Source organism: Cyprinus carpio, chromosome B8 (genome assembly GCF_018340385.1).
Source record: "Cyprinus carpio isolate SPL01 chromosome B8, ASM1834038v1, whole genome shotgun sequence".
Taxonomy (NCBI): domain Eukaryota; kingdom Metazoa; phylum Chordata; class Actinopteri; order Cypriniformes; family Cyprinidae; genus Cyprinus; species Cyprinus carpio.
In genome coordinates, this window is record NC_056604.1 from 18,674,621 (window position 1) to 18,818,799 (window position 144,179).

At 35.1% G+C, this 144,179-nt stretch overlaps 1 pseudogene; it reads left to right on the top strand.

Annotated features, from left to right (window-relative positions):
• Nucleotides 1-14,225: 14,225 nt before the first annotated feature.
• On the top strand, nt 14,226-87,625 carry LOC109110710 (annotated as a pseudogene).
• Nucleotides 87,626-144,179: the final 56,554 nt, after the last annotated feature.

Consider the following 144,179-nt stretch of genomic DNA (forward strand, 5'->3'; position numbering starts at 1 on the left):
TCACACTTCTCTCCATGTGACATACGGAGCATTGAAAGTCAATAGGACCCTGGAGGCAAATGCTCCCCCTCAGCTTCTATCATACTGTCATGTTTGTGTAAGCTGCATACATGTGGAGTTGTGTGGAGTGACACTCTCCGCTCCTATCACCACCATAATCACAGTCCTTTTGTTGATGTTTTGTTAACTGCTATCATGTCTTCATGTCCTGACATGATGGGTCTTGCTGCTCGGATTTGGCTGAGACCAGAGGTGTGGGAATGAGCTGAAAAGTATTTTTATTGAAAAATAATTGCCATGACGATTGATTATCTCTGGAAAAAAAATATGTGGGTGTGTGTGAGGGAAGGAGATTGTGTATTTGGGTTTGTATGAGGTTACTACTCCCATTCAGTATGAGTTATTGGCTATTTAGCAGCAAGTTTTCATCTTGTGTGACTCCAGAGTATAATGTAAATTGCATACAGTATAATGCAACAATATGCAATGATTGTAAGGCAAGATTGTATTTGATTCTGTCTCAGAGTAAAAAAAAAAAAAAAAAGAACTGAAAAGATATTTTTGATGTTTCACAGTGTCAGACTTTTGACTTGCAACTGTGTTTCTAGTGTGAGACTTTGTATGTGACAATGTGATTTTATATCTCGCAATGGGACTAAATCTCGTATTTGGCTACTTTTTTCTTGTAATTACGACTTTATATCTGACACTGCGACTGTGTATATCTCATGGTCTGATTTTATAATAACGTGACATAATATATCATGCACTTCTAATACACTTTTTGTCATACATCTAAACAGTTATTGTGCACATTTTGAAAGAAAAACTGTTATGCTTGCTAATGCTGCATTTATTTGACTAAAACTACAATAAAACAGAACAATAAGCAGTAGTAGAGAGCTATTATAACAATGTAAAATAACCATTATGTACTTTAATATATTTTAAAATGTAGGTTATTTCTATGATGACAAAACTGAATTTTCAGCATCATTACTCCAGTCTTCAGTGTCACATAGTCCTTCAGAAAGATCACTCTAATATGTTGATTTGCTGCTCAAGAACCATTTCTTATTATTATAAATGATGAAAACAGTAGTGCTGCTTAATATTTTTGTGGAAACCATGATATATATATATATATATACATACATACATATATATATATATATATTTTTTTTTCAGGATTTACTGATGAAGAGAAAATTTTAAATATCAGCATTTACAGTATTTGAAATAGAAATCTGTAAGATTATAAACTACTTTACTTTAAGTATGGGTCAAATAAATGCGTAAATGCTGAATAAAAGTGTGAATTTCTTTCAAACTAAATATCCTTTGTGATCTCAAACAGTAGTCTATAGCAGTAAATAATAATAATAATAATAATAATAAAAACATATATCTATGGCATGACTTTAAATCTTGTAATTGCTACTTTGTTTATATTAGTGACTTTGTTTCTCTTTTATATCTTACAATTATTACTTAATATCTCAAAACGAGGCTTTCTCATGTTAAACTTAATAAATTTATCTTTATGTATTATTTACCCTTTTCATGTTTTTACACTGAATAATTTGTATCACAATTATTTAAAAGCTATAGAACTGGCTATGTTACAAAGGCTATTTAAAGGCTGTGTTTATATTTGAGCTCGAAAAGTGTCGAGTGAATCTCATGCACACTGTAAGCACAATGATATGTTATCCTTAGCACGCATGTGTGCTCTAAACCATACACAATTTGACAGACCGCCTTCCTTTATCATCTTAAAACATATGCTTGATGTGCAAAGAAAGGATCTTTATGAGATGAAAAGCCCCCTCCTGTGATCTAAAATATGATTTACTCAGATTTGGTGGTCCAACGATATTGCACAGTCTACATTCTTTGCCCTTAAAGGAACAGTATATTCACAGTGTCATATTTACTCTTCTTCATATTGTTCCAAACCTTTGTGCTATTACTTTTTTCATGGAACACGAAACTTAAAAAAGAAATTAAATGTAGATCTGATGGAGTTAAACATTTTGGGCTGAACTATCCTTTAAAAAAAGGGAAATGTTCTGCCTACTGTATGTCACAGAGGTCAAACAGCTGCCTCGCACAGTGGGTATAGGAGGAGTTTGGATGAACATTCGCTATCAGAAGTACCGCAGTACCAAGCTTTAGATCATTAATCAAAGGGCTGTTTGATTCTGATAGTGTTTTATTAATGGCTTATCTGAGTAAGATAGATCCATGGGAGGTGGACGGGTGCTGGTTGCTTCTGCAGAGAGAGGGGCTTTGATCAGCTGCCTGATACGAGACAACTCAAAATGCAACCTGGGACCCGGGTCATTGTGTGGCATGACAGGCACAGAAGAGAGAGAAAGAGAGACCACCTGCTGCTAACCTCACCGTCACACTGGATCTGTACAACACCGGTGATATTAAAGAAATCATTATTACACTGACATGCAAAGAAACACCCAGTCTGTCCAATGGGAGGAGAGTGTTGAAATGAATATGCTGCTGAATTATGCATTTGACATGATACAGAAATGTTGGGTAACACGTGCTAGAAACGTTCATCTGCAATAAATATTTGAGTGAGAGTTTGTCGAAAAATGAAAATGATTTCATCATCTAATCAACCTCATGTTGTGGTGGACACAAAAGGAGATATTTTAGCAGAATAGATATATGATTTTTTGTTCTTGGTCACCAGTTAGTAAATAAAAAGTAGCCTGGACATACTGCTAAATATGGAAGCCCATTTCCACCACTGAAAAAAAAAAAAAAAATAAAATAAAATAAAAATATTTAATTAACATTTTCTCTCACAATTTTGACTTTTTTTTAAATGCAATAGTTTTTTTCACAATCTTTTTTTTTTCTCAGAATTGTGAGATATAAACTACTAATTCTTACTTTTTTTTCCTATAATGGTGAGACATAAACACTAGGCAAATAAAGACATAATTTCTCACAATTGTGAGTTTATATAACACATTTCTGAGAAAAAAGTCAGAATTGGGAGTTTGTGTCATGTAATTATGAGAAAAAAAAGGAATTTATTTACCTTTCTCAATTATATATATATATATATATATATATATATATATATATATATCTTTTTTTTTTCTTACCAGAGGCGGAAATGGGCTTCCATAGCTAAAATATATTTCCTTGTACAATGGAAGAAAAAAGGATGATTTCAAAGAAATGAGGCTGAGTAGATTTTGTTATGTATTCCTGTGCCTGGCTGCAGTTGTCCCTCGAAAATGTTCCCGTTTTTACTTTGAATTCCAAAACAACCTGCAAACAGAAATAATATTTGTGGCAAGGAAGGTTGAGCAGCAGTTTGTTTTGATGAACAGTGGTGGTCGTTGCTCACTACTCCAGTCATCTTATTGCTGGTCTTATAATTAATGCTAGTTTTGCCTTTGAGAACATACTTGCTTGTTGTGTTGTTTTTTTTTAATATTGTTATTTATTAGGTCTATAGTTACATTAAAATTTTAAGTGCACAAGGACTGCACAGACATTCAAGGTAACAAAGTTCTTAAGTTTTTAAGTGTCTGCTAATGACTGTAAATTACAGTAGTATGGATATTATGGTATGCCATAGATTGTTACAGGAATACATTTATAATGGTCAAAGTGGTCTGGTCATCAAGAATGAGAAGGTTTTTTTTTTTATTCATGCACTGTAAAAGGTTGATTTTTACATAATTGGACTGTAAAATTGCTGTTAAAACCTGTTAATTGCTTAAAGGTGAAGTATGCTGTTTCTGTACTATTAGTCTTACCTAGCAGAATATATAGTACATATATATGTTTCCCTAATGGTGTTCCATACTATGTAGTAGGACAAAAATTAGAATATTTTTTTAACTGCAAAAATTTCTGGCATATATCAGCTGCCATTTTTTTTTTTTTTTACCGTAATTGAGCAGGACATTTTTACAGTAGACCTACATGAGAAATTCTAATGATTTATTGACCATTTAACTAGAAATGTCTCAAGTTCTAATTTCAGAAATCCGGTCATATTACTCTATGTGACTGTGTTTTCTCATTAGGAGATAGATAGATAGACAGATAGACAGATAGATAGACAGACAGACAGACAGACAGACAGACAGACAGACAGACAGACGGATAGATAGATAGATAGATAGATAGATAGATAGATAGATAGATAGATAGATAGATAGATAGATAGATAGATAGATAGATAGACAGACAAAAAAAAGGCTGATAGTGGCCCTTCAGACCAACAAATGAAGGCAAATCGCATTTTTAGAGACAAAAGGAATAAAACATATGAATAAATAACTAAAGCTTGTTTGGCGGTCTTGCACAGAGGGAAGCAGGTTACCCATTGCATTGTTCATGCATCTCATGATCTATAATATCACTCTATTCCCATTGTGCACATGCAAACACACACATACCCACACAGTGAATGTCAGTTTATCTGGGGTATAGCATCAGCTCAGACCTTCTGCTTGTGCCAGTAATATATGACATTATACACAGTCCCAACCATCTGCTGGCGCTGCCTATTTCCCCCTAAACTTTCTCTTTCTCTCTCTCTCTCTATCACCTGAGGCAAACATCTCATCATCTCAACCAAACAACCTATTTAAAGTGACATGTAATTCAGAGCAAGGATGCCTTGGGAAAAATGAAAAGTGTTCTCTCCCACATGAGGGAATCATAGCTGTGGAGATGCACCCCCTGGCCTCATTTGGGAAGATAGATGACTTTTGTTTACTGTTAAGACTTTTCAGGTGAAAGTCCTCATGCCCGCAGAGCTGAATTTGCTGAAGTGCATTTTTTGGTCATAGATAATGTCTGTGGGTAATGTGATAGCAAACATAACCCCTTTTAACACTCTCTTATACAGTTAGAAAGTGATCAATGTACTGCAATGGAGAACATGAAAGGCAAATTGCCAGCCTGAATTGTACACTGCATTTCATGTCCCTCACTCTCAAGCATGTATGTGAATCATAGTAATGCTCTTGTAACAATATATACTGGATTTCTAACAGAGGGCAAATCAACTGGTATGGCACGGGAAAGGTAGGCTGCTTTTAGCACAACATGCTGAAAACATTTAAAAACAGTCACCCTATGAATAAGCAATAACACAGTGGGTCATTCGAGGTTCATCTGAACCAAACACCTAAATCTAAAGATAAAACACTATGCAGCTGTCTGAGGGACACCCAAAATGGATTTGACATAAACCATGCATGCATTTTTTATAAATGGATTCGTCCAGATAAAACTAGGAATGACCTGCATCACCAAACCTTTTTTGTTTTTTGAGATTAATAAAGTACTGCTTGCGGTAGGACTAATCCACAGTTCTATTTATTTGGTGACATAGAAAATATTTAATAAAGTATCTGTTGTAGCCATTACGGGAAGTACTCATATACAGTAAGGTCAAATGTAACTGACCCTGGTTCTGTGAGGTTTGATATATGATATATGGTGTGGACAATCCTAGAAGAGACTGTTCTGAGTTGCAGGTCCACAACTTTTGACAAAATTAAAAGGTTAAACTTTATTTTGATGGTCCATTCTGTTGACTATAACTAATTTTGCAACTACATGTCAACTAACTCTCATTATAGTATTAGTAGACTGTTGGGTTAGGGTTAGAGTTAGCAGAATAAGTTGACATGTACTTGCAAAGTTATGCTTTATATTACTTATAGTCAGTAGAATGTGTGTCCGGGATATCTTCCAGGTTTTAAAGCTGTTTTTCTAAGTCTTTCAAAATTACCTTGAAAAAATCTATGCACTTAGTTAAAACTTCCATTTGCAGTAGATTACTTTCTTTGAGTTTTAATGATTTTAATTCTATTTCCGGTCAGAAATTAACTGAAAAAAGGCATTTTCGCACATTTCTGAATGGCGCACGTACAACCCTGACATTCAAAAATATTACTAAAGGGGTTCAGAGACGCTTGACAAAAGACTTGACTTACAGTACTCTTGGCCTTTAAAGATCTAAGATGTGTAATGTACATGTCTGCTTTCTGCAGCGCAATAGGCGGTATGGTATTTGCTATTGGTTGTAAGTTCATAGACGTTCACGTTTCTACCATAACCTTCAAGTGCATTGTTGAAATGTGAAGCTGTGAATGTAAAAAAAAAACTGTATAGCCTGAATGCACTGTAAGTCGCTTTGGATAAAAGTGTCTGCTAAATGTTAATGTAATTCCACGTATTTTATTCGTACATTGGAGCTTTTACTCACCACTGTGGCTAATTATTTTGTGCGTGTGTGTGTATATGTGTTTGTAATGTAACCTGAGGTTGTGGACAGAATTAGACACTGGCTGCTTTTTTAACTCTTGATTTGGGGGCATTGGCTTGGCTGCAGCTGGACCTAGAACAAAGGCCCTGAGCTTAAGCGTCTGTCATACAAGCAAGGGAATTGTGTGCTTTTCCTCATGACATTGTTTGTTCTCACTGGATTTTTTTTAATGCTTTGCCCAATTTAACACATTATTATTAGAAATCACCATGTCCATTTGAACCACGAGGATGGGTGCATGCTCAGATTTTTGATCCAAGTGGAATTTCAATGCAACTTTAATATTTTCATTTTTTTATTTTTTTATTTTTTTTTAAATGTCAGACTCACATTCATCTGTTAAATCAAACAGACCATGCTTTTAACACCACTAACTTGACAAATCACTTTGAAAGTGCTGCGAAATGTGCAATAAGCAATGCAATATTTTGCTGAAATGTCTCCACAGGGACATTTTTTTTCCCAGTGGCCCTCCCTTTAGTTTGCTTTATATTAATATTATATTACACTTTATTCACAATAATTCAATTCACTTCTACTGCATTTAGGAAAATGAGTAACTTTTAAATTTGATAGATACAGTAATTTAAATGATTATTATAATTAAACGATGTTTGTTGTTAGATGTTTGTCTAAAATGCTTATTCAAATGTGTAAATTTGGTCAGCCCAATCAAGTTGCACTTTCCACAGATCATTTGACTGCACAGTTGCTCTTTTCCATGTAACAAAAATGCATGGTGATCCCTAATATTTGCAAACTGTACCAGTATTCAAACATATTTTACATGTATACGATGAAAACTACTATGTGTTTTAATTCTTTATGTCTTATCTTGCCAAATGCACCAAATCAGTCTTACTGCTTCAGATGGCCCCTCAAATAGGAAGAAGGGGACACACACACACACTTTTGAGTATATATAAAGCCAACTCATGCATGCCAGTCTGATTCAGTAAACTGTCATACATGTTCTCTGCTTGAGTGCCAAACATCAAACCAATAAAAGCACAGGTGCTACTGACCAAATGAGAGCACCGACCACACTGGAATAGGCATATGCGACGCATATAATCAGCCAAGAACAGTTTGGTTTTCCTAAGGTGTTACTTAAGGCACTGTGGGCTTCTGCACAGATAAGCAAACTGACAGGGTCTGGATCGGGTGGTATGTGATGGGTCTTTGTGCAGGGGGACTCATGCTTGTCACAAACTATTTGGAGCACTTGAACTGTGCTGATGTGGACTGAACTAAAGGCACAGTAGAAGATATCATTATCTGTGTAGGGAGCCGCTCTGAGTGCCTCAGATGGTCTATTCGGTTTATGCCATGATGTGGATTCAGCCAGGGAAGAGGCTGTGAGTCACAGACAGACTGTGTAAACTGCGGCAGACAGAATATAGACAGCGAACACCTGTGAAGGTGCGATATGTGTAAAATGTGTACTTCAAAAAAATAAATAAATAAAAAAGAGGCAAGACAGCAATTCTGTTCTACTACATTCTGTCATGGTTTGACTACAGCTTGCATAGTTTTGACATTATATTAACAAACATCTGAATGTGTTTATCCCTGTAGCTTCTGATCAGAAGGCTGTGTTTAGCTGATCACACTGTGCTTCAATTTAGAGACATTATTATACATGAAGTTGTTGTTGTTGTTGTTGTTGTTGTTTCTTGCTTATATTTAGCTTCTCTTTTTGTTGCCAGTTCAACATTTCACATATTTTGTCTGTTAATCTCTGAATATAAACATTTTACTCTTCTTGATGCGTGGATGAAGGATTGTTTAGATTCAAGGTCTGGGCGGTTCAGCTGATCAAAGTAACACAAGCTGCAAAGCATCTCATACCCTGTATATGTGATGACTGAAATTTTGTTGTATTACTTTAGAGATCAAACCTTCTTGCAGGTAAAACAAATAACAACACCTGCATTCCAGCCCAGTTTCGAGTGTGATTTGTCAACCTGGAGATGCAATCATGATGTGAGAATCTTTCACTTCAAAGTAAACACAATCAACAGATCCTGTAGAATTACACAGTTAAACCGATAATAGGGAACTATTTCTAGCACACCTGACCCATAAACATCATTTTTTTTTTTTTTTTTTTTTTTGGTAATTTAATGAAGTCAGGGTAATTCAGTGATATCAAATCAGAGTTATATTTGTCTTGAATAAATTATTTTATATTGACAGTTGTTTTTACTGTACACTTTAAATTACATTCCCATAGAATCATATTCTTCCTAACATGTAATTTAATTTCATTTGTATTACCTTGATAAATCCTATATAACAATTTTTATTTGCATAATATGAATTGAATGATTCAAAATATTAATTTAAAAGCCAATTTATTAAACATTAAAACAATTAAGTTTCAATTAATGAAAATTACAAATGTTTTCAATAGATAGAGAACAATTAATAAATCACAAAGATATATTTCATTTTAGGGTCTGACTGACTCTTTTAACATTTAGTAACACAATCAGTAAATTAAAAGTTTTTTTTTTTTTAACTAATACAAAATACAATGTGTGTTACTTGCTGTGTCATGTCTTTGTTTGATACATTTACTAGCTGTTTGTGAATTGTTTCAATGCTAAATTTGTTTTTCAGTGTGGCCAGCATATTTTAATATCAAGTACTTTATTTTTGCTGTCTGAATACGCAATTCAGATCAATATACGGTCAGTTACTACCTAGCACTGATCTGCCTTCACCGTGTGCTTTTATTAACAACTGAAACTATTTGACTCGAGAAAATCTAAGATCAAACAACAATGTTTGTGACTCTCCATTTTCCCTCTGGCTGTCAGATGAACTGTGCATACATTTTACTCCCAGAGATAACAAGAAGGTCAGAGACTGTAAATTGGAATTCATCAGAGTCCTTCCACATACACAAAGAGAGATAGGCAGCATCACAGGAGGTCCTGCATGTAGGAGCACATGCAGCAGCAACTGTGTACCTGACATGACCTTGTCTGTATCGGCTCTGCTGTGTGCAGTCCTGCAGAGGAGGACAGTTCAAGAGAGGATCACAGTTCTTTATCTGTTGAGGAGAGAGGGTGGGTGTTACAGCAGGTTGCATGATTATGACTTTTACAAGGAGTCTTAAAGTTTAAACCTCTGGAAAAAAGTGAGAGCAGCACTTCTAAATTAGGGAGAAGAGTGCAAGGTTATTACAATTCAGGAAGAGTTACAGAATGAGAGTTTTCTCAGTTTCTCATTTGGATATTTGACTAATTCTATCCTTGCTCCAGTACAGTTATGAGCATTAAACCCGGATCTCTCTCTGAACACGCTTAGCACAGCTTGAGGACATATGCTCTCTCTCCTCTAGTTACAAAGCTGGCCTGATGTTCACGTTAGATCATTTACCAGTATTGCAGAATCTGGTTTAAAACCACCATCATGGTCTCCTGCCAAATCGAATTCCTCTTATTTAAGAGAACCTGATTGCATTTTGCCTTTATGAAATTGCAAAATGATTATATTGGTCTGGTGCAGGACTGGTCAAGATGGCTTCATTCTGGAGTCAGAAAATACTATGCAGTGAAACATAAGATTAGCTTATGTCTGAAGTCATTTTTTTTTGTTCTATCTATTAATTTATTCAAGAAAAGTTTGGCATACTCTTTTATTATTGTTGTTGTTATTGTAAATGAAATAACTGAATGGACCCCTGCAGATGCTCATCTCTTAAAATATCAGGCTACTATACAGTACTTTGACAAGGAAATGTTGGCTCAGATTGTAAATATCATGTGGCATGACTCATCAAAAATTCTATTTATGAATTAATAATTAAGGACATTTTTTCTACATACTCTACCAATCAATAATTTGGGCTTTAAAATTTTTTTTTCTTCCTACTTATTTTTTTCATTTTCTTCATTTTCAGAATTAGCTCTCTGAGGCTCTGATAAAAACTACATTTTGAAACTACACTTTAAAATTAGAATACACTATAATTCAAAATTTGTTATTGTGATCTATTTTAAAATGCACTTTGTTTCTGTGACCACAAAGCTGAATTTTTAGCATCATTACTCCAGTCTTAAGTGTCACATTATCCTTCAGAAATCACTATAATATTCTGATTTGTTGCTCAGGAAACATTATTTATTATTATCAATATTGTAAACAGTTGTGCTGCTTCATATTATTGTGGAAACCATTCAAATAAATATTATTTTCAAGGTTCTCTGATGAATAGAAAGTTCAAGAGAACAAAATGTATAGAAATAGGTGTATTTGTAATTGTTATTTTTTAATAAATAAATAAATCTTGAGAAGTACTGTACGTTTTCAAGGTGAACAGGAAACTTTTTTTTTTTTTTACATCACATGCTAATTTGAAAAAGTGTTTGAAAACCACATGAATCCAACACGACAATAAATTGTACACTTCTAACAACTTGGAACTTGTATTAAACTAGATGGTTTTAAATTATTTTTTGTCTTGTTCTTGGATGTCATTGACCCATAAATGGATAGTTGACAAGGCCTCTATAAATGACTTTGGGGTGATGACAGGTCTACAGCTTAGACATGATTATATTTCTAAGAAATATGATACACATAGGAATACGGGTGTCTGTTTACACGCTCTCTATTTTATCTGCTTTCAAAAGCTTGTGTAACACAGATTTGATATCAAACCAAAGGCATTTTGAAAACATTCCTACTTATCTGCAGATTAAACTAACCCACTGATTCGGGAGGCCGCTAGCATCACTAACATTTCTGGCCTGCTAGCAGCTGTTCCAACATTAATATACAACAGATTATTCCCAGTGCACCGACTGCATTTTGGGAATTTCTCAATGAGCGTGCCTGCCTGTAAACAAGCTTTGCCATTAAGCTGAAAGTCCATTCGCACCCAAAAACACACCATAGACATAATAAAACTGATTCCCTACAAACACTGCAATACAGCCAGAAGGTGTTTTCTGCAACATCAAAGAACATCTACTTTCCCTCTTGGCGGTGTGTAATCTCCTTGTGAGTCTGCTGCCGTGGTCTAAATTTGGCTCGGTGGCTCACTAGACCCAACAGAGGCTTAATGGCACCAAATCGGTGGGATTCTTACCATGCTGAAATGAAGGACATTGGCCTAACCAAGGACGCTGCTAGCCTGACAGATTAGACACCAGAGGGAATGAAAAGAGACAGTAATTAACATCAAAAACCAGACGAACGATGACGCATCACGTCAAGACCAAGAACCAGCCATGCCAGCTTTAGCTTCTCATTGCTAGAATCTGTGAAAAGAGCAAAATCCCAGAGTGACAGCTGGCCCATCAGTCAGGCTGAATACATGGCACTTTTGCGACTGAACTCAGAAGACAACTCGAGTATTAGAAAAAGGGGCTTGACAGCAACATGTACATGTCTTCATCATCAACTTATAGTTGGGTCATTTTTCACCAGTCCATTGTCTTGTCTTTCAATAGAGCTGCTCTGTGATTAATGAGTGGTCTGGAATGTGTTCAGTCAGTGACATACAGTGAGACTATTATGCCAAGTGATCTATACGGTCTTTGATGAGCAGCTTTTCCTCCCACAACACTGGGAAATTCCATCTTATCTTATGAAATTTTAGGACATTAAGAGGGTATTTTAACATTATTATCTAATCCTTCAGCCAATGTTTGTTCTTGTGAACTTCTCTTCACTGTGATAGGAGTAATTGAACGATAACTTTAACAGTACACTGCATATGCTGCTTGCTGCTGGAGATGTTAATCTGAGCACACTCTCTCTAAAGAAACAGCACACTAGTGGCTTTTACTCGGCACCACTAAAACATTGCTCTAGTTCCCATTTCAAACTTGTCTAATCGATTTATCCAAGGATAAACTTTAAAATGTTCAACTGAAATTAATGACAGTTTATCATTGCTCATTAATTAATCACGTTTTGGTTGTATGTGGCCCCTGAAAGGAGTTGAATGTCCAAATTAAGGCTCTAAAATTGACAAAAACACATACTAAAACTGCTATATGTGCACTGTATTTGATAGTAAAAAAAAAAAATAAAAAAATAAAAAATGCTTTGATTGTATTAGTATAAGATAAAATATGATGCAGCTAAACACACTTTAGTGTTTTGTCTCATTCAAACTTCTAATAGTGTCTGAAGATTTGTGAGAGTTTAAGAGGAATCCTCTGAAGGGGAAAATGTCACAACATCGACATTTTGGTAGCACAAGATAAAAGTTGGCAGAGTGACACTTGCCTTAGGAGATTGCCCTGATCTGAGAGACAAAAATGGGATTTTCACTAAAAATACTTAGAAGTCTGTATTTGTTTTATCTAAACGCATATAAAATGGATGATTATACTACTTTAAAAGTCTTTTCTTAAGCTTGTGTTTCCATTGTACATACAGTATGGATTATAAATGGCATCAGTGAACAGACAGTGGTTTGCTGTCAAGATCCTTTGACCTTTGAGGTTAAGGAGATCACTGAAGGTGCCATACATGACAGACACACATATTACTATTTAGAGAGATACCCGTATGTGGGGGGTGGTAGCGGGGTATTTTATGGTATTTTTTATGGGGAGTAGTTTATGGTATTTTATTTTATTTATTTATTTTATTTTTTTTATTCAAGACAATGAAGGTATAATGTTTTGCACTGTATTGTTGGCCGATTGGTCCAATAAAATTGGGTAATGATGTCCCTTATTTGGACTCTTAGACTACAAGTGACTTTTATCCTCTACTCTCACCTCTTTCTTCTTTGTTTACCAGCCTAAAATGTCATTGAAAGAATCGATAGAAATTTTAAAAGCTATTATAACCCTAAAAGTGACTTAGAACTCAAGGAGGTCAGTAAGACCTGTTGAAAGCCATCCATTAACACTCAAATTTATCTCAATGGCAGCAGCTCAGCTGGTCCATGGCCCTCCAGACATACAGTATGCAGTTTGAAATATGACATCTTTTCTCCTAGGCACTCATTTCTGCCAGGTTTTTTTTTTTTTTTTAGCCAAAAAAATCTGGCCCATTATCTGAACCATACAGTAAATGCTACCTGACAAATGCATCTAGAGATACAGGATAGTGCCGGCATGACTATTGTGATTTGATGGCACCAAGAATGTTCTAAATAAATTCTTTCTAAAAATAAATTCAATAAATGTCCATTTCACATTATAAAAGATTATTAATTATCTACCTACAGGGCCTAACGGGGCCATGTTAAGCATTGAAACCTTGACTCCTTAGTATAATCAAACACTGCAGAGTCATCCAAGGAATAACAAACTATACTCTAGTATTTGGCCAGGGTTCACTGACTTGTGAAATCCCATTTTAGCGTAACCAGACCCTATAAACACCTGTTTCTAGAAATGCAGATATATTGTACATGACATCAGGTTCTCGTCTCCCTGCAATATTTAACATCAGATTTGCAGATAGCCTAATTATGATGTTTTCCCACACTGTGTGACTAATTATATGATACCAGATGATTACATGCATTAACTTGTGGTGGTGATGATGATGATGATGATGATGATGATGATGATGATGATGATGATGATGATATGACATCTCTCTAGAGACCTGTGGATCTTAAAACTCATGACATAAGTATCTGTTCCTAAATAACTTATCTTAACCCAGACTGAGGACCTTTAAAATCAGCCACAGATCAGCCTATCCAGGTGGAGAGACAATAAGTCCTTCTTAAATGCTCACAGATGGGTATCTTTCCATTTGTATAGTAGTTACACAATCACAAAAGCAGTTACTGACCTCTTGTCAAAAGTTGCATTTATCCTCTGCCCTAAAACTTATTAATTAGCCATAGTGTGTTGAGTCAGCTCGACTCCTTGTTTGTGAGCTCTTTGATTAACTCATCCGTCGCCGGGTCATTTAACATGTGGGCTGGAGCGCGTAACGGGGGCACGTGCGCTCGCTTATGCCTCGCTTCTCAGGAGCGCACTGCCTCCGCCAGAGACAGAAGTCCGTCCGCAGAGCAGCGCCGTCTGAAGTTTCTCACTGCCGTTGCTTGGGAATTCAATTTCGGAGATAAACGGGAGCGGAAATATCATATAGAGGAGCGTTGATTTAGTGAGCCAGACGTTTCAATTTTGCGTCCTTTGCGATAGTAGAACATCAGCATTGGGAAATATGCGTATGTCCACGCGAAACCACCACGAATAAACGGTTCCTACGGAAACCTGGGGTTTAGTTCCCTTCCTGAGCGGAATAGAGAACTTTTCCCTCTTTAAATGAGGCTTTGGATTATTTAGACGGGAAAAAGAATCATGGTCCGACAAACGCTGGATACAATTTGGGATTTTTAAGGTCATAGAGCGTTTAGAGCAGCATCGGTATTTTAAGAGGACTAAGCAGAATACAATCATTTGGAGGGAACATATGACAGCAGGAACGGCACCTTTTAACGCACGCGGACTCTCTATCAGAAACAGAAACATGTATATCTATATCTACGGCTTTCTGCTCTTTTTAGGTAAGTTTTTGTTTATATTAACAGCTTTTTGCGAGATTTAGTCTTTTTATTTAGACGAACTAAAAGCAAAATCTCCTCATGCTATTTAATTTAATTTGATCTTTAGGTTAATTTTATTTAAATTTACTTTCCTCCAGCGAATACGATAACGAAATTAAGGAATTACATTATATATCTGATACCATGATAGTTAATTCAGAAGTTATGTGAAATTATGGTGAGGTCAAGTTCGATAACGAGCAGAAAAACGACGATATTCATTCTACATCTCACGTTTTCATTTATGGAGATGGGAATTGAAGACATATGAACTCATCACTTCATGAAACTCGCATATTTAAATATGTGATAATTATGTAATGCAAGTAACATGAGCTGCGTTTCATTCCTTCTGAATGAAGGTAACTGATCACGTTATGTTATAGTTTTACTTGACGGCTAATTGTTATCTAATTAGTATCCTATAGGCCTAGTTCAAATCCCATTCATTAAGAGTCAGTGCATAGAAAATGACTCGCAGTATAGAAAAGGTGAGATTTATCAAGGTCACTTTGTAGATTTGTCACTGGCCATTGCACGCTGTCAAGACTTGATCCTTTCTGCGCACCATATGATGAAACTTAAGCTGAATATTTAAAGAATCTGCAGAACATATTAACCACCAATAAAACAAACAACCACCCAAATAATCAAAAAAAACATAATAATTCACAGCAACAATAATATTAATGATGATAAAAAACCTCACTACAACAGTAAATAATAATAATATATAATAATAAAATATAATGTAAAGTGTTATATAACTACTTTACAGATTTTCTTCTTTTCACATTTACATTCTTAGAGCATCTTACAGTATTTCTCAAGTGTTTTTATTTCCGAAAAATATGCAAAACATTCGTCAGTGATTCGTTGTCCAAGGGTGTGTCTGAATCTTGCATTCTGGTTCTGGTGTGCTCTGAACAGTTTTAAGAAAAAAAAAAGAAAAGAGATGGGTAAGTATACTGATGTATTTACACCTGTAGGTGTCACTGGTGGGTTGCACCTCCGTTATAATGATCCCATGACCAAAAAAAAAAACATTTTGCATACATGCACAAAAAATTCTCTGTTGCTCTCAAAGCACATAGAAAGAAATGTAAAAGGTTAATATTGTGAAAACAGCATTAATAAAGCATTAATATGAAGAAAGTATAAAGTGCATTTGCCAGATGCTATAATTAAATAAATTTTTAACATACTTACAAAAGACTGTTATTTACTGGTGACTCATGTCATGCTAATTAGAAGTCTTTTGTATGATGTATATGATATTTTACTCTTCAAGGCATGTTTTTTTCATACTTTTACACCATTCTGAGCTGTCAAGTGATCCTTGTGAGTCATTCAAATGCTTTCACAATCATCTGGTCATTGCCACTGGCTTGATGGTCTTTAAATTGCACTCTTTGGCTGTATTAGTCATCGACTAAAATAATATTTTATAATGAGAAAATGAAATTATACTGACTCATATCTCTATATATATTCATTTCACAGATAAAAATTATTTAAAAAACTATCATCCTATTACTCTTTAAAACAATAGTTCACAGTATAACAGTCAAAAAATAATTACAAATAAATAAATACCTGAACCTCCATTTCTCTCCACCCTTCTTCATAGATGAGCTTGTGTTCTCCATGTCGGGCTCTTCCGCTCTATCTGAGTCTGGGCACCAAGAGTCAATGGACTGTTTAAGAGCCACTGAGAAGTGTAACCAGGACCAAAAGTGCAGCCATCGCTTCAGGATCATGAGGCAGTGCCTGGCAGGCAAGGACAGGAACACCATGTTGGCCAGTAGGGATTGCCAGGTAGCCCTGGAAGTGTTGCAGGAGATGGCTCTGTTCGACTGCCGCTGCAAGAGGGGAATGAAGAAGGAAATGCAGTGTCTGCAGAGTTACTGGAGCATCAACATAGGCCTGACTGAAGGTAAGACCTCTCCATGGATAAACAGTCTGGTACATACACATGATTGATCCCAGAAAGGCAGTAGGGGAGATTGAGGCTAGTAGTCACACGTTAATATTTCTCAGAAGAGGTTTATTTCATGGTCATTTTCTGTATAGTCAATAACATCTTGCCTACATCAAAGCTATTGAACTGAACGGAACATTTCCAACTTTATTATTTATCCAACTTTAACAGACAAGGCATGTTGTCAGTTAGTAGCCTGTTATAGGGTTTTAAATAAATTGTTAAATACATAATTAAATGCATAAATAAATTCTCACTTGTTCATCTATTCCCTTATTATTTTATTTGTTTATTTATTCATCCAATCAATCATTTATTCATTAATTTATTTTTTTTGCACGTCCCGACAACTGCAACCCTGAAAATATTATGTGGAGGAAATGAATGAATGAATGAATACATTTATGAATGAATGAATTAACAAACAAATTAATGAATGGACATTGATAATAATAAGTAATACTTCTTAATATGTTCATGCTATCATGAAAATAAAATACATTTTGAAATACAATGACATTTATTTTGAATTGTATTATTGTATTTATATATATATATATATATATATATATATATATATATATATATATTATATATATATTATATATATATATTATATATATAGGAATTGTAAAATTATTCTAATTTCTCAATATTTTAAGATAGCTTCCAAATCCACTGCTAGAGAAAGCACATTTGTGAAGTTACTAATGTCCCCATATGACAACCAACCCCAGTCTCCCCTCTGTCACAGAGTGCGTAAAGCACATCACTATTCATATATACAGTGCAATTTGAGAAAAGTAGAATCCAGTGGCAGTGGATGGGATGTGCATTAGCTGGTAGTGCTGTCAGGCCCATGAATGAGAAAAAAACTGTCCTTGTGTACTGACATTACTCCTCGCTGGGGTAGCAGCCAGAAGTAATGCAGCGCAAGCGGGCACGGAAGGAGGGTGAGGATGCAGCATTGTGTTGTCATGTTGGCATGAGCTGAATATATATGACTTGATCAGCTTTGGCTAAACACCTCAATGTGATGCTGCCGCGATGCTCATTATTCAGTTCTAAAGCAAACACAATCCAGTTTGCATCTTTTTTAGTTTTGATATTCACTCAACATTACATTTTATGCTGGAATGTTATTTCTGATTTATAGTCAAGCTAGATTTTGATGCATGAGAGTGTTTCCAATATTCTCACTGATGCGTTTTCTCATGAATAAATTATGATTTCACTTTTATTTTTTCCTATGTCAAACTAACCATAGATTAGACAGCACTGCAGTAAGACTGCTTGGAAATCATTTTGGGCCTAAACAGAGGATTCATTCAATGCCAAGATGTAGCAGTCTGACTCAACTCACAGTTAGCTGAGCACACATTCACTGTGATGAACGCACAATGTGCTGTTCCCTCTGGTTATGTGAAATGCAACGCCACCAATTGATCTATTGCATTTGATCTAAAGCTGCATTACAAGAAACACTGCACTCTGAGTAGATATGCAGTTACCGGCACTTTTACAGAAAAAGAGTCATTCTGTTTTGGTAATATAGCTCATGTGCCCTGTGGCTATGGAATATTCTTTATGTCTGCACTCTGCACTGATCAAGCAGATGCAAACTGAACCGTGCCGAGTCAAACCGATTGATTGACCTCCTTTTGAGCAGTCGTGCATACAGTACCAACCCCCATGTGAGCAGAGCGCTCCAAGCTTATTGGGTTTACTCCCTCAATACTGTTAACAAGATGTTGTTATAGATTGTTTATGAGATGAAGATGCACCCCTTATTGCTTTGTTGTGCCCTGTTCTTGTCATATTCTATTACATCAGAGATCATATCCCAATGCAAGTTTAAAATACAAATCTAAGCTAAATCTTTTTGATGGGGATACGAAAATATTACATTATTACAATGAAAAATGTTTGTAAAATAACTTACACGTGTTTCATCTGGCAACACTGCACAATTAAATGCTTTAATTGTATTTATTTTTATTTCTACAATAAATAAAAATATAAAAAATAAAATAAATTATAAAATATTATAAAAATATATTTTATTTTTGAATGAAGTCTCTTATGCTCACCAAGACTGCATTTATTTGATTAATTTGACTGTGATTTATTATTACAATTTCAAACAAGTGTGTTAAACTTTTCTGTATTTTTTATAGAAAATTTTCAGCAGCCATCACACCAGTCTTCAATTTCACATGCTATTCAGAAATCATTCTAATTTTCTTATTATTTCTTATTATTCTCATTATTTCTTATTATCAGTGTTGAAACCTTGTTTTTTTTTTTTTTTAGGATAGTTTTATGAAAAGCAAGAGCTAAAGAACAGCATTTATTCGAAATTTAAAATTGAAATTTATTTGAAATAGAATGTTTTTTGTAACAGTGAAACTGTGATTTTGATCAATTGAATGCATCTTTGCTGAATTAAAGAATTAATTTCTTTAAAATAATTAGTGAACAATATAACAATGTTTAATTTTAGTTAAATTTTCTAAATTTGTTTAAATTGAGTTACCATTTTTTCAGAACCGATGCGATACTGACAATTCTGAGTATCAGCCGACACCGATCCAATCCGATACCAGCACAGTTTTTTAAAATCAATGTAGAATTTCTATACTTCTATGTGTTGACCTGATCGTCACTCTTTTGTGTGTTAATCACAATCTACTATATATAGACAACTTCATTTTAATGAAAAATAACAAATGAAAAAATATATAATAATAATCTATGACAAAAATACTATTATAAACTAGGTTAGTGGATATTCAGCAGCAAAAGATACTCTAGAAAACCATGGGTGCACAATAATTATATAAAATCTAATGAAATATTTATTTACAAATAAAAGTGAATAAGTCTAAAATATGGTAAAATGTTACACACTGCTCTTTGTATTGTTGTAAAATACATTCATGAAAAATCAATTATACACATTTATATAGAAATCTAAAAGACATTTCTTCTAAATGTACAGCACAGTAATAAAGGCAGCAACATATGATAGATAGGACAGAATAAGAAAGGCTATTAATAATCTTTGATTGTGCAGAAAAGTATTATAATACTAAAGGTGCCAATAGCGGCACAGAGCGCTTATGCGAATCCCATGTGCAGAATGATGCGTTTGAAACAACACGGAGTCACAATGCGGCTGTGCAGCCCTCTGAGTCCGCATAGAAAAGTTAGTACAACACACATGCTGCTCTCCTCATGTTCATCTTCAGTTCTCTCTTCACAGCAGTTCAGTCAGTGTACTGTTTGAGTAAATGAATTACTCCGGGATATTGCTTTATTTCCACTCAGAGGGAGTGTCAGCCACGTAAAAAAAGTTAATAATTTAAGTAAATTCAATAATTTACAGATTTTCAAAGAAGAACCGGTTAAATCGAATGCTTTGTTCGCGAACCATACATCACTAGTACAAAGGGAAGAGATACGTAGTGTATTAAATCTGTGCGTTAGTTTATTGAGCCTTTTCTTTGAACAGTTTGTAACCTCAGTTACTGAGCGCTCTTAAAGAGTGTTTAATCGTTTTGACTGTAGTAACCGAACGCGACACACAGTTTGATTGCTGAATGGAGGATGACAGACAGCCGCAGCAGAAAGAAGAGTTTAGGTGAACTTGAATTTAATGACTTCAATATTAATCTGTACCTCACATTGAACTATGGAACAGCTGCAGAATTGTTGAAATATAGTGCACGAAAACATTTTGGTGCTTTATAATGTTTTTGTGCCTTTTGTGGGGCTCAAAAATAACACAGAATAGTATACACAAAATATCGGATTTGGATCGTCTCGTCTGACCGATACTCGATACGCAGAAAATGCCATTATCGGAGCCGATACTGATCCTGAGTATCGGATCAATGCATCCCTAGCTACATTAGGTTACACCACTGAAGGGTCATTTTAGGTACAACAACTACATGTTTTCATAGTACTGTAGTTCACAAGAATCCAATCTTATAGGTTTGGTGATTTTATCTGTAGTTTGGAATTATTTAGATAAACAGTTTTGTTGTCCCACTTAAGAATGTACTCGCTGAGTGTTATCATTACAGCAGCTGATTTTCTGCTGAATATTTTTTTTTTTTTTGCCATGACTATATATAATATATATATATATATATATATATATATATATATATATATATTTTATTTATTTATTTTTTTTTGCCATGACTTCACAAGCACATTTCCCAGCAGGGCAAAGCAAGTAAAACATGCTGAAAATGCAGTCAGGTGCAGCATTATTCACAGGGGTGAATAAATGTAGTCTAAACCAGAGACATTATAAAAGGAAGGAAATTGACCACTTGTAGAAAAACTTATGGGAGAAATTTTGACACTTTCAATAATTTAACAAAATTTAATTCCTAAATCAAAATTTTTAACCTCAAAAAAAAAAGCTGCCTGGAGGAGGCTTTACCATAATCATCTATCTTTGAACAAACATATCAAAAAAAAAAATACACACACATCATTCATCACTCACTCATTTATTTATTTATTTATTATCACTCTCCATTTATCACTCTCCATTCATTACATCAAACCAACCCATCCATCCATCCATCCATCATTGTATCGGCTAAGCCTAAATAGGCATGACAACACTCTGTGCTGGCATAAAAAGGAAGTGTACTGTTTACCTTTGGGTCTGGAGAGCCGAATTAATTAGATTCTCCACCAACATCATAACAATAGATTAGATAGTTGACAAAGAGTAATTGCTTTCTGCTGTATGTGTGCAACAGTGAGGTGGAAAAGCAGTACAGAGGCATGACCTGATATGGAAATAGTATTAGATTTCATTTAAAGGCTCCAGTGTTTCAAGGCTGCGTATCCACTGTAGGATGAATATGTGTGAGCAGTTCAATGGTACTGGCAAAAACCTCCCTGTTGCTATGTAAGGTTATGCAAGCTCTGTTCTCTGCTTGTCTAGGGCTTATCATGAATACCTTGAATTCAAACACAAGGGAGTATGATGTTTGCATACAGAACAAGCTGTTCTAACTATCTCCAAATGGCATCACATAACTACTCAGTCAAGTGAAAGTTGTCTGTCAACATTCCCATTCATCTCAGCCATGGAAGTACTCATGAATTTGAAATTTTTGCTCATAGGCATGAAACTTTATGAGGCTAATTACTCTGAAGCAGGAAAATGGCATAATGACAGTGTTGATTAATTGATGGTGCCACAATTGAAATACAGTATATATATATACACTCACTGGCCACTTTATTAGGTACACCTTGCTAGTACCGGGTTGGACCCCCTTTTGCCTTCAGAACTGCCTTAATTCTTCGTGGCATAGATTCAACAAGGTGTTGGAAACAATCCTCAGAGATTTTGGTCCATATTGACATGATAGCATCACACAGTTGCTGCAGATTTGTCAGTTGCACATCCATGATGCGAATCTCCCGTTCAACCACATCCCAAAATTGCTCTATTGGATTAAGAAACCATTACTAAATAATTTGAGCTTTGTGACATGGTGCATTATCCTGCTGGAAGTAGCCAGTCCAGAATTTTGTCCAGAATTTTGTGACCTTAGCTAGCATGATGGATTGTAGCGCAGAAGATGGACTAGTAGCGTGGTAGAGGGCTCCAGAATTTTGTGACCTTAGCTAGCATGATGGATTGTAGCGTGGTAGAGGGCCTTATAGGTAAGTAAAAATATTATGTAAAATGATACGGAACTTAATAGATAGCCTGTAGAGACTGTAAAATTGGGGTAATATGATCATATTTTCTTGACCTGGTAAGGATTTTAGCCACTGCATTTTGGACTACCTGTAGCTTGTTTATTGAAGATACAGGACAACCACCTAGCCTAGCCTACAGTGCATTACAATACTATCGGTCCAGGTCTAGAGGTCATGAATGCATGAACTAGCTTTTTCTGCATCAGAAACATTAAATCATGTTTCGTAGCTTGGCAATGTTTCTAAGATGGAAGAATACTGTTTTTGTAACATGGGAAATATGATTTTCAAAAGACAAGTTGCAGTCTAATATAAAGATTTCTGACTGTAGAGGAAGTAACAGTACATCTGTCTAGTTGCAAATTGTAATCTACGAGATTCTGTGTACTGTTTTTTGGTCCAATAAGTAATATCTCTGTCTTATCCTAATTTAATATTATTTAAAAATGATTGTCCATTCAATCTTTTACATTTTTAACACATTCTGTTAGCTTAGATAATTTAGAAGTTTCATCTAGTCTTATTGAGATATTTAGTTGAGTATCATCAGCATAACAGTGGAAACTAATCCCATATTTTCTAATAATATTACCAAGGACCTTGGACAGATCCTTGTGGCACTCCATACTTTACTGGTGATAATTGAGATGACTCCCCGTTTAAATAAACAATGTGGTAGCGATCGGACAGGTAGGATCTAAACCATCTTAAAGCCTCCCCTTGAATACCCATATAGTTTTGTAATCGGTCAATGAAAATCTATGGTGTCGAACCCAACACTAAGATCAAGTAAAACCAGCAATGAGATACAGCCTTGGTCTGACACAAGAAGCAAGTCATTTGTATTTTAACAAGTGCAGTTTCTGTGCTATGGTGGGGTCTGAAACCTGACTGAAATTCTTCATAGAGATCTTTTTTTTTTTTTTTTTTTTTTGCAGGAAGGAGCACAATTGAGGAGACAATTTTTTCTAACATTTTAGACATAAACAGAAGATTGGAAATGGGTCTGCAATTTGCCAGTTCACTAGGATCTAGTTGTGGTTTCTTAATAAGAGGCTTAAAAACCGCCAGCTTGAATGCTAATTGATTTTGACACAAGCTCCCTTTTTACCAAAAACAAACACAAACAAATTAAAATTAACATAGACAAAAATAAAAAAAAAAAAAAACCACTAAAAAATAGAAAAGGCTTGTGATCTGAGTTTATACCTGAAGGAGATTGAGTCTTAAGATACAGATGAATAGGGTTGAGGGAGTTAGTAAGATAGTAGTACTGCTCTTCAAAGTTGAGAACTTAAGAGAGACTCTGCTAAATGGTACATTAAATTATTATATATTGTGACAAACTTACAGATGCTAGGAAGCTATAGAGAACTGAAGAAACAGTGAAGATTTAAAGTCAAATTAAAAAAAAAAAAAAATTTAAAAAAATTCTGCAGATTTACAGAAAATGCCAACCCGATCTCATGGTATTTTGAACATTTTTGACAAGGTGGCTAATTTGTACAAATTTGTAAGTCCTTAGTCATATGAATTAATTCGATTTGTGAAAAAATCATACAAATTTTATGAGGTGGCAAATTCCTAACCCCGCTCCTAAACTTAACCGCTACAGAAATCGTAAATTGTACAAATTTGTACGAATTAGCCATATCGTAAAATATGTGTGAATTACCTGTGAGATAGTGTTGAAAATGCTTGTTTCAATGTCACAATCAGAAAATATTCTGTCATTACCTGCAGATGAGTGTCAAAGTAATATTCCAATAATATACTGTAAGTTAATATGTGTTAAGGTAATGTCATGTAGTCAATTAAGCAAACACAACAATAGTGTTATAACAATTGTGCTCATAATGATTTCAATATAAGGATAATATTTGATCATTTTGAGTGTCATTCATGTTTACATGGAATTGCAGTCTAACAGTTTGTCAGGAAACTGTTTATCTGTCTTCCATTGTTTGGGCAAATAGATTAAAAAAAAAAAAAAAAAGATAACATTTATTGCAAAAAAAAAAAATGCATTTCAGTTTTAGGGAACTAGATTGATAAAAAAAGCTAAAAAGACATTGTGCATTATGCAATTCCAGAGGGCCTCAAAGGCTAAACTTTATGACATGAACATAATATGCATAATTTTTAAATGACATATACTGTACAGTTCTGGAAGAATTACATGACCATGTTCCAATTTCTTAATCATATTCCTTAGATCTTTTGTTTTTATGTTATGGAAGTTGACTTCTGTTAAATAAAAAATATAATAATAATAATAATAATATTAAATAAATAAATAAATAAATAAATAAATAACAGAATTTTCACTTAAAAAAAAAAAACAACCTTATTTAAATGTCAGCCTTAGACTTTATTTTATCCTGGTTCCCATGGATACTCTGGATTCTCTCCATATGTAATAAATACTCAAGGAGGTGGCATCACATCTTGTAAATGCAATGTCTTTAATTTCCTATAACCTGCTGTTCCAGAGTAATGGATCCATCACCACAGGGGACATCCAGGACTAGATGGAATGACATCTTATGTCTTCCTAAATATTGTTTATAAGATTAGCTACATTCTAATTCATTTTAAATTTCAATTTGAAAGTGAAAGATGAATGACTTTTGCTTCAAGGTCACTGTATTGAGAGTTTGACAGGTACCTGAGCAGGTGAATAAGATGTGAGTTTAGTAGCAAGGTTCAGCCACAAGTACTGAGCACACATTCAAGGTCAAGGATACCAGATTGCAATGGAAATGTAATGGCATAAGGTTCCCACAGTAACACTGCATTATTATTATTTTTTTTTTTATCAGCAGTCTTTATCTTGTTTTGAGTATCAGTATTGAAAAAATAATTTAAACAAAATCAATATGTATTAAGATATTGAGACCTGTGTTTAAACTCGCAATTCTGAGAATCTTGAGATATAAATTCACAATTGCAAGAAGAAAAAAAGTCATAGGTAAAAAGTCATGACCTTTTTTAATTTGTGGTGGAAATGGGCTTCCATAGAAAATAGATCTTAAATTAACAATACTTTAAACAACTGGTTAATTGTTTTTTCGTTCTTGTTCTAAGCATAAATCTCTTAAACTTTAATAAGCTTGATGCTTTAAATAAGAATAATAACAATTATATAAAAATAAAAATTGAAGAAATCTCAAAAATCTAAAATGAACACATATTTTTCTAGTTTTGCTGAGCTCTAAAATATTTAAAAGGCTAGAAATTGCTCTGTGTGAGTGCAGTATCTATAAAATGGTTCTTAAATATCCTTATCCATCATGATCCACTAAAAAAATCATGGAAATTCATTGATTAAAATGTATGGGAACCCTGACAGTTGGAGACTTGTGAGTTCAAACCCTAGAGGGTCTGTTGTTTTCCCAAATGTACCATAGCAAAAAAAAAAAAAATGCTGGCTCTCTGGAGCTATGATACTAACGCCAAGTGCAAAGTATCTTTCCTCAGAATCTAGCTATTAACTCTATGACTGATAGCAGCAGTCAAAGTCTATTACCTCCGTCATCCACTTTCATAAGGACAGGCTGGCCACAGGGAGGCGATAGGACGCCTCACCCCCACTTGCTCTATTTGTCCTCTGCTCCGTCCCTTCTGCCCCGACCCCCTCTCCCTCATCCACAGCCACTAAATCATCAGCGCTGGCCCTAGGGCAGCTCAATAGCTCTACACTGGATCACAGACGGTTTCTAAAATTGCCAACCAGCCAGGTGGACCCACATCCACACACACACAAACACCCTTCTTTTCCCTACAAACATTTCACTGTGTGTGTTTGTGTGGGTACAGCAGAGAAGAAATACGATGACAGGCACAGCACTTGTATCTTCTTGCGAATCCCTTTTTAATGATTTCCATTACTGTAAGTAGAGATGCAGCAATAAAGAACCTCAAGATTTAATGTTAAAACAGTCTGGGCGCTGGGCTGGGACTCAGAGCAGCTGGAGTGAAAATGCCAGGCTTTAGACTGGGGAAATACCTTGTGACTGTACAGCACTGTGCATCCAAAACCTTGGAATTATATATATATTAACCTTTTTTTTTAACACATATTTTATCACATAAGAGTATTTGATGTTATTATATTGATCTTGACCAATTGTTGCATTTGTGATCATAGTATCGAGTACTTTTGTGGGGCTTTAAATAAACACAGGAGCATGTCTATCTCAGACTCAACCTAAAATGTGTGTTACTCAATCGAGATACTATAATCAAAACCTAACAAAACATAAATAAATAAACACAAATAAACAATCAGCAATACAATCACCAGCATATCAAACTTCATATTATAACTAAAAAAAAACATAAAAAAAGCAGCATACAAAGAACAGGCCCCTGGTCTTTTCAGCAGGGTGGACAGAGACAAATCTCACACACCATTCATGAACATTTATGCCGTTTGGTGTAAAGCAGTTTTAAGGAACTACCTTAAAGGCAGCTGCAAAACAAATGCTCAGTAATGTACACTAGAGGTGTATTTAATGACTGAGACAACTGGAAGAACTTTATCCATCAAATCACCAAGAGTTGGACACGACTGAATGAATAAAACAAAGATAACGACAATAATATATACCCACCCGTGACCTCAACATAAAGATGAAATGGGAACTCTTCTTGTTTGCCAGTTAAGATTTCCTATTTCAGTTATGCCTTTTGGCACTTTCCATTTCAGAGAGGCTCCCTCCTGCTGTTCAATAGTCCCACTCATCTGGAATGATGTAGTTTGAGGAACAAATGCCACCACAACACGAGTGAACATAGTTGCCAGGCAAAAAGGACAAGCAATCTTGCTGGGAGGAATATAGGTTCACAGGTAGAGGATTCTTTTAGCTCCATTAAACTGGAAATGGATGTGCTCTTAGAAAATGTAATGAAAGAAAAAGGCAATTATTCTGCAATATACTGAGGGTTATTCTTCACCTCACTATGCAACTCCCATTTGATCAACTTTTTTTTTTCTTTTTCCCAAAAAGAATGTGGAATAAAACCCCCGAAAATGTTTAGTAAACAAATGAGAAATCAGTGCACGAACATGCTGCTCTGAAAGGAACATTGAAAACCAACTGAATTATACCTGCTAGCCAAATGTAGATGCTAGTAGGTGGCCTAATTATGATTTTGAATAGCTGAAATGTTTGTTGTTCTCTCTTTTTTTTATTTTATTTTTTATATGGCCCCATTATAAAAGGCTCAACCATGAGGTTATGCAGTTGTGGTGTTTGTATTTTGGCAGGTAACAATGTTAAACACTGGCTGTCAAGCATATCAAAGTTCAGAAAATTCTTGGTCTCACGGTGCAACAACTGTTTTGAGTTTTTAAAAACAACAGTAAATGCATCCAAATTTTTTACATTATTTACTCTTTCCAAAAGAACCATGTAAAATCAATTGTACATTGCGTGTCATGTTTTAGATTTTAGTTTTGAAGTAACCTTCTAAGGAAATACCTGCAATGCACATTTTTTAGATGAATACAAGAGCAACTCATGTAAACACTATCTACAGCACTGTTTTTTTTTTTTGTGATCAACTTTTTTTTATATATATATTAACAAAACAACATCCATCCAAACCAACAAACAAACAGGGAAGGGAGAGCAACAAACACATTATCAATAATTTACAATTTGAAAGAGAGAGAAATAAAAAAAACATGACATTGCCATTCCCCAAAATATCACAAAAAAAAAAAAGAAAAACATCAACATTCACAAATATACCCACATTAAGCTCCACCAATTTACTCCAACATTAACATACAACCACACCAAACAAACCCGAATCAAAAAGAATCCAAAATGTTTTTGCACACATGTTCGGAGTAAACCAGTTTTGTTTTATTGTCTCACTATCTACAGCACTGTTGAAGTAAAACATTATTTACTGAGAATACTTGTTTTGAAATTTGTAAGCGTTGGGTTTTTTTTTTTATTATTATTTTTTTTTTATTGTTTAAGTACTTTCACAATATTATTAATTTTTAATACACTATTGCATATAGAGCATGATTAAATATGCCCCAGAGTTGCATACTATAATGAAATGAAAATAAATAAAGCATGTTAATCAAGATGGTCATGATGTTCCTAACCCTCAATGTGGTCAAGTACTAATAAACAATATGCTAGTAATTTACATGTTAATAATAAACAACTAGAGAGAAAAACCAAAGAGAGAAAAAAAGAGTAAAATGAAAATGGAACCCAAATTAAGAGAAAGCATATGTGCCTACTGCAGCGTGTCATTTTGAAAGAATTTTACAGCATGAAATGGGAAGAGAAAGACAGGAAGAGAAAGGCACATAAACAGTGAGCATCTCAATTAGAAACTTGGACATTTTGGAAATTTGGACTATTTTGGTCTTGTTCCCGTGATCAAATAGCTTCTTTGTTTTCTTGTATTCCTGGTGTCTACAGTGAGCTAAGACATATCTTCTATAAATCCTGACTTGAGCCTGATTAATACCCCAGCTGTGAATGAATCGGGGTGGAGAAAAAAATGATCTCTGGGTCGAACAGGAGGAGCGGCCTGGTGAAATTAAATTAACTCAAACATGTCAGCCGCACAGAGACTGATTATTTTCTTTACCCTGCTCACAAATCTCTCAATTGCCTCTGTTTGCTGCAAACAGAAAAAGGGACACTGGGGTAAGATTCCAATTTAATCCTTATCTCTCTGGAATAATGTAAAGGCACTGGTATTGTTGAGGTAATTCATATAATAATCTATAATTTATTACTGAAAATAATGCAGTTTAACTAATCAAAGGTAAAGCAATACACATCGAAACAATGGCATAATTTTGGAAGTAGTTTGATGAATACACTTATGAAGTATTTCTACAATAATTAGTGTGATATTTTTAATGTGTATATATATATATATATATATATATATATATATATATATATATATATATATATATATATATCGGTCAATTTGTGATCGCGTTACGGGATGGTCGGGAGTTTCCCCCCAGGTTCGTTCGCCACCGGGTCCCCTCAAGCACGGGGCCCGGTGCGACCGCACCAGTTGCACCCTCCTAAGGACGGCCCTGATTGGGAAACACTATGCAATCCTTTGAAAAGACACTGCAATGCCTTACTCATGGTGAAGTATAACTCTGATTCATGAATACTTGTCTCAAAAGGCAGTGCACAATATGGTTAAGAACTATTGAGTATGAATTAATCACACAGATAATTTGAAGGTACTTTCAGCTGTGTTTATTGATGCAGGTCTTTAGTGTCGCTCTGTACTATGTGTTGCAGTGGAAATGTTGCGGATGCACTATTCCTCAAGAACTCTCTGATCTTTACCTCCTATTTACCATCTTGATTTCCCTAGAGGAGTCTTGGCTGAAGTGCCTAAATGCTCTTGATAAACAGAGGTTTGCTTCTTTAAATAATCTTCAGATTTTTAAAACACACAATAGGCATTAATGCAGCTGTAATAGTGGTCCTTTCAATCATCTCACTGGACTTTTCTGGTGTCTGTATTAATATAAGCTTACAAGTATCTTACAAGTGCAATTTAGAGAAAATTCTGCCTTGTCTTGTATGTTTAGTCAGCTCAGTTTAGTTGCTTCAGATCTTACCTTTTATCTATACTGTGCAGTCTGGGATTAAAAAAATAAAAAATAATTCAGATTTTTGTTCATGATTTAATGAGAGGATGTCATGCAATCTGTACATCTTTAAAGTTGGATAATTTTTTATGAATTTAGATGAATTTGCACCATAATATTGTCAAATTTGAGTAAAAAATCCTTCCTTAAAATTTGCTTTTAAATATTGAGGACATAATATAGACTTCAATTGCTATATAAAGCAAAATTTTTGTAACTATAATTATTGTAAGTGTAATTACTACTTTGTGCTTTCCAATAATACAAATATTATTATTAATAATAATAAAATATTTATTGTATTTAATAATAATATATCATATTTATAGCATATTGCAATTGATGCCAGTCCCTGCACAACATGTTCTCACATATTGACTCTTGGTCAGGACCCCTTGGCATCACTTTTTGATGCTTAGGATACTCCTTTAGCATCACTTTTTAATGCACAAGGGTACACTTTTAGCATCACTTTTAGACTTGCAGGGTACTCCATTGCTTTCAGTTGTTTGCCTCATGCGTCAGACCGAGACACATTTAATGGTTTGCATGCATTTGTAAAAATAGAAATCATTTTACACTTTCATAGATATTTTGGAGCACCTAACCCCACCAATTACCCACTTCTGAACAACATAAAGCAAGTAACAGGCAAATAAAAGTACAATCACATGTATTTATTGCAAAAACTGACCACAAAAAAGTAGTATAAAAGCATTACAAACAAGTCCTATTGCATTCCAAGTCCTCTGAAGCCAAACAATATATTTATGGAATATTTATTCTTCTTGAATGAATTGTCAATGTAGTTGTATCTGCCTGTTATATCCTGTGTTTTAAATTGACAAATGGTTAGGTTTAGGGGTAGGAGTTGGGTTATGTGCTCATAAATCTGTAAATAGTGTAATATAAATAAAACTGTTGTGACTGTTTACATTGAAAAATCACACCCCAACATATGCAATAATGGTAATATTAATACCCAAAATATAATTTAATCATGACGATAAATTTCCCAATGCCTTTCGTGTCTGCATAGTGATGCCAAAGATTTCTTATTTAAAGCAATGGAGGACCCTGAACATCAAAAATGATGCTAAAGGGTCCTGACCAAGCATCAATATGTGACGAGTTGGGAGTGAGAATGTGTTGCCCTGAAGGGCTGTTTTGCCAGTTTCAGCTCACTTTAGGGGACATTTTTATACTCTAGAGGAAACACACACACACACACAGGTTATGTAAATTCAGGAAATTTGTAAGTATCCTAACAGGATGTCTCTAAAATAAACCATTGGACATTGTGGATTGAATCTCAGTCTGTTTCTGTATCCTGTGTCTGTTTTGGAACTGGATCAAAGGCCTTGTTCAGTCAGGTTGATATTGAATGTCTTGGCTGATGCTTTAGAGACATTAGTGCTTGCTTTGCTTGAATTACTTGTTTCCTGCTGACCTAATGGAGTATTAACAGGATAGCCAGGGCTTATTAGACACAGTTTGTGCTCCAAACATCAGTGTTGTGAACAAAGCTGGTGGTGACAGCACTGAAGAGAAATGTGTTGCTCAAGGGTGGCGGTTGGAGTGTTAACTACGTTCTTATGCCAATGAAGTAGAAAAAAAGAAATGGATTACAGCTAAACATCCAAGGAACCAAGCAAATCTGTTGTTTTAGTATAAACTCATTACAGTATTTGTATGAAAAGGGTCGGCAGATTCTAATGGTGTGACATTATTTGAAAATGTTGTCAGGAGATATCGTAGAGGTCACACATGTTTTGAATGTCTAAGGATAATGGTGCGGTGTCCTCATTCTCTGGTCCTTCACAAACAGTTATACAAAAGCAATTATCCAGCATGCATCAGTGAAGCGTACCACACTGTGATTTAGCTGCAGATTGGGAGCTCTGCTGCTATCATCATTTTGTTCCGTTCTAAAAATTTCGCTCTCTGTATTTTTTACGACTAACTACACAGGTGAATCACCCTGTAGTTGAAGCCTGACTTCAAATATTAATTTTTGTGATAAGTCCTCTTTCAACAGAGCACCCGATTCTTGAGCTTACTTCCTCCATTATACTGTGCTCATCGATTATGTATTTATTTTTCACAGCAAAAAGACTGTGGTAGAATGTAGACTGTGGAGGAATGATTCTTTATGGTTATGGTCTTCCAACAAACATCCATCAAAGTGGTTGCTCCCTGTGCAGGAGAGATTTTATATATTCATCTTCATCACCTCAGGACTTGAGCCATTTTTTAATGGTTTAAAATACATGCAAAAAAATAAAGTCAAACAAAATCAAACTATCATCATCACAAGTAAAATAATACAAAATTAGAAATAAAGTCACCCAGGTTTGAACTATCATGAGGGTAAGTAGATGATGACAAGATTATCTGAAGTGAAGATTTATGCTACTGAATAGTTTCTTATAGAAATATAGAGATAAGAAACATCATTTTCAATTTTTGAAAATCATTTTTTTTTAAATAAATTGTTTTGCAGTAAAGTGATTACATGAAATGTATGCATTTATGTGTGTGTGTATATATATATATATATATATATATATATATATATATATATATATATATAATATATATATATATATATTATATATATTATATTATATATATATATATATTATTAACTCATACTTATCTAAAAAGGATGTATACATGTTTTTTACTTACATTCTGTAAATGTACACTCAATAGGAAATTTTGTTTTCCCCAAAGAAAGTAACCGAATAAATTTTTACTTTATATTAAATTATTCACCTACTACATGACATATTGGCATATTGGCATATATATATATATATATATATATATCTATATTATATATATATATATATCTATATATCTACAAATAACATTTGTGCATGTTTGTGCTTGATGTTTTGACATTTAAACAAACAGACAAGCAGGGCATATGCTTGTTGTGTGCTGCACTTGTCTGATCATCCATGCCTTTAAAATTAAGCACAGTAAACAGCTGTTCAATATGTTGAAGACTACACATCCTCCCTAGAAAAAAAAAACGAGACTGCTCACGAGACACTTTTTTATCCAAACATCAAAAATCTGAGAGTATTGGGTTTCCATCTCAAGTTTTCCGTCCTTTCTGGCCCTGTGAAAAAGAGATGTGCTAAATTTTATCGAATGTGCATTTGTAGTATACTTCAAATCTTAAAAGTATATATATATATATATATATATATATATATATATATATATATATATATATTATATATATATATAATATATAAGTATATATATTATATGTATATTGCTATATAAAAGTACTTGTCACTGCACTATTTTAAATGTACTTGCTTGCAGAAAATACATTTAATGTATATTAAATGTATTAAATTGCAACTTCATCATTACAAATGTGTAAATACAAATACATTAAAATACACAGCATCCAAGTGTTAATAAAAAAAACTTTAAAGTATATTTTAGTTTCGCTAACAGACAATTATGAAATTACACATTAATAAGTACTTAAGTCCTACTTAAGTGGGTAAATTACTAGGGCTGTCAAATGATTAATCACGAATAATCACATCCAAAATAAAAGTTTTGTTTACATAATATATGTGTGTATACTGTGTATATTTATTATGTATATATAAATACACACACATGCATGTATATATTTTAAGAAGAATATGTTATGTTTACTATATATTAAATATATTTATATATAATATAAAATATAAGAATATAAATATATAAATGTATATATATGTAAATATTTTCTAAATATATAATTTATTAGTGTGTATTTATATATACATAATAAATATACCCTGTACACATACATATATTATGTAAACAAAACTTTTATTTTGGATGTGATTAAACGTGATTAATCATTTGACAGCCCTAGAAATTACACATTAATAAGTACTTAAGTCCTACTTAAGTGGGTCAAAACAGCACTCAAAAGGTGAACTAATTGCATTTAATATAAATTTAAAGCTGCAGTATGCATTTTTATTATTTATTTATTTATTTATTTTGGTTGAAAATTGATAAACAGTTGGCTTTTTATGCTAAGCTAAAATTCTATCTGCAACTGAATGCCACCAAGCGCATTTATACTTTATGATAAATTATTTCAAAAACCAATGTCTTCTTAACAGAGAAAAAAAAAAAAAAAAAACCTTTGATACCAGGGGAAAGATGGATAAGTTTAGAATGATGTGAGAATTATTAGCTAATGTTGAGCAAGCAACAACTACTACATTTGCCCCATTCGCTCTTTTATGCCCACTAGCAGTGTTGAAGAAGAAATCCAAATCTGTAGTGGAATGCGTGTTAAAACCCCTGCCAAGATTGGCTGCGTGCAGCTGTGGAAGCCGAGAGCAGTTTGGCATCTCTCACCTGACGCTACAGTGAGACGCAGAGTGTTCTCTAGTACAAAACCATCAGACAACATTTGGCGGTTCAGCTGTCACCTCGGCAGTCCTGAGCTGGGCTTACTGACAAAAAGAGACAGACACATAACAGAGACAAAGAGACAGAACACAAGAAAGAGCGAGAGGGAGAAAGACACAAGGGGAAAAACAGAGACAGACTCCCTGTGGACTCAGGTAATAGGCTGTCTCTCCAAATGACCATCAGAGTTCACTTCACATTGCGATGATTGCAGGTGAAGGATCGGCAAAGAGAGAGCGAGGGAAAGATGGAGCTCTTATTCAGATTGAAATGTCACTCGGGAAAGGACATATGCTAATTCAGATGTTTTGTGCATTTAGTAAGTGCTATTTAAAACAGCTTCACACTGTGCTTTGTGTTGTCAAGTTCAAACATAACTATGCAGTCACAACAAAGAAGAAAAAATAAGAGTCCCAGAGGAAAAGCTGATCGCTTAGAGTTTGCTTTTTCACAGCTCAGGATATATAATGGAGTTCTCATGTAACACTAGATTATCAGCTTCTCCGATGCTTCTTGTAAAATTATGGGGAGAAATAAAAATAGACACAAATGAGACCAGTTGACATGCAGTAAGAGTAATCAGATATAAAATGAATGTGGAAAGTATAACTAATATCATTCATAGTTCACATAGTTTAGTTCATGATAAGTCCTCCGTTTGGTTAAAAACTTGGAAGTTTTCTTCAGAAATTCTAGACATGTGAAATTTCATTTTTTTTTTTTTTTAGGAGAAACATCAGATGAAAGCAGATATTAAGGAGATGATATCTGTGATTTTTCTTCCCTGTGGGATGTCGCTTACTCTTGTGGTTTCTGGAGTTTTAAAATCATTATTGGCATCCCTGACACAAATTATAAAAGGTCATCAGTCATTCATGCTCTGCTGATTTCTATGACTTTTTATGACCTTTCATGTCTATTATAATTTGGCTAAAAGTAACTGATTTTCCAACTTCAGACACCATTTTTAAATAATGCCAAGGCAAAGACCCTGCAGATCATGTTTAATTACAGTTATCTAAACAATTTTATACTAAAACAAAATTGTTGGTACGCCATTGTATTTTAAGTTTTAGGGTCAATGACATGACACCTTTTTGTCTGGATATATTAAATAATTTATACATTTTCTGATATACTAATGTTTTTCATTTCTGAATTAAAATTCATATATATATATATATATATATATATATATATATATATTATATATAGATATATAATATATATATATATATATATATATAATGTATTATTTGTCATTTTTTTTAATAATGACTAATATGTGTTTTCACAAAATAATGATTAATATGTGGCTACATAACGTGACATTTTTAGAGTCATTAAATTGAAAATTTTGAAATGTATTATTTGTCATTGACCCTTTAATATTTCACATTTTCAGTTTGACTGCAGTACTTTCTTGTGACTTTAAATGAGTAACTGGAATGACAAATCTGAATAGGTTTCCAATCCTTTTCAAACGTCTTTAAATGTATAACTTCTTTTGCTTTTTGACTTAATTGTACCAGACATTTTTTTTTTTTTTTTTTTTTTTTTTGTGGTCTGTTAACTTGGTCTGTTCATTTAGTTAGGATAATTCACGCCATGCTTTCTGTCTGGTCTAACTGCAGAGAGAGTCCTTGACACTTGGTCAGCAGGTGGAGTGATTTTTAATATGCACTGTTCCATGTTAGTGATCTAATGTGATTTAGGGACTGTCTGAAGACATATGCCATCTTGCATCACATCTCTACATGTGCACATGTCAACACATAGCCCATCCAGCTCAGAAACCACTGTGTGACAGTGGAGCTCACGGTATGATAAAATCAGACTGACACAGCTTAAATACTCCAATGATCCGCATTCCCCAACAGAAAAGAGGACCGGGTGCCCCCTGCTAGTATGCAGGTGTGTGAATCACATGGAATGATTGTGAATTTTAAATTCTGGATTAAAGCTCCCGAGAGAGACAGTCAGAAGGGAGAACCACAGGCAGAGGCTGGCTAATTTTTAATTTTGACAAGAGCAAGCTTCACACACTCATTGTTAAGGGTTTTCTCTGTCTCTCGAACTCAGTTCAAGAGTTACAGTGATTGCTTTGACAGATAGTATTCAAAAAATGTCCAGTAAAACAGAAAAGTTTGACTGAACTGGGTTCAGTTTAATATGCAGTTTACAAAGTTTTTGAGATATGGTTCTTTTGAAATTAATGGGCACATTTGATAGCAAACAGTAGCCATGAAATTACTTTAACATAATTGCATAATAAATACTTTTAAAGTAAAACCTGTTGCATACTCCGTCTTCATAGAACAAAAGAAAAAGAGAAATCACTCTCTGCTCTTTGCTGATTAATTTTGTAGCTTGAATAAAAATGAATTTATATTCAATTTACAGCTTATGTGAAGATTGTTTTAAGTTCACTTAAATTAAAAGTTGTTATATTTTTTAAAGCCCATTAAATGTTAAAAATAATGCCTTTCAATTATTCTGTAATTTTGAATGGCTATTAATGTCTAAAATTGAGGGGAAAATGCATTTATTAATACAGGCACGCAGGCACAGCGTATTGGCTACTTAGTAAAAAAGATGCCATTAAACATGTATTTAAAATATACCATCTCCATGTTGTTTCTACATTAATTTGGAGATTCAATATGAAATTATTACAATATAAATACATTATGTAATAGAGCAATTAATCATGATTAATTACAGACAAATGTTTTTAACTTAAAATTTGTAATTTAAATACATGACATAACTTTGAATAAAAACGAAATTAAAGTATATTTTAGTTTACCAAATTTTTTGTCCACACATTCAGCAGTACACCCGGGCAATTTTCAAAAGCTAGAGAAGTCATTATGAAATTGAATAAAAAGATGCATTTAAGTCTTAAATAACTGGGTCAGAAAGTTCAATTAATTGCATTTAACACATTTAATAAATTTAAACTGCTACATTTTTATTTAATTGTATTTAAAATTTAAGTAACATTTAACAATTAAGTATCTGAAAACATTACATCTGTTTCACACTTAATGTAACTTTTTTAAAAGACACGCATATAACGACACTACTTGTACTTGTTTCTAAAGTTTGCAGAAACGTATTGGTGCACAGTATGCTTATTGTCTGCATTAAATATTATAGGTGGGTCCTATTTCACATACTTTTGCACTATTGTATACCATTTGCATTATTGTACAGTGGTAGCAAAGGCGTAGTACCTGGATGATGTATTTCAGCAATGGGGGGAAAAGTGTGAAATGTTGGACACCCAATAGTAGTGTAGCTAAATGTGCTAAAGCTACCAGAAAAACATGAAGTGCATTTGAAACATCTTTTCCTGCAGATGGAAAAAGGCAACTGCTTTTGTGAGGTAAAAAATGTAGTTTTATATTTGGTATGACACTATCTTCAAAAATGTATACAGTCTAAGCATGTAACACTTTCCATTTTCAATGTGATGAATGAACTGTAAAAGCAATACTAGCTGAGATTATGGTTTTTGGCTCATTATTTTATCGGACAACATTTTTAAATTGGATTAAAATGCAAAACTCTCCCCGCTGATAATAGGATGCTCAATCAAAGCACTAAAATACAGCATAATTTGAGGTCATGTGACAACAATGTAGCATACAAATGCCATTTAGCAATGTAGTTTCATTGCAAATTAATGTCTACTGTTTTACACACTATTATCCAGAAAGAGGTTAAAAGTCAGCGGTCATACCATGAGTACTGTATGTACAATGCTAAACATGATTTTAATAGCCTGATTGTTTTTTTGTTTGTTGTTTTTAGGTGAGGACTTTTATGAGCATCTCCTTATGAACCCCTGACGCCCTCACCGACATTCAGATGCATTTCGCCTGGCGTTCAATCATCGCAGGTAAACACCAACATTTTTCATTACAATCTATTTTTTGTGTATACATGTATACATTCTTGCACTGCACTGTTTGTTGTTAATATTGGCTTTTTTTGACATTGCCCTCTTCTTATATGAAATCCAGCAATAAATTAATTATTATTATGTTCCAAGACCACTAAAAGAAGTTTTCTTTTCTCTCTAATTTTAGCTTTTAGCTGATTCCAAACTATGTACAAGGTGAAATGAAGATAATTAGCCCTTTTTTTTTTTTTTTTTTTTTTTTTTTTTCCTTTCAAGGAAAAAGAAACAGGAGCAGGTGATTATTCCAGTAAAATAAAAAACCACTCTCGGCATTTGTCACCTTGGCATGAGTTTAATGTTTAATTCACTGACAGCAGTCATTACAGACAGTAGAGGACAGAAATATTGCCTCCAATCCATTATCAGGGCCTCACAGAGCCTGGGACAACCAAAATAACTCATTTCTATTCAATTTGAAAAAAAAAAAATAGCCAGTGAATGACAAAATCTCATGTGCACTACAGAAAACATTGGATTCAACATGAGTTGTCAGATCAATCTCTTGCCAATTTGTTGCATAATACCATTTTTGTGTCTTGAAAGGCCTGCTGTGAGTAGCAGCTGAGGTTTAGAGTTTGCATATATTTCCTTTTTTCTCTTTATACAAATGAAATATAGCAGCTGGGAAATGTGGACACACAAACAGCAGCCTCCATTAGCTGCTGGTGTAAACATTAGGTGATCGTGTAATTCCACTAAAAGGTGAGTTAAGTATAGGGTGGCCATATGTGCCATTTATACGGGACACATCCTGGCCATGGTTTTTATTTTGCCTAAAACATCCAAAGTAGTTTGACCAATAACATGCAGGTATTGTACATGATCGACCAATCGTGGCACGTCCCACATGAGAAGGTGAAAATGATCAAAGTGATGCAAATACACACATGAGCTTGTCCGTTCGTTCGTTCATTCATTTGTTCATTCGTTTGACCTGAAGCTGCGCACCGATCATTGCATGACACCAAAGTACCGCGAGAGCGATTTGAAAGCATAAGGAGCCGTCTGCCCTGCTCTCTATAGGTCTCATGAAATAATGTCATACAACGATCGATCTGGACAGTGCAGACAGCCAGAACCTGGATATTTTGGGCAATATAGAAATAAAGGCAAGGGTGCGTCCCATAAAAACGGCCCGTATGGTCACCCTAGTTAAGTAGCATTTAACATCTTTGTTGCATAATTGTATGTATTGTTATGGTTATCACATCTTTAATTGAGTACATTTGACAACATAAGAGAGTAAAATGAGTTCTGGATAAATTGGAGACTGATTTAAAGGGATAGTTCACCCAAAAGTTAACATTCTATTATCATTTACTCACTGTCACACTTTTCCAAACCGTTTTTGGATTAAGTATTTCTTCATATCAAATCAAGACCTGTAATGAAACCTTTAAAATCCTTTCAGAAAAAAAAAGAGGTCCGAGATACGTCTCATTGCGTTTCACTCACAGCCCTTTCAGATTGAGATGGCACCTTTTGATTTGATGTGACAGTCCAAGTCATTATTCCAGACCAGCTGTGTCTGTTCATTTACTACAGAGGGTGAGAGGAACATGTGGACCGCAGCACTAACACTGACATATTGAGGGTAAAGCTGGGTAAAGCCCCTATACTCTCCCTGGCAGGAATCTCTCCCAATCTGGAAGTGGAACAGCCCTGTGTGCCATATTTAGGACCAGGCAACATCAATTGCCATCCCTTTGTGGTCCGTCTGCTGCGATACAAAGCCTTGGATTCATATAACACTGGCAGTGTTACTGATGTTTCTCTGTAGTTAGAAAGTTAATAGTATTGGCAAAGAAAAAACCTTAAACACACGGGGGAATTCAATACGAATTAATTGTGTGAAATTTTGTTAAAATTAACATTCTGAGATATGAAGTCAAATTACAAGAGACAACTGCAAGGTTTACAGTAATCACACTATGATTCACAATTGGAGTATTTAACAATCATTATTCTTTTATATGTAAAGTCATATTGAGATTTTGTGCATTAGTTTGATAAAATATTACAATCTCAGACAACAACCACCGCAATAACTTGAAAAACAAACAAAATATCAAGATATAAAGTTGCACTATGATTTATAGGTGCAATAACTTGAAAAACAAATTAACCATTGTGAGACACTTTGGTTTGTTTAAATCACGTTTTGAGATATTAAGTCAAATTACAAGAAATAAAGTTACAGTTGTAAGATATAGTTACATTATGATTTATAGTTACAATTACGTGAAAAAAAAAAACATAAAGAAAACGTGAGATATTAAGTCATGTTGAGATTTTACACATTGGTTTGTTTTAAAAACACATTCTGAGATATGAAGTCAAATTACAAGAAACAAGGTCACAACTGGGCCCCATTTTAAAAATCTTAGCACATGGTCTGAAGCGCATTGGCATAGTTGCACTTAGTGCATGTCTGAATTCACTTTTGGTAGTTTAACGATGAAAAAATGGTCGGTATGCCAGGCGCATGGTCCAAAATGTTGTACCTGTTCTCTTAATGAGTCATGGGTGTGTTTTGGCGTAACGTGCAATAAACCAATCAGACTCTCATCTCCCATTCCCTTTAAAAGCCTGTTGTGCTTGCGACATGGCAAATTCACTGTTTATATGGCGGAATTTGACTGAAGACTGAACACTTCTCCAGAGGCAACGGATCTGCTCGTGTGTGAGGTTAAAGCATACACAATAATAATTTTTTACATCATAATCCTTTCATGTTTAATATTTGGCATGTCTGTGTGCAGCTGTCCCTGTGTGTGTAATAAGCAGAGTTTACGCAGGTTGTGCACCCACTTTAGGCACGTATTACTAACACACCTTTTAAATAAATAAATAAATAAATAAATAAAAACACTGTGCCTTTGACTTTAGACCAGATTTTAGTTGGTCAATGGTGCAATCATTTTCAGTTGCCTCAAAATAGCAACTTTCCAACAATGCACCTGAACACCTGAAAGTGCATTTGCCATTTAAACAATGTGGTGCTGGACATGAAAATGATAACTGCATCAGGCTGAAACTAGCAAGAAACACTGATAAAGCCCATAAAGTTACATTGTGATTTATAGTCACAGTTGCATGAAAATAAATAAAAAAAATTGTAAAAAAACACATTGCGATTTTACACATTTTGAGATATTAAGTCAAATTACAAGAATTAAATTCTAAATTGTTAAATTTAAAGTCAGAGAAAGTCAATTGAGATTGAGAAATTACAAGTAAGAAAAAAATTAATTAACAATTGTGAATTTAATAAGTGTGAATTTTTGGGAAGGCACATTGAGATATAAAGTAACGATTAATAGAACTAATATTGCAGTTGCCTTATTTATTTGTAGTTACGTATTTATTTATTTTTAGCAGCCAGCAGAATCAGACTTCCGTATAATGAAATACTACTAAACAAATCAGATCAAGAGACTCATTTTTCAGTTGAATGTCCCACAATGCTTTGAATTATACATATTTGTTGTGTTGAATACACCTGTAAACATTCCCTTCGCAAAGGCCAACAGTTCAGGATCTCAGAGCGCCTCTGCTCGTTGTGGTTCACATTCTGTGTTCAATGTGATAGATATCTGGCCAGGGGTTGAAATCATATTTGTCTGCCTGAATATGACACAGTTTTTTTATGAAACATAACATAAAGACTATCTTCATGGGGTCATTTCAGGTGGCAATGAAGACTCTATTAACAGGAGAATCTTCTCTCCAGCTTGTTCACTTTTCTTTTTTCATGTATTTTTGACAAATCCCTCAAGCCTGGCAAGCAGAAAACACTTTCAGACAGAATCAGCCACTAGAAAAAAGAAAAGCAGATAAATAGAAGAATAGGAAAAAGAAAGTAGAATATAAATTAAATGTGAACCCTTTCAGGCACAGTGGTCTGTGAGGAATCGCCTATTATTTTTTTATCTTTAAAGTTTAAAATAGGAAACTTTCCATGTTGTGAAATTTTGTTTCTCTAAAGTTGGGCACACAGCCACTTTGGGCTTCTGAATAAATAAAATAAAATAATAGTTAAACTATTTCTGTATGTGTTATTTACAAAAACTTGTTGAACAATCAGAATTGATAAACTGATAAAATGTTGCATTTTTTATAAGTGAAATTAGGTGGTTATGTATATAACCACTGTGGATATACAAGAAATACCAAATCATATGACAAAATGGTGGTACTGTAAGCATTCTGTGTTTGATCAAAATTAGCATAGTCAAACAATTCTGATTTGTATGCCACAAACATTTGAAAGATATTTTCAGTCAATGCACAAAATATACTAATGTAGTGTTTTTAGACTAAGAAACCACTTCAAAAATGCCTGCATAATCAAATCCGACATCATGGATTTTAGTTTGACGGCTTGCCACCCATTCAACCCCATAAAAGTAAATTTTTGAAAGAAATTCAGTGACTGTGTCTGAAAGGGTAGTTGCAAAATAGCAGAAAAGAGATTATGGTGGCATAAGACCATAATCTCTGCAGGTTCAGAATAACACAGTCTTCTAGATTTACACTAGCTCCAGATCAAATCTTCTGTGCCAATAAAACAGTGTTCGGACTGACAGGTTGAACGATGGCAGTCTCTTTCATAACCATTCCTTCGCTTGCATTTAGTTGTCTCCATGTAGTGTTTATTTCCCTGCTCTGTGTTATAATGGAGGTCCACTCTTTATAGTCACTGACTGGCCGCCGACCATTACTGTTACAACAGGGCCCGAAGAAGTAGGCAATTAATAGTGGCGATAATAAAAGCGAGACTTTTATGAGCTTTCTGCTCATATTCAGAACATGCAGTGTCTAAGTGCACACATGCACACAAATACACACTCATATACTGTATGTGTGCAAAGGGAATTTGGGGCAATGCATGAGTGAAGATTGATGATTTTACTGATAATAAACTTTATGCATACTGGAAAATGGTTAAAACAAGAAGATTTAAATATTTGCCTTTTTTTTTGTTAGGTTTGTGGGGTTGCGATTGGTTGGATACTTTATGCAATTTTACATGTTAAATGCACCTTATAATTTTTTGGGATTCACTTTGGTCCATATCGCCCCCCGCATAAACTGGTTTTCTATTCTGAGTTCAACACTGGAAATGAGTGGGTGTATTTTGCCAGGCTAAGGTCCCCTAAGGGGAGATGAAGCGAATAGCTTACATGCAGTGATGCTCTGAGACAACATGCAGAGCCAATGATAGCACTGAGTTCCTCACACAAGCACCCTGGAAGTGAAAACTTTCTAAAGATTTTCTGGCTAAAAAATTAAAAAATACTATATGTTTCAGTTTCCTGCAGTTGCTCAAATGAACAAATGCTGACCTATCCAGCTTACAAAATGTTAAGTTTTAAAATCGGTATTTTTTTATTCTCTTTTTTTAATCTTTACATTACTAGTAGTGGAACAACTATGTTTGCATGTATTATGTCGATGGTATTTTTATTTTTTCATTCATTTTTTTTTTTATTTATTATTTTTTTAAAATTTATAATTAAGAAAACCATTAAGAACATCAGTATATCAGTGACAATATCACCAGTAAAGGTTTGTTTGTAAAAATAATAATAATAATAATAATCATAATAATAATTATAATAATAATAATAATAAAAATAATTCAAAGACTTAATATTACCCCAGTCAAAATACTTACATCTGATCAGATTATAATCCAATTATAACACTAAAATAATTTTGCTTTTTAAAAAAATCACAATGCTGTACACATTTAAATTTATCATATATATACTGTATATATAGAACTCTTTCCAACATGGTTAAAAATTGCCCATGTATTTTTTATTTGCATAAAGTTTTATATTACAGTAATAAATATTACTGTAATAAACCATTATTACAAATATTACAATAATATTATTACAGTTTTTAATTTTAATATTATTAAAATTAAAAAAGTTCCAATTAAAAATTACAATTTCTCTCACCATGCTCGACAAAGGCTACATATATTTGATCAAAAATACAGTAAAATAATAATATTATAATTTAATAGTAATTTAATAAATACTATTATAATATGTATAGTATTATTAAGGGGGTTATACTGTTACACAATTTATGTCTTTTAACATGGGAGTTCTTGACTATCATATTTAATGGTACATTTAAAATAATTAATATTTCATGACTAAAAAAAAGTCAATATTGATGACATGCATATTTTGTTTCAGAACAATTACATTTTATGAGAGCACAAGCGTTTCTGGACAAACTTGTGAAAACTGGTGAACGATTTTTTAGAGTGTAAAACATACCTTCAGCCACTGAGACCCAATTCCCTCTTTCTCGCCCCTCATCATCCCTTCAAAGGAAAAACACTGTTTAACACACCCAATGCAACCTTAGTTCAAGACATGTATAATCTGCCTCTCTTCTTTCTATTACCTTACGCATATATTGTTTCTTTTCCTTTTACTGCTGGCTATATTAACTGTACAAGCACATTTGAAAAGTCATACTTCACTGTTGCCTTTGTGCCCCTTCAAGGAGAATGTAATGAGACTTTGTTTACCATGTGGCATCCCTGTCAGTAGGGAATGAGATTATGTTGGGTTATACAACACAAGCCTGGATCATAGCCGCTGATTATTAAACCCACAACAAGACGGTGGCTTTGCAGTCCGTGCTGATGGCAAAAGTTTGAAAGTAAACAGGTTTTAGACTTCAGAAGTGTCCACACAGATTCAGATGAGTCACATAATTAGAAATAAAAAAAATCTAGATGTGTAGGGATAAAATAGCTCATTGCTGGTGAGAACTTTCAGCAGCAGTCAAAAAGTTCCTCTCCAATAATAATAATAAAAAAGACAGTTTTACTGAAAATTCACAGCAAACCACCTAATTCTGTACTTCATGCAACAGATGAAATCCATTTAAAAAACGCACATCTACTACATTTGTACCATCAGCAACACCTATACTGTTGGGAAACTCAGCCGTCCCATCAGTGAGAGAGTAATGTAAGAGGAAGTAGGACTAGATTTTATTAATGTCCTTGACTCTGTGTAGCCCTCCTTCTCTGCAAGATTCTTCAGAAGGATCCCAGTAGCATTTTACCAGGTATGCAGTGACTGAATTTTTTTTTTTTTAAACAGGTCCCTGTTCCCAATTTTGTGCTCTGCATCTGAGTACGTTTTGAGTTCGAGAACTAGCACAGAAGACTGTTATCTAGGAACAGTTTGCAAATAAGAGTAGTTTCACAAAAAAAGAAAACATTTACACAGTTTTTTTCATGGCATGGCAGCAAATAAATTAATAAACACAAAATAACTTTTTTAGTGTAGCACATATTGACATATATTGGTGACACTTTACAATAATGTTCTGTTTTGTTAAACATTATTTCATTAGTTTAACAGGAAAAATATTTAAAGCATTTATTAATCTTACTTACAATAGTCTCAGTACTAATACGTTTAATAAAAAGTTGTATTATATTTAATATTTTAATGTATCTGACCTAACATGAACATTGAATAAGCTACATTTTTAGATCAGTAAACCAAGGTTAATAAATACTGTTAAAAAATATGGGATTCGTTAAGGAATAGCTCATTTTAACATGAAAGTTTGCTGAGATGTTCAAGATGTTTATGAGTTTATTTCTTCATTTGAACAAATTTGGAGAAATTTAGTATTTTATCACTTGCTCAACAATTGATCCTCTATAGTGAACTCATATTTAGCCTAAAGCAACGATTTGGAACAGTTTCTCGCAAAGTGATCTTAATGACAGAGTTTGTGTATTACAAACCCACAACTTACCTTGAATGTGGAGTTATTGGGTGTCCTTGTATGCAGGCTATTTGCAGCTTTTATTTCTGGTGGCACCCAATTGAGCCCGATTTTAGAATAACAATATGTTAAGCTAAATTTTCTATTACAATGCCAGAATTTCTCGCCAAAGCTAGTTAAGATTAAAGAACGCTCTCCACATCTTTGATGGCCGAAAATTTCCATTTTTGGGTGAACTGGTTCCCCTTACTTGCATTGACGTCATGTTAACTAATTTGGACCATATTAGTAAAGTGGTGATTCCAGCATTTTTCGAATTGTATAATTTTTTTTTTTAAAAGCCCTTTTCAATTCCTCAGGTCAAAAAGCGTGTCGGAAGAAATGGTAATAAAAAGCATATTTGAGGTTTTCTGTTGTGCAGGTTTTTTTTACTAATATTATAATGAAACCTCAGGGACTCCGTTCTGTACCGCAGACTGAAAAGTTTTGGATCTCTCTTTCTATCGCTTCATCGTGTCTCTTCCTCTCTCGCTCTCTCCCAATAGTTATTATTAATAGAAGGACGATAAATAGAGTAATGAGAAGTAAAGAAAGGCCTCACCATTTCTCCTCGCAGCGACCACAGTAGAAGCTAAAGACGTTCTAGACCTAGCTCCACGCACCTCAGCAATAGATTGACATCTAACTGGTGCGGCACTTGTCCTAAATGGCCAATCAACACATGCAGTGCCAAGGAGCTGTGAATAACCCAGACTGAAACATGCTGTCCCTTGCAGAGCCGTCCAGTACACAAACGAGCAAATTTTTCACACACGATTATCTGCCTTTGACAGTGATAAGAATGCAACTATAACAACTGTTAAAAGATTAATGGCGTATGTTTTTTTTTTCAAGACTAAAATTACGGATTTTTAGGTCTTTCTCACTTTTAAATGTTCATGTTTAATTTTATTTGTTTGTACTTTTCCGTTTAGTTTTGTAATTAATTTGTTTTAATTTACTAGCAGTTTGTTGAGTACAAACCGTTTTAAAAAGTACAGTCGACACCAGTGTAATAGATACATTTGCTACGCACATTACATAAACCCTATGAATATACCTTATAAACTCACACTAGCTTACGCTCATCAAATTTACTGGTTATCATACAATACATTGATCAAACCTGTGCACTACAGCATGGTTATATTGGGTCACACAAAATTTGTTTACAGGCTGTGGCCCCAGCCAGATTTCTTGCTGAGTGGAAGATCAAGAAAGAAACAAAATACGAACCTCTGTTTTGATTTCCTTTGTCGCTTTCCCTTTTTGTTTATCCTGACTGGAGTTTTTGTGACTCAAATTTGTCCTCACGCAGAATGTCCCGCCGAGGTTTATGTTTCTCTATTTCTGCTTAATTCAGTGTGTTATTTGATTTGAATTTAAGAAGACCTTTTCGTTGATTTCAGACTTGCACAACTTTTGTTTTTGGACTTTGAGCCACATGAGAATCCCTGTCTATAAAATGTTGCAAGATATCTGAACATCTCCCAGTAGTGTTTTGCCTGATCGCTGCTTCTTGATTTGGCTCTAGCCCTATCTTTAACCAAACACAATGTTTGTGTCACATGGCGCTTGGGTATCGCAGTCTTGGCTGTTGCAATCCTCCTGACCTCCCAGACCCTACTGGACCTTTTTTTTATTTTTTAATGGTACATTCTCACCCACCACAGTGTCATACCTACACTTTAAGGCTGCTGCCTCCACTGTGTTTTACACACCTAAAATTGCTCGCTCACAACACCCTTCACAAGACTCACACACACTGGACAAAAAGAGCTTGAGGAACTACTGAATCAAATTTAGAAACACTCTAAAACCACACACAGTCTTTTTAGATCCGTGTAAACCTTGGCGTGCCATGCGACTTCAGATCTTTTGCAAAGGCTTTTGGTCGACTGAGGCTAAGAACGTTTTAAAAAGGGTCTTATTATAAATGGAAAATGCAAGATTGCCACCAATTACCCTCTCAGAAAACAGGTACCAAAGCTGTCACTTGGTACGTACCTTTTCAAAAGGTACGACTTTTGTAACCGCTTAGGTACTAATATATGAAGTTTACGTCCTACTATGTAGCTTTATAAGTAGCCAATAATGGACTCTTTTAGGTACAAAAGATGTGCCTCTTTGAAAAGGTAACGGCGCTCCCGCAATGACCAAATTTTTTGTACTTTTGTTTCTGAGGAAGGTGTACAGTACATACCTGTCTTTTAGTACTCGTTGTCATCTGCCACTCTAAATCGCCACCACAGATTCCGTCATGCAAATAAATCTTCTTAGTTGGCTAGATTTTGGTTACTGTATTCGTTTGTCTGGGAAACCAAAATATATAAAGAGTGCCCTAGTGATGCATAGATTCCCTTTTTAACATGTTGAACATGGATTGTGTGTTGGGATTTTGGTGTACACAACCACCAGTATGATGATAATCACACTCTGCTCTACCTTTATTTTAGTTCTCACTACTAATAAGACGTTCTCATCTCCAGGACCCATCACTATGAATAGCGGAAAGTGCAGTGGCGGTTTTCAGCCCTCACAGATGGTTATCTTCATGGTAGAGCGCCATTTAAAGAGCAGCATTTAAGTCCACGAATTTCAATCGTCTATTACTCTTCCTTACCAGCTACTAAAACAAATATTCCTTATACATTCTTATGCATTTACTTGTGTTTCTTTTGTTTTTACATAAAACCTTCTAATGTAATTTGGACAGGTTCAGTGCAATAATAGGATTATGAAACTCATTCTTCCCCTCCGCAAGTCTAGTGCTCCATCGGCACGGCTCAGGTAGCGCTCCTCTTCTGTGCTGTGTGTCTTTTCGGGTGGTATGTGGTGCTCTCAGAAGACCTATATCAAACGTTTAAACTAATATGGCTTTTAAAATTGCCTGATTTCCGTGGCAATATACCATTCTATAATCTAATACCAAAACAGGGTTTTTTTTTTTTTTACTAGTGTTTTTCTTTTGGCTTTTTCTTTTGTTTTTTTTTTTTTTTTTAGCAGAGTATCTGAGAGGTACAAGCTGTAAAGGCACAGCTCTATTTCGGAAAAGGGTGTGGGGAGTAAGCAGCTCATTTTCACGTTTAAATAGACCATGTTTCTGCTCCTCAACTCCAAAACGGTAGTACCTTCAAAATTATATAAGGTGAGTAGTTTTTGGGGATCTTGAGCTGAAACTTCACAGACACATTCTGGGGACACCTGAGACTTATTACATCGTGTAGGTGCATAATACACTAGGTGCCCTTTCTACAACAAAAACCTTATAAACAAGTATATATTATCGCTTTGGACTAGCGATGATAATTTTTTGTGGTGGTGGTTGTAGTTTTCACATTTTATATTTCAATTTCGAGACATACAGCAGTAAAATGTAAATATGTAGTTTTTTGGTCCTCATTGAGTGAAAAACTGGTTTAAGCCTAAAAAAGTTCAGGAGTGAGGTTTACCAGAGATAGAGGCTTCACTTGGCTTTTATCTGATATTGAAATGATACTAATGGAGGAGTCCTCTCCTGTATTTAACTGTAGTGATACTTGGATCTAGATTGCATTCATGTGGTTTATTTCATGATAAACATATCGGACGAGATCCTTTTATTTGCATTACTGCAGGGATTCCGAAGTTGAAATCAATGAGTCCAGATCTCCATGAAGTATATTATAAAATCTGGTAACAAAGATTAGGCCTCTTCATGAGGAAGGATGTGTGTTGATGTAAGTGTAAATTTCCATGGCTTATTAATGAAAAAGGATCTGAAACCTGGCATTTATTAATCATCACTTTGTAAATACCCAACCCTCTGAGGCAATGATGTCGTCTCTGAAACCAAAATACCCCCTACAACCATCAAGATAGTAGTAAATCACTCATTCTCAAAATAATCTTCCAAAGGAACTTCCATAAAAGGCCCTAATGTTTCTCTACAACTCCTATCTTCCATACCACACGTTAAATTATAATATACTGGCCTACTCCCTTTTTATTTACATGAATAGTAGATTTTCCGCTCATTTAAGGTAAACAGTTTTCGACATGTAGTTCCTTAGCACGTTATTCATAGTAACACAAACCCGTTCTGAATTAATTAATCTTTCATTCTCCACAAGGCGGTCTGATAAACCATCTGTTCTCAAAGGTATAACAACAGCCCCCTGGGTTTTATTAGTTTCTCTCGCTACCGGTCTCCCTCTCCAATCAATCACCAGAGATGGAGGCTGGAGACTCACCGTAGGGCCAACCTATCAATGCCGTACCTCCATAACACTTTTAGCGGTCCCAGAACTGCCCCCACCGTCATCCAGCTGATATTTCCCCCAATCCCCTGGAACGCTTACATTCGGCTGCCTGCAAGGGCAATACTTACAGACGGCACATAGCTTGGTTTCCAGGAGCCCTTTTTCCCACCATTTCCCACTTTTTCTTTATCTTGAATGTGACTTATCAGTCATTTTGCACTGTACACTATTACAGTATATACGGGTATACACACCACTTGAGCGATCAGTAATGCTTAGTTTATCATTTAGGGTGTTTAGGCAATACATTAGCCCAGCTATAAGTCACTAGCATGGGTACATCTAATGCATTCGGCAGCCATTCTTGTTTCAGGACCTCTTCCGCAAAGGTCAGGATTCCTCGGATTGTCCACAGCAAAAGTGCAGATTACTAGGGGGAGCTTGTGATTAACCTCCACATTTTCTGGACAGCATGACTTTTGAGGGCTATTTTTGAGATATTGTTAAATTATTTACCTCTGTTCGACTCGGGGTTGACAGATTTCAGCAATAATAAACAATATTTCTGAAATGAGAACCCCATGACCACAGTAATACTTTGTAAACATATCATGGGTGAGAAAAACGTTTCCCCGCCCTAACAGTGAGATTCCTGGTAGATGTTGGAACCTCTAGACAGAGGTGTTTGCGGCGAATAGTGTTGCGTTTGGAAATCATCGATTTGTCAGCAACACTTTGGGAGCGAATAAAATGAAATCAGAAAATCTTCATTCAGCAAAGGACTGCATTAAATTGAAATAAAAACAAAGTCAGTAAAGACAGTTATATAATCGAGATTACAAAAGCATGTAGAGTCAAAATAAATTGCGGTTCGTTTGAAACGTCCATGTTCAAAACTTCAAAGTTCTGTCCTATAAAAAAGGTATCATGCCTTCTAAGAAGCTATGAACACACTTTTTCAGCATTGAAAATCATAATAAGCATTAATATTTAGTAAGCAGTTAATAATAACGGTGATATTCACTGGAGCCAAAATCCACAAGTTAGAATGAGTTTCTGAAGGATCATGTGAACACTGGAGGACTGTGGACCGGGGCTTATGACTGCTGAAAAGTTCAGGTTTGAATACCCCTGATAGTTATCTCTATATATATATCTATGATAATATATAGTAATATATAATATCATAGTCCAAGTAGAAACGGGTTATTTGGGTAAATTGCACATATCTAAAGTTGAAAATATAATATAAATATAGTATTTTTATTAAAAAACGGTTTAACTATATGTTTTTATCAAAATACATGGCAGCCTTGTTGGGCATAAGAATACTTTTCTTTTAAAAACAATGGATAAAAAATGCAATTTGTTTGTGGTGTATGTGTGCAATGTTTCGTGTTCTTTATGAGGACACAAATTTGTATAATGACATGGATGATGACGATCAGTATACACAACATGAAAGGGGATTTTTAGGGGACACTTTCGGTGTTTCAAAAGGGCCCTAGGAAATCATAGAGAATGATTTTTTTTTGTCATTTTATTTTTTTTAACTCTAGAAATGCAAGTTTCCTGTATGAGGTAGGTTTAAGGGTGTAGGTGCTATAGAAAAATACAGTTTGTACAGTATAACAAACCATAATGCCTATGGAGAAGCCCCGTAAGCCATAAAAACCAATGTGTGTGTTTGGTTGTGGTGGGTGTGTGTGTCTGTGTAGTGTGTGTGTTTGACACTACATTATAAGGGCCAGTTAATACATGAAGCGTAGTCAGGTTAAGATCAAGCTAGTCCCTCCATAATAGACATCCAGTTGTCCCATCAATTCACACTGCGAATAAACCTTTCTTAGTATTAAAAATGGATAAATGGTTAGAGTGTAGTGTATGGTTAGAGTCAGTAAATATAAGTCACATCACTCATATAAATTAAAAAAAAAACCTTCTTTCCGGCTTATGGAAAGTCATCATAAATCGAACGTGCACCAACTCTTGTGTGTTGTGTGTATTCAGAGTCGCCACTGACTTGGAAATCGATCTAAAATTCATTGTTGTTCTGGAGTTTTCCTATTCATCTGTCAGGAGAGTAATGTGGACAGTGCATGCTCATGTTCCGCTTTTTTCCTATGCGACACCCACTCTCATTCCCCTCTCGCTTTCTTTATTCCATCCTCACAAACAACCCTTGCGTTCGATCATACTTATCTGTTTCCCGCGCTCCTCTCGTAGCATACTTCGGGCACAAGTAAATGCCATCCACACTGCGCAGATCCAAGCCGCCATGCAACCCTGTCTGGACGCCACCAAAGCTGCACCCTGATGAACACGCCAAGCGCCAGCGCTCCAACTATCTCCAACCTGCCACCCCGTGCGCAGACCCAGGGCCCACAGCCCTCACAGCCTCCAGTCGCGGGACAGCTGCAACAGAAAGCGCTGCCACAAGGCCTTGTCGTCCGTTCTTTGAGCCGTGTTGCGCTGACTTCATAATACAGCTTCACTGGGCTGCTCTTCTGCTCCTGTAAGGAACCAGGCCTGTGCTGACAGGAAGAGACCAGACCATTGTCACCCTCCTGCTCCTATCAGGAGCAAAGACTAAGCCCAGCTTGTCTTCAGCTGCGCAGCACTTGCCGTCTTGATATTGCACTGCAGGTAGGAAAGCTTTGTTTCATGGTAGTCCCCTAATTAAATTGACAGTTTATTCATTTACTATATGCTTTTATCTCAAACCACTTACCATAGCTATCAAAACAAGCGATTCATCTTAAGAAGGCCGTAACATATTAAGTTACAGGTTCCCTACATCTGTAACTCTTGAATCGTTATTTATAACCACTGCTTTCCCACCAATGTCGCCCGATTGGAAACAGCAACTACAAACTTATACAGAGAAATTCCCTTGGGATCTCGGGTTATATTGATAGTTCATCCAAAATGAATTTTCAATGTCACATTGAATTAACTTAATATCCTTCCAAATCCGAATGACGTTCTTTCTTCTGTAGAACACAAAAAGAGAACATGCTATTTGCTCTTTTACATGCAATTACAATGAATGAGGACAGATGAATTTTAAGCTTAAAAAAGACATAAAAGCAACATAGAAACATAAAAGTTTACATTTACATTTTAAATGTATTTTAAAAGTACACTGAACATGATTTACAATTTTATCTCAGGAATTTCACAAACAATTACAAAATGCTAAGCAATACATTTGAAGCAGAAAACCTGGGATAGTATTTTTTTGTAACACCAATATCTTTGTTGTATTTATGCAGAAATATATTTTACAGTCTAGCACAACTTGTGTGCCATATTTGATATTATATATTATAAGTATCATAAGTATCTTAGTATTATATAAGTGTTACCAGTAGTCCTTATTCACTGAAAATCTTTTTTTTTTCATACGGCTTCATAAGATGGCTTACAATTTGCGTTCTTTTTTATATTTGGTGCTTTTGTTTTCTTTTTGGAGCTTGAAAGCTCCAGATTCTTTTCTTAACCTTCAAAAGAAACAACACCGCCACAATACGATTATTATAAAATATCAACCTCTGTTCTTTCACATAACACAGCTGTATTGACTTATAGAAGATTTTGGAATAAAGACACTTTAGAGACATCCCCAGTCCTTATTCACTTTCATGATATTAAAAAGATTGTCCAAGATATATGTGCAAAACAACTGCCCTCTTAGGTTTTAAGGACGAAAGAAAGCCATATGTGCGTGGAAGTCTTTTTGATGAACTGTTTCTTTAAGTGCTTTGCTCAGGGGCTTTAGTAGTAATCAATTGTCCAGAGTCCGTGTGTTGTCTCTTATTTGCTGAAAACCCGCAACCTTTCATTAACTCTCTGGACCTTACCATTACAACCCCCAAAAATATACAATACATGGAATACCTGTTTCAATCGAATGTAAGTTTATATTTGATGTTTTGCTTAAGCTACCTTTGCACTCATTTTTCTCATTTAATTTTAAGGTTATACAAAATGCATTTAATGTTGTTTTGAAATTAAAGCCTCTTTTTCCCTCCAAAATTTTCATTGTGCCTTGACCCTTTGCCAAAAAAAATTGCAGCATTTTAAAAACCTTCTATTAAACGAAGAGATTTTGTTTAATTGACAATACAGTGTTTAAATTGGGCTGAACCGAAATTGACATCATTTAGGGTTTTTCCCCTGTGATTTAACACCCAAAACCATTTTTTTAACAAAAGTTTTCCACTCACTTACCCGGCCCATTCCTGGTACTTGCAATCTGTAAAAGAAATCCCCAACACAAATTTTTTTAAGTCATGTGTGTATTTTTTTATTTCTATTTAAATTTTAATATTTATTTTTTTTTGGAGGGCCATTGTTTAAAAAACATTACGTTGGTTATAAAGGTTTCACAATTAAGGTTTTTATTATTTTTTATTATTTAAATAATCTTTTTTTTTCAAAGAATAAAATCCGATTTTTCCAAATATTTTTCTAATTTTTAATTCAAATTTTATACATTGTGAAAGTCAATTTTTTTTTTTTACAAAAATTTTCTCAAAAAGTTATATTATTTGTTGGGGTTTTTTTTATGAAATTGAGGTTTAAATTCATAATTACAAGAACATTTAAGGTATAAATTAGATTTATCCGGGGCAAAAAACAGGCTTGCATATGTTTCCAAACATCATGTATCAAAAAATAAAAAATAAAAAAATTTAAATAAAATTATATAACCCCACACCAACAAACCAAAAAATTATAATATATATATATATATAAAATTTAAATATATTATATAAATTTTTTTTTAAAATAAATTTTATTATATAATAAAATTTTGTGTTTTTGTTATTTTACAATTTTTATGCTTTTGAGTTTTGGATCTAATTTTTTATATAATTTTTTTTTTAATGTTTTTTTTTAAACTTTTGGTGCTGGACCCCCAAAAGGGGAAAAAAAACCTGTACCCCAAAACCCTGAAGGGTAGCATTTTATATACAAATTACAGAAGTGGCGCAAAAGAGGTTTGCTTTAGTACAGTACCATGAAAATTCCCACGCTAAATCCATGTCTTGCGGGGGAGATGTGGGTAGATGAGCGTTATCTGAATTTTTCAGTATGGGCAAATAGAATAGGGGAAAAACAGCTGATGGCCCGAATATTGCATTTCAAAAAAAAACTATTCATTCGATTTGAACATTAATGTTTTTCAAATTCTGACAAATTTTGGTTTTTTAAATGGCCCTTTTGGTAGAATTTTTAGCAGTGCCTGTAGGTTCTTGAAAAAATATGCATACCAAATAATGCGGAGCTTTAAAAGAGACTCCCTCAAATGATTGAAAAATTTAAAAAATCATGCAAGGAAAACATGCATCATTTCATAGGAAAAAAAACACTGTTTCTTTTGTTTTTTTAAATAAGGGAGGGTAGCAAGTGCCTATTGGAACCATCTGTTTTCGATGTTCCTGCGTTTTTGCGTTGAAGCGTTGAAAGACTTTGAAGGAGGATCAGAGATATAAGTTTGTGAGAAAGAGCATTAATGAGGAATTTTAGAGGACTTGGTTTTTGTGTGGATAAATGTGCTATGTTTAAAAAGGCTATGGTAATGAAGCTGTTTCTGACCTGATGAACAAGCAGTATATGTCTCCCAAATTTTTGTGATTTCAAAAGGGTGGACATAAATTTTTCTTTTTCTGGTGGAGGGACTTGTGATATTTTGTGGGGGTGGTTTATGTGAAATAGAAAGACAGATAATGTAGGTGAAAAGGCATCTCTTCCCTCTGATGACTGCTTAGGATAGATGAATCGCAGGGTTTGCTTTTTCACCATTAAAGAATAAAGTCACCATTGTGGTAATTAGTGTTCCATTTGACTGGGAACCATAAAAAACATATATACTACTGTTCAATTACGTTTTTTGATAGCCTTGTTACCTGTGACAAGAGATATGTCAGATGCGGCTTTGCCCTCGAGTACCATGTTACAAACATTTTCCTTATTTGTAAATAACTGCTGGTCCTTTTGACTTCTCCTACATTTAATCAACACAAGCCCGTAGATGACTATGTAGCATGGTTTTCAAAAACAATAAAAACAAAAAAAAAGGGAAAAGTAAGCCAATTTATCTCTGGACCCTCATTCTCGTGAGACCTGAATAAATGCTCCTGAAAATTCGAGCTTTGCCATCATGGTTAATTACATTTAAAAATATCATTATATACAATCATTCTATTTTTTTTAAATGTAATAATATTTGCTTTATCCAAAGTCGTCTTATTGCATAAAACAATATGCAATTTTCTGGTCATACTAATTACCACAGGCCGTCAAAAATTTGATATGATCACATCTATATCAGCATGGGCGCAGTTGAGGCGCATTCCGTTTCACTCAGCAGAAATAAGCGCACTTCTCATATTCAATAGTTGGCTAGTGCTTGCTGTAGCAGTTTTGCAGCGCACTTCAGCAACCCTCCACCTTCCTAGCTCCACCCTGTATAGATATGCTCAGAGGTAAATGTCATGTATGTTAAATAATGGGGTTTATTTCATATGTTTACATGTGCGCAGCAGAATTTCCTTCAAGATCACAGCAGCATGTCTGTGGATGTATTGGCAGTAGCAAGCTTTGGTCCCTTGCTCTGCCGCTGCCGCATTGCAGATAATTCCGCCAAGACCCACATTACCATTGCCATGTATATTACTATGCTAAACTCTCTGAGAGAGTTGTCATGATAGAAAATAATGTTTTATAACTTCATGCATTTCCTGAAAATCAAATGAACAACTTACTGTTTGGGACAGAACTGCTCACACATTTCCTAGTCTGTAAAACTATACTGTGCAAATACAGCAACTAGCAGCCAGGACTATTCTGGAAAATCACAATAATATTTTACAGTGTAGCCTATCCATTTGTGTGTGTGTGTGTTGTGTGTGTGTGTGTGTGTGTGTGTGTTCACACAAAATTTCAAATTTTTCCCATTTTTATCAATTCACCCATCTTGAATGACAGATCGCTGTTTGAATTGGCGTTATTAAACATGAATGTCACAGTCAGCTTAATAACAGTGCTTCAACTGTACCCCGGGCCAACTAACAATAAGCCTGCCTTCCCATCCATCTCCCACAATCCCCATATCCGTTCTCCGCCTCATAGCTTGAATCCATTGCCTGTGGAAATTGGCCTCACATCATCTCTCATTGGCCACGGCTGCGGTCTGAGCTGTGAGGGATGCCATTGTCTGAGCAGAGGATACATGATGAACTGGGTAATGAATGACACTGCGGCCTCATATAGGGCTTGACTATTTAGAGCCACAGGAGGCTACACAACCTCACTGATTCAGCACTGTTTGAGTCAATCTCAATAGCCTTATTCACGTCAGTATCTCATCCTGTTCAAAGTGTCACTAGAGGTCAGTGGCTTTGGGCCTTGGCAAGGAGCATCAGAAATGTATGTACATGGTGTGTGTGGGTGACATGAGTTTGAATGTGGTTTCTGGTTTCATTCCTTTTCCCCTCATTTTCTGTCTTCTATCAGTGCTTAATTTACGTCGGAACAAGCCAAATCTGGATTTTAGTTGATTCCCTTCCTCATATGTCTCTGAAGGAAACTTAACTTATAATGTACTCCTACATTTGTTCAATGAAAAATTATGTACACTGTATGTTTATTAAAACTTTTTGTCAAAAACTTGCAATATACATGCCAAAAGTTTTTTTTTTTTTTTTTTTTACAGAAAATGTTTTAGCAGTTTTTATAATTACCATTTTAGTAGTGCTTATACAGTATATTTAACATAGGACAAATATAATAAATAAATAATTAAAATAAAATAAAAAATCAGAATCAACCAAGCAATTTTAAATGACATTACATGTCTCTCCTCTCTTTTTGGGGAGAGTCTGTTTCTCTTGCTTTCATAAAGCATGTTGAGCTTGAGTTGACTGCCCCTAACCATGCCCTATTTATGTCAGTATGACACAACAAATTAATGCATTTGTTTTTTTAGCCCAAATCCTAGTCCTGGTATTATCCATCTTATGTAATGGTTTCCACAGCAGAATAACTGGGCTTTTTAGCAAAACCCATTCTTTATTTGGAGTTTCATTTCTGAGTAGTTCAGCCGAGTGAAAGTTCATGGCAAATTTAATTTTCCTGAAATTGAATAAGCAGCATGACTACTGATAAGATTTGTTTACTAAAGTTCTAATGTTCACATACTGCCTCAATTCCACTTATTCTCAATGCCGTGTTATTTAGTGTTAGTCTCTGCAGTAGTCAATGCAAGTTGGCATGGTTTTATTTAAGGAAAAACCACCCGATTTTAAAGAGCTTGAGCATTTAAAGTGGCAGAAAACATAACTGCAACTTATGTTGTCATCCGTCAGTGTGGAACACTAATATAGCCATTGTTCTTAGTGTGAACAGGCCTTTCGATTTTAATAAGAGGCTGGATGAATAAGGTATTAATGGAATGGCATATGGTAGAATCACTGAGATCATATTTCTTTTATTGTTTGCACTGTCATTTTGTGATTAATGTTAACATTATTATCCTCAGGTATAAGTCATAGATGATAGCTTTTTAATAGATTTTTAAAGTAGCAAAATGGTTATACATTTTTAGACCAAATGATCTGTAAAGTAGTCATATAGTTTCTGCTTAAGAGAAAAAAAATAAAATAAAACTGCTGGTCTCAACTGGTTTGAACTGGTCTAAACAACCTCAGAACTTTGGCATATATTCTGGCAAGGTTCTATCATAGTTATGAACATAAATTCCTCCAATGATGTTAACAAAACATTTGATCAAAGTTATTAGGTTAAATATTAACGCAAAAAAAAAATTTAAAAACATTTAAGTTGTTTGTACAACTAACATTTTTTAAATTATACTAGTTGAAGAACGTCCAGAAAACATTCAAATGTAACGTTTTCATAATGTCTGCAAAATGATAAAATGAAATGTTTCTTTTAACATTCAAAAAAGGTTTTTAGAACATTTTTGTAAAGATGATTTAAACATTCAGAGAATATTTAGAAATGATGTTTTCATGAATTAATGGGAATGTTAACAAAACATTCTTAGACCAAATTTTGTTACTGTGTTAGCAGATTGGTTTGTACCCTAAACCCCTCTAAAACCGGCAAACTAGACCAATCTTACTAGCTTATCTTTGCTTAAGTCATTTCGTCAAATCAAATGTTTCAGTGTCTCCACTTCTGAGGATTCAGAGGTCTGTTTTCAGGATGATTGTTGTTGTAGCTTGTGCTCTTTGCTGTTGTGATTGGGAGCATTTCAAGCCTGCCATTTTCATTTCATGTTTGAATTTGTGTCTATTGTGATGCTACAGTGTTGATGGTCATGACAAGCCGAATCAGATGCCAATTGTGATTTTTTTTTTTTTTTAGAATGAAGAATGTAGTTTAAGGATATTCATCTTGCACCATTTGCACTGAAGCACTTGCTTGAGTCACCCCCTAAATACACACAAAAATGTTTAGCTCTGATTTATAGTACAGGAATGTTGTTTATCTGTTTTGATGGGGACTGGTGGGAGGCCAAATATAGGAGCAGTCAAGAGTGGTTTGGAGCATACAGCCCAGGCAAATAAAGCATAGACTGACAGGGTTACCTATCGATCCCTCCACAATAGGAGCCGGGTCAGGGTTCTGCTGGAGAAGTATATGGATCTGACAGGCTTTCGTGCAGTAGGATGTGGTGTGTTTTTCCAAATATGGGTAACATGCCAAATGAGCAGTCTGTCCCACTGCTGAGTTTATTTATCTTTGCGCAGTAATGCCAGATGTGAGAGAAAGGCTTAAATATGCATGTTGCAGCAAGAGGTAAGTTAATAACAGAGGTATCAACACATTTTCAAAGTCAATTTTCTGTGTTGTACCTTGACACTCTAAAATGCCACAATGACTCACAAGAAAGTGCATAAATGAGCTGTTTGCCAAATTGTAGAGAGGTGCCTTGATGCCTATTGTCTATGTAAGCTACTGTTCACAGAGAATGTTTTTCTTGTGTTTATAAATGTGGGGACGCAGCACAGCCGAATAAAAGAACAAAAGTTCTTGAGACCATTTTAGCCCATTTAACATAAATGTGATGCTCTACATTAATTGCTCACCCTCACGTCGTTCCAAACCAATAAGGTCATTGTTCATCTTTGGAACACAAATTAAGATATTTTTTATGAAATCTGAGAGCTTTCTGACCAAGGGAACTACCATGATCAAGGCCCAGAAAGATATTAAGGACATTGTTGAAATAGTGCATGTGGCATCAGTGGTTCAATCTTAATTTTATGAAGCTATGAGAATACTTTTTTTTGTGCGCAAAGAAAACAAAAATAACGACTTCATTAAGCATTTTTTTATCTTCCGGGTCAGTCCGCCGCCATTCACATGAGCACCATGATGCATAATCAACATTTCTCTGGCTTTTTCTACTGATTTATATATGTACTAAGCACATCACAGTGCATTCTGCTGAAGTATGGAAAGATTTTTTGACCTGGTCAAGTGAAAATGGCTTTTATGTGGAGTGATAGGAAACCTAGATGACCAAATTGGATGTAGCCAGTCACATCAGTCTGAGTATGGTCTACAGTTAGGTAATGGATTGCAGGTAGAAGGGCACCAGGCCAGTGACTGCAAACATGGGCTAATGGACAAAAACAGTGTCTTAAATATGATTCTGGCAGCAGCTGCCAGAAAAGAAACTTGAGTAAAGATGTAATGTGAAAATAACTGGAGGTTATTAAGTCAAAGAAAGTCAAGGGTTTTAGATGCACTTGATGGATCGTGTAGTGAATGCAGTTTTGTTGGCGAGAAGTGAGTTGCATTAAACTACTCACAGAATAATAAAAGTCTGGACAAGGAACTGAATTAAAATAGTGTCATTGAAGGATCTGGTGGCAATTCTGTTGTATAAGCAACATGATTCAGCTGTTGTCATGATGTGCTCCACAAAACCAGTTCGCCTGTGATAATGCAGGGATTTTACACACGTGGGGGCTACTACTGCATACTTTTAACTAAGATGGAGATACAGTGAGAATGTAAGGCCTTGGGAGAAGGAGAAGCTTCCTTGACGAGGTTGAGTTTGTTTGGCATGTTTATATCTTGTCTGAAATGCTTAAGTGGTTACAAATAAGAAAAATGAAATGGTCATACGAGACAAAGGGACTGACATTAGTTAACATTGTTATAAGTATAATAAGAAACATCATATATCTGTTCCATAACGTGCCAATCTACCTTATTGGCTACAAAGGTTGTCTTAGGAGGCAGCATTAATCTTCCATCATGGAACCCAATAAGTGAAGAATTTGCTCTATCTAGGCAACTCAACTCGCAATTTAAGTAGAGTTTTATGTTAGCATGTTGCTAAACGAACAGCATTATATTCTAGACAGATGACAGACATTCTGTTTATTACTATAAAGAATTATATATATTTATACTTATTTTATCTGAATTTTAATCATAGCTGTTTTATTGAGTGGTTGCTGGTCTTATGGCTGAAATTTTGACTGACAGCACATTGGTCAGCTATTGTAGTTATATAAATAAAGTTAAAGTAGTTGAAGCATGCGGTGCAGTTCCCTATCTGTTGATCACTTCAAGGTCAAGTTATGTCGTGACGACATAGGGGGTTTACTTGAGAGCCCCAATCCGCTCTGACTTTTAGAGAAAATGCTAAATAAATTTGGCTAGTGGATTTTGCTAATTAAATAGGCGACAGGTGCATCCACTCATTCAGATTTTTACTTCGGAGCCGAGAGGGTGAATGATTTCTTCTTCACAAAGCCTTTTTGTTCTGACTGGAAGAAAGAAGCTGTTCCTGTTTGGCGTTACGACACAAATAGCGGTGTCCCTGTTGAATCAGCAATTCCCCTTGCAGTGTGCTTCAACTAAAATAACAGTTTCTCATCATGAATGGCTCGTGTCTTTTTAAAGATGCCGTTCCATCCATGTTCTCTTGGTTGCAGTCATTACCTGTCTTCTGTCGACGGACGCGATCGTTGTCTTCAGTGTCTGGGCATCCAACACGCTAAAGCTGCGTTCGTGGATGACTCATGCATTCACTGTGAGCATATGAGCATGGCTTCACTGCGATCTCGCCTCTCTCTCCACACGGGGATGACCCATCCGGTTTCTCTGTCACAATCAAAAAACTGCCAGCTAGAGCTCAGGGAGATCTGAGGATTACAGTGACAGCTTCTCCACTGTGACGACTCGCCTTGTGACGGTCCCAGTATCACTCGGTGCTCCACCGAGGGATAGGATGTTGATCACAGCATCGGAGGATGGGCTATCGTCCTCCAAGGATGAAGATATGGTGGGGCTGCACCCCTTGGGTGTTGCGGATGCCATGGAATTGGCCAGAAGCTGCTCGTCTGTCTCCTCTGTCCTCACTACCCTCGATGGCAGGGCAGCTAGGGGGTATGTTGACATACCTGTGCCCCCAAACGCCTCCACTTGGAGGAATCGTCCTCGTCTCCCATCCAAAGCCTGTAAGCTGACAGTGGCTCTCACCGCCAAAGCTTACAGTGCTGCAGGCCTCTGCCCTGCATGCTATGGCTATCCTGCAGGTCCACCAAGCCAAGGCACTCAAACAAATGCACGAGGGTAGATCCAACATGGGGTTGATGCAGGAACTGCACACGGCGACTGACTTCGCCCTTCATGTGATGAAAGTCACGGCATGGTCCCTCTGGAAGGCGATGTCCACACTTGTGGCTCAAGAGCACCATCTTTAGCTCAGTCTCACTGAGATGAGAGATGTTGACAAAGTCCGCTTTCTTGACGCTCCCATCTTGCAGGTTGGCCTATTCGGCGACACTGTCGAGGACATTACCAAGCAGTTCTCGGCAGTGCAGAGACAGACTGAGGCCATCCAGGACATCTTGCCCCGGTGTGATCCTCCAGCTGCCACCGCTCCACAGCAGGCCACGCCTCAGCCTGTTTGTCACCAAGGGCGAGGGGGAGGGCCGGGCGGAGAATCCTTTGTTTCATTTCCTTTCTGTTCTGCCATTTGGTTTCAGGAAGGTCAGCGAATTTGCGCAGGGGCATTTGGAAGGTTACAGCCTTTGCGTAGCATTTGTCTGACACGCAGCTGCTTGTCAACATTTACAATGGCACAGGGTTGTGACGGGGTTCAGGTTGTGATGCTTTCCATGGATTCCCATATCTTCATGACATAACTCGAAGTGACTGACAGATAGGGAATGTCTTGGTAATGTATATAACCCTCGTTCCCTGATGGATGGAACGAAGACATCAAGTCCCCATGCCACAACCTCGAAGCATCGCTGGTTGCCAGGGACACGTTCTCGGCTCCTCAGTGTAAAACCTGAATGAGTGGATACACTTGTCGCCTATTTATACCCGTATGCACTGGGTGTGGCTCAGGCATGCAAAATTCTATAGCCAAATTTCAAAAACCGTTTTCTCTTAAAGTAAGAGCGGATTGGTGGTCTCAAGTTAACCCCCTATGTCTTCACGACATAACATCTCCATTCCCTCCATCAGGGAACGAGGGTTACGTACGTAACTGAGACATTATGTCTGACACTTTAATTCCTCATGTGTTTTAAATTCTGACAGATTCGGATAGACTTAATATTTTTATTGTTTATCAACTAGAAAAAGTGATAGAATTGTTCTTTCTAAAAGTCATATTATTGACATTGTTCCTCTGTAGACTTTACTGTTCTCCACAGAATTAGAACAATTGTTCAAACTTTATAGTTATTGGCATTTTGGGATTGTTTCCACAAAAGATGTGTGTGATGGTTCGCTAAAATTTTAAATTCTAAAATTCCAAAATTAGGTATCTACCGTAGGCTAGATGACTAGAACAGACTTTGTGTTGAAAGCATTGCAATAATGAAATGCCTCTCTAGGCAGCTCACTAGGTTTTGGAACAGAGCACATTTAGTGACAGAAGCAAGTGATTTGGTGTAAACATAGAATAATGGAGTAAGAATAGACAAACCATGAAAAATGTCTATGCTATCATGAATATCAAGAGTGACTGACCAAAATAGACATGTCCAGAACTATGGACCATTTAAAAATCATCCTTCATTAATTAAGAAGGGAATACCTGAATTATTTAACTAAAACCTCTGCTTTGGCATTAATGTTGTGTTAAAGTATCACAACAGATGAGTAAGAAGTCCCATAAAAGACGCAAAAGACAAAGGAGGCACTTGAGCATCAAATAATTTGGCTTGTTCAGCTCAGAAGCTCTTTCATGCATAGATGTGAAGCTGGATCAATGCGACATATCAAAATGTTTTAAGTCTCCACTCTCCACTCTCTCCACTGTTGTTTTTCCTCCACCGCATCTGATTTGTCTGAGAGATTTGGATAGTCTCTCACAGGGAGAAGGCAAAGAACAGATCGATTTTAACACAGGTACCCTGACCCAATTCTCTGCTCTAACATAACACTGACTAGGATGAGCAAGATATTTGTAAGAGTCAGGAATTCATATGGAGAGAGAAAGGATTAAGTAAAGCAATGTATTAGTGGCAGGGATGTCTTTGGTAGAGTTAAAACCTGAATTTTAAAGCAGTTTTGTTGCAAAGTTTTTTGGCTTTTAGTAGAATAGAATAGAATAGAATAGAATAGAATAGAATAGAATATAATGGCCATCTGTTTAGTAGGAGGTATAGGAGAGCATGCAATTTCAGACACAGCCACTGTCTTTATGAGTGAGCTGATGCAATATTCACTCAACTGATTCGTTCAGAAACTCTGTGTTGCTCAGAGATGTGCAGTGGTTAATTTTATTGTCATGTTGAAGTATTTTCAAACGATTTCACTTGTAATTGTGCTATGGACAGAAAAGGCTGAATCATTCTTCATAATCAGTGTTGGGGGTAACGCATTACAAGTAATGCAAGTTATGTAATCCGATTACTTTTTTAAGTAACTAGAAAAGTAACACAATATATTTTAATTTAAAAGGAAATATCTGAGTTACTTTTTCAAATAAGTAACGCCAGTTACTTTGTTTCCCATGGCTTGACAGGCAGCTCTCATGTTGCCATGCTGAGAGAAATTGGGAGTAAGTGCAGAGGTGTTGTGTGCGCTGTGTGAACATGATGCTTACTGTAGTTCTAGACTTAATATGAACATGTATTTACTAGGGGTGTAACGGTTCACAAAATTCATGGTTCGGTTGGATACGACACAATGGTGTCACGGTTCGGTACGTTTTCGATATGGGGGAGTGGGGGTGGATGGTTAGGCAATTGCTTTCGTTGCAATGTTGGAAATATTTATGATTTAAACCATGAAGGTGAGCCAATGGATATCACTAGAAAGTGAAAATAAAAGCGGAATGACAGTAATTACGGAGCTTTCAGCATCTGACACCACATATTCTCTCAGAGACAACGTGAGATGAATCTACTTCAAAATATGCTGATAACGGTATATAGCTAACTATTTTAATTTATGCCCTTAATATTTCTCTTATAGTGGAGAAAAAAAATAAAAAAATAAAAAAGCTAAGAAACATACAACATAGGTTGTTTTTGAAAGTCATTGCTTTTTATTTCATAGATGTTTATTGATGACTGCAGTGTTAATATTTTAATTATAGGCCAATAATTAATTGTATAATAAACCTGTTTTAAAATACCTTTTTTAAAACATTTTAATCGAGTAGTAAATAGCCTAATCTTTTATTATCCTCGCAGCACGTCAGTTATGCGGTAATATTGCGGGGCAAATTTATTGTAATTTTAATTTAATAATAAAATGTAATAAAAAAGTAACTTTGTAATAATAATAGGCCTAATAAACATGAGAATGTAACAGGGCTACATTAATTGAAAATGCCAAATCCTCTTAATACTGCCAATAATTTATGTTTTTGACAATATCTCTGGCTATGCGTTGATACAAGATCCTCATCTCCCCAACCACACCAGAAAGTTAACTCAATCGCGCTGCATACACCATATTGCCTGTTATGTCATTTGGGCTGCCTTGTTGAGCGCAGTGGCACTGAGAACATTATATTTCACACACTTTAAGCTCTTTTATTTTCCAAATGTAATAGGATTAGTCCAACAAATCATTTGGTTTGTAATGCATACAGAACCGAAAGCCTCGTACCAAATGGTTCAATACCAATACGTGTATCGTTACACCCCTAGTATTTACTCATCTCACCTGCACAAAAATTCAGTATTCCTCCGAATGAATCAAAACAGTCGAATGAAAACTCAGAATATTATACAAACCCGCAACAGTTAAATGTTAAATAAGACAAATATCGTTTGTGTATTTAATTCCATTTTATTAACCAATGTCTTTGCTACTGACCTTCGATGATCCAGTTCAACCATATTAAGCAAAAATCACACTTTTGTGTTTCATTTGTTATATTGCTGAGTAGTATTGAACTTTCTTCTCCTGTGTCATATTCTTCATGCAATTTGTTTGAGCTGCGCCCTCTACTGTACAGAAGTGAATTTACATTTCCTTAAGCCTGTGGTGTATTAATTTTACTTTTATTGTTAAAGAGCTTTTACACTTGTAAAAAAATAAATAAATAATACTAAATAAACAACTTTTTATATTAAAAACAAACAAACAAGCCCTGCCCAGATTTTAAAAAGTAACCCAAAATTAACATAACACATTACTTTCCATAAAAAGTAACTGAGTAATGCAATATTGTAATGCATTACTTTTAAAAGTAACTTTCCCCAACACTGAACAAAAAAATAAACAATCGACAATCAAAAAGAAACAATCGACACTTCTATCCCCCATAGCCTCGTTTCATTTGTGTTAAATTAAACATGCTGTCTTCTCTACAGTTTCTTAAGCCTGCACTCATCTAGACTGCAAAAGCAGCACTGTCTCCTTTTAAGTTAAATATTTCAAGTTTACTATATTCAATATATGATGAGAAATGTTTCTCTCTGGGGTGAATCAATAAATCTGAACATGCCCCCCTAGCTGCTGGAAGATGGATCTAACATAATAAGGCCCAGTAATGGCCCTCGACATCGATAAGTCTGAAATTCAGTAGAGATTGGACCATTTCAATTGCTTTCTTGGCGAAAGGTGCAGGGCTCTTTTGTTTGTCAGTGTCAATCATTAGTCTCAAAGTGGCTCAGCTCTTTGTCCTTCAAGCCAGCATTGGGAGAGCTCTTTCATTCTCAAGTACAGGGTGACTCCATCATTTGCCAATTGAGAGGCATAGCTTCAGGCGCTCCATGTGCAATGAAAGCAGATTTTAATCTTTATTCGCAAAACAACTTCAAAAAGTTTGAAGAAAACCTGGCCTCTGTGCGATCAGATTACGGAATTTCTTCCCACTGTTAGATAAACAAGAACCATTTGACCCTATAGGGATAAACATGCAGTACGTGCAGTCTGTTCAATAGGATGTACTGCTGCTAGATATTTTCAGGTATGTTTCAACTGTTTTTATCTATACAATAAAAGTCAAAGGGGTCCAAAACACTGGACAGTGTGTGAATTTATGTCTGTCCTTCACAACCTCATTTGCATTCATGTTAAATACAGTATGCTGTCCAACAAAGGTCCATCAAGCGCACAAGAGTAAAGTGAATAGACATACATATTCTAGAAATGAAAAATAATTACAAACTACTGCTCCAATTAATTCCACACAATTCCACACCATTCAATTCCACAATTGTACACACTGAATTCTAAGATAAATGCTAAAGCCTCTATTTAGGGCTGTCCATAGCAACCAAAATTACTGTTAAAAAGATATTAATTACCCATTTGCCTGAAGAGCACTGGGTCGAAATTCATTATCACAAAAACTGACCAAATTACAGTATTTTAAGCATCTTTTAATTTTTTTTTCTATTTTTTTAATGAAAGAACTGTTAGCAGTGCTCATTTTGGGGTTTTCTCAGAGAATACAGAATCTAAAAGGACCTTTCTAACCCGTCAAAGGCAGACAGGCTGTAATTTGAGCAGTGAGTGGTCCACTCAGGTATAACAGAGGAGTCCTAGCGAGAACTGAAATGTGCTTTATCTTGATGCCAGAGCACTTTCTGCCCAAACAATCCTAGACAGCCTTTTCTAAACTTCAAGTGAGCAGTAAATTATAGCAGTTATATTGTCCTCACCTGAAAGACAAAACTACAACCTTTCTATCTTGGTCTATCTTGTCTCGCTTTTGCCATGAAAAACAACTGTTTGGTAGGTACTTGCATCTCCTCTGCTAATATGATACATTTCAGTTACCCCCAACCCCCCCAAACACCCCCAGTAAGGAAGATGGAGAAAAGTCTGTGTAAAATTAGGAGGAAAAAATCTCATTACACTGACACAAAAAGGAAAAGCGCAATGTGCTCTGAGGTTACAGCTAATACCGTAATGTAGAGAGAACAAATAAGACATAGAACAAATAAGACAAGCATTATTTGCTTCATTAGCTGTTTAATGCAGTAGAAACTAAAGGAGGTCCAGTTTGAGAGTGTTGTAGCTGTAGGTGAGGGAATAAGAGATATTACTATTGATTGAGTCTAAGACAGGCAGCAATTTCAATTCCTGATCACATGGGGAAAACAGTGTCTGTCACTTGTCATTATGCCTGTGAGCATCAGAAGATGTGGCAGAAGAACAGGATTGTTGTTTCCAAGAAGCATATAGAGGGAAAATAATCAACAATACAAAAATAAAAGTAAAAGATCAAATAATGTATAAACCACTCTTTTCTCTAAAATAACACTGTTTCAGAGGGAGACTGTTTCTCTTTTGCCTCCTTTGAGGACATTGATTTCTTACTGAGGAACACAGGCATAAAGTCCATTGCTGTGATTGGCTACACTGTAAAATAAGAAGAGGAAGATGAAGATGAAGAAGAATCCATTAATTTTTATGGATTGTCCATGATGTCTGAAACACAACAGAAGTAAAATGCAACATCTGTTGTTAAAAAAGGGAATATTCCTACAGCTACATATTAATACAGTACATTGTGCCCTATTTTTGCAGGTTTTATATAAAAATATATAAATATGTAATAATATTCTAATATTAATTGCTCGTTGTAGTACACTCTCAAAAGAAAAATTACAATTGTCACTGGTGTGGAAAGCTTTCAAAATGTACTACTAATATATACAGTTATTTGGGTACTAATATTAAGGGACTAATAGGTAGCATTTAGGAGTAAATAAGGTCCAAAAATGTATCTTCTAGCTTTTATACCTTATGGGTACACATTAGTGTGTGACAGCTACACCTTTTTTTTCTGAGAGTGTAGTGTAAATAGTGGCCCATGTACCATGTAAAATATCAAATGTAACTGGTAAATTAATTTACATTGGACTGAAGATAAAACAAACACTGAGAGGGAACTTTGCCATTGAATTTCAGAAGTTTAACAACACACATCACTGCTGAGCAATGTGTTTAAACTTACACGTTCATTCACAACAGACTGTAGCACTGTTTTTGTTTTCTATTTTCTCAGAGCAAAGAGTAAGCCTTGATTTTTCACAGAAACCCTTGCAGTAATATAAGTAGGAAATGGGCTTTTGCATTATTTATAAGTGAATGCATTGGAATAAACTTTGCTTTTGCCAAAATTGTGTCAAGTATATATTTCATTAGACATGTATTACAGGATATAAAACATCTCACCAGTTTACTAGATTGCGCAATAGTTAAAAAAGTAAGAAAAGGAGCTTGGAAAGTTTTGTGAAGTTTTATGACTTCCAGCCCCTATTCTTTCAAGTTTTTATATCATGTTGGGAACCCAACTGGTACATCAATATTTTTTGCACTTCTCCATTTGATTCCAGCAGCATGAACAGATGTAATTAGACATTTAAATCGCAGCAGGGTCTTTAGCTGTATGCTAATTAAAAGGTGCATTTACAAAGGAGGGAGGGTGTATGAGTTAAATGCACACCGGATGCCACTGGTACCTACTCTGTGTTTAGTAGTACATTCCACAGAGACCCACTTCTAACTGTACTTTCTGTCTGACTCAAACTTAAGAGTGCAGCAAAGGGCACTTGAACAACAACGTTTGTCAAGTGTTTTTTGAAAGAGCAGTTTTTAAGACTGGAGAAAAATACAATAATGATACTTTGATTCAAGCTAACTTTTGTAATCAGATTTTAATAGTAGGGCTGCTTGAGAAACCATTCTTCTGTAGTGCAACCTTAATATGAATGATGCAGTTGCAAGGCTGTTAAATCATTTATGCAATTTCATTAATAATTAATCGTTACTCATTAATCATATTAATGAAACACAATAAAATAAACCTATTAATTCCATGAATTCAATATTCTATTAACCTAAAATGCTTTATAAACATCTGGAAATCTCTAAAGTCACTCATACATAAAATGTTGTTTTAGAAGCTGTCTATATGTTATAATATATGCGTTAGTCTCTAGGCAAACGTATGGAAATGTTTGTGCACTGGAACAAACAATACCTACAGTATGACTACTAATGAGATCATGCACAGTCCTGTTATAAACTGTTCAGATAAGCAACCAAACAGAAAAGAAATGAATGTAAATGTTAAGGACACAAAACAACCTCTTTTTCTTTTCAATTGTTAAGCCCTCCCAGATCTCCTGTATAGGAGTCGGACAGAAATACTGCACATCAATGGCATCTGTAAACTTTTCTGACAATGTTTAAAATTCTCTGCAACAACAAATTGTCAGTGGTTTATTTTTTGCCTTTAACATATAGAGATTGGAAGGCTAAGCTATGAGAAGACAGTTGAAGTATTTGTGGAAGCTCTTGTGCTCTCTCATGCTACAGAGAGGATGTCCTGTCATCTGCCTGACCCTCAAGATGCCTCTGAACCACAAACATGCTGCGGTCACGGTCAGCAACGATGACTAACTAATGGACAGGGGAAAAAAGAAAGCGAAATAATGAAAGACAGCAAAAGAGAGAGAAATGGTCATGATTTCGCCTTATCTTGAAGAAAAAGCAATGATGTGTGAAGCTGAAGATGCCCCTGAACATGCACAGACTCTAACTCTGTCCTTTGTGGATTGCAGCTGGCCTCTTCAGGCATAAACACATACGCACAAACTTTCCCTAATTTTTCACCCCTAGGCAAAACTATAGACTGACTGCACTTTGTTTTTCATGGAAGGTAGTTTCATGTTGGCATGCTGCTGTTGTGTTTTTGTGCCAAGGTCACGACTGGCTGATTTCCACACAAACTGTCAGATGACCCCTCACTCCATCAGCAGCTGCCTCAACGATGACTATCAGGCCTGCCTCACATCTTACACCAGACTCATTGGTGAGCTATATCTAATATTTATTAATAGATAGATAGATAGATAATTTTAAAATTATTATTATTATTACTACTACTACACATAAACTATCATTGAAAATGTTGGGGATTATGAGATTATTTTATTTTATTTTATATTTTGGAAAGGAATGAATACTTTTATTCATCAAAGATGCATTAAACTGATCAAAAGTGAAAGTAAAGACTTGTTTCCATTCATTCTATTTCAAATGAATACTGTTCTTTTGAACTTTTCATTCATTAAAGAATTCTGAAAGAAATGTATCATGGTTTCCTCAAAAATATATATATATATATATATATATATATATATATAAATAAATAAATATTAAGCAGCACAACTGTTTTCAACATTGATAGAACAACTGTGAACAACTTTACATCACTGGAATAAATTACATTTTAAAATATATTAAAATAGAAAACAGTTATTTAAAATTTTACAAGTATTATTGTCTCCACAATATTGCAGTACTTTTGATCAAACAAATGCAGCTTTGGTGAGCATAAGAGACTGCTTTAAAAAATATTAAATTAATTTTACTGACTTTTGAACGGTATTGTATTGCATAATATTAGAAAATGTAAGTCATTGTCAATAGAACATGAGAAAAGTACTATTAATATTTTATCAAACTTTTGTGCACCATCTTTAGTAAACATTAAGAACTTCAAATATAATGAAACTGAACAAATATTTGTTTTTTGACTCATCCATTCATCAATAAAAAATAGACAAAAAAATGTCAATAACAAAAAGACATATAAAATATTCTAAATTTTACCCCGGAAAAGTAATTCTGATATTCATGTTCATTTAATCATTTTTCTCTGATACACATTATTCGGTAACCTAGAATGACTTGTTTTGTTGGATTTGTTCTGCCTATAGGTACAGATATGACTCCAAACTACATGGACTCAGGTCACTCAAACTTCACCATCTCCCCCTGGTGTACCTGCAGAGGCAGCGGCAATCAGGAGGAAGAGTGTGAGAAATTTCTACAGGACTTCAGAGAAAACACCTGTCTCCGTAAGTCTTTCTTCTTTTGTTATTAAAGCTTTTCTTCTGTAAAGTCTGTCCCTGCAGCTTCAGTCATCGCTTAGCTTCCAGCTTTCTCATTCAATTCAGAATTTATACTCAGCTTTTTGATAAGTAATTGAGGATGCGGTACTTACATGAGCATGCGGTTGTTTAGAAATAGGTTTCTTAAACGTGAATGCTGCAGCTACGGTGACAGTGTTTGAAACATGCTATGTTTTGTGTTTACTTTCCATTACAAAATTCATTCCATGTGTGGAAGCTCTACCCACCTCTAGAATCATAAATGTCTGGTTGTTTTGTAACTAATGTCATGCTTGTTGGCAGAAAGTAAACATGTAGGCTGAGGCTAAATAAGGCTTCCAGCATGACTTGTTATCATGTGCTGCAACAGGACTCCTTTTTTGGCATTTCATAGTGATAATGTGTCTGTAAAGTCATTTAAACAGAATTTTATGGCTTATTTTGAAATGATAATCTAATTAATTAATTAATTCATTCATCTAGATTTACATATTTGTAATGTATAATACTGTATGTATGCTAGTGTTCTCCAAAACAGTGACTAGACGTTTCAATTTGAAAGTATTTCTGTACATGGAAAATGGCCCAAAAATGGCCCATGGAAAGTATTTCTGTACATGGAAAATGGCCCACATATATATATATATATATATATATATATATATATATATATATATATATATATATATATATATATATTTAAATGCATTATTAGATATGGGCAGATAAAATTATTATTAACAGGAGGCAAATAAAAGAGAATCTAAGATGAAGAAATTGATTCAACATGTTTGATTGCTTGGCAGGAATATCTTCCAGAGAGTGAAATAAATAACAAAGCGGAAAAATGAAAACATAAGATAATAAGCTACAGAGCTTCGGGCATTAGCTCAGGAGACAGTTCATCCGATATCCCACTGTGAGATAGGCTGAGAGAGACTTCTCGAGTCAAAACAAGCATGGGTACAGTATAATTTGCATGGATTTCATGTAGATCATGGCTCTCTAACCAAACCTAGCGAGCCGCTTTCGTAGACTGCATTTTAAGGAATTGTAGGCATGCTTTTGATGTGACAGTTGTTGCAAAAATCAACAATACCTCAATTTAGGTGAATTGTAAGGTAGCATCAAACACCAACATATCCATACTGAGAACATGATAATCCCATAATAAACTGGCAGACACAATTAATGTCCTTGGGTTTGATGTCAGCAACATACTAATATGAAACTCTTTTGAAATCAATAGTCTACTTCACATTAGCAGCATTATTCTTATGGTGTTGGTAAATGCCTGTTAGTGAACTTGTGTTTTATATACAAGCTCATGGACGCAGTAGACCGCAAGCCAGCTCACATCATTTTAAGATAGTGTTTGTGTGTGTGTGTGTGTGTGTGTGTGTGTGTGTGTGTCTTGTTTTGTTTTTCTAGCAATTAACTGATTCAAAATCAGCAAGTGTTGCAGAATTAGCATTTAGCTGAACTGCTGACCCCCCAAATACAGTTAGCTATGCCTCATTCTTAACAAACTTGGAGAAGACGACACACATTACTTTTCTTCTCAAGGGATCTGGCGAGTTACAGTCCCTGACTTTCTGACTTCCTGCGGAAACATTCTCTTATGAAAATGTGCTTTGAATCAATGTGTTTTTCCTTTTCTTTTCCTACAGGAGATGCTATCCAGGCCTTCGGCTATGGGTCGCTACCCAAGCCTGATCCTCAGCCTAGTACAGGCTCAGTGAAACCTGACCTTGAGCCCACTGCCAACGTCCCTAAAACAACTATGGAACCTGGGGAGGAGCCCTGCATCATATCGTCCTGTGCAAATTTAAACGTAAGTCAGATTTTATGCATTCGAGTAGTTTTAGTGTTATATATTACATTGTACATTAAAAATAAAATGTATATAAGACACAAAAACAACATTGAAAAAAACCTACCCTCACTTAATTGTTTTGAACATGCATTTGTACTAAAGACTATAGAATTAATAACAAAATGATGTACCTGTACCTAAGTTCTTCTTAAGCACTGTAAACTTCAGCTACTGCATTTAAAATAAATGTAAACGATGATACATTTTCATTTAATTGCAATTAACATGTAAGTGAGTGTTGAAAACGTTACAATATGTTCTATTTTAAATTCCATATATAAAAAGTCTACTTTTTCCCATAAAAAGATAAGCTAAGAAAGAAATGGAGGTGTCTTAGCAAGTCACCATGCAGAAAATAAAAGAAGCAGCTGTGTGAATGAAATAAAATACTCAGCATGTTGCTTTGTAAATATTTAGATCTCACCACTAACAAAGCTGCATTTACAGAGCATCAATTACACACTTTACTCATTTATTTTAGTCATACATATTGTAGTGAAACATGGCAACATATTTACACATAGGAATATTGTATGCTAACTGCCACTTTGCATTTAATTAACATTTGATTGGACTAGTGGACAATAGGCAAGCTATGAACAGCTATAGAATAAACAAACGACAAGAAATAAATTAGTTGACATTTGTACCTTTGTTTGGCTAATTGCACACACACACACACACACACACACACACACACACACACACACACACACACACACACACACACACACACACACACACACACTGCATTGCAGAGTTTTTCACCTGAGTGCAGAATACTCTCCAGAGATCTTGATGGGCTCATAATTAACATACCCAAGCAGGAAGTTTAAAAACTGCATGTCACTATTTACACTGCATGTGTTTGCGTATGTGTGTGTATCTGTACGTGCTGAGCCAGTAGAGCAATGCTTAATTTATTGTAAAAATGATAATTAGTGCATTACCCAAGCAGGAAGTTTATAATTAGAGACTGCCTGAGGGGAAACATTGTCAAACTTCACCATTCTCTAGCAATTCAGAAACTTGTCAGATGCGCATCACAGATTCACCCCATTGCTGAAACTCAGATTTTTCTTCCGGTCCCACTCAATTGAAAGATGAATAGTTTGCCATAGGCCATTTTTCTCATTCTGACAGGTAGAGAGAAAATGGGCAAAGTCTCGCTCTGTTTACCGTGTTTTAATTCCAGGCAGGGTTTGGCATCACAGTGATTTTTGGAGGTGAAATTCAAAGGGGGCGCTTTGCTCGATCTAGCAGGTCCAATAGCACTTAAAGAGTGCCTGAGGCAGGAAGGATGTTCCTTCACAGAATCTACATGTAGATGTGACAAGACAAGATTGCTCATGGGCACAAAAGCTATAAATCGTTTCCAGTGCTCCACTGGTATGAATTATCAGATATTCAACTAGTTATTCATACTGTCCCTGCTACAAAAATGAAATCAAATTAAATTATTAAATTAAATTCTGTCATATTAATAATAGACAATAAAATGTCATTTCATTGGAAAAACATGGAAAATGACATTTTTATTCTAAGTCATATTTATTTGCTTGATCGATGTCTTTGTAGAACATTTGAAATAACTGAGATAATTTGGCTAACTGATACGGAACTGTAATGTGGTCGACAGAGATGGAGCTACTTCATAGGTTGTTCTAATCCCATAAAACCTCCATTCATCTTCTGAATACAAATTAAGATATTTTTGATGAATTCTGAGAGCTCTCTGACCCTTCCATAGACAACAATGTAATTACCACGATCAAGGTCCAGAAACATAGCAAGGAGATTGGTAAAATAATCCATGTGGCATCAGGGGTTCAACAGTAATTTTAGGAAACTATGAGAATACTTTTTGTACGCAAAAAAAAATAAAAAAAAATAACGACTTTATTCAACAATTTGTCTCCTCCGTGTCACCCAGTGCCCTTTTGGAGAGAATCCACTGAGTGTAAACAGTGTATGCTATTCTGTGCCAGCTGCATCACGTGTCTTTCCGTACAAAAAGTATTCTCGTAGCTTTTGATTTAATGCAGTCAAATTGAAAGCCTTCAAGTGCACCTGGGAAATTCTTATCTTTGAGGACATTCGTTATTACGACATGTCACACATTCAGGTCAGAAAATAATACGCAGGTTGCCTAAACAAAGCAAACAAAAACAAGAATTCTATTGTGAACAATAAATCCAAATAACTACATCTGAATTCAAAATTACATCTCAATTTGCCATATCATTCGTTATAATTCACACATTCAAGTTAGAAATGGCCATGCCCAATCTTACATTAAAAAAAAGTTGATACGGAGCATGGTTTGCTCTCACAAAGGCCTGTGAAAGAGCTGTGTACCAGGAGGAATGATTCTGTTTGAGCAAGGTTGTATGTACACTACACATCAGTGTCTTTCTCTATGTTTCTGTGTAAACAAGCTGAACATGTGAGAGAGTTCTAAAGCAAAGAGCTGAGATGTCAATGAGTGGAAGAGAAATGGAGGGAGATGTTGAGAAGCGAAGGGGAGAGAGGAGGGCATTAGTAGAGCTGTGAACAGAGATCTGGGCTGATGTCAACAGGCAGCTGACACACATCACCGCTCTCGCTAATTAATTGGCTTTTAGTCACTGTCCTCTGTTTCTCTCACCGAAACACCCCCCCCCAACAAACATCCCCGCCTGTCAACACACAATTTCGGGCTCTTCCTTTGTCTCTCGCTCTGTCTGTCTCTGTCTCTCTCTCTTTTGCTCGCTCTCTTTGCCAGCTGACGTTTTGGCAGTTATGGCTTTTGCCTAAGCCTGCATCTAATTATGCATGTTTACACAGGAGATGCTGAAAGTTCACTGCATGAGCTAACACTATTTCAACACATTCACTACATTCACAGATCAGGTAAAATGCACATTAAACAAACTACAGAGACGTACTATACACAAACACTAATAAATAATTAGATATTGGTAACTCTAGTAGTAGTTCCTTCACTTGAAACATAATGTGGTAAATTTACTAAAATTGAATCGCACTTACTGATAGTGTAGTTGATAGATAGATAGATAGATACACTCACCTAAAGGATTATTAGGAACACCTGTTCAATTTCTCATTAAAGCAATTATCTAATCAACCAATCACATGGCAGTTGCTTCAATGCATTTAGGGGTGTGGTCCTGGTCAAGACAATCTCCTGAACTCCAAACTGAATGTCAGAATGGGAAAGAAAGGTGATTTAAGCAATTTTGAGTGTGGCATGGTTGTTGGTGCCAGACGGCCGGTCTGAGTATTTCACAATCTGCTCAGTTACTGGGATTTTCACACACAACCATTTCTAGGGTTTACAAAGAATGGTGTGAAAAGGGAAAAAATCCAGTATGCGGCAGTCCTGTGGGCGAAAAATGCCTTGTTGATTGCAGAGGTCAGAGGATAATGGGCTGACTGATTCAAGCAGATAGAAGAGCAACTTTGACTGAAATAACCACTCGTTACAACCGAGGTATGCAGCAAAGCATTTTGTGAAACCACAACACGCACAACCTTGAGGTGGATGGGCTACAACAGCAGAAGACCCCACCGGGTACCACTCATCTCCACTACAAATAGGAAAAAGAGGCTACAATTTGCACAAGCTCACCAAAATTGGGACAGTTGAAGACTGGAAAAATGTTGCCTGGTCTGATGAGTCTCGATTTCTGTTGAGACACATTCAGATGATAGAGTCAGAATTTGGCGTAAACAGAATGAGAACATGGATCCATCATGCCTTGTTACCACTGTGCAGGCTGTGGGGGTGGTGTAATGGTGTGGGAATGTTTTCCTTGGCACACTTTAGGCCTCTTTTCTTTTTAGTGCCAATTGGGCATTGTGTTAAATGCCACAGCCTACCTGAGCATTGTTTATGACCATGTCCATCCCTTTATGACCCTCCATGTACCCATCCTCTGATGGCTACTTCCAGCAGGATAATGCCCCATGTCACAAAGCTCGAATCATTTCAAATTGGTTCTTGAAATGACAATGAGTTCACTGTATTAAATGGCCCCCACAGTCACCAGATCTCAACCCAATAGAGCATCTTTGGGATGTGGTGGAACAGGCGCTTTCGTTGCCCTGGATGTGCATCCCACAAAATCTTCATCACTGGCAAGATGCTATCCTATCAATATGGGCCAACATTTCTAAAGAATGCTTTCAGCACCTTGTGAAATCAATTGCCAGTAGAATTATCTGAAGGCGAAAGTATTAGTATGGTGTTCCTAATAATCCTTTGGGTGAGTGTAGATAGATAGATAGATAGATAGATAGATAGATAGATAGATAGATAGATAGATAGATAGATGTTTTTCACCAGATTAGATTGTTAATATAAAATAATATAAAATAAAATAAAACTTTCCACACTTTTCACAAATGAAATCAAGGAGGATAGCTAACATGTAGCAATCTCACAATACAAACAAAATACAGTAAAGCATACGGCAACAGCAATATTTGCCTAAATATATTTGTATTAAGACATTTAAAATACATGCTTTCAGTGAACATTTTTGGATGGAATGACACAAATGAATCCGTGTGCGCATGAGATCTCAATCGAATCTCGGCTTTTTTAAAAATTAAAGCTAAACCAAACCGTCTGTAAATATGGTGTGGTAATTCAATTCAATTCACTTCAAGTTTATTTGTATAGCGCTTTTTACGATACAAATCATTACAAACAACTGGAAATTAAGGTTTCTACAATATTAGTTAGTAGCTTAATCAGTGGTGACTGTCAGTTTCATGTGCATATAAGCAGAAAAATGTTCAGAAAAAATCAATAAAAAGACGTAAACAAACAGACGATATTAACACTATTAACAGCAGATCAATCAAACTTATAGCAAAATGTGGTAGTTCCGTATGTTGTCTCTGGGGTTAGCATCATCTGAGGTCCTCTGAGGCTGGCATATCATCTTTCTCAGGTGTTCTGGATCCCAGAACTGGAGCGTTGTGTAAATCCTAGTTACCCGGGATGTAAATCCCGTGGCAAAACAGAGAAACAACAGAGACATAATTAGCGTAGCTGCTGTTCCAAGCCAAGTAAAATTAATTTTTAACCGCAAGCTAAAGAATATAATGCACATTGATTTAGATATAACTGCCTCCAAAATTAGTGCCAATTGGCTTGGCCAAAGAGGTTTGTTTAAATGCCACAGAGAGAGTGTGTCTACCTGAGGCATTCCAGTTTTGGGACCATGTCCGAACCCTTTAGTGGACCTCCATGTACCCATCTTTTGGGACCTGATGGCTACTTCCAGCAGGATAATGCGACCATGGGCACAAAGCTCGAATCATTTCATATTGGTTTGGGGTTGAACATTTTCTTGACAATGAGTTCACTGTATTAAATGGCCCCACCTACAGTCACCAGATCTCCAGTCCCAATAGAGAACTCTTTGGGATAACATGTGGTGGGCAACAGGGAAGCTTCGTGATTTTCCAAGTTACTGGATGTGCATACCCACAAATCTTCATCAACTGGGTCCAATAAGATGCTATCCTATCAATATGGATAAAAAATTGGTCACCATTTCTACAAACACACTCTGTTAGCTTTCATAATTTAGAAGTTGCACCTTGTTGTTGAATCATAGTTGCCACGTAGTAATTAAGGGGCAGTTCTGAAGCAGAGAGACCTAGGACAGATCCTTGTGGCACTCCATAGTTTTAGGTATAAATGAGATGACCCCATTTAATAAACAAGTGGTAGCGAATCGGACAGGTAGGATGCCCTTGGATACTGTATAGTTTTGTAATCTATCTATGAGTATGTCGTGATCTTGTGTCAAATCAGCACTAAGATCAAGGAAAAAAACTAGCAATGAGATGCAAGCCTTGGTCTGATGCCAAGAAGCAAGTCATTTGTAATTTAACAAGTGCAGTTTCTGTGCTATGAAACACCGACTATAGAGATCATTTTTTTAGCAGGTAGGAGCACAATTGAGCAGACACAACTTTTTCTAAAATAAGATTTGAAATGGGTCTGTAATAGAATAGAGGCTTAATAACCGCCAGCTTGAAATGGTTTTGGGACGTGACCTAAAGATACCCGACGAGTTAATAATATGCGAAGCGGGGTTTTTCTGCTACAGGTAACAACTAGACAGAGACTAGATAGATAGTTGTAAAGCTACTGCAGTTTCTTTGGGTGATAAAACCTAAAGTATTAGACGCTGTAGAATCTACATAGTGATTATCATAGAGTCAGACTGTGATAGAATATTTAGATCGGGTGGCGTCTGGTTATTTGTTATCTAGCCACTGTGCTAAATTAAAAAAAAACACCACCCTTGATTGTTGATTGTTTTCTAAGTATAAAAAGAGCCTGTCTATAGCTGGAAAATGTTTTTCCAAATTCTAAAAACTTTTAGTTTTTCACACTTTTCACAAAGATTAATCAGGAGGATAGCTCTAACCTTTGTAGCAATCTCACAATACAATGTACAAAAGACAGTAAAGCCAGTACGGCAATCCAAACCAACCTACAAAAAAAAAAACACAAAAGAAAAATCTGTTTTTAGAAAAACACAAGATATCCAAAATAAAATACACTTAAAAAAACGATATCTATGTCAGTACATCTTTCCATGCGATCTGTGTTTTGAGTAATTCATGAGATCTCCAATCGAATCGACTTTTAAAAATTAAAGCTAAACCAAACGTCTGTAAATATGTGTGGTTATAACTCCCATCATATGACCATCATTTGATGAATACACAAATGAAATAGTTAAATAGCACAGAATTTTTTAAGAATATGGCACAATGTGGCTAATTTACATAGAAGGAGCCATATATGTCTGAATGGAAAATACATTTAATAAAAGACTTAATTACAATGACCACGAAACAATTTGTGCTTGATTAAACTAGTTTGTTCATGAATAATACAGGGGTCTGCAGTGAAATCCCACATACACTTTAACAGCTCATATAATGCACTTACTTCAAAACATCTTAAAATCACTCATTCTAATAGTCCTTCATGCTTTACCTTTTAATCAGAGGAGGAGAGATTAAGATCGATTGAGTCTCGGGTAAATAGCATTGTGTGGAGAGAAGGCTGACTAAGGGAGCAACGCACAAATTGAGGCACTAAATCCCAGTGGGATACAGTCTCTGCCTCCCAGCCATTGTATGTGTCGTGGCCTTTGGGTTTTCTGGACTACAACACCTGATTAAACCAACAGCTTTGTGAGGGGCAAACAGATGCAGGATGTTGCTGCAAGAATGCAATTTTAATTATAAAACGCTGAGAGGTGTTCTTGATATCTTTAGAAACAATTCAGCACCGAAACCAGGCGTTGGCATTGTCCATGCACTATACTTCTGTTCTATCTTGAAGGTGTCTGGAGATGATTACATCTCCTCTAAGCCTCAGTGGTCTTATTGCAAATGCCAACCTGGCCACGCGGATGTACTCCAGGCCTGGCTGAAAGGTCTCAGTCTTTATTCTAACATAATTGAAAACAGATTTATTGGATTAGGGCGAGTCTGCGTCTGTGCGAGTGCACTAGTTCAATCCCACCCTCCTTTGTCATAACAATATCGCAGCCACGTCTTGCCAAACAAGCTTTGATGACCTTGTTTGGGGGAACAGAATTTTACAGCATGCGATGCAGGAATAAATGTATGGTTATGAGTCAATATGAATGGAATGATTTGCACCTCCTTGTAAAGACCTTCAGAAGTATGAGGCCTACTGAGAATTTAGCCAATTAAAAGAAGATGGCCAAAAGCGGTGGCTGTAAATAAAACAAGATGTGTAGAATGGGACAATATGTACGGACAAGCTATATGGATGTCTGTCTGTATTATACTATCGGCAGTTTATCTACCACAATTGCAGGACATATAAATGGTAACATTTCTGGGTTTTTTTTTTTTCTTCTGTTTTTTTAAAGGGTAAAGAGCAAAGTTTTAAAGCACAGATTTTCAACCAGCTTTGTATTGTTTTTTATATATATATATTATATATTTTAAAGTTTTTTTTTTTAATGATCTGCAACAACAACAGAAAAATATAACAGACAAAAGGAAAGTTATAATGAAAATAATAAAATAAATATATGCTCATTAATGGCTGAAAGTAGAACACTGAAATGTACAAACAGTATTTTCACATTATTGTATGCCCGCTCACAAAGAGTTGGATCGAACCCAGTGCATTATGGGTGAAGTACTGTAAAAATGAATACATTCATTATTTACTTACCATTCATTGTAGAGAGTACTTGTGTGGTCATTCTATAATTTATTAAAAAATCTTCTTGACAAAAATTGCAATATACCAGTTTGACATTAAATTAAGTTAAAACAAGCTTATTAAAAAAAATAAATAAATGTGGTTCTCAAATTAAAATATCCAAGTACCAGCTAGCTTCAACAAATTTCCGTCTGATTTTTTTTTCAGCTCTGCACAAAATGACATCTCTGACATCTCTCAAACTGAGTGACATAATGACATATTTTGATTGATATTCCTGTAGTTCAAATAAATCATGCTGCTGCAAGAGCCTCATCAGTCCCTTTATTACCCTTTACATATCTGTGGAAGAGCCCCATCAGAGCAGAAACTAACACTCTCACACATTTAGAGAACTGCAATGCATTGCATGTGTTAATATGCACATTTTGGAAGCTAATTCAAACGTTTTGGAATTATATTTTGAAATCTCTTTAAACTTCTTTCTGTCTAGAAACTCTTCTCTCAGACTGGTTACATTATTGAACTTAGCCTCTATATTCTGGAGTTTCTGACCCTCAAAAAATCTATAAAAGAAAGAGACATACCAGTGAGCCTGATAGCGCTTCACATAAGACTCGTTGTCCGATGATAGATAAGATAGACATGCATTACAGAGTAGATCTCTCAAACAAGACACCATCGTATTATACTTATTTCCATATCTCAAGGATAACCTTATTTCCTTGCAGGAACTTGATTGCTATCCATCAAAAGACTACGTCTGCGAAAGTGAGGTAAGAAGTGCAAAGATGAAACTTTCCAAGCCAGTGAGTTCAAGCATTATCTGTAAGCATCTCCTGCTTGTGCATGAGGGGAAAATGCTTGATGAATATTGTGTCCAGAAACAAAGCACCACTGCACGGCTTTATTTTAAATGTGTTGTAATCACACATATACCTTATATGGTCACTTGCTTAACTTGTGCTTCAAAAGCTTGAGAGGGTTAGGTGAACCACCAAGACTGAGATATATATTAAGACATTTTTCATTATTTATATTTTCATCTTGAATTTTGACATTATTTTCATGATGATTAATAATAATAATAATAATTTGTATTTCTGTAATATAAAAACATTTATATTAATGTAATTGTAATGAGAACAAAATGACAAGCACCTCTGAAAATAATGTGAAATACAAAATGTAAAAAAAAAAAAAAATTATAAAAATGGAAAATATTAAGAAATGTTATGGTAGTATCTGTCGACTGAATACTACCGTATGTAGATTCATAAAAATAATGTCAGTTACAAAATAAAAACAAATTTAATATCTTTTTTTATTGTGACATTACTTTCATGTCCAATAATAATAATAATATTAATAATAATAATAACGTATATTACTGTAATGCAAGATATGAACCCTTATGGTACCAATTGTGAACTACTATACATACTATCATGAAAATATTGTCAGTAAAAAGTACAAAAAATACATTTACATTTAATATTATGTTAATATTATAAAATATTTATTATTATTATTATTATTATAAAAACTCATTCAATTAATGCAATGCAATAATGTATTATATTAAAATTGCATTAAGAATTTTTGTTATCCCTGTGTATGTTTTTTGTAAAGCATGACCTGGACTTATTTTCATGATATTCACCAATGTCTGGTATTCACCAGCGCAATGTCTGGTGTTCCATGTCATATTATTTTGTTGTTGTTTTTTCCTGACAGGTTCCTGGCAGTCCACCTAACACAAGAGTAGAGGGCCCCAGAAATTCAAGTCCAGCTCTATCTGATGTTTTAATGCTCGGTCTGTTGTTTGCTCTTGGAAACCTCGCTATGTAGACCTACCTGAGCTTCATAAGCCAGCACAGGGAGGACAAGGCTGATGGAAACCCCCTCATGATCATCTTCAGACCAAACTCATGCCTCTCTCCTCTACTGCAGCTTTCTCTCTTTCTTTCTTTCAGACAAACACCAAACAGAAAGAACACAGAAACACATATCGAAAAGACTGCTGCATCCTCGCCATGGCCGAAACAGAACATTGCATACCGAATGAGCAAACGGCCAAGAAACAGATATTGCGTACTTAGCCGCTTGAGTCCAAAGTCTGGTGCCTGATTGGTGGACATGCAACTAAAGGCCCAGGCACAGAGCTTTCCAGTCTACTGTACTACTTCTTGCCACCCACACCACCCATAAAAAGGGCGTCTCGCAGCACCCATCAGGCCTGAATTACCCGTTGTCTGGCACTGGATTACACCACCTCTGAGATGCATTCTCCATCCCGGCCCACTGCCCATTTATTGGATTTTCCACGCTCTTCTTTGACAGCTGCTTTAGCTTTCTCATTGTGATTATTCCTTTTCGGTTCCGTATTTTCTCCTTCTTTTGTCCACCAGTTGAACATGAGTAATTACTTTCCCATGGTTCTTTTAAACGTGAAGTGTTTGAAGTTTAAATCTGTACCCTGTCGACACGGCACAAGGTGGATGTCACGGGCAACAGCTCTCTTAGTCACATTCTGTACTTAGTTTGACAGATTTGAAAAAGAAAAGAACGTTGAGATGAAGTTGATGAAAATGTACCAGTGGATCAACAGAAGTAGATCTTTACAAACGGCTTTCGTGTGGGTTCACAATGTCAATGGGCTGCCCACACATGTATAATTTTGTCTGTGAATATGAATGTTTTTCTTTCCAAAAGTACAGCTGTTAATTATTATGTGTTGTCTTTAACTGAATGATGATGAGACTCTAGAGAAAGCAGTGGGAGTGACAAGAACTGCATGACTGAGGAAGACCTGGAGGTGCTCATACCACTAACCATTATTAGTCACGCCATAATCGGTCTCCGGTTAAATGGAGTTCTAGACGAGAAAAACCCTGCCGAGGACAGCTAGCATTTTGGGATGTTCATCGTCATGTGAATCATTGTGTGCAGTTTATGATGTGGCCTTACTCTTTGTGTTCCTTCTCATTATTGTCTAGTCGCTGTGTGGAGAAGGTCGATGCCGAGTTTTGATGTTCAGAATGTTTTTAAAAATGTACTCACCCCCGATTCACAGGTTCGGTAAATGCACTAGATACATATGACTCTTTTATCAACATTCCAAATACTGAAGTTATGAACAAAACAGACATCGATATATATATAAATATATAAATGTAAAGTTCAAAACTACAAAGATTTATATATTGTGTCCTAGGCTTGTTACATGCATACCATTGCAAAGCAAATGATAAATATGAACATTCTTTGTGTAAATATGGCACTAATGGGAAATGGAAACACATTAAAGTTATGTCGTATCAGTGGGGATCTGTCTGTGAAAACATTAAAACATCAACAGGCAAACTTTTTTTCATTAAAAGATGATTCAATACTTTATAGTACTAAAAGATTTATGGGATTAAGGATCCAGTGATGTAATAATCAGCTCTATTTTGCCAGATGCTCAAAAAGTAATCTCTTCTTGTTTGGTGGGAATGTTCCTAGAATTGTACTTTTGTTGAAACATCTGGAATATATAGATATATAAACAGTATATTTTTGAAGTATGCTGCCTTTTTAAGGGAGAAAAAAAAAATATATATATATATTTTAAGGGGGCTATCAAGTCAAAAGGCAGGTTTGTCATTGTTGAGTGAGAACAAGAGCAAATTGAAATGGTACAAAAAATGATCCTGTCACCAGACACTGACAATGTGATTCGTGCTCTGAAGTGATTTTCAAAAATGTGCTGTCATATTCAGTGGGAACACAAGTAGCAGTTAAAAAAAAAAAAAAAAACTTTGTGAATTCTCTGAAAGGTGTCAGTTTAAATTTAGTCTTACTACCTTTTAACAAACAAAAAACAAAGTGAATTTGAATCTCAATATACCTGAGCAGAAAACATCCACCATATGCTCCCCAAAAACAGCTCTGATTCTGTATATCAAAAAGGCCTACTGGGGTTTGGATAATATTTTGACAGGAGTGTGATTGTTAAGTGTGTGTGAGTGTGTAGCCTACATGTACAATTCGTTTGTGTATGAGATTTTTAGCTATGGTTGGGTGGGGAGGGGATTTGGTATCAGGGAGAGACCATTTGAATGACAAATGTAAGCTTCAGATGCAAAGAAATGAACTATGAAAAAAGAGTAGCACTTCACAGAGACATTCAATGATGCTTTTGCTGTGTCACATGACTTTGATAAACCATCGTGATTTGATCACCTCTGGAATTAGCAGAGCTCTACGTCATCTCATCACTGCTTTGATGTAAGGGTCACCTCCCTTTGTAGACTGCTGTGAGGTCCAGATATGCTAATGCTGTGCTTGTTTCCTGATCAATAAAGCCACTTCAATTTTTACTGCTTTCCATATTTGTTTCTCAGTGTGTTGAGAACATCCACCATGGTACCTTTTGCGGTTTAAAATCCAGTGAGTGGCTCTAGAAGCACATTCAGATGAACATGAATCTGGCAATGGTTTATCATTGGTTTTGGTACGTATTACTTCAATTTGGAAATGAAATGTCTGGTAAGTGGGACTAAAAGGTTAATGCTCTGTTGTGTTTGAAAATACCATACCAAATACACTAAACCCTAATATTAACAAAATAAATAAAAATACATTTGCTGAAGCAACCATGTACTGTAATTTTAGCTTGCTTCTTCAAGTCTTTGAGTTATTTAATCATGACTTGTACTACCTCGTAAACATTACAAGTGCAGTGCTGTACCAGGTGCGCTACCGAGCGTGGTTACTTTATCAGAAAAGCCATATATATGGAGCTGGTTATGTGATGCGGACGTCAAAACGTATTAGTGTACAAATCATGTACTATACATAAGACAGTAATATGCAAGGAACCACTCAAAAACAATCCTAATTAATAAAAATTATTGAATTGTTAATTTTTGTGAAAACAAACAAACAAACAACAACAACAACAAAAACATAATTGCTGTTTTACTGGCGTTAGTGTTTATTTCCACTGCAGTAAATTGAATGTATATGTACATGTACAAAAATAAAAGCTAGGTAGAGGCATATTTTCTAATTATCCTGTGTTTCTTTCAAATGTACATTTATAATTCTACATTTACATGATTCTGCACCACTATTATCACCAAAAAGAATAGTAAAAATATACAGATGTTTTTTTTTTTTTTTTTTTTTTTTTTTTTTTAAACAGGCTTTCTAAGCATTTCCCCTTTATTCCATTGGTCAGTCAAACAAATAACCCCGCCCCAAATTCACTCTATTGGTTGAGCTGTTGCTGTTGTCATGCAGGTCAGGATACTGAAACACTTTCAACACTTTATTATAAAATAAGACTTTATTTTCTCTGCATATTAAGCTGGAATAAGAAAAAGTATTTTAAGCTTTGCATGTGAGTTAAATACAGAATAATAACCCTATTAGTTAAACATTATGAATACATTTGTCATCATCAACATTCCTGTTTTCAATCAAATCATTGGAATTGCCTGATAGGATGTGTTGAATTGTTCATGATGGATTCTAGCTTCGCCAATGTCTACCACCAGTTCTGAATTATGTTTTATGACTGCTGGTCTCAGCTTTTTATATCATCCTGATATAGAGTAATATATGCCTCTGAGACAGTTCCATCTAGTTAAACAAAGAACAGATTGCATCCCACTTTCCTTTATATCCGCCCGCTCAATAAGCTTTATCGCACAATGTTAAGATGTTATCAGGTCATTTTGTCCAAACTTCATCTCAAGAGACATTTTCATTTGTGACCAATTTCTTCACTGGCAATTTGCACAGACACTGTTAAAAACAGACTTGACATAGCTTTGAGGATCCATTTGGGATCCAGCCTCATTATACAAAACTCGGTCTGAGAAGGGTCTATACCTTTCAGTAATTAAGTCTAAAAATGGATAGCTTGTGCAGTACTTTATGGTTATATATACTTTGTTATTTCATTTCACTATTTTATCCCCACAATGAAATACATGTGCAAGCAAAACACCCAGACTGAGGCTCATACACTTCTCGAATATCAACAAAGCACTTTTTGATTTCCAGCAGAATTCAAGGCCTTTTCATAATTGAGAGGCTAATTAGTTTCTACAGCATACAAAGTGTATTCATACACTCTGTTCTCCCACTGTACGTGACGACCTTATAAAACAGCCTGTTGATACTCCAGTCAGCAATACTGAGGAAGAGATAATGCTCTTTTATCTAGACTTTTATTTATTTTATCAGTCAAATTTAAATATGTCTTGGAGACTGGAGACGAGAGGTGTGTGATGTTAAACTTCCAATCTGAATACGAGTTGAGATTTTGCCTATGCTGGAGTTTAATGGCATTGTCAAAAGTGATAAAACAAGAGACAAAGCAATCCAGACCCCCCCCTGCTGTTCAGGCAGTGTTTGGTTCAGCGTGTGACAGCTGCATTTTTCACTTTCACTCAGTTTCCATCCAACATGTCTGTGCATTCGCCACGTCTGATCTTAAAGCACAGAGAATATGTTCAGAGACATTTCAAGAATCTGAAAACATTCCAGTGCTGCCAGTTACTAATTCTTAGTGAAGAAGTGAATGGTTAAAGGCTTTATTTTTAACCTTTCCAGTCATGACTCTGATATTGGCAAGCGTTGGCGAGGAGCTTTAAGACTTTCCTAAGATGTCTTACCATCTAAGCCAAGCTCTGCATGTCTCTGCCTTTGCTCTTTGCCAGCTTATAGACTCTGCAAACTCTGTAATTTTCTTGTCCGTTTCATCTTCTCTTAGATTTGCCAGAATGAAGCTCTGGAGCAAGAGCAATTCATTTTGAAACGACTGTGTAAATTTACAAGGGTTATTTACTTGGATATGGCTTTCTATGTTAACTAATATTTATTAGATGTGTACTTCTTTATCTGATTGAAGCAGATACAGATATCTTTGTTGTGATGTTGAATCATAGGTGAAGATTATGGTGCTGATTGGCTGAGCTGAAGAGAAATCGTGTCTCTGTTCAAATGTAATTGCTTGGAAAGTGTTAAGCATTTCTTTTAAAATCCATGTTTTGTTCCTGCTAGAATAAAATTGATGGTCCGACTCTCTTTGAGTGTTTAGAATGTTGCTAGTCAATTTATGTCCTCCAAATAGACTTTTTTTTTTTTTTTTTTTTTTTTTTTTATACAATCTCCTGCGGTTCAATCTTTAAGGTAATTTGTTCCACTGGCAAAGCCACATAACAACCTTCAGCATGCTCCTGAAAACACATTATCTTCATAATAGAGGTATTTTTTTATTATTATTCAGATTAGGGTTAGGGTTTATATAATTTATGTATATATTTTGTCTGTGAAATAATTCTGATAATTATATTTTCTTGTTAACTGAACCCCAGCTCAATTCACAACATCATAACATAATGATGATGATGATGATGGTGATGATGATTAAAAAGATATTATAAAAATGCTAATATAAAACTATTTTTTTTTTTCAGATAATCAATAATAATAATAATAATAATAATAATTATTATTATTATTACTACGTTGTAAAAATAAATGTGGGGTTCAGGTAGAATGTGATATACACGCTAGCATATATACAGTATTTATAAAAACAAAAAACAAAAATTGTTTTCTGTTAATCAAATCTGATTTGTATATATAATGATGTATGATTATGATAACTAAAAAAAAAAATGTTAAGAACTAATTATTATGACTTTAAATACTTCACTTCCTATACTGAATTAATCAGAAAATCTACAGTATATTGTTTCTTGGATGACTGCACTTTCTTTTCATGAAAACAACCTGGAAGACTGTGTCTAGAGTTGACAGGGAGCAGTGTTGTGTGAGGAAGTGCAATGTTGTGGCTTTAATGAGTGTTTATGAATATGTGCTGACACACGTGATTAATGCAGTGGTATTCTGGGTAGTGAATGGTGCGGACTAGGCATGCTTTATCCGGTATATATCTGAACTAATTAGCACTTCATCTGCCCTCTGAAACCATCGAGCTGAGTCAGACAGATACACAGACTCAAGATACAGTATAATGTGGCAATTCACACACACACACACACACAGACACGTGCAATCACACAAGCTACATTGACACACATATGCAAAAATCAGCAGTTCTCTATCAGGCCAATCCACTATCTAAAATACAGACAGGCCAAAAGTGCTGAAGCACATTCAATTATATTACAAATCACATAAAATAGTGTGGAGAGCTAAACAATGACAGACTTCTGTGGGTGAACTATCCCTATAATACATTACATGCTTTTAACCTTTCTGTGCTAAAAATCCTTCACTTACTGTAGTTTGGTGTTCATGGGACTAGCAATTTACAATTACTTGTAAATTATGCTACATTATCACCAAATTTTTAATTCTGTCTTTTTTGTCAACTTGTTTTCTTTTAGCACAGGTTTTGTATTTCATTCTGGAACTTATTGGTAGACCTCACTCATCTAAGGCCCTGTTTACAAGATGTGTTTCCGTCAATCCAATCACAAGTGGACAATGCTAAATACAGACGTCTGAAAGGTTTAGAGCTTGTCCATATTTAGCCTCTTTTGAGGTACTTGAAACACATTTGACCAAATTGCTATCGTATTGAAAATGCTCATGTGGTCCGATGCATTCTAACAGCCACATATTACCACCTCCCTTCTGCCTACTGACCTAATTCCTAAACATTACGGTTTTTCAAGCACACTAGCAAGACGGAATATAAACTTGTGCTTTGTAAAATGCACAGTGTTCTATTACCGGTCCTGATTCTAATACAAACCCACAGCATTCTGCATAGATTTGCAGCTATCAGAGCAGAAACGAAAGCTGCTGCTCTTAGTATTGTTTTCAGGTACTCCTTTCACATTCATAAGCAAACTGTGTGAGCTTATTTCACAATATTAGATTTAAACATAAGCTCAGACCAATGAGACTTGTGACTAATTAGTTCCAAAAAGAAATGTGCTAAGTGAAAGAAAACAAGCTGATAAAAATATTTCATCTAATATGTGTTAAAAATATAGCATAATAAGGAATTTATAAGCACTTTTTATAGGCTGTAGGTCATTTTCAAAATGGGCGGAGTTCATTTACGCATGTTTCCTGTAAAATCCTGCACAGCTTCATCTCCTGACCTACACTGTTGATATCAGCTGACAAGGAGGACATGTCTCTCTGTATCACCCATTTGTGTCCGTAACAACCAGAGGAAGGAAGGAAAAGATCCTCTTGGTTCTCCACCTGTAATGTCACATAAATGTCTGATGACATCTGCAAAACAATAGTCCTCTTACTGAGGGCGTTCCGGTCTCAGTTGTGAATAATTTATTTCTGTTTAACCCTCATGGGAGGAGTGTGTGTCATGAGTTCTTTTAGCTCTGTTAGCTAGAAGAATGTACGATGAATCAGCGTGTAACTAGAGTCAGCCATTTAGTGCAGAAACAAGGAGATAAGCCCTATCATGTCCCGCTTACTAAACACATTTTCTCTTATTTACTTTATCTTTGTCTCCTTTGTAGCCCCATACCTCTGATCCACAACATACCACATCAGTGACGCTCTCTTGCGTCTGATAGCACAGTGTGACCATGTGTGTGTGTGTGTGTGTGTGTGTGTGTGTGTGTGTGTGTGTGTGTGTGTGCTTTGGGGAGGGAGGGGGTTTGCACCTTAAAAAAATTAATTCATTTCAAAAGCCAGGCTGAGGATCATGCACATCAAACCTGTCCCCTGAAAACAGGTTCAGTGTGGTGCTTTAAGGTTTAAAACTCTTTAGGGTTAAAACTTAGCAGAAACACACAATTAAACACAACAAAAATAGAATTTGCCATTTGAAATCTGGCATCTTTGGAAAATGACTGTGATATTCTATTTCACACATTTTAGTATCTCAAATAGAATAATCAGCATCAGCCTAAAAAAAAAAAAAAAAAAAAAAAAAACATAAAATAACTAAATCAAGAAAAAAATCAATTAATAACTTTTCTTAAGAAATTAATACTTTAATTTAGAATGGAAACATTAAATTGATCAAAAGTGACAGTACACTGTTACGAAAGATTTCTATTTTAAATAAATGCTGTTCTTTTGAACTTTCTAGTAATCAAAGAATCCTGAATCACAGTTTCCACAAAAAGCATTAAGCAATATTAACAGCAGCTGTTTTCAAAATTGTTAATAATTATATGTATTTCTTGAGCAGCAAATCAGCATATTAGAATGATTTCTGAAGGATTGTGTGACACTGAAGACTGGAGTTATGGCCCTGAAAATTCAGCTTCAGGAATATATAAATTACATCAAAACAGAAAACAGTTCTTTCAAAATGTAATAGTATTTTATAATATTACAGTTTTTATCGTATTTTTATTGCATCCTATGAAGTTTTTGTGAGCAAAAACTGCACACATCAAGCAATTTTGTAGGTTAAAAAAATAAATAAAAAAGGCATTATAACTGCTGTTGGACATTTTCCCACTTGGTTTCACCTGTGACTTACTTTGGACATTTTGTGTCTACAGCTGTCCATTATGTGAACTTGATACGGGCATTAATGGCGTTTTGGTGTGGGCGTCATGCCAGAGCGTTTAGCTTTAACTGCACAAGGAGCTGTGCTGAGTGTGTGTGTGTCAGCACTGAGCTGAACGGGGCAGACGTGCAAATTATCGAGCCGAGGCACAGGAAGAGCTTGTAAAGCCTGTAAGCTGGCACAGAGCAAGAGCACAGAAAGGCAGAGCCTGGCTGGGATGGTAATACATCTCAGTGAAGTCAGATTCATAAGCGCTGCCACCCACTGCTTGTCAGCATCAGAGAGACACAGGTGACAGCGCAGCACTAGTCAATAATACACCTCTGCAATAAGAATTAGCAACTTGCAAAGACAAAGCTTCTCACTTCTCATGTGACAGGCAAGGTTATTATAGATTTGCATTTAAAAAAATGTTATGCCGTTTTAAATATTTACTTAGATTTATGAAATATATACACAGAAATGTTATTATATACAGTACCTATAAATAATTTATTTCACAAATAAACAAACAAACAGAACCTTGTTTTGAACCTTAAAGCATCAGTTTATAGTAAGCATTTATACTACAGTAAGTGCATCCTGGCATTTGTTACCTTCCAGTCCTGAAAAACTTTAACTGTGTGGAAAAAGTTGGAAAACTAAAAAAAAAGAAAAAAGAAAAAAGAAAAATAAAATAGTGAATATAAAATATTTAAAGTCACTGTTAGAGTGATTAGTGTAGTCTAAAGTTTCTTCAATTTTACTGAATATATAGAACTTATATAACCTTTCCAGTTTGCTAAACAAGCTAAACCACAAGTTAGACAAACTTTTCCTTTAAAGCTGTGTTCAATAACCTTTTAAAGCCCAAGATCCCTGACCTCAGCCTTTATGAAAGACAAGATCTACCTGTAAAAGAACTGATAGAAAAAGACGGCACAGATTGTACTACCAATTTGAGGCCTTTTATTTAGTATTTTAATACCGCTAAAGTATTTTCTCCTCATCTGCAGTGTCCTGTTTACAGACTCAGGCATGGTGTATTCCAGTAGCTCCCAAAAATAACAGTAAAGTAAGTACAAAAAATACAGTACATTGAAATACTTATTTTTCTGTTATTTTAGGAAGCTACTGGGACTGTGATTAAAATCTACTATGCACTGTTATCGTTGTTATATGCAATAGTTCACCCAAAAACGAAAATATATTCACCCGCAGGCATTCCAAAATGTAGATGAGTTTGTTTCTTCATCATAACAAATTTGGAGACATTTAGCTTTACATCACTTGCTCACAATGGGTCCTCTGTAGTGAATGGGTGCCGTCAGAATGAGAGTCCAAACAGCTGATAAAAAAAATAATCCATAAGTATTCGACATGACTCCAATGCATTTGTTAAAGTTTTGTGCAGAGAAAAGCTGCACTTTTTAAATAAATAAATTCATCATCAGTCCATACTGTGGGGCTCGATAGTTTGGGCACCCAAACTTGCAGAATCTGTGAAAATGTGAATAATTTTCAAAAAAATAAGAGAGATCATACTAAATGCATGCTAATTTTATTTAGTACTGTCCTGAGTAAGATATTGTACATAAAAGATGTTTACATTTAGTCCAGAAGACAAAAAAAATTGCTGAAATTATTAAAATAACCCCATTCAAAAGTTACTGTGTGTGGTTACCTAGATGATCCATGACTGTCTTTCCTGATTTGTGATGGTTGTGCATGAGTCCCTTGTTTGTTCTAAACAGTTAAACTGAGAACTGTTCTTCAGAAAAATCTTTAAGGTCCTGCAGATTCTTCAGTTTTTCCAGCATCTTTGCATATTTGAACCCTTTCCAGCAGTGACTATGATTTTGAGATACATCTTTTCACACTGAGGACAATTGAGGCACTCAAACACAACTATTAAAAAAAGTTCAAACATTCACTGATGCTCCAGAAGAAAACAAGATGCATTAAGAGATTTGAAGATCAATGTAAATTGTATTTAATTTGTGTTCCGGGAAACAAACAAGTATCTTCTGTTGCTTATGAAGGGCAGAACTAAATGGAAAAAATATATATTTCAACAAAATAAGAAAAATTTGGCCATCTTCATCGTGTTCAAAAGTTTTTACCCCCCAACTCTTAATGCATCTTAATGCATCTTGTTTCCTTCTGATGCACACATCAAAGCACCGTTTACATGGGGAAACAGCTCTGAACAGTTCTGTTGGTGGATTTTGTTTTGAGAAGAGAACAAGGAATGGACTTGTTCAATGAAGGAAGCATTATTTAAGATTTTAAACTGGTATTTTGACACTGTTTAAAGATAAAACATTGTACTGATGAATTTGTTCATTACAAACATGCACTTATGATTATTGTGGTTTTTTTTTATCAGCGGTTTGTTTAAATTCTCATCTGTCATTATTTATTACGGTTTGGATTTTTTTTTTTTTTGGTTCATTTTGGGGTGAACTATTCCTTTAAGAAGAGTGTAGCCATGTAAAATAATAATAATAATAATAATAATAATAAAAATAAAAAAACCTTGCATGCAAAGTTGAGTGAAATCCAGAGTGAAAAATGCAATCAAACACAGCCTGAACAGCAGGGGGTCTGAAGTTGCCCTGAACTGTTTTATCAGTTTTGACAGCACCATTAAACTGCTTCAAAATCAAAACCCATATTCATATTTGTTGTGTATGTGTGTGTGTGTGTGTGTGTGTTAGTGTAAATGTGTCACTCACTGTGGTCTCAGAGGGAAAGTGAAGTGCTTAGTGTTCATTTCAGATACATACTGTATAAAACATGCCTAGTCCGCAGCATTCACTATCCACAATACCACTGCATTAATCACACGTGTCAGCACATTTCCATAAACACTGATTATAGTCACAATATTGCACTTCCTCACGCAACACTGTTCCTTGTCTTGCTGTGAGGAGTTTTTTGTACAGCTTTGCACGAAAAATTGTTTAATCACACATATGGAATTATATTGGATTTTGCATGGATTTACATAATCACAGATGACTTACTTGTTCCTGCAAAATGAATGCATATCAAACTCTGTCATTTTGAAACAATAACAACAATACAATTCTATTAGTAAGTGGCATATGGCTTAACTAATGAGGAAGGTGTGTGGAATAAATACAAACTTCATACTGGATAGATAGATAGATAGATAGATAGATAGATAGATAGATAGATAGATAGATAGATAGATAGATAGATAGATAGATAGATAGATAGATAGATAGATAGATAGATAGAATCTCAAATTACAGTTTCCACAAAAAGTATTAATCAATATTAACAGCAACTGTTATTTCAAAACTGTTAATAATTAAAAATATTTCTTGAACTGTAAATCAGCATATCAGAACTATTTCTGAAGGATCATGTGACACTGAAAGACTGGAGTAATGATGCTGAAAAATGCAGCTTTGCCATCAAAGGAATAAAATACAGGGGAAAAAAATTATTAAAACAGAAAAAGTTTTTATTTTTTAAATTGCAATAATATTTCACAATATTACTGGATTTTTGATTTAATAAATTCAGTTGTAGTAAGCATAAGAGACTTTTATTGAAAATATTTTTAAACAAATCAACATTTTTAGTATATATTTTAAATTATTTTCGAATGATTACCATATAGAATAAGATATTAGTGATGATGATATTATTGTATTATATATTATTATTTAAAGTATATTATTTTGGTTTGTTTTTTCAACAGAAAGAGAGACATCTCTCAATGCATTTCTTAAATAAAAAATAAATAAATATAATGTGCTACTGAGGAATATTATAAGTCGTTTAAGTTCTGTTTGGGAACTCTGCTTAGCTCGAGAAAAAAAAAAAAAAAAAATAATATCTTCCAAATCAGGTCAGACAGTGTCTTATGGGCCTTTCTGGAGAATTGGACATAAAATTAATTATTTTATTTGGAAGGGCAGAAATAAAACCACTTCATTCCTGTGCTCATTCTGAAGAAGGAAAATCTAATTATTTTACAAAATGTACACAAATAATTTCTGTTGCCTTTTCTTTGCTCTCCTCCACCACATTTCATCTCATGTAGGTGGCGCAACATAAGCAATGTGCTGTTCTTTGTGTAATGAAGTCTTTCAGAAAGATGTCTGCTTTTGACTTGGCAGACCCCTCTATGCAACAGGAGGGCTAAGGAAGGACCAATTAATGAGCCCCATTTGATCTGAAGTCACTAACTCCATCTATCACTTTCCCCATCCCTCCATTAAATATGTTTAGGTAATTAGGCTAAATTAATGAGCAAAGCTGGGGCACAGCCTACCAGGAGTAATTGCCTGAACTAATCCACTGCCTCTACATCTGCGACAAATGAAACACTGGGAAGGCATGGAGTGTTAATATTTGCTTTACATTCACACATGCATATTTCACTTTCAAACAAAATGGAAAACATGCTATTTCTTGTGATGTTTAAAATTTTATCCATTTTAAAAAAATTCCATGGCCATTCTGCCCTTTTTTTGGGGTTCCTTATTTTGTATTACAGTCATATATTTTCTATTATTCTGATATTAAGAAGCATCTGTTTATATTCTCACCAGCTGCATCAACATGCCCTGCACAGTAATGACCTCATGAACCATGCAAGAATACAAAACCTACTTTACACTCCAGCACTTCTCCTCCCTCTGGGGTAGCATGGAGCTGAAACTTCCCTTCACACTAAATGAAGGGAAAAGCCCAGAGGGTCCTCATTAACTCTGGGTTAGAGGTGCGCTACACCCAAATCCACTCCCCCACACTTAGTGTCAAGACCTGCGAGGCTTTTTCTACACGCTCAGCATGCAAGGAATAGCTCTGGGGCAGGCCAGCACTAAAGGACAAATTCAAATGAATGTTACTTTGTGCCTTTGTAGGTAATCTAAGCTCACAGGCAGGGCCGATAATGGTGTAAATTAAAAGTGTTAACGATTGTAAGATACTGCTGAGACACTGGGCTTCCAAGGAGGAAAGATATGATCTGCTCATGGGCTGAAAATCACAGCAATTTGCTTGTCTTTGAAACCTCTAGGATATGAATGTGTAGATTTTTAACGTTTGTATATGCCTCGTTAAATGTCATTATAATGCAAGTCGTTAGGTTAACATCATATAGCATACTGGTGTATGTTGTGATGTCTAATTGTTTTCAACTGTTTTTAAATGATCATTCTACCTCTCTTTAATAGACTATTTATTTTTTATTGATTGATTGATTTATTTGAAGACAGTTTTTCTCTATGGAAGCTTGTTTCCATCATGGGATTGATAATAATAATAATAATAATAATAATAATATTACTAACAATAATAAAAAAGGTAATTGTAACTTCTTATCTCACAATAATGCCTTATACGCTACATACTGTATCACAGTTCAGACTTTGTTTTTCGCAATTCTGAGAAAAAAAATCTGTCTTTTTTTTGCAAGTCTGTTTTTGTATTATTATTTCATGGAAGAAAAACAATATTAAAAGGTATTTGTGACTTTATATCTTGCAACTGTGACTTCTTTTCAGAATTGTGAGAAACAAAATTCAAATTTTGAGATATGAATTGTGAGTAAAAAAGTAAAAAATTCGCAATTATATTATTTAATTAATCCATTCACACACACACACACATTCATTCATTCATTCATTCATTCTGTGGCAGAAACAAGCTTCCATAATTCTCTGTATATAAGTCTGCAGTGCCTAGAGCTTTCATTATCAGCTAGTTGAGATTGTGACAATGTTTTGGTGGACTCGATCCCATCAGTTTTTTTTTTTTTTAAATCCTCAAATTTACTATGTAAAGCTGTCTTTAATACATGCAATGCTTTTGCCTTCTGGAGAATTGGACATAAAATTAATTATTTATTTGGAAGGGCAGAAATAAAACCACTCATTCCTGTGCTCATTCTGAAGAAGGAAAATCTAATTATTTTACAAAATGTACACAAATAATTTCTGTTGCCTTTTCTATGCTCTCCTCCACTACATTTCATCTCATGTAGGTGGCGCAACATAAGCAATGTGCTGTTCTTTGTGTAATGAAGTCTTTCAGAAAGATGTCTGCTTTTGACTTGGCAGACCCCTCTATGCAACAGGAGGCTAAGGAAGGACCAATTAATGAGCCCCATTTAATCTGAAGTCACTAACTCCATCTATCACTTTCCCATCCCTCCATTAAATATGTTTAGGTAAATATTAAAAGGTATTTGTGACTTTATATCTTGCAACTGTGACTTCTTTTCAGAATTGTGAGAAACAAAGTTCAAATTTTGAGATATAAACTTAGAATTGTGAGTAAAAAAAGTGGCAATTGCCTTATTTAGTTAGTTATTCTCAGCTAGTTGAGATTGTGAAAATGTTTTGGTGAACTCAATCCCATCAGTCCTCAAATTTACTATGTAAAGCTGTCTTTAATACATGGAATGCTTTTGCATCAACTGGAAATAGGCATGGCCATCTATAAAAAGTACAATGGAAATGCCAAAGCATATGAATAAGGTAATTATTCAGTACCATGGTAAAGATACCATCTGATCCCATGGTAACACCATAGTACTTTTTCTAAACGTGTTGGAATCATTGCAGTAATGAAGAAAAAAAAAAAAAAAAAAAAAAAAAAAAAAACAATGTTGATTAAATGAACAAGAAAAAAAATAATATACTGTAATCTTAATTAAATTCATTTACTAATTAAATTCACTGAGCCTTAGGAAGTCTGATAAACGTGTCTTCCCTGTGGGGATATAAAAAGCCACAATCATCAATGGCTCTGAGAAATGAATGACAGAGGGGAGGGGAAAGAGGGTGGCATAATACGTTCTTGTCAAGCCATTTACAGGTCACAGCAAAATACACACTAATAACTACCCAAATGTGACAAAACATTCACCACCCCATGACAAAGGCTCTGTATTTTTACTCTTACAGAACAAGAAAGGCAGAAAAGTGGGTGGAATACATTACCTGTGCTATGTTTGTGCAGTAGATAGGAAGAAAACCGTTAGAACCTTATCAGACATGGTGCTATACAAGAAGAGAAAAAAAAAACCTTGGTGGTGATGAAAAAGTACTTGAGAGGCCTAATAAATTGGAAACCTCTTGGAAGTTAAAATGAATCCGAGTCATAATAGACCAAATCTGATTGATTGGCACAAGCGTTCTTCAGAAATTATAGTGTAGTGTCTGTGATTGTTGTAGAGAAGGGGCTCCTAAGCATGTTTTAGTGTTGTTGAAGTGTGCAAGCACAATTGTGTGTGATTATCACAGACGAGTTCGATATCTAGTAGTTAAGGCGTCAATGTTTCTATTCAGATTCGACAGCATTCTGTTAATGATTTTCTGTTTAAAGGACAGATTCCCAATCAAAGACAATTGAAACACGACCTTTAAATGTGTTTGAGAGGACATGGCTTTAAAAATACTGCCATGGTTAAGCATTTGATCACTTGATGCTTGTGGTTCGAGGGCTCTGTAATAAAAATGGTACACCTGATGTAGGAGACTGTCAGAAAATCTCACACACCCGACCAATCAAAGTGTCACGATCACACCCAAGGGAAAAAAAATGAAGAGATAACATCAGAAAATTACTCGAGAATCGGGTCATTTGTATGTTTTAAAGGAAAAGGGGAGTGTGTTTAAAGAAATAGCTCTCCACAAAATGAGATCTGCCATCATTTACTCACCCTCATGTCGTTCGAAACCTGTGTGACTTGCTTTCTTCTGTGGAACACTGTATATGAAATACTGAAGACTGTAAACTTTGGAAGCCATAAGTTTTAGCTTGGTTCTTTACATAAAAGTAAATCATTTTGCACTGATAATCTAGTGCTCAAAAGAGTTTGGCAAATAGCTGAACATGAGAGCTGTATCAGGTCTTATGTGAATGAATCATTCAGACGTGTATTTCACAAAACCATTGTTAGTTAACTATAGTCATTAGTTTCACTGAACTCTATTAGTAATGACAAAACTTGCGACCATAGTTGCTTTTGGTAAACACTCCAGACAGATTAAAAAAAAAGAAGTTATGTTTTAATAATTTGAAGCAAATCAGACATTGCTACTTCTCTCGTGCATTTTTTTAAAATAAGGGTGTCAGCAGGGACTGACTGGGAGTAAATAACGGCCCTGGATATTCTCCAAAATAGGCCCTCCACAACTACAAACAGCCGCTACTATCTCACAATATTACAGCAATCCTGTCGCATTTATGGCAAATAACATCACAAAACCCCATGGTGACCTGCTGAAAAAAAACAATAGAAACCATCACAGAAATTCTAATGGTTTCCACTACAAATGCCATCACAAACATTACAAACCATCAACTTTTAACAATTAAAACCATTAAATAATGGTTTCATGTTAGTGCTGTCTAATGATTAATCGCGATTAATCAAAACAAAAATAAAAATACTTGTTAACAAAATATAAATACATACAGTAGCAGTCTTCAAAGAAGTGTCCTGACTGACATTGAGTCCTAATGAATACATTGAGTCTTTACTTGGGAAGCAATTCTGCCCACATCACTAATAGCACTCTGCACTGGAGACTCAAAAGCATTTGTTTTAAGCGGAGATGATGTTAGTATGTTGCTTTTACTGCTTGTTTGCAATGCTTTCTGTGATTTCCTTCACCATCAAGGACATATGCGGCCAAACACGAGTTTGGCCAAAAGTAGCATCTTAGAAAGCAGCATGATTAAGTTGTCTAGCTTTTCAGACAAGCTTTATGTTGGTAGCGCCACAATAATGGATTAAAATGCTGTCTCTGGTTATAATGCACATGACACCACCCCTCGTCTCTGCCCTGGCTCCAGAGCACAGCAGAAGCACCTCCAGAGGCTGAAGATTTTATGGAATCCTGCTGTCAGGGCAATCACTGATGGTCTGTGTGACCATAATTACTTCTTGTGGCTTAATAATAAACGTTGCTACACCAACCATCACCCCTCATCATCCGCCCCCCTGCTGTTTGACTGGAGTGCACTTTAAATGACTTTGTGTTACACAACGTTGCACTTACTAAACACATGTCAGTGCGTACAGTGCTGTTTCTCAGCACAGCTGCATTCATTCTGCATAGGCCTTCTATTCCTGGTGCATGCAGCAGTACTTTTGGTTATTGTGTGTTCACAATGAGCAGATATTTCACTTACTTGTGCTTTATGGTAAAGATTTGAACATCATGTACAGATGTTTTACATTCCATTGTCATACTAGAGTAGTAGTCTTTTGCCCAGATTTTAGCCACAATTTACAGTCTGTATACAATTCATTTTTTTACAGTCTGACTGGAAGTCTGCAGATTTGAGTTAACAGATTTCACAGAAAATCCCATAATGTATGATAGGCAGACTCAAATTTTTAGCTTCAGATTATGACACTATCCAGGCAGAGGAAAGCAAAGATTTTTGACATTTTGAGATGATTTTAGAGCACATATTGTTTTCAGTTGTCATGCTATCAACAAGGTGCATGTTTCTACATGAGTTTGTGTTCAGAGCAACACAAACTCATGTCTGGTAGTGTGTGTGATCCTCAGTTTAGTGTCTCTTTACAACGCTGGCAAATGTGTGATACCTAGTGTGACATCAACCTATTCGTTCAAAAAATGCTGAATCATTCAGGAACTAAACAATTGATTGTCTGACTGCGAGTTATTAAAATATTCATTCAAATGATTCATTCAGAAAAAAAAAATGCTGATTTATTAAGCAACTAAACAACTGACTGACTGTGAGTGGGTTATTGAAACATTCATTCAAATGATTCATTCAAATGCTGATTCCTTCAGTAACAATACAATTGACCGACTTTGCAAGTGAGTTATTGAATCATTTATTCAGCTGATTCGTTGAACAGACAAAGGGGCAAATGATGTGTCTTCTTTCTTTCTTTTTTTGTAAATTTATATAAAGTCATTGTCACAAACTCGCAATCATGATGTTTTTTTTCATGTTCCTTTCTGAATATGAGTGACAAACCATAAGCAGACTTTGTCAGAGAGACTGATATATACATATATACATATATCAACTGAACTAATAAAAAAATATATATATATATTTGTGTAGTAAACAAATGATTTAATTCTTTTGATACCATAAAATATTCCTCATAATTAATGATGCATTAGGTCAATAATATCCACGTCTGATGCTAAGGGGGTGCATTTGTGGGCCTGTATACTGCAAATACAACTTTGTTGTTACCTTTCATTTCAGCCTTGCTTATATTTTAGAACATCACTCTTGCTATTGGTTAAATACAATGCATTGACATTCATACATTTTTAAGTACAGCTTTGGTGTCCAAATACATTTTGGGGGCACTGTAGAGTGTTGTCAAAAAAAGTCTTATTTAGAGGCAAGACAAGCAACATGTGCTTTGAATACTTAACATTTCTCCAGGTCTTAGTTCACTCTCCTGCCTGACCTTCCACTTGCCCTTTAAGAATGAATTCACAAACTACAAGCTCCTCTGGCCTAACCTGGTGACTGCTGCCCAGTGTTTCCATATTCTGGCCTCTTTCCCAGGAAGAAGTTGGCCTCTCGTGGTGAACGAAACGGGGTAAGCACTGCATTCTGAGTACTGTATCTTTATCCTTGAGCTAAAGAAAGGCGTTAGACTCTGTCTCACTTTCGAATTACATAAGTTAAATGCAATTTTGAAGGCAGCTGTTTCATGATTCTGCCACATACTCAAATTGCAAACAATTATATATTATTATATACTGTATATGCTAATGATCCCCTTTATTGATAGAAAAAGTGCATTGCTGACTGTAGGATACAACCCTAGAAGAAGCATGCTGCAGTGAATTTTGCTGTTCATCATGATGAATATTGGCAGATCATTTCAAAATATATTTTTTATTTTTTATTTTTTTTTTATGGAATCAAAGATTGCATTGCTTCAAAGATCACATCAGTCTGACTGTCTATCTTATATAAATTATATTATTTCATGCAATTGAATCACAAAATATTAGAGACGTTATTTTGTTACAGAACATTGGTAATTACAAAACCTTCTGCCAATGCAGACTGGAGGTGGTATTTATCTATCTGTCTGCAGGTTATTTCTCATATAGAGAATCACTGGCAGTTTAATCTTTTCCTTATACAGTTATTTTGTTGAATATTCATCCTTAAGATAACCCACTGACATGAAGGAAAATCCTGACTGAAACTCTGCTTGCATGTTTAAAGTACAAGTGGGAAATACACAGACTGAACTGCTGATGCAGCAGTGCAGCTTTAAACTCCCTTTCAAAAAATATACTCAATAATCTGGCAAATATAAAACTACTAATCCTTCAGTATTCACCAAACTTACTTAATAAAAAAAGCAGCATCGCTTTTTAGAGGCAGCACCACTAAGACAGCATGATAATTAAAACATTAGCGATAAGGGATTAGTATTCAAATTAGCTCAATGCAAACAATGTGTTAAAAATACACTCACTTAAAAAAACAAAATGTGTAAAATAATAAGGCTTGCTTTCAGGGAATATATAAGCACAAACCTCATTAAATTATGTTAGATTTATGCTTTCAACATTCTTAATGTTGATTAACATAATTCAGCTTTCTTTGAAAATAAGCAGTAATATTTTATGCAATATTTTAGGTTGCTTGATTGTTTGCTTATTTATTTATTTATGGTGAGTTGCATTCAAAATCATCTTGTCTCAAAAATCGAAGGATGCTCTGATAGTTCAGTCTGAATGGGCTTGAAGCCCACAGACATGCAGCTTTTCACTTCACAAGATGTTGATTGATGGACTGGAGTCTTGTGGATTATTTGTGGATTATTGTGATGTTTTGATTAGCTGTTTGGACTCTCATTCTGATGGCACCCATTCACTGCAGAGGATCCATTGGTGAGCAAGTGATGTAATGCTACATTTCTCCAATTTTTTTCTGATGAAGAATCAAACTCATCTGCATATTTAATGGCCTGAGGGTGAGTACATTTTCAGTTAATTTACATTTTTGGGTTTACTATTCTTTTAAACTCTTTTAAAACAATCTAAAGTCAAGAAACATGAGACAATTACATCGCATTCCAGAAGTGTCTGCTTGCACTAATGAGAATGGATAGCTGCAGGCTGAAGGTTTTCTGCTCTAGTCCAGAGAGGAGAGTCTTTTTCATCCCAGTCATTAATTGCTGATAAATTGCTGTGGTCTTCCCACTCACTTACCTTCGTTCATGCATGTTAAAGTGGTAATCCTCTCTCACCGCCTCTTATTGATTTTACTGATGGCAAAGGCAATTATAGTGTTTTTTTATTTTTTTTTAAGACTTTCTTAACAATGACACAATCACAAACCTGCATGAATTACTATAAACCTATGGAAACCCAGCACTTTCTTAACGATATGCTACTTATTTAATGGTCTAAGGAGTCATAAATGTTATTAATGCTGTAATCCTTAAGTCAACTGGCCTCATTTTTAAATTGAACATTAATTTTAGTTTGCATTACTTTTTAACTTTGCCATTTTCACTCTGTAGGGATTTTCAAACAGCAGAGTATAAAGGAAGATGAAAAAGAAAAGGAACATGAAGATTGCCTCTAGTTAAAAAGAAAAATCTTATCTAAATAAATGTAGCTCAAAGTTCTCCTCAAATGCCACTGAATAAAGGTAAAGTCCATCACCCTAAAGCAAGTTAATTTGCTCTGAGGAGAATGTTTTAAGACAGCTTCTCTTTTCAAAGAAAAGCCTGGGAAGACAAGCCATTAAAAAGAACAAACCTTTTTTTCTATTACTTGTGACTTTCTTTTTCTGCATATTTCAGCTGAGGAGTACCAGAAATGTTACATAAAGCACTTGCTTTAATGATTTTGCAGATCATTTCCTGTAATATGCCTGGAAAGGTCAGCATCAAATGAGCATGAAAAAGATGACAGGATAAAGGATCATGCTAATGGAAATTTCTCTGTCACTGATCATTTTCAAAATCTAGAGAGACGCTGTTTAAGAGCCTAAATGAGAGAATTGAGCAATTCCAGGAGATGATACAGATGATTAAAATATTAGTCATGAACATTCAGTGCAAAAATAATTGTTTTAATAAGCATTTTCTTGTTTTCCTCTAAAAAAAATCTCAAGATAATTAAATGATTAAAACTAGATACATTCATTTGAGACTTATTTTAGAGAATATATCTTGAATAAACATAAACCTTTTTTAATTAGGCTTGATTTTTTTCCTACAGTTAAGCAAGAAAAAAAAATCGAATGCATTAAATAATAATAAATAAACTTAGCTCAAGAAGCATTTGTTGAAAACAAGTCACTCACCCTCAGGCCATTCCAGATGTAGATGAGTTTGTTTCTTCATTGAACAGATTTTAATTAACTTACCATTACATCACTTGCTCATCAATGGATCCTTTACAGTGAATGGGCGCCGTCAGAATGAGAGTCCAAACAGCTCATAAAAATATCACAGTGATCCACAAATAATCCACATGACTCCAATCCATCAATTAATATCTTGTAAAGCTTGTGAAAAGTTGTCTCTCCTGATTCAGGAGAGAAATATGCCTTTCAAATTCAAAAACAGTCCAAAACAATTATAAACAAATATGTCACATTTTGATGTGAGAGAACAACAGGGCATGGTTTTTTCACCGAAAGAAGAGTTATTATGGATATTGAAGCAATTGTTTAAGGTTATAACGCCATAATGAAGGATTTGTCCCTTACAAACACACAACATTTTGTTTCATTAATTGATGTTAATGAATTAATTGATGGCCTGGAGTCATGTGGATTACTTGTGGATTATTGTGATGTTTTTATCAGCTGTTTGGACTCTCATTCTGACGGCACCCATTCACTGCATAGGATTCATCGGCAAGCAAGAAATATACTGCTTAATTTCTCCAAATGTGTTCAATGAAGAAACAAACTCATCTATATCTTGGATGGCCAGAAGGTGAGTATCCTACTTTTTTTTTTATTTTTGGGTAAACTACAGTATTCCCTTAATATTTCATACAGCATTTCAGAACACTTGCACATTGCACAGATTCACATTGAAATTAATAGATTTTACTCGCAAAATTTCACAGAGAAATCATAATTATTTTTGTAGTGTTGTTTTATTCATATAATAACTAAAATATATTGTATTTGTTTATTATGGATATGATATTCTTACTATATTACATAGTGCACATGGCATGTAACAGATCCCAGTTATTAAACAATTAGAGTACATATGCTGCACCATAAGATTATTTTTTATAGAGCTCTACAATTATAAAAAGGCCAAATCTCTGTTCTCTTAAGCATGTAATTAGATATGTTCTACCTAAGCTGGTACCAAAGACTCCTAGACCATTTCCCAAATGGGATCAGAAAGATTAAATGGTGGGATGCCCTTCCTGGTGATTTAAACACGGGTGACAATAGAGCCTGGAAAAATGGTTCCCTCGAGGGTTCAATTCACACTTTAATTACTCTTTTAATTAATCACATATGTACATATCGGTGCAGTAGAACATCAGCTATCAAATGTGCAGTACTGCTTTTCACTTGACACTTTTGACACTAAATATTCAGAATGTGATCAAACAGACTGGAAAGGGAACGAAAGAAGAAAATGAGCTCAAAAATGTATCATACAGTGCGCATGAATAAACTGCATACGATGACAAATAATATGTGCAATCACTGGAGCACAAAATCTTCTTTTTAAAAATCCACATAATTAGGAGTGCTGACAAGGTGCTCTTTTGTCCATGCAATGAAATTCAATTAAAATAACAGAAAGAAAGGTGCAGAAGATGTGCAGAAACTTCAAAACCTCAGTCTGGGGATGAAATAGAAGGTTTTTAAAAGTGTCTATTATCATACGGATGCACATGGCTTGGAGTACTGGCAGCATTTCGCAATTTGTCACAGAAATAGTGGAAAAGCAAAACTCTCAACTTTTATAACCAAAGTGGACAAAATGCTTTCAAAGTGCAAAAAAGAAGAATAGTCTCTGATTGTGTGAACCTCAAAGGACTGAATTTGTTTGTGGCCAGAAGACTACCTCAGTGCCAAACAACAGACAGCTATTCTGTGTCAGCAGATGTATAAGACTGACAGAGAAACTGGCCAGGATATTCTCATTTAAATCCTAAAGAGCCTTTGAGGTGTCAGCTGATACACAATGGGGCCGAAGTATGCCGGATACTGACCTGTAATATTAAATATTCATCTAGTCTTCATTGCAGCAAGCTTCATTTCCACTACTGTCTGGTAAGTAATCTGCAATAGTACTGTGCAGTAATAAATCATGTAGTGTATTGGTTGCTGGTGTGATTGCCTGCGGATATCAACACACTAATGCATTATGTTATAAGAGGGCAATTGTTTAAACCTGATGCTAAAATGAAGAATAACAGGTGCTTTACGAAGGTTCATGAATGCTAAACTCATTGATATGCGGTTGCTTCTGTCTTCTGTATAGACTCTCTTTAGCATTCATCAGAGGCCTCTGATGACAAACTGTCCGGCTTTCCTCTCCATCAAACAAGTAGATTGATGACTTCAGTTTAAATGCATGACTGTTCTGACCTATTGCTCTTCACCAGACAGCCATCAATAAAATGTGCGTGTCAGTAAGTGAGTAGTTACCAAGCCACAGAGAATACCATACGTAAAAACACATTATCAAGATCTCAGATTAAGGACATATTTTATCTTGGCTGGTGGGATCTGTTTATTATAGTTATAGACTGTGAGGATTCCTGCAGAGATACTGCAGAAACATCAGATCTAGTGAAGGCACAGAACAGCGGTGGATTATACACTTAAGTGCTTAACATTAGAAAATAAAAACAAATTAGTTGCTCTTTTAATAAGGCTACATAACTAATTAGTATTCATCTTTGGAAAGGCAAATAATTACATATTCTGAAAAAAAGAAACTTTCTTAAAAACATGGCCTCACGAATGATAAAAAGTACATTGAACAAACATAATACACAAAATATCCGTAATTTTTTACTTGTCATGTGACCCAAAGGCGCCAGTTGTGTCAGCGTCTCTCTACCGCCATTTACGTCAAATGTCAACTGGATGTGCACTTCAAAATCAGAAGTACTAGGTCTTCCAGGTACTTTTTGCCTATACTGTTTTACCATGAATTCAGAGTATACTATACAGTAGGGAAATTTGTATATTCGGATGCACCCCAAGTCTTTTTAGTGTGTGAGACATTGAATAATTCCAGCACAATATCATGGCAATTTGTAACCCTCATAGCAAATTGCTGACTAATCCTATAAATTCGTACGATTTCCATAATACATTTTCGTACAATCCACTTATGTCCCAGTGATGGTTATGTTTGCACTAGATTAGACATACAAAAAAAGTTCAAAAATGGTATGTTTTCACATGATTCACATTGTATGAATTCTTACGAAATCGCCACCTCGTAAAAAAAAAGTGAATTTTCCCATGAGATCAGTTTCAATCATGTAGAGAACTGATTCACTCGAAAACACTGATTATTCAGTAGATTTGTTTGGAACTATGTTCTAATAATGTTGTCTAAAATGTAAATTACTTTTAATTATATTAATTATATTAATATAAAAAATTATTGGTTACAGTTTATTTTAAGGTCCAATTCTTGCTATTAACAAACCATTAACTACAAATTTGCCTCAGTAAACCCCTAATTTGCTGCTTATTAATAGTTAGCAAAGTATTTGTTAAGTTTGGTTTAGAATTAGGTAGAATTAGGGATGTAGAACATGGTCATGGAGAATATGTACTTTGTAAGTACTAATAAACAGCCAATATGTTAATAATATGCATGCTAATAAACAACTAGCTGACTAGTGAGAATTGGTCCCTACACTAAAGTGCAACTAAAATATTATCACAACTGTGGTGATATTTGGAATAACAGTGTTCTTGCTTGTGTACTATAGAGTAAGAAATGTACATGCACAATGAAAATATAGCTAAATGTATCAGTTTATAAAGCCATTTGTAATGTCTGTTTAATACTTTCTTCTGCTACAGTAATTAGAAATTTTCAAATCTTTATTTCGGGTTTTTCTCAGTAAATTTTCATACATGCAATTAAATAATCAGTGAATGTTATAAATTAGGTTTCGATTTGAATTGATAAGTCAAAAGGTACTATACACTTTATCTACTAATATGCACTTCAAAGTATTAATATGTACCATTTATTTGAAAATAAGATACAAAGATGTACCCTTTAGCTTTTGTACTCTAGGGTACCACCCCATTGACAGCTTTGTGCCTTGTGTCATTGTGATCTTTATTTACTGTTATATATGGTCTGTATTTTTGAAGTATTCCTAATCGATGCAGCTCCAGTGACCTTTCTAGAAAATGTTCTTTCAAAGGAAAAGCTGAAGAATGTCTGTTATCAGACTTGAAAGATCTATTTGTCTGAGAATCGAATGGGACACACTATATAAGATCAGATTTATTCTGGAACACTATGTACCAGCAGGAGTTCATGTGTTATTCACTTTTATTCAGAGTTCAACACATCTAGAACTCTCCTTACCTCTGACCCCCAGCCCACCCGAGTTTGTGTAAGTGTTTGTGTGTGCGTGCAGAGATGACCGGCTCCACTGAGACACATTGAGTAGATGATTTATGTGCAGGCTACAATCTTTCCTGCAAAAACACAGGCAGAGAGCAGCTTTAGGAAAGCTGGGAATGTCTTGTTTATAGGGGAATGTGTTGTGTGTGTGTGTGTGTGTGTGTGTGTGTGTGTGTGTGTGTGTGTGTGTGTGTGTGTGTGTGTGTGTGTGTGTGTGTGTGTGTGTGTGTGTGTGTGCATGTACATGCAAGCAGAAATGAAAACAAGTGAAAATGAGTCTGTCTGGATGGAATTTCACTTGACTATGTACATGCAAGGAAGAATCTCTGATTTGTGCTAACAAACAAATTCCCTGGAAAATACGCAATGCAAATGCAGATGACATTCACTGCATGAAAAAAAAATAAAATAAAAAGTATTTTAATTTTTCTTTATATTATTATTATTATTGCTTCTTTATGCCTAAAGAGACATACACTATAGATTCGGCAAGGTGCAACGATAAGCTTCAAAACGATCACTATATGCCAGGGCTTTATTATTCTGTGGGCTTGGTTTTCCCTGATCAAACGTGTTCTCCTGGATTAAGTCAACAGCTTTATCTTCTTCACACAGCAGGTGTCACGAAGTTGCGTCATTACTTTAATCAAACACATCTGGGTCTACAGCACTAGTAATGAGATGTGTGTACAGGTTCTCTTTAAAAGTGCAACTTTATGCATCTTTCTCCACATTCATTTAACATATACAGTACATCAGCTGTGCTGTATCATTTTATGCCAAATATTTATTATTTTTGATGCACAAAGACATTTAAGCCGTAATAAGAGGTGTATCATATTTTTAACCACAAAGACTGCAAAAAAATTGTGACTGTGTGTGTTAATATACATTTTGCGTTGTTTTCCAGTTAAAATATCTGAACATACTCTCAAAGAAATGTAAATACTGTAATTTTTTTTTAATACACAAAAATTTTTTTCAGTATACTGTATGTAATGTATTATTATTAGCCATTGTTGTGTGAACACTGGCGTTTAGGAAAAGAGTTCACCAAAAAATGTAGTTCCAAGATAAAATTTGGGGAAAAAACACAATAAAAATCAATGATAGCCAAACACATTGGAAAGTAAATCATATAACTTTGAAACAGTATGACAGTGAGTAAAAGATGACAGAATTTTCATTTTTGTTTCACTATCCTTTTAAAAATAAATATACTGGAATACTGGAATATACAAAATATTGATTAAGACAATGCTTTTTAAAGTACATTTTTCCCACATATAGGGTTACCATATTTTAGTTTTCCAAAAAGAAAACAGTGGGTGCGGCTGGGGCGGGGGGTTGGGATGTGGTTGGTTGGTGTTTAAAGTAGTGCCATATCCATAAAGTAATACCCATATCCAAAATATCAACACTCAAAATGTTATTTCCGTAATTAAAATGCATATTTTACAGTCATTGTTGTGCATATTGATCATAAACACAGCTAAAAAGCTTACTACCAGCGGCCCTCCTCAACAAAACATAACATCTAGCACAGCTGTATCATAGATAGAATGCAAAATGTTTCAATACCAGCATTTCAGTCAAATGTAATTTATGCAACATTTCAAACCTTTAACCCACTGGGGAAAATCAATCCATGACAATAGTTTAAAAGTCCAATTCCATGAAAAAAAAAATGCACAATTGACAACCCTACATCCAACACGATCTGCAGGAGTCAGATTTTACTGATCACAGGTTGAGAGGAGAGATGATGGCTGACAGACTATGCTGGAGGATTTGCTGCTCAACAGATCCTGAGCTCATTGACAAATATCTGATCTTCATTTACACAGAGCACGAGTGATCGAAAAGTGAGAGTGACCAGCGAATGCTCATTAAAGAGAGATTTAAATACTCTGCATATTGATGGTAGCTCACTGATGCGTAAAAAATCAGAATATGCAATATTAGAATGTTTGAGGGAGCGGGCGGGATTGGACACAAAAACATACAGGTGCTCGTCATATAATTAGAATATCATCAAAAAGTTGATTTATTTCACTAATTCCATTCAAAAAGTGAAACTTGTATATTATATTTATTCATTACAGACAGACCGATATATTTCAAATGATTATTTCTTTTAATTTTGATGTTTATAACTGACAACTAAGGAAAATCCCAAATTCAGTATCTTAGAAAATAAGAATACTGTGAAAAGGTTCAATATTGAAGACACCTGGTGCCACACTCTAATCAGTTAATTAACTCAAAACACCTGCAAAGCCTTTAAATGTTCTCTCAGTCTAGTTCTGTAGGCTACACAATCATGGGGAAGACTGCTGAATTGACAGCTGTCCAAAAGATGACAATTGACACCTTGCACAAGGAGGGCAAGACACAAAAGGTCATTGCAAAAGAGGCTGGCTGTTCACAGAGCTCTGTGTCCAAGCACATTAATAGAGAGGTGAAGGGAAGGAAAAGATGTGGTAGAAAAATGTTTACAAGCAATAGGGATAACCGCACCCTGGGGAGGATTATGAAACAAAACCCATTCAAAAATGTGGGGGAGATTCACAAAGAGTGGACTGCAGCTGGAGTAAGTGCTTCAAGAACCACTACACAAAGACGTATGCAAGACATGGGTTTCAGCTGTCGCATTCCTGGTGTCAAGCCACTCTTGAACAACAGACAGCATCATAAGCGTCTCACTTCAAAAAGGACTGGACTGCTGCTGAGTAGTGCAAAGTTATGTGCTCTGATGAAAGTAAATTTTGCATTGCCTTTGGATATCAGGGTCCCAGAGTCTGCAGGAAGAGAGGAGAGGCAAACAATCCACGTTGCTTGAGGTCCAGTGTAAAGTTTCCACAGTCAGTGATGGTTTGCGGTGCCATGTCATCTGCTGGTGTTGGTCCACTGTGTTTTCTGAGGTCCAAGGTCAACGCAGCCATATACCAGGACATTTTAGAGCACTTCATGCTTCCTGTTGCTGACCAACTTTATGGAGATGCAGATTTCATTTTCCAACAGGACTTGGCCCCAGTGCCAAAGTTTCCAGTACCTGGTTTAAGGACCATAGTATCCCTGTTCTTAATTGGCCAGCAAACTCGCCTGACCTTAACCCCATAGAAAATATATTGGGTATTGTGAAGAGGAAGATGCGATATGCCAGACCCAACAATGCAGAAGAGCTGAAGGCCACTATCAGAGCAACCTGGGCTCTCATAGCACCTGAGCAGTGCCACAGACTGATCGACTCCATGCCACGCCGCATTGCTGCAGTAATTCAGGCAAAAAAGGAGCCCCAACTAAGTATTGAGTGCTGTACATGTTCATACTTTTTATGAGCATATTTTTATACTTTTTAGTTATTTATTTAGTTTAGGCCAAGATTTCTAAAAAATCCTTTCTTTGTATTGGTCTTAAGTTATATTCTAATTTTCATAGTTACTGAATTTGGGATTTTCCTTAGTTGCCAGTTATAATCACCAAAATTAAAAGAAATAATCATTTGAAATATATCAGTCTGTGTGTAATTAATGAATATAATATACAAGTTTCACTTTTTGAATGGAATAAATAAAATAAATCAACTTTTTGGTGATATTCTAATTATATGACCAGCACCTGTATAAGTTGCTGGAGTGGGCGATAGTTGTCAGAAATTCAGTGGGAGCTGGATTAAGAAAACAGTCCCTCGCAGGCTAATATAAAAACGCAGATGGTGAATGGTGACTGTAGAAAGCAAAAGCCGAATCCCAGACATTTTGGGCGATTTAGAAATCCCGGCCAGATGCATTTTTTTATGGTCACCCTACCCACATACCACAAAAATGTTATGTGTTTAACAACATCAGCGATGCCCCATTTAGTTAAATCAATATTTATAGTTCATTTACTAGATTTCATTGTTAACCAAGAAGCACATATTGGTGATTATCAGAGGTTTATACTACACCATGGTAAGGTCTATCATATCAAGAGTTTGTGACAGCTGTTTCAAGACACATGATAGCTTCCAAGGCGTTTAAGAACTGGTCAGTCGACCAAGACCAATTAAAACATCTTATCCTTCAGTTTGGATTCCTCTCCAAGCTGCATTATTTTATTTGCACAGTAATCGTGTTGATCAGGGGATCACTAGGAACCTTATGCATTTGTGAGATAAGAACATAAGAGATTAGTGTTTAAGTTGGTTGTTTGTTTTAGAAATGCCAAAGTCCCTGCCATCTGCATGCCAAACTATGTCTTGTTGTTTCTCATGGTCACACAGCTGGTTTTATTTACTTATGAGCTGGATGGGAAGCCAAATATTACACCTGGACTATTAACATTATTCACAGTGTCGCATGTCAGTTCAAAAGTTTGACAGTTACAAAAATTAAAAGGTTTATAATGATTTGCAGCACAACAAACATTTTTACTTCATTTCTTGCTTAATATCACACTGACCTCAAACTTTAAAATGGTAGTGTAGTTTTCTAGGTTTTCGTTGCCTTTTGCTCTCAGAGTAATAGTTTGTGTAAATGTTCAAAATGTATTGCAATCTTTCAAACCAAGGACCTTTGCAGAATTAGGAGACAACAACTCGTGCAAGTTTAACTGACTTAAAGTGTCTAACACCACTTGCACAAACAGTTTTTTTTTTTTTTTTTTTTTTAATGAGGTCAAGTGTATTAAGGCTAATGATGGGTAAACTAGGCCATTGCTACTGGTCCACAAACACTGCTTTGGCATTTTGCGACCCTGAATTTATAATACAAATTTTAAATGTTCAACAGAAGAAATTGTTTACCAACTACAGTACATAGCTAATTTATGATATTTAGATCAATAATCATGGACTGCTGTATAGTAAAACTAAATTTTACTGTAACATTGAAGCATTTCTACTTTTAATGAATATTCCTATGTTTACAAAATGAGAATAGTCCTTTCATGTGTATTCAAAACTATCCTATTGCACATGACCTTGCAGTGACCTTTTTTGATCCAGTATTGCTGGATAGCAGATGCGTGTCTTTCAAAGGAAAAAGCCAGTTTGAGTCCGTCAGAGGTGATGGATACCAGCGGTGGAAAGCGGAGAGCTGACTGCATGAAGGACTCAGATTGAAGGTGAGTGAATGTCTTTATATAGCTGCTGTTCAATTTGAGCCTCGCACTCACAGGAGGAATGAGTGTGAGAAGCTGATGCCATTATGAATTGAGATCATTTTTCTTAGACAGCCATGTGATGTCCTCCAATCCAATGTTTAGTGCTTTCTTGAGTGAAATGTGTTTCATCGTAATCAAATTAGAGCTTTGATCGTGGTGGGCAGTGTTTTAGAGGTCAATCTTAAAAGGGTTGTTCACCCAAAAATTAAAGTTACTGTACAGTATGTGACTTTCTTTCTTCTGTGGAAAAACACACACACACACACGCACAAATGGAATGAAAGTTTTGAACCCCATTGACTGGGTGAACTATCCCTTTAAGAATCATTCAAAAGTTGCCAACTCTTTAAAATACATCCAAGGCTAAACAACACATCTTTACATGTTCATCACCGAGTTTATCACTCACACAAACACTCAGCACCTGAATCAATCATGCATGAAGGTCAGTTACAGTATGACCAACACCTACCCACCTAATGGGGTCCTAATGGAGAATAGCTCATGAAACATGAGACCTTTCCACAAAGGAAGTAGATGCATACTTCAAAACATTTTAACCTTGGACAAACTGCAATCAATACTGTAGTGCTCTCATTCATCTATCAATCCATCCATTCTGCAGAGATATCCAAGCATTACCGCAGAATTAAAACAGACAACCACCGAGTTACTATGTTATTGTACAGTGGAGTTAACAATATCTCCTTTCCATAATACTTTTATTGCAATGTTTTTACTGCAGATTTAGCAGATTGTTCTTTAATCTTCACACACACATTTTCCATAAAAGTCTGTCAAGCTCAAAAAAAAAAAAAAAGAAGAAGAAGAAGAAGAAGAAGAAGAAGAAGAAGAAGAAGAAGAAGAAGAAAAGTTATAAAAGTGGTTCAAGTCTTTTCTAGCCATGGGATAGTTTAGTGGGAAAAAAAATACACTGAAAAACATTTAGAAATTACAGCCCTCTGCTGTAATTCTTAAATCAAATAGTTTGATATTGCTGGATTTTATATGATTTCATCTCATATTAAAGTTAACACATATTATAGTTTCATTACAGATATGTAATAACAGATATATTTAAATACATAACATCAAAGTTTCAATAGAACTTATATGCTTGTATTTCAAAGAAAACAGAATTAAATCTGAATATAAAGATGTACTTAAGTACTACTTAATTTGACCAAAAAAATGCACTCTAACTGTTTAGCCAAATGCATTTAATAAAAATGCAACTGAAATGCAATTAAGAGTCAAAAAACATTACATTCATTGTACACGCAAGTATATTATATTTGTAATAAGTACTCTTTTTAAAAAAGTATGCTAATGTGTATTTTTTAAAGAGCTAATACAACAGATGTTGTATAGAAAATAATTGTGTCAAAATTCATCAAAAATTCTCCTTTTCTGTTCCACTGAAACAATAACAATATGTGGGTTTGGAAAAGAATGAGGTTGAGTAAATATTTCAAGAATATTTGTTTAATAATTCCTATTAATTTTTAGGTAAACTTTTCATTTAAGATAACACCTTTAATGGTCATATGATAGTTCAAGAAAGTGAGGGGAAAAGTTCAGTGAGTAGATTACAATTACAGATCAGATCCTCTCTCTCTCACACTGTCTCTCTCTCTGTCTCCTTCTTTTTCTTAACTCCAGAGAATGCTGAGCTGCAGAGATAAGGGGAGCTGCAGGAGTAGAAAATCAGCTTCAAAGAGCTCAGCCTCTTTTCATCTCCCACAAACACTTCAGATGAGCAGCTGAGAGAGGGAGGAATGAAATGTAACCTTGATCAAAATGATGCATGTTCAACCGGTGCAATTTTGTTTGTGTGTGCACTGAATTGCAACATGAGATTCATTTTAAGCATTCAGTTACACTTTAATGTGTTTGATGGAAAATGACAGTTATGGTGATGCTGATGCTTAATATAATTAGAATTATATTTTGGCCTCTTGTATGTCAAAAGTATCATGCCCCCTCAGATTTTGAGCCAAGTAGTTTTTGAATGCTTTAGGGGATAGTTTAATGGTCAAGTTGCACAGTAACAAGGTTTACAGTTCACACCTTTTACAAATCACACCTTTTTTTCTCACCCATGATTTTTTGCATAATACAAATTATGACAAACATGTATTTTGTCTTGTGCCTCCTTTTCTTAAATAAATAAATAAAAAATAATTATCAGTGTATCCATAAATATTAATGTACTCACTATTAAAATAGTATAGCCACAATACATAAACAGCATGCATGTTAACATGGATTTAGTGAGAAAAACACTTCTGTGTAAAAATATATTTAATTGTACATCTTCATTGCAATGACAACCTAAAACGACAGTAAAACATGATTTAAACAGCTTTACAGCTCAAATAAAACACATTTTAACAAAAGTGCTGTTATGAAATTATAATTTTAACATTTCAGCTTTTAAATCCTCCATATATTAAATGTACAAAACTGCAACTTCATTACATTATATTAACTTATTTTATCATATGTAATGTAAATATTTAAATAGTTGGCATACCAGTTTCAATAGAAATAACATTAAAGTATATTTTAGTGTATCATAAAAGCTTGTCAGCACATTCAGCAGTACACTTTAACCATATTTCAAAAACAACATAATTAAGAAATAACATATGAAGATGTACTTAAGAGTGGTTTTTTATATTTACAGTATAACACTTTTATTTATTTTATTTTATATATATATATATATACTTGCACCTTTTTATTCCATTGGAGGTGCCTTATCATAACCTATATTTTAAAGAATTTATTGTTGGTAATATTTTATTTATTTATTTATTCATTATTTCTTTCTTTCTTTAATTTATTTATTTAATGGCAATCAACATTATATCCCACAAATACTGTTCATACAGCTTAAAAAATGCTGGGTTAAAAATGCTGGGTTAAAAACAACCTAATGATTTATTTGTTATTTGCCAAATAACCCTCGGGTCACTTGGCAACCCAGTGCTGGGTAAAAATTTGACAGAACACATGCTGAGTTATTTTGACCCAGCTGGTTGGGTTAATGTTTTTACCTAACATGTTGGTTTGTTTTATTTAAGTCAGCTATTGTTTAAAAAAATATTATATTGCTGCCTTAATATAGGCTGGAAATAAAAAAATAAAATAAAATTAAAATAAAAAAAACCTGCTGTTAGGAAGAAAAAAATAACCCAGCATTAAAAATGACCCAGCAACTTATTTACAGAAAAACTACCCAGCACCTGACTGGGTAAAAAAATAAAAATAAAAAAATAATAATAATATTCCAATAAAATGACCCAACAAGCTAAACCCATCATTTGGGTTAAAACATTTTAGAGTGTATGTATTGAACCCAGACTATTCTATCTGTCATTATACCCCCCAAACATGTTACTATAGTCACAACCACACAAATGCAGAACAAACTCTAATGCACCTTTTCCATTTTTCAAGATGATCTAAAGGCTAAATGCTATTGCTGAACATGTCAAAAGGAGCATCATTGAGCGACAGCTGTAACCCAACCCAAACACAATGCCACTCCAGCTGAAAATAAAGAGCAGTGAGGGGACCAGACCATTGTTCTACAGATCAGCATCAGATGTCCACTCTTGACAGGAATAGATACGTCAGCTGGGAAGTAATCAGAGTTGACATTTAATCAAGCTCTTAAAAGCCTTCTCTTCTCTATCTGAAACAGCCATAATTGATTCACCATTGTGGATTGACTAAGTTAGATGTTGTGAGAATACCAGATGTTAAACTCTCATTCAGTCAGCCTGCGACTGACAAATTGGACCTAAACTGCTGGATGACTGTTTGAACCCTTTTCCATTTAAATGCAGTACTGTGAACTCTTTCTCTCATATTTTGTTTACAATTCTTTATAGTAAGTCTTGAACAGACTTGAACGATGCTACAATCTGGGGTTCTTGAAAGAGAATCTCTTATATCTGCCATGTGCTCTGTTCGATAAATCCTCAACAGCCGTGTTGGCCCTACAAATCCAATCACAGTGTTGAATAAAAGAGATTGGTTCTGACTCCTGTTGTTAGTCCTCTGAAAAGCGATTGCTTTATCAATAATCATTTGAGCAGGGAAGCCAACAAAGTAAGACACAAGAGTGGACATATATCCACAGCTGAAGGATGAAAAAAAGAGAAGCCATCTGTATTATTGTTTCATTGCAGTGAGCTTTCATTCTTCAGATCCAGTGTCCAGTCTGTCTTCAGTGGAGCAGAGAATTACACAATGCAGAGCACCAGCCCCATTTCACTTTCTTTTGGCTATAGGCTTCAGTGCCACCGTGACAGAAACAGAGTCAGGTGCTGCTTGACCTGTTTATGCTTTTCACTATTTTAGTAAACAAAAATCTTTAATCGGCATTCGGCTACTGCACAATGGATTTTATATTTATAGTTTAGTGTAAGTGCATTTTTAAAAGAAATTAATACTTTTAGCATTTACTAAAACTCTAAACAGCAAAATATACTGTTCTTAAAGATTTCTGTTCAAAATAAAAGCTGTTCTTTTGTTCTTTCTGTTAATCAAAGAATTGTTTTATTTTATTTAATATATTAAGCAGCACAAATGTTTTAAACATTGAACATAATAACAAAACAAAAAAAAAGTTAAAAGCATGTTAGAATGATTTCTGAAGGATCATGTGACACTGAAGACTGGAGTAATGGCATGAAAATAAAAATTCAGCTTTGCAGTCACAGGAATAAATTATATTTTTAAATGTATTTATAAAGAAAACAACTTTTTTAACTGTAGTATTTTTTTTTTCACAATATTGCTGTCTTTACTGTATTTATTTATTTTATTTGTTTAGCCTTGGTAAGCACAAGAGACTTTTAATTTACTTCATGTTACTAAATACTAAATGTTACATTTCAAAATGAATAATTTTACTTCCTTAAAGTGACCATCATATAAATTTTCTCATTTTCATTTGGAAGGATGTTTCCAGTTTCCTCCTCACTCAAGTTGGTTCTTTTTAGTTATTAAAAAACATATAGCACAACCAATAAAGTTAAAGAATTCTTTTGTATTAGTTTGTATTATTTATATTATTATTATTTTCCCACACCTAGCTATAAATAGTTAAAAATAAAATAGTAAGCATTGCCCACTACAATTCAGTAAACAGATGTAATAAAAATGTAGATATAATTTCTTGCAATATATGTAATGTGTGTGTGTGTGTGTGTGTGTGTGTGTGTGTGTGTGTGTGTGTGTGTGTGTGTGTGTGTGTGTGTGTGTGTGTGTGTGTAGATATTGCAAGAACTATGCTGTTGGTTGTTTTGAAAGCTGCACATTTCATAGTGTAATTCAAAGGGATAATTTTAAACTTTTCATTTCAAATTTATTAAAAATATAAAGACTACAAAAAAGATTTATGAAATCACATAATTATCTACAAACCAGAGTCTAAATGATGTTTAAAGGATGATTTAATGTTAAAACACTGCAGAAATCACTTTAGAGGTTTAGAATAAACCCCAATCCAGAATGCTAGAGGAATATCAATAAATCTGCCTCGCAAGCACTCCTCAAGCTGATACCCATTGGTCCATTCTCCAGGCCTTGTTATGGTGAGAACTAAGTGGGGGGAGATGCAAATGCACCGCTTGATGCATACAGTACCAGAAGAAATGAAGTGAACGAGAAAAAAAGAGAGGGAGAAAGAAACAGAGCTCCTTCTTTTGCATTAATTTAGAAACATGTGCAGTGCAGTGATAAGGAACACCATTTCACTAGCTCATTAATCTAGTGTAAACGCCAACCTGCCATTTCGTGTTGTAACCCCCCACCCACTCCTTACCTCCATCCTCTGCTCCACCCCACTAAACTGTTTATACTGGCTGATACAGTACCTGACTTCCTCCATTAGATCAAGGGACATGCATGTTCTCCTGTCTCTTTACAAATCTCCTTTTCTAGCAACTTGAAACTGAAAGGCATCTAGCGAGAGCCAAGCTGTATTCTATGGTTAAATCTGTCCCATAATGATATAGCACTCAGTCGAGAGGAGAAGACTGTATTTCCTCAATAAATATGCCAGACTAGAGTGATTACGGCAGAAAAAAAAAGATTAGGTAGGCTACATACTCTCACATCTGTCTTTCTGAAAGCGTCAGTGGACACTTTCATTAAAACCCAGCTGTAGGCAACCAGCAAGGTGGCAAACACAAACAAGGTGCAGTCACCTTTGCGCAAGATGGTATTTGAGAAAACATATCTGAATTTTTACGTTTATAAAATGCAGCTTTAGTGACGAAAACTGTTAAAAGGTAAAGAGGCAGTATAATCCAACAAAAGAAATCAGTAACACTTCAGTACAGGGACCAATTCTCACCATTAACTACTTACTTATAAGCATGCCTATTATTAACATATAGGTTGTTTATTAAAGTGCATATTCTGCATGACCATATTCTACATCCCTAATCCTATCCATTACCTAAAGTTAACAACTATCATACTAACTATTAATAAGCAGCAAATTAGTAGTTTATTGAGGCAATAGTTAATAGTTAATAGTTTGTAGTTAATAGTTTGTTAATAATGAGAACAAAAGAACCTCCGCGTACTAAAGTTGACCCAAAGAATGGCAGAAAGTCTGGTACAGTACATGTTTTAATATCACTTACTGTTGCAATATCAAATTTTATTTTGGCCATAACACAATGTTACCCTCTGAAAACCCAAAGCAATTCACTTTATTACAGACTTTCTATGTGTCAAAAGCAATTTTACCACTTTTTCAACTGAGGAAATTCTCAAAATAAGGCCATGACCGCGAAATGGAGTTTGCAACTACATTTTACTTGGGATATGTCTGAGTAAAACAACTAGGAGACATATAGAGCGGTACTTGATTCAGAAAAGCAATGGATTATGACAAGGGGGTGATAGGAGAGCTAAAATAATGTGTAAATAGCTATTTCAGAATCAGAAGAATCAGAATCAGAAAGAGCTTGCGCATATAAGGAATTTGTTTTAGTGACATAAGCTTCCAGTACACAGAGACAACAACACACAGACAAAAAAAAAAAAAACATTTGCAAATATTGTTTAAACAGATGTGCTATAGATGATAATGGAATAGAATTGAGTAAGATGCAGGGATGTACTATGATGGAGGGGTAACAAATAAATATAAGGATATTGCACATTTTTATTGCATGAGTGGGGAACATTTAACTGTTCATTAGGTAGATTGCCTGGGGGAAGAAACTGTTCTTGTGCCTGGCTGTCCTGGCATTTGCGGCTCTGAAACGCCGGCCAGATGGCAAAAGTTCAAAGATAGGGTAACTTGGATGTGAGGGATCTAGAGTGATTTTCTGAGCCCTTTTCCTCACTCTGGATGTATACAGTTCTTGAAGGGTGGGCAGGGGAGCACCGATAATCCTTTCAGCAGTCTGAACTGTTCTCTGTAGTCTTCTGATGTCTGATTTTGTAGCTGAACCAAACCAGACAGATATTGAAGTACACAGGACAGACTCAATGACGGCCGAGTAGAACTGTTTCAGTAGCTCTTGTGGCAGGTTGAACTTCCTCAGCTGGCGAAGGAAGTACAACCTTTGTTGGGCCTTTTTAACAATGGACTCAATGTGATTGTCCCACTTCAGGTCCTGAGATATGGTGGTTCCCAGGAATCTGAATGACTCCGCTGCAGCCACAGTGCTGTTCATGATGGTGAGTGGGGGGAGTGCAGGGGGGTTTCTCCTGAAGTCCACTATCATCTCCACTGTTTTAAGAGTGTTCAGCTCCAGGTTGTTAAGACTGCACCAGACAGCTAGCTGCTCAACCTCTTGTCTGTAAGCAGACTCGTCACCATCCTGGATGAGGCTGATGACTGTAGTGTCATCTGCAAACTTCAGGAGCTTGACAGAGGGGTCTTTAGAGGCGCAGTCGTTGGTGTACAGGGAGAAGAGCAGTGGGGAGAGAACAAATCCCTGAGGGGCACCAGTGTTGGTGGAGCAGCTGTTGGACATGAATTTCCCCAATCTCACTAGCTGTTGCCTATCTGTCAGAAAACTGGTGATCCACTGACAGATAGAGCTAGGAAACAGAGAGCTGGGTCAGTTTGGTCTGGAGGGCTGTTGGGATGATGGTGTTGAAAGCCGAACTAAAGTCCACAAACAGGATCCTCACATAAGTCCCTGTTTTGTCCAAATGTTGCAGGATGAAGTGCAATCCCATGTTGACTGCATCATCCACAGATGATGATCCACCTGTTTGCAAGTCTTAATTTCACAATTGGTTAACACTATCTGGTAGCCCACATGAGCTGAATGATATCAATCGATAGGGAAAAATTTAAATATAATAACCAGGAAAAAACGACACACACACAAATTTTTTTTTAATTATTTTTCATTACTCCAGTCTTCAGTGTCACATGATTCTTCACAAAATAAACAAATATTCTTATTATTAATGTGGAAAAAGTTGTGCTGCTTAATATGTATATATATATACATATGTCTCGTTCCCTACTCAGCTATATATATATTATATATATATAGATATATATATATATATACTATATATATATATATATCTATATATATAGTATTTTTTTTTTTTTGGAAACTGATGAACTAGCATTTAAAAAGTTTTATTAAAAAAAAAAAAAAACTTTGTATTTCAGCAAGGACACATTAAGTGACAGTAATGACAATTATAATGTTAAAAAAGCTTTGTTTTAAATAAATGCTTTTCTTTTTAACTTTATATTCTTTCGAACATTAAATCAGCATATTAGCATATTGGCATCAAAGGAATATATTACATTTTAAATTATACTACAATACAGAAGAGTTTTTGTATTAATACTTCACAATATTGCTATTTGTACTATACTTTTGAATGGATATATGCAACGTTGGTGAATATTAGAGAACATTTTTTTATAGATGGATGTGACAGCATTAGCCTCTAATATGTAAAAAAAAAAAAAAAAATGACAGTTGCTTTCACTCCGTTTGCCCAATTACATTTCCCCATGGTTATTTTTCATTGTAATTATACTTATTATGTATTATTTATATCCAAACACACATTTTCTTACTATATGAAAAATCGTCAGTGAAATGCCACTGAATTATGATCATTAAAATCATTTTAATCACTTTAGCACCAAACCTCCCCATTTTTCTCTCATCATTTTTCTCCATAGGGAGGAATGTAATTCAATTAAGGATTTATTAACATCTCTGCTCTTTGTCCTGTGTTAATGAGAGGCTAATGAGGGCACTTTGGACTCTGCGAAGCCTAAATGGGGCAGTCATAAATACTGCATTAATATGCTGTTGGACTCCTGTTAAAGGCTTCTCTAAATGGGGATGAATTCAGGCAGTGTAAGGGAAAGCGGAGGCTAAATGGCCTCTTATTTCCACTGGGCCTGAGCGAAGCATCTTCAAATTCATTCCTAGTACAGAGACGGGTGGCTGAGACAGTTATGCTTTTGTGTTTGTGACTGCAGTGATGTTGCTTCAAATAATCAGATTGCGAGTCTTCTGAACGAGAGTGAAGGTGGGAGGGAGGGGCAATGAATCTTTTCTCGATGTTCGTCCGGCTTACGTTTTGACAGACGCAACAGCGTCGCTCCTCAGCTCTCGCACTTCCTCACTGGATTCCTGACAGCTTATAAAAATCATCTTTTACATGGCACTAATATCTTTATGAATAATGGAGTATGAGGAAATGAGACGCACAAGTGGAAAGAAGTGTTAGAAAACGGAGAGCAAAATGAGATAATAAATCCCAGCCATCCTTTAATATTAGCACAGTAAAATATGACAATTGTGTCCAGCCTCAGCCATGAGTTTTGAGCACCCACCTGTCAAAAAGCAGTTGCCATAGATATAAGTATAAATCAACTTCATGGTATTGTGAAAATCAATTACAGTAACACAAAGTTAAAAGAGTGAATAGTGAACCTTAAACATCTCTGCAAACTGTGAGCATTCCTGTCAGTTTTGTTCATTAGATGTCGTGAGCTTGGGTTAAAAGTAAGCCGCAATCAAAGTAACAACATTATGTGGTGTACAATGATGCCGAACACAGTGGAGTGGTTGTGAAGAGCCCTAGAGAGGAATTATTTAATCATAAAAATAAGGATTGATGGAGTCAAGGGGAAGGTGCGCTATATAAATGAGGAAAGTGTATGCATGGAGAGGTTTTCAGATGTGGGCTCGTGATGACACAAGAAGCCCTTTTCTGATGCCTTGATAGAAATTTATGGCATTGGTGATGAGGAGCACTAGGCCTCAGATGTGAGTCAAGCCTCCTCTTGAGTTTTCAAGCATCTTTGCTGGATGCAAGGCGGGCAAAACAATAACAGTCACTGGTTTCCACCATCATGTATGGTAATACAGTATGCGAAGATAAAAACCATGAAGAACTAGAGAGAAAACGAGGGGTTTCTGAGGGACAAACCTTTATAGTGAAGGGATTGAAACAAATAAATGAAAAATGCAATCTACCCACATCCTCTGGGTGACTAAGAATCCTCTTATTTGTTGAAACATCAGTGCCAAACGGCAGATAATAAAGGTTGCTTCTGACAGGGGATATCAAAGCTAATTTACAATTGTAATTTTCTTGGCTCTATCTACCCCTAACCTCTCGAGTAATTTTCTTTTCACTTGCTTTGACCTTTTTGTTGTGTTGCTAATGAGTACATAATACAAAGAGAAATCAGAAGGGAAGAAGCTTGCGCTGGAACAACTGAACTCTTATGAATGTGCAAGTACTTACAAATTCTTTAAAGTTCAAAACATTTAATTCAATTAATAAGTTGGTTTAATTGTATTTAATCTTTAAGATTAATGCAATATATTTAATCCTATTGCATATATTTTGGTGCAATAATCAACTTGTTTTGTGCCATAACTTTACATGTACAAAGTATATTTTTATTTAAATTATTGTACTGTTCGGTCTATTATGTTTTTTTTTTTTTTTTTTTTGGTAACACTTTACAATAAGGTCCCATTAGTTAACATTAGCTAATCCATTAAGTACCATTACAACATACTAACTAACATTTGTTACTGTATTTATAAATTTTTGTAAACATTAAATAATAATAATAATATATATATATAGAAATTAATAATACATAAATAATAATAATAATAATAATAATAACAAAAAAAAAAAAAACATTAATTTTGCATTTACTAATATATATATTATATATTATATATATATATATAATAATATATATATATATATATAATATATAATATATATATATATATATATATACACACACACACACTCACTGGCCACTTTATTAGGTACACCTTGCTAGTACCGGGTAGACCCCTTTTGCCTTCAGCACTGCCTTAATTCTTCATAGCATAGATTCAGCAAGGTGTTGAAAACATTCCTCAGAGATAGCATCACGCAGTTGCTGCATATCATCACGCAGCACATCCATAATTCAAATCTCCACACCAACAAATCCAAAATCCCCTCCAACCAAATCAAATTAAGTTAATATAAATATGAGATTGTGCTGGTGACCGTGGAGGCCATTTGAGTAAAGTAAACTCATTGTCATGTTCAAGAAACCAGTCTGAGATGATTTGAGCTTTGTGACATGGTGCATTATCCTGCTGGAAGTAGCCATTAGAAGATGGGTACACTGTAGTCATAAAGGGATGGACATGGTCAGCAACAATACTCAGGTAGGCTGAGACTTTTAAACGACGCTCAGTTGGTACTAAGGGGCCCAATATGTGCCAAGAAAATATCCCCCACATCATTACACCACCACCAGCCTGAACCATTGACCAAAGGCAGGATGGATCCATGCTTTCATGTTCTTTATGCCAAATTCTGACCCTACCATCTGAATGTCGCAGCAGAAATCGACTATTGTCCAATTTTGGTCAGCCTGTGCGAATTGTAGCCTCCGTTTCCTGTTCTGAGCTGATAGGAGCGGCACCCGGTGTGGTCTTCTGCTGCTGTAGTCCATCTGTTTCAGGGTTCAATGTGTTGTGTTTTCAGAGATGGTATTCTGCGTACCTTGGTTGTAACGAGTGGTTATTTGAGTTACTGTTGCCTTTCTATCATCTCTAACCAGTCTGCCCCTTCTCCTCTGACCTCTGACATCAACAAGGCATTTTCGTCCACACAACTACCGCTCACTGGATATTTTCTCTTTTTCGGTCCATTCTCTTTAAACCCTAGAGATGGTTGTTCATGAAAATCCCAGCAGATCAGCAGTTTTTGAAATACTCAGACCAGCCCGTCTGGCACCAACAACCATTCTACGTTCAAAGTCACTTAAATCCCCTTTCTTCCCCATTCTGATGCTCAGTTTGAACTTCAGCAAGTCGTCTTCACCACATCTAGATGCCTAAATGCACTGAGTTGCCGCCATTTGATTGGCTGATTAGCAATTTGTTTTAGCAAGCAATTGAATAGGTGTATAAAGTGGCCAGTGAGTATATATATATATATATATATATATATATATATATAATATATCTATATACACACATATATAAACAGTATTCATTGTTAGCTCAGGAACATTAAATAATAATAATAATAATAATGAAAGTTTAGTTTTAATAATAATAATTTTAATAATATATTAGTAAATGGTGAAATTAACATTAACTAAGATTAAAAATGCTTTAGAATTCATCTTCATTGTTAGTACAGTTAAACATTTAGGAGATTCTCCCATACATAAATTACTCAACTCAGTTATACCTCAAACCACATTGCTTAAAAATTCATGAAAAGTCACTATGTAAGGACTATAACTTTTTCAACAATCAAGAATAAAAAAATTAATTATTGTTGTAGTACTACTAGTACTACTAGTACTTTATAATAAACAATAATAAAAAAAAATGCAAATTTTCTTTCAGATTTACAATCTACAAACTGAATGTCTCAATGCAATCCAGATCACCTGTGTGAAAGCACATGGAGAAAAAAAAATTCTGAGAGAACATGCAGGGAAGATGGGTCAGAAACTGTGTGGTGGGAGATTTATACTGTTCTTCCCTCAGTTGAATGATTTTTTTTTTTTTTTTTTTTTTCAGAGCTATAAATATTTTAAGCATACAGGTCAGATGAGCTAAACCTGGGAGAACATACCGTTAGCAGATAAGGGTGAGATTAGGAACAAAAGATATCTGGAATGTCATCCTGGATTAAAATTTCACCACTCCTGTTGACATGCTAGACATAAAGTCTTTCAGAAGTGTGTGTTGGTGAGAATGGGATTCCCCAGAGATTTAAATGCCTTTTTCATCTTACTTTTGTTGCATCAGAATAAAACTTAGACTCTAGACTGACCCAGGGCTTCCGCTTCCTTCACCACCACCATTTCTGAAATATAGAACAGGAGCAAAAGTTTCATAAAGATGAACACAAAGTTAGCTCAAGTTTGGTTTTCAGTCATGTTCATAACATTACTCTGGCAGAATCTGCTTATTCTCTGAAAAAAAAATTAAAAATGTAGATGGCCAGTTAATTACACACAAAGGAAAGGAAATTGACACCATTTGTCTCTAATTATCAAAGAATGAAGGCTTCATTAGTTACATTCAAAGAGATATTTCCATTTTATTTATTTCCTGGAGAAGGACTATAGGATGTTAATACTCAAATAGACAAATTAATCATCATATAAGTTTACTACCACAAACAGCATGTACTGAAAGTCAATGTTAAATTGCAATACTTCCGGAACACGTTATCACGGAACACTAAAATAAACGGATTAAATACAACCGCAATCTAACCTGGAATCTGGAATTGATTACAACATGCATTCCCAAAGAAGAGAACACGGACCAAAGTTGTCCTGTTATGATCTTTGAACATGACCACATAAAAATACAAAAAACATGAAAGATAGGAAAAACATGGAAAAGAAAAGAAAAACTTTTTTCAGCATCATTTCTCCAGTCTTCAGTCACTTTATCTATTATCCTGATGATTTGCTGCTCAATGTTCTTATTATCAATGTTGAAATTTTTTTTTGCTGCTTCATACTTTTATGGAAACCGCAATACATTGAAAAGCTTGGGGTAAATATAGATGAAAGTAAGTACGGTGCCCCTAAAGGGAAAAAAAATCAAGGTTGGAGGAAAACAATATTTTTCTAATGTTTTGCATTCTTTCGCAAAACTTTTGCGTTCTCTCACAACATCAGTTGAGTTCGGACAAACACTTCCTGATTATTATACAGCTTGCAGTGGTTCATAAAACGCCTAATGTGGCTTAATGAAGATGATAAAAATGCATGTGAATTGCACGATAAGTGTTTTCTCCCCCATAGAAAAGCGCGTTTAACGTGGCTTAATATGAAAAACAGTGATAAAAAAAGCAAATTTAGTATTTTATTAAAAATGTACAGAAAAGCAATGTGCTAAGAACTGCACATTCCATTCTGGGCTCATCTGCTTTTCTGTGTGTAATATAAACTGTAAACAGATTTGGTATTTTTAAATCACCTTTCTTTTTTCATTAGCCTACCTTAAGCGTCTTTTATTGGGGAGAAAAAGTTTAGCACGCAGCGCGTTGCATTCATATTCTGGGCTATTCTGCTTTATTAATAGTAATATTATTAATAAAGTTATTAATATTAGCCTAATAACGTTATCAGTATTTATTATCGACTTTGGTCCTCCAATGTCACTGTTTTAAAACATTAAGCCACATTAAGCTTTTTAGAATGTCCAAAAACCCTGCCTTGAACAAAGCACTGACTGTTTTTCTTTATACTTGATTCCAAGTTCAAAGTAAAACTCAATGAATCACTCCATTATGAACATACCTGTACAGAGCTATGAACCACTGCAAGCTGTAAAGTAAACAGGAAGTGTTTGTCCAAACTCAACTGGTTTTGCAAGAGACCGCAAACATTTTGTGAGGGAACACAAATATCTTTTCAAGAGAATGCAAAGGTTTTGTGAGGGAAGGCAAATATATTTTCAAGAGAAAGCAAAAGTTTTGTGAGAGAATGCAAAAATTTGCAAGGGTACGCAAAGTTTCTCAAAGGAATGCAAGAGAACATAATATATATATATATAATATATATATATTATATATATATATATATATTAATATATATATATATTTATATATATATAATATATATAAAACCTTAAAAAAAAAAATAATATATATATATATCTCGGACGACCACAGGGACAAGACCACAAGAAACAGATGATTCTTCTGCACAATCTGACTTTGCTGCAGCTGGAATTGAACTGCTGGTTTCTTCTGGTTAGAGGAGAACTGGCCCCCCGACTGAGCCTGGTTTCTCCCAAGGTTTTTTCTCCATTCTGTCACCGATGGAGTTTTGGCTCCTTGCCGCTGTCGCCTCTGGCTTGCTTAGTTGGGGACACTTCATTTACAGTGATATCGTTGACTTGATTGCAAATTATTGCACAGATCCAACACCATGTCCCTTTAGGGGCTCCGTAAGAAAGAACATGAAGATATGGGTATGTTCTGTTATAATGTTTGCAGCAATGTTTCAAAATAAATATTTAAATATTCAAAATAATAATAATAATAATAAAATACACATTAAAAATATTTTAAAATCCATTTGGAATAAAAGCCATAAGCATTAAGAATGTAAATACAATCATTTTTCATGTTGATTTTAAGATGTTTAGGTTTGCAGACAGCACCATATTCTCTCCACTGTCACTGATTCTTCCCTCCTGAAGCAAATGTCACATGGAAAGGGATTTATTCCACTGCAATATTTCTCAGGCTGGCCCAACATACTAAAGGGAAATAGAGCATCCAGAACATCAGGTTGTTTGGTTAGGCCCTTCAAATGGAGAGAGAGAGTTAAGAAACGACAAGCAAGAAGGAGAGAAAGTACAATGTTTAAATATGGACTATGCTGGCTCTCTTCTGTGGAAGTGACAGGTAGAATGAGACGTGTCCTCACCATCTCTGGCATTTTAACAGTGATAAATGCCCACCACAATGGCGTATTCTGACACTTCAATAAATGGCAAAGAGCTTTAACAGCAGCTGTGAAATCGTGAACCCAGCTGAAAGCCAGGGATGGCCACAGGCAATTTGTGCTGGAGTACTGACAGCTATGGCACGCAAATCACTGACGCCGCTTGTTTTATTTCATTTATTTGATCCCAGCAAACAATACTGCCCCCTTTCAATTGTGCATTTCTATCCTCAACACAAACTAAAGTGGTAAATGAAAGGATGAAGCATTATATAGAACAGTTTTGTTGAAAGGAAGAGCAAAATTATGTCAGATTGCTTTCATAACAATCCCTTTATGTGTCATGAAATCAAGAAGAAGAAAAAAATACTCATTATTTTGGTGCATGATCTTGTACAAAGCTGAAAACAACTGTGAACAATCCCAGAACTGAATGTAGATGACCATGGTGTAAGCATATAGAGAGCCAGGGTTATTACAGTTACAAAACATAAAACCATTATTTTTTTTTTTTATTATTATTATTTTTTTTTTTGTTACTTAAACATTAAGGAATGGTTCACCCAGAAATTAAAATTTGCAAAATTTACAGGCCATCTATGTAGATGAGTTTGTTTAATCAGTTGAACAGATTTGGGGAAATGTAGCATTACATCACTTGCTCATCAATGGATCCTCTGCAGTGAATGGGTGCAGTCAGAATTAGAGTCCAAACAGCTGATAAAAACATCACAATAATCCTAAAGTAATCCACACGACTCCAGTCCATCAATTAATGTCTTCTGAAGGGAAAAGCTGTATGTCTGTAACAATCAAATCAAATCCATCATTAAGGCATTTTAACTTTAAACTGTTGCATTGGCCAAAATCCAGTCCATGATAATGCTTTTATCAGCTGTTTAGACTCTCATTCTGACTCTCATTCTGCTAAAACAACTCTGGGTCTCCATAACTTAGTAATATATGTAATTCAAAAGCACCTAAATGGAATTTTAGTTAGGGAAAAAAATGTCAGGTCAATAATATGCTGGCAGGGACGACCAGAATACAGTACATAACGATAAAGAAATAGACATCATTTACACATTATGTGTTAAAGTAAAAGTACATTTTTCAAAATGTATTTATTTAAAATGAATGCTTCAAAGTTCATTAGGAACTTAACAGCTCTCTGAACTTACATTTTAGCAATAATTATATAATGCGAAGAAAAGCCAGCAATGTATGAGACTTTAAACAGCAGTTAACATATTCCAGCAAGGCAGCAACATTTCTATCGAAAGCCAGGCATTATGGATGTTAAGCACAGCTATTCATATGTACAGTACATGTTTTGAAGGAATGTGTTCATACAGCTAAACTTTAAAATCCAATTTTATTTTCATCATCTTCCATCTTAGAGAGGTCTTATTACTTGCATCAGTAATATCCGAGCAGGTTTTTTCCCTTCATTGCGAGCCATCAGAGCATACATTATAAAAACATCAACCCATCCATGTCATGCATTTCTGCTAATGAGGAAACATATGTAAATCTATTACAAACAGCATGAGTGAACTATGATGATTTCACTCTAACAGAAAGGGGAATATATTTTGAATGGCTCATTTGAATATTACTGATGGGAAATGCCAGATCCATGGACTGGATTCAAATGAGTGGATTAAAATGAATGCGTTCAGGGGAAATCAAACAAAACTGGAACGAGCCAAGATGTAGTTTAGCCACACGGTCTAAAGGGTAAATATTTTCTTTTAATCTGCATGAAAGAGGAGTGCACAGCATCCTACGGTTAAAAATCTGGATTTTTCAATCTACACTCTTAAAAATAAAGGTTCCAAAAGCCACTTTTAGTTCCCCGAAGAATTTTCAATGAACAGTTCTTAAAAGAGCCGTTTTTTTTTTTCTTGTTGTGAAGAATATTTGAATAATCTAAAGAATGGCCCCCCCCCCCACTTTATAGAACTTTTCATTAATTGAAAAGATTTTATGGATGTTAAAAGTTATTCATGGAGCCAATAAAGAACCTTTTACTTAATTACTTATAATTACTTTTCTCAATGACACTTTTAACTGTCTGGCTTTGCCAAAATGGATGTAATTTGGACAACATATCAATAAGCATTGTGAAGAATTATTTTGGCTATAAATTCAGGTTAAAAAAGTGAAAGAAAAGAAGACTTGTATTGTAAGAAGACAGTATTGATTCCAAAAAGCAGTAATGAACGTCCTTGAAAGCTCACATGAGAATGATATACTAGAATGAATTTCAAATGATTTCAAAGGCTTCAATGTTTTTAAATCCACAATGGATGAAATAGAGTAAAATGTCCAATCATCTAACAAATGCAGCATACTTTAATTAACAGCAAATTAACTTAATAACACTTTACTTAAAGTAACACTTGAAGCTTGAATACTTGAAGCCTTTATACAGTACAATGCATTATAAAAGTTTTTTTTAATGCATTAACTGTGCCTTTTAATGCATTTTATGATATCAATAATAATTGTAACTACTGTTATAATACATTATAATAATTAGCTATTCGTTGTTACACCTTTACAGAGTACAGTGCATTAAAATACATTACCACAAGCAATTTCAGACATACTGTAATGAGGAATCTGCATATACTATAATGTATTTTAACTTTGGTTACAATTATTTATGGAAATGCATTAAAATTTACATTATGTATACCTTTATGAAGCATTATACAAATGATTAAAGAAATATAATTTTGATGTTGTAAAAGAATACAGTATAAAATTTTGTTTCTGCCATGGGGAAAAGGGTAATTGTGAATTTTTACCTCACAATTATGAACTTTTATCTTGCAATTCTGACTCTAGATTTTTATCAGAAATGCAAAAAGACATGTTTATGAGAAAAAAGTTGCAATTACTTTTTTATGTTGTGGCAAATTCAGAATTCAGAGGGAAAACTCATAATTGTGAGATATAAATTCAGAACTGCAAAAAAAAAAAAAAGATCAACGCTTGCTGTGTTTACATATAGTCTGATGTCATCAGTGTGATTATGATTATGATGTGTACTGTATGATGATTTGTACTGACCATTATTATATGCACATAAAAAAAAATATTAATTAACATAATGTTCTCATTTTCTGTCATTTTTTACATGTTACTGTGTGGATATTATGAATGTAAATTCCATTAACATGGTTATAATGACTGCTAAAACACTATACTATGAATATTTTCTGAATAAATAAGCAAAAACCCAAAAGCATCACAATGATTCCTCTCTGCTATGATGCTGTTCATCTTCTGCAGCAACACATGCAGTTACATATTAGCATCAGTCATAGTTTCTGCTCATCTGCTTAAAGAGTCAACACAAAGAGAATAATTCATCCCATGATAGACCAGACCTCATCCTTCTTAGTCATCCTCTGGTTTGTTTGCAATTTGTATGGTGAAACAACTGCTCCCAGCCACGTTGCATTACCCCACAAGAGACCCTGCCCTGTCTAAGACAACAAGCAACTTAGTCTTGAGAATGAATAATCTGACATGCAAATGTGGGTAGGGTAGGCTGCGTTAGCTGACAGTTGTTTGCAAGCACTTTGCAGTCAAGGGAGGAAGTTAAAGAAGTGTAGAAGTTGCTAAGAACACAAAAGAACTGATATACAGCTGCACTTTAAAACTGTGAAACAAACGCTTATACAATTTGTATTAATGTTTATAAATTCAGGTTAAAAAAGTGAAAGAAAAGAAGACTTTATAAATTCATTAATGTAAAATACTAATTCCACTATTGTTGAATTGCAGTAAAATAGATTCTTAGAAAATAGATCTGAAAAGTACATTTATTATATGACTTACAAGTGTTATTTCCGTTTCATTGAGATACTATTGTAGTTTTTTCATTAATATTCTGATTGTTTATTATTTATTTATCGTTGATATAGTTGATTTTAATAATTTTGTGGTGTTTGGGGCATTTTTATTAGACATTTTTTATGTCTACATAGTTTTTAAGATTAATTTTAGTTTTAGTTATTTAATACCTTATTAGTATCAAGTTAGACTAAATGAAAACGAGTAATAAAATAAAACTATAAAACTTTATTTCAGTTTAAGGTTATTTTATGGTTTAGTTTTAGTTAACTTTAATAACCAAGCTAGCTAGATTAGATAGATAGATAGACAGACAGACAGACAGACAGATAGACAGATAGACAGATAGATAGATAGATAGATAGATAGATAGATAGATAGATAGATAGATAGATAGATAGATAGATAGATAGATAGATATGCTAATTCACTGAAATCATTCAATCTGAAATCATACAGTATATTAACGAAAGTCTTTAATGTTATTTAAATTATCAAGCAAAGATAAAATTGACATAGATGTTTTTAACTTTTAAAGAAAGGTTAATCAAGTGTTTAACAGCTTTCATTTAAAAGTTGGTTGATATTAAAGCAGCACATTACCTGGAGTTACTCCCCATTACCCTGCCATATTTATTTCAAGATGCACATTTAAAGGTGTGTGCTCTGTCTGCTATGACTCCCACACAGACCAAGGGAAGATTTTCTCAGAGGTGTACCTTTGAGAAATATCTAATTACACTCTTCGAATGGTCTTCTTTGATTCCCAAGCACTGCAGACCCTTAGGGTGGATTCTAAGGCTTTCTTATGTAAAGTTGTGATGAAATAATGCAAAGTGGTAAACTGGTGGATTTGTCTGTGTGGGTATTGCAACGTTTTAATCCAACTAAGGAATTGGAGCTTTTGTTGTGAATTTTTTTTTTTTTTTTTTTTGAATATTTACTGCTTTATCACATATTCACACAATAGTGTTGGAGACTTTCAAGCACCATACTGGCACAAGGTTGCATAAGCATTGCCCTTCATTTAAGCAAAAACATTGGTTTCCCTAATATGTGTATAATCTGACTGTATTCTCCCTGCATATGTAGCAGTGAATTTATAACAAAACAAAAAGCACAGTAATGACTCATTCTTTCATCTGAATTGAAGATGTAAATTATAAGCTCTTCAAAGAAACCAAGTGCAAAACTGCAGAGCTTCATACACATAGCAACCAATTACTTATAAATACTGTGTAAACATAAAATGAGATCGTATGAGCTAAAAGAGCACAAAATACATTTTACTGCAGTACACATTAACAGTATAAGCTACTTCATTAATAATCAATATTTTTTACGCCCTATTTTTGCACTTTTCAATTAATATCTATTTTATCAACATAAAGACTTTCTGTCATGATGACTATTGTCAATGGTGATTGACAATTAGCATACAGTTTGGATTGCAAGTATGGTTCTGTTCTGAGAAAGAACTCTCTGCGCATCCATGCAGCCTTGCATGGATAAGAGCAGGGAGAGCAGTGATAACCCCTTAGGGTATAGAGAACAGAACTGACATAAATGTATTGCAGATATCATAAATGTTAATCATTTAATGTACACCATTTTAGAGATTAGCCTGATTCAAAAGAGAATCAGAAATCCAAATCTTGACTGGATGAGAGGAGGAGATGGGTATTGGATGCTATGGTATGTGTCCTATCCCTATAATAATTATAATATGAGGAAAACAAACAAATATACTGTATGAATGCTGAGATAGGTGGTCTTATTCCTATAGGTAGATGTGGATCAGCTGAGAGTCAGCTGAGTGCACGTGTGACTCTCCTGACCTGCCAGAACTAACACTATGCTTGATTACTATTTGACTTACAGTAAATTCAAAGTCAAAATAAAAGTTCAAAATATTTTATAAATCACAAAATAAAGATTTACTAAAAAAAAGGAGTCATATCAATCATATTTTCTGTATTTAAAATCCATATAATATTATATAAGATAAAATTACATGCACAGCCAATTTGATTTTACTTAAAAATTTAAGACAGCAAATACACAGCAAAGGTTTTATGTTTGAGTAATGGGATTTTTTTTTTTTTTTTTTTTTTTTTTTTTATACAGTGATATGTATTTAAATAGTTAATAGAAATTGTTTTAAAGGCTACATTCACATTGTATTTGGAGTCCTTCATATTTATTTATATTTATTTATTTGCTATTAAAGTCAAGTCAATTCAAATTTATTTGTATAACACTCTTCACAATACAGATGTTCTTGAGGCAGTAAGTCAATATGTATATTAATATGTGTAATAACAGTATGATAATCTAATCAATATGCTCATGCCTTATGGTCACATTTAGCAGAATAGAGTTGGGGAGATACTATAGTTTTCCATTTTGCAATGATTAAAGCAATTCAAGCTTTTAAGATTTGCTATATAGTACATATAGCAAATATATTGCTACATATGGTGCCGCTGCTTATGTAACACGCACATGCATCAGCACGCGCAAGCATCGTTTATATGATGCAGCGCAAGGCATTCGTGTGATACTCTCCCCCATAATGGGCAGAACGTCGCTGCAGACAGAATGAGGAGGAGAAAAGTTGTTGAATAAAGTTGTAATTTTTGTTTTCTTTGCGCACAAAAAGTATTCTCGTAGCTTCATAAAATTGCGGTTGAACACTTGATGTCACATGGACTATTTTACCGATGTCCTTGCTATGTTTCTGGACCTTGATCGTGGTACAGTAGTAACCTTGCTGTCTATGCAGGGTCTGAGAGATCTTGGATTTCATCAAAAATATCTTAATTTGTGCTCCGAAGATGTACAAAGGTTTTACGGGTTTGGAACGACATGAGGGTAAGTAATTAATGATAGAATTTTTTGATTTTTGGGTGAACTATCCCTTTTTAAAGACAATCAACTATGACAATTTGTAGAAAAAGGACATCAGCATTTTTAAAACAACATTTGTGACCCTGGACCACAAAACCAGTCTTAAATGTCAATTCTTCTAATATCTGAATATTCTGAATAAATAAGCTTTCCACTGATGTATGGTTTGTTAGGATAGGACAATATTTGGCCGAGATACAACTATTTGAATATCTGGAATCTGAGGGTGCAAAAAAATCTAAATACTGAGAAAATCGCCTTTGAAATTGTCCAAATGAATTCTTAACAAGGCATATTACTAATCAAAAATTAAGTTTTTATATATTTACGGCAGGAAATGTACAAAATATCTTCATGGAACTTGATCTTTACTTAACATCCTAATGATTTTTGGCATAAAAGAAAAATCAATAATTTTGACCCATACAATGTTTTTTTTTGGCTATTGCTAAAAATAAACCCCAGCGACTTAAGACTGGTTTTGTGGTCCAAGGTCACATTTGTGCTTTATATACTGTAAGGAAAACCTTCTGGACAGTAATCACACTTTTTTCATAAAAGTATTACCCTGCTGGCAAAAATTTACATTTCTCAATTTTTCACATCACAGATGCAGTTTTGTGGCCTAACCTTTCAGAAGCATAACCTTTAAGGCATTTTCACACCTTGAGTACTGTACATTTGAACACTCCCTCACATATGCTCACTCACACTCTGAACACATTGTGCTTGCGAACCTACCTATTACTCTGACATTTCAGCCCTGGCATGCCTGGCATTTACCAAAGTAGGTTCAGCTGTAATTCAGTGCGAATGTGCGGTATCTAACAGATGAAAGACAGAGAGATTTTGGCTCAAAGGAGACAGTGAGTCAAAGGCTGCTGACATACAGACTTCATTTGCCTTACTGTGTTTATCAAATGAATGCCATCTGTATTTTGAGAAATTATTAGGCCGCAGCAGTCAGCGTGGGTCAGCCGAGGTAGTGAAGTGTGAGCGCTGTGTCAAGGCAACAGAGAATTAGGTTCAAGAATGAAACATCAGGTCAGGTTAGTTTTGTCAGAACCATCACCAATACGACTACAGTCTTAATGCAGATTCACAGAAGGTTGTTATTTTGTTGTTTAGAAGGAGGGACAATATACATTCATTCATATTAATCCAAATTAGGGGGTATTATACGGTCAGCCTCCTTTTGCTGCTGTAGCAATGCTTCCCTCTTCCCTGCTTTCAAATACTGGAGCATTTCTGCAGATACAGTAGCAAAGGGGAGGCTGACACTGATGTTGGGGTGATCTGCAGAAGAGTTCAAATTTGTCTCAGTATTTGTTTTACCTTTTCCTTACTAACCTAAATGCAGCATTTCAGAAAGGAGAGTTAATCTGTGCTCCCACACATGCAAATTAACCAATGGTGTTTTAACTCAACTGACAAATACATAAAGAAAACCATTTGGCCAATGCTCTAAAATCAAGCAAATCTCCATTTAAAATGTGATGATGATGATAACAATAGTCATAATAGTACATTCATAATAATAATAGTAATGATGATGGTGATGATGATGAATCTTATTAATAAACAAACAAACAAATGTCAATTTAAAATGTGATGATGATAGTAATAATAAAAATTCTCCTTAAACCTTAATCAGATAAACACTATGAAAATATGCCTTTTTTATTTAAAAATGTAAATTGAAAATGTATTTTAATGTACTTTTACTTTTTGTTTTTAATTAATTAATTGATAATTGATGATAATTGATTACATGTGGCACTCACAATAAATAAATTAAAAATAATTAAAATTAATTAATTGATAAATAAATGTAATTAAATCTTTAGATTTGACAATGAGTTATTCATGTATTATTTTATTCATCTATTTATTAACAATACCAGCAACAATAATAATATATAACAATAATGTCAATTTATTTGTCGATTTTAAATGTGACAACAATAAAAAAAATATAATAACAACAACAATAATAATAATAATAATAACAATGCAAAACATTATTCATTTATTGTTGAACTTTTATTTTTTTATACAAGGGTTCACATTTTATTTTAAGGTGTCTTTGTTACAGTGTAATTATACATTTAAGTACTATGTAATATTATTTAACTACTGTACATGTACTTACTATATGGTTAGGGTTAGATTAGCGTTTGGCTTAGGGTTACTTGCATGTAATTAGGCATAATTTATTGTTATTATAATAGCAAGTACATGAACGTGTAAGGAAACCTTAAAATAAAGTGCTACCAAATACAACTCAACCCTCAAATCAAAGGGGGTTATCCACAAAATATTGTCACCAATTTGGAAATGCATCTAGAAAAGATTTCCCTTTAGCAACATTAAGACACTTGAACAGACTGAATCTATTATTATAATTATTTCCAGTTGGTTTTAGCCACTCAGGCATGTAGTGTTTATCTGACATCTGCCAACCCCAGATTTGTCCATCAGACTGCCATATGGTAAAACATAAATCATCACTCCAGAGAGTGTATTTTTCACTGCACCGGAGTAGTGGCGGTGGGCTTTCAAACTACTCCAGTTGACACTTGCATTTTCAAATGGTGATTTTTAGGCTTATGTGCAACCACATGGCAAAGGAAACTCCCTCATGATGCTCCTGACAAACAGTTTTTGAAGCTGACTATGAATGTACAGTATCCCTCTCACAGGGCAGATCACGACAAGCTCTGAAGGGAATAAAATAGGAAGAGCATTACTAGTAAACTCAGCTGAATCAGAACCTTAAATTCAGTTCAACTTAATAATTATACAATTATTTGATGACTTTGCATACACAAAGGGGAGGTGGCGGGCCTCACATCTACCAACTCACACTGGGCCTTGCAACCTTGCTAGGTTATATATAGTGATATATATCGGTCTAAACTTGGGGCTACAGAGAGATAATGGCACAAATCAAACACTCCAGCTGACCTGAGTATGTATCAGTCTCTGCTTTCATCTTTTTCTGTCAAGGTCCACACTTCCAAAACTTTATATTTTCACAACAAGATCAACAGTACTTCAAACACATGCAAAGTCTTCAAAATATTCAACTCCCCTCCTCTGCCCTCTCCGCTACTCTTTAACAGTGGATAACTTCTAAAGCCAGTTTCTTCACATACAAAACTACAACCAGTCAGTTTTTAGCACACAGAGGAACTCAGAACAACAACATCCACAGCCTACAATATCATGTGCTCCTTCTCTCCTCTTACAGAGGCAGAAGTATCTAAACTTCTCCTCTCAAGTCATCCTACAACATGCCCTCTACACCCTATCCCCTCCCACCTTCTGCAAACCATCTCTCCTACACTTCTACCAGCACTCACACACATCATCATTACATCTCTTCTCTCAAGCATTTTCCCCACCACATTTAAGCAGGCTCAGGTAACCCTGCTGCTTAGAAAAACCAACATTAAACACTTCTTCAGTTGTAGAAAGATACAGACCTGTCTCTCTCCTCCCATCCATAGCATAGCAAAAACACTTGAACAAGTTGTTTTTAAAACCAGGCATCATCTTTCCTTTCACAGAATAACTAGCTGGATGTTAATCAATCAGGTTTCTAAATTGCCCCCCTTAGTTACTGTTGTTATGTCCAACAAGCCCTGCCGCACTCAAACTACACATTATGTTACCACGCAGTGAAAAATAAATCGTGGAGCAAAAAGGACACTGACAGCGTGCCGACAGAGAAGACAGAGCAGATTACTTTTGGTATGAAACAAAGTGTCGCCGTGTGTTGTGACCGATCGCTGTAGCGCCTTAGTTCAAGTGGCACATGAACCGATCATTTCTTCCTCTTTACTAGTTATAGCGCAAAATAAACATGAGTGAACATCATTTTCAACTGCAGAAATCTGTCAATACACACCATTTTTCAAGTTCAATGTTAATCTACTCTGCTGTCTGGTTTGTTTGTTGGACAAAATGGCAGATTCTGCCTTGTGATTTGTCAGATCGCCTGTCAACCAAACTCCTGGTGAAGGGGCAACTAAAACTGCAATACTGTTGGTTACTGAAGCCCTGTGGACTGTGAAAGCTGATTCTAAATCATCAGTTCTCATTCTGCTAGATTTATCTGCCAGTTTTCACATCATCAATTATCAGAACCTTTTATCCATCCTCTCATCACTGGACATCACAGGAACTGCACTTCACTGGTTTGAATCTTACCTCTCAGGAAGGTCTTTCAGGGTTGCCTGGAGGGGGAAGGTATACAAAGAACATCAACTAGTCATGGAGGTTCCTCAGGGATCAATCCTTAGACCCCTCCTTTTCTCCAGTATTGGTATCCAATAATAATTTCTCTTTTCTACTATCATTGCGATTCTGATGACACACAGCTCTACTTTTCATTTCAACCAGAAGATTCAATGATAGCTACATGGAACTCAGACTGCCTGGCAGACATCTCGGCATGGATGAAAGAACATCACCTGCAGCTCAACCTGGGCAAAGACTGAGCTTCTCTTTCTTCTCTGCCAATTGGACTATACAGCACAATTCTTACCATCCAGCTTTGGTCAACAATTATCCCATTGAGTTCAGTCAGAAATACTGGTGTAATCTATGATGATCAGTTGACATTCAAAGACCACTTAGCAAAGATAGCTTGATCATGCAGGTTTGGATTGCACAACAGCAGGAAGATCAAGCCCTTCCTAACGGAGCATGTTTCACAACTTCTTGAAAAGACTTTCAGTGGAAAGTCTCAGGGACCCCCTCCCATGCACCAGGCGAACCCGGGCATCCCACACTTAAGCTCAGGTTACTGACTCAGCCATCCACACCCTCTCAGAGAACCAA